Consider the following 144,179-nt stretch of genomic DNA (forward strand, 5'->3'; position numbering starts at 1 on the left):
GTAGAAGGTCAGGATCCTCTCTATGGTGCACCTGTAGAAGGTCAGGATGCTCTCTATGGTGCACCTGTAGAAGGTCAGGATACTCTCTATTAGGGATGCTCCGATCGCCGGAATCAGTATCGGCCGATACCGATCGAGTGGGTGGGGGCTATGGGGATCTTCCATTTAAAGTGATGTTTAAAACTCAGTTAATGGGTCTCATTCACTGGCGCTTCCACAAACAACAACCAACATAATTATTAAATTCAAATGAAGTACATTATTCAAGTTTACATTAACTTTGGATAATAACACGGGAGAAATGAGCGGAAGCGCTCTCTTTTCCTCTCTCCCTCCCCTGACAGCCCGTCAGTATCTCATGCAGCTCACTGATCCAGTAATGAGTGACCCGACAGTGAAGAATGAGAATAAGAATAAACATACATACACAGAGGTAGATAAAATAGCTAAGTGTGTTTTGCTCCGCTCACCGGTCCGTCAAAGCGGGCTGTTTGCCACGCACAGAGAAAAGTGTCATGTATTTTACGTCATGTGATCGGCTCACCCGATCGGCATTTATAGAGAACACCGATCGCTCGGCAGAGAGTGAATATCGGCCGTTCTGATGAACTAAAGAGCAGATCGCGTTCACACTTAGTCAAATGAAGCCGCTGACGTCACTTCTTCTTCTTCTGCTTTGGTTTTACTGGCAGGCCGCAAACAACTTCACGGCGTATACTGCCACCCGAAGTCCCCAGCCGGAAGTCCCCGGAGTTGGGGACTGGCTTCAGTAGAAGCCTTCCGAGTAAATCGCCAGAAACGCCGACACCTCCTCATCTCCACCGCTCCCATGTTTTCTTTTGTGTTGCCATAAGTTAGTCTCTCTCCGTTTGTGCGCTGGGCTAATGCTAATGCTAATGCGAGGAAAATTAAATGGCGGCTTCACAAAACTTTTTGGGAGTTTTACGGGTCGTGGTTTGCAATCCGCCCAGCCAATCAGAAATGGGAACCTTTTTCTCCCATGAAAGTACCTGCTCTCTAGCAAAGGGGGTGAAAAGGTTCTCATGAACTAAGTTCTAGTTCCGGATTTCTTTGGTGTGAATGCACATTTTCGGAACTATATCGGAACTATACTGGGAAAAGTACTCCGGTGTGAAAGCGCCTCATGTTGAACCTCCGCAGCCTGCGGAGGAAGAAGAGCCGCCTCTCTCTGCTGCTTCCTGTAGTCCATAATCAGCTCCTTGGTTTTGCTGACGTTGAGATGGAGGTTGTTATCCTGACACCAAGATGTCAGGTTTTCAACCTCCTCTCTGTACGCCGTCTCGTTGCTGTCGGTGATCAGGCCGATGACGGTCGTGTCGTCAGCAAACTTCGCGATGGTGTTGGAGCTGTGTGTGGCCACGCAGTCGTGTGTGAACAGGGGGTAGAGGAGAGAGCTGAGCATGCAGCCTGGAGGGGCTCCGGTGTTGAGGATCGGGTGGAGGATGTGGTGTTTCCCACCCGCACTGCCTGGGGTCTGCCCGTCAGGAAGTTCAGGATCCAATCACAGAGGGCGCTGTTGAGCCCGAGCTCTCTGAGCTTGATGACCAGCTTGGAGGGCACAATGGTGTTGAAGGCTGAACTGTAATCAATGAACAGCATTCTCACATATGTGTTTCTCTGGTCCAGGTGTGAGAGGGCAGTGTGGATGGTGAGGGCTATGGCGTCGTCTGTGGACCTGTTTGCTCTGTAGGCAAACTGCAGGGGGTCCAGAGAGTCAGGGAGGGAGGAGGTGATGAAGGTTTTGACTAAGCGCTCAAAGCACTTCATGATGATGGAGGTGAGTGATACTATGCGGTAGTCGTTGAGGCTGGTGATTTTCGACTTTTTGGGGACAGGAACGATGGTGGTGTTACAGCCTTTGAGGTCAGACTCCACTTTGTGTCTGTTTTGTCTCTTTGCACTGCTAATAGCTCTCCGGAGTTTATACCTAGATTTCTTGTACTTCTCTGAATCTCCACCTCTGTGCGCGATAGTGCGCGCTTTCAGCTTGGTACGCACCTCGCTGTTTATCCAGGGCTTTTGATTCGGGAATGTTCGTACAGTACCTTCGGTACCACGTCATCGATGCATTTCCCAATGTAGCAAATGACCGTGTCCGTGTGTGTGTTGATTTTGTTGTCCTCAAACACACGCCACTCCGTAGATTCAAAGCAGTCCTGCAGAGCTGAGTCTGACTCCTCACTCCAGCGCTGTATACTCCGTGTCACCGGTCTGTCCCGTTTCAGTTTCTGCTTGTAAGCAGGCAGCAGCAGCAGTGAGATGTGGTGCAATTTGCCGAAGGGAGGGTGCGACGACCCCTCCCCCTTCTGCCATTCTGTGTTCCCTTCCTTCCTGTCCTCTGGCAGGTACTGGGATTGTCGTCCTGTTTGTGCCCGCCCATCTGGAGGCGGAGCTTCAAGAAGGCATAAAGGCCTGCCCAGCTGGAAGGTTCAGTCTCTCTGATCCTGGCCTGCTGCTGCAACCTCAGCCGTCCTCCTGTTTTGGGTTTGTTGCACCATCCAACATGCCTACAGCACACTTTCACACATCCACTCACACTGCTGACATGACTGACCGAGGGAGAGCTTTATATTCATGTCGAAAGGGGGAATAAACATGGTCCAGTGTATTTCCGCCGCACGTCCGGCAGCTGATGTGTCAACACAGTCTCAGTCCCTGATAGTCCAATAGCGACGCTTGGTCAGGGTCCTTTGGCGTGCAGTTGTGATGCACCGAGTCTCCTTCAGCTTCATAAACGGACGCAAAGAGCTTTCAACTGATTGCAATGTATTCCCATCGGCGGCGGTATTTGACGCTCAAGGAAGCACCGCATCCGTCCATGTCGGCGGCAGTTAAAGGCAATGTGAGCGTCCATTCCCATTGGATAACGGAGAATTTTACACCCGGAAATAACTATTCTCCTTACTGTCGATTGATTTTACAGTGATATCTGCACTACTCATCAACTCAAAAACACCAGATTATCCTTGTTAATTACACAACATTGATTGGTTTAAATTGTGTACAATGGTTTTGTATTTTTCCCCTTCGACTCTGAGAAACAAATAGTTGTATCGGCGTTTTAGGATGGCTGATGGTCGTGAACTGTCACCGCCGATTAAACAACACGCATATCGTGTGAACCCTGAACAAACCTTCGGATGCCGTTTGGATCTGTAGATTTCTTTTGCTACTATGTGTGTGAACTCTGGAGGACCTCATTAGTGTAGGTTTTCTCGTGACTTTATTTTTGCCCAGTAGAGTTTTTCTTCTGTTAGATCTCTGGGTAGAGGAGGGAAGTTCTGGGTCCTACGGCCAGAGGACTGGTTGGCCCAGGCCCCCTTCTTCTTTTGTTTGTTTTTGCCGTCCTCCAGACGTGGTTCGTTTGCCGGTGGGCACATGTGAGTAACGGCTGTGCGCTTTAATAAATGCTCGCCGACAAGTGCTGCGTGTTTTGTGTGGTTTATTTTATGTTGCGGGTCTTCCCACGAGCCACTACCTCTTGGTAGAGGACGGGTCGTAACATATTCCCACTCCCAGGGGGGAGCCTCGCTGCGTGGAAACCGCCCGCTGAACGGACCTCTGTCGCCTGTCAGCGCAACTTAAATGATGCCGTTTAAAAACATAAAAAATAAAGGGCTGTGCCGGCCGCTGACGACCCGCCGTTCTGTGATTCTCCAGAACACACAGATGGCCAGTCCGCCCCAGGGTGGAGGTGAAGGGAATGAGCACTTTTACAGCCTTTTTGGCGAGGTGGGGTAACTCGGTCTCCACAGACAGCCAAAAGTGTGCAAGTGACACTTTACTCATCTTTTTCTCATTATTATTTTCTCACGCTGCGCCTCCCCTGAAGCTCTCTGGCGCCCCCCAAGGGAGGCGCGCCTCACACTTTGAAAACCGCTGCTTTAAAGGGATCTGCAGATACATTTTTTGTCTTTTCAAGCACCCACTGTCAAATATCTCGCCTGATTGTTGGCACTTGAAAATCACCTTCACTGAATTTTACTCAGGTGTAACTAAAGTCTGATTTAAGGGTTGTTTATATTTCACATCATTAATCCAAATCTGTAAAGTAACTAAAATAAATGTAGTGGAGTAAAAATACCAGGTTAACCTTAAAGAAAGCCCTCAGGATTACAAAAGACCCCCATCACCCCAGCCACAAACTGTTCTGTCTGCTGCCGTCTGGCAGGCGGTACCGCAGCATCCGGACTAAAACCACCAGACTCAGGGACAGTTTCATCCCACAGGCCAGAAGACTATTAAACACCTGAACTTTTGAAACAACATCCACAACATTAATCTGGCTGCAATTTACAAATTATTTATCTAATATATCATATTCCAATCACTTGTATATAGACACCAATGTGTTTCCCATCCCCTAAACCTCCAGGGATGTATACAGTTTAATACTGGCAACTTCTAATTATGGGAAATACGTCTTTTAAAACTACAATTCCCAGTAGAGACGCGCCATAGAACATGTTGCGAAACACACATATAGCCAGTATGTGTAGTTATGGGGGGGACACACGTTCGAGTCCAGTTTTGGATAGTGTGCCGTCGATGGGTTTCCTTCCATTTCAAAGTGCTGTTTGACGCTCGGCGTAAACTTTGCGCACTGCCACTCCAACATCCAATCACAGAGCTTGAGGACTAATCACGGAGTTTGTCGTCTCAAACGATAACTGAGGATTATGGGTAGTGTAGTGTCTTAGGCCATCCTAAACTCCGATACAACTATTTGTTTCTCAGAGTCGAAGGGGAAAAATACAAAACCATTGCACACAATTCAAACCAATCAATGTTGTGTAATTAACAAGGATAATCTGGTGTTTTTGAGTTGATGAGTAGTGCAGATATCACTGTAAAATCAATCGACAGTAAGGAGAATACTTATTTCTGGGTGTAAAATTCTCCGTTATCCAATGGGAATGGACGCTCACATTGCCTTTAACTGCCGCCGACATGGACCGATGCGGTGTTTCCCTGAGCGTCAAATACCGCCGCCGATGGGAATACATTGCAATCAGTTGAAAGCTCTTTGCGTCCGTTTATGAAGCTGAAGGAGACTCGGTGCGTCACAACTGCACGCCAAAGGACCCTGACCAAGCGTCGCTATTGGACTATCAGGGAGTGAGACTGTGTTGGATGTGTTGATAGTATCTCGGCAGAACTTTCTTCATATTGGCGGTGTTAAAATCCCCGGCCACAATGAAAGCCGCCTCTGGCCGTGAAGTCTCTGTCCTGTCGATTACACAAAACATCTGATCCAATGCTGTGTTGTTGTCAGCGTGTGACGGAATGTACACTGCTGTAATCACAACCGATGTAAATTCTCTTGGCCCGGCATCTGATCATGAGGTGCTCTAAATGAGGGGAACAGTCTGAAAAAAGTAATCCCCACATCTGTGCACCAGTTATTGTTTATCATGACACACACACCTCCTCCCTTGCTTCTCTCTGAATTAACAGTCCGATCCTGGCAAAATATAGTGAATCCGTCTGGAACAATGGCGGAGTCCGGGATAGCGGAGTTGAGCCAAGTCCCTGTAAATTATTACGTTACAGTTCTTAATGTCCCGTTGAAAAGCCATCCTGCTTCTGAGTTCATCTAGTTTATTTTCCATTGACTGAAGATTAGCCAGAAGAATACTCGGAAGAGGGGGTCGGTTTTCGCGTTTCCTCAGCCTCACTAGCAGCCCAACCCGTGACCCTCGCTTTGTCTTCCTCCTGCGTCTCTCAGGTAGGACAGCAACAGGCAGCCATGGCGATTCCCCATTGTCTAACGGTGGGCTGTTGTCCACAAAGTTTCTGATGTGAAGAACTTCCTCTCTGCTATATTGTTGGTGCGGTCGGCTCGCATGTTGCGGACCAGCTTAAAAGCACAAAAAGTAAACAAACACTGAAATAATACGAAAAAAAGGCAAAGTTGGAGAGGAGCCAAAGACTATGCAGCCATCTTCACGGCACAGGTACCCCCAGTACCCCATCTCTTCAACACTACAGAAAAATACTCTCACCTCCGGAAGGATTGGAATTGGTTTTTGGTGTTTGGAGAACCTGTCTGACAACAAAAGCATCTCAGCATTACTAAATAATTTGTAAACCTGCAATTCAATTCAGCAGCTACAACAGGCGAGTTGAGACAGGCACAGTAAGACTGACACTGTTATAAATATATTATAATGAGCAAAACACACGTCAACAACACATAAGTACCTTCATCCTAACCATTAAATGTATTTGGAATACTACACTACTACAGTCAAGATTATATTTATTTAAATGCATGTTATCAATGTATATGTTTGTCATTCACACGTCATTTTTTTGGAAAAATGTATATAAATAAGAAAGCTATGAGTTATTCTTTAAATATGTGCAGTAGTAATTGGGCATCTCTCCCAGGGAAGCTGTTTCCTGCTCTGTCTTCCTGTATTCCTGCTGGCCTCTCAGTGACGCTGCTGCTGTCTGCTTCAGGTTCCATTCCCGGGATCTTCTGGGCATGCCTGTGTGAAATGCAGACATTGAAAGAAGACGAGAGGGAAAATGGTAGACTTCCCAGTCAGATAGCTCATCTCTGCCTCCAGTTAAGCCAAAGAGCCTTAACCCTGTAAGGCCCCCGGTTGTAATTTTACAACATTACTTTAAGCTATCCTAAAAAAGTCAGTAAATGTTTTGTTTTTTTAAAAGACTACATTTACACTGCCCTCTGGCCATACACTCACACAACTTCCGAGTCTTCAAACGAGCAAGATCTCTTTGTTTTATTGCACTGGATTTGTCAGATTCAAGTAAGTAAAATGCCTCAAAAAAATGTGTTGTCATTATTACAATGTCTCGAATATGTACATATTCAGTTTTTGTGGAATACATTCATCAAATTTGATTTTGAGCAGCTTATGTCTTTGTTGCAATATTACATACCTGGGTCAGTGTGGTAGTCAAAATAGCATGTGCACCTGACACATGGACATTAGGGTGGTCCTTAAAATTGAAAGTCGGAAAGTCTGAGCTCCAACCCCCAGAATTCATTCTTTTAGTCAAGAAAACTCTCCTGGTGAATTTTTTCCTCAATCTGACAACATTTACCCCTCCCTCATCAACCTTGAAGTTTAGCCTCAGTCAGACCCGGCGCCAAAACACATCTACAGGGAGGGCATATGATTTTCATGGGAGCAGGGGCGGATCTACCGGGGTGGCATGGGGTGGCAACTGCCACCCTAAAAAATAGCCTTGCCACCCCAGCTGCCACCCCAGTTGGCAGCTTTGTTTTGAAATAAAAGTTGTGGCTCATCGGACATTTACGAGAAAATCTATAATGTCCGAGTGCAAGTGAATGCAGCACAAGACGCAAGCCTTGTAACCCCTCCCCCAGCCCTGGCGCGAGCGTGGAAATATGATTGGCGGCGATTTCATTTGAACAGGACGGCGCAACACGAGAAACATTCGAACAAGGAATGAGGTATTTACGGTCTACAATGACAGAGAAGAGACTGTCAAGTTTGGCTGTACTCAGCATTGAATCAAAACGCACTAAAGCTTTGGATCTTAATACATTTGTGAGGCGTTTTGCTGAACAACATGGTAATCGCCGCATTCAGCTGTTATAGGCATGCCAACTTGATGCTCTGCTCACGGATGATCATAAACAACTGTTAAGATGATGACCTTGTATGTGTGTATATATTTTTTTTCTTTGTGGGGGTCTGCCCACAAAAAACAGTTTTAAGTCCTGAGAAAGTCGAAATAAGACGGTGTGTAAAACTAAACTGCCCAGCCAAAAAAAACACTTTGATTTAACTTGGCCAGTAGGTAAGGACTTTCCACTGGATAATAACTGCAGCGATGTATATGTTTTAGCTGAATACACGTTTTTTAACCCTAACTAATGTAAAGTCAAGGTTGTAACTGTTTGCAATAAAGTCGTGGGGCGCTGAACTGTTCCTTTGAATCTTTTGAATTTTGATATATGATAGTAATTACTTGTCTTTCAAATTTGAAGGCGGGTGAGCAAGCATCTTGAGGAACATTCATCATTAACTCCTCCAATAAAAAAAATTAAAAAAATTCAATAATAAATGAATATGTGAATCATAACCGTGATTGACAGCTGATAGGAATAATATGATTGTTAATATTATCATATTCATACAGACAAACATCGATGAGACAGTTCATTAATGTACTTATTGCAGCAGTCTGCATATATTTGGTTTTCCTGCTGGTCTAAGAGTGAAACCAACTCATTCAGTTAAAATTCATTAAATTATGTCTGTCACCTTATATATTTATATGTAAGGCTTTACTGATGTGCCACAATAATGTCACCTAATGTTATTGAGTTAAAATATCAATATTGTGGCTTTCCAAGTTAACATTGATTGATATGACTGCGATTAAATCAGCATATACTTCTGCCAGGGGATGCCACCCCTCAAAATCTCCTGCCACCCCATGAATATTTTTCTAGATCCGCCCCTGCATTGGAGGGCACACAAAACCGTCATGTGCCGCGGCCAGTATCGGCACAAGAGATTTTCTTTTGGGGGTGCTGTGGGGTAGCTTGACGTTTCATAGAGGCTGCTCAAACATGTAGGGTTTTCCATTAATGTACCGGGCTACAGTGAAATTGTCTACTGCAACACTCCCCACACGCACATACACAGTGTACCCGCGACTGTTACAATGAAGGCTCAATAATCAGCTCACGGCATATAGGTGTAAGCAGGGGTAAAGTGCCATTTTTTTTTAAGTGGGGGGTGGACCTAACCTCCTCTAGGGGGGTCCGGGGGCATGCTCCCCCGGGAAGATTTTTTTTTAAATATTGAACTTAAAAGCATCAATCTGGTGCACTTTGAGACAATAGTATGAAGCTGCAGCGTCGGGGACTGCAGTTTCAGGACCGCAGTCATGGGACCGCACTCCTAGCCCTAACCCTAGTTGTTTTGCAACATCGCCACCTAGCGAATTGGATGCCCGTGATCCTGATTTTCTGCCGAAATCTGATTGGCTCTGTCATTTTCTGAGTGCCTGCATTGTATTTTGATTTTAGATTGAAAAAGATTGCGTATCCGAGTCTGAGTCTCAGTATGACCCTCATTACTGTCTCTGATAATGGCCCAAACCCTTCTTTAGCATTTCAGTGGCCCTCGACCCATCTATATCCTCAAAAATACTTTACAGTTTTGTGTATGTGCAGTGTTGCCAACACACACAACCATACAAATGTGTGACACATTTGGCTGTGGCCTGATCCCCATCACATTTATAATGTATGTCGGAAATAAGGGACCAACAATAGCACAACCCACTATCTGTGTTTCAGATTTAAACAAAATGGGCTGTTTGAATATCTTTAACCACAACCTACCTACTCACCTGCTGTAGTCTAACATGAATGAAACATTGTGCTCACTTGTTATCATTGATTTAGTAACATTAGTTAAAGCAGGAGCAGCAGATTAAATCAGCAAAGAAATATATTAAATATTCAATATATTCAATACATTAAATATATTCAGCCTTTGAATATATAATAGCCTTTGTGTGTGAGAGAGAGACAGTAGATGTAGATTAAAAGCTCATCCATTATTGATAAGGATCCAATGTTATGCTGTGTTTCTCTACATTCTTTCCTATTGTTCTCTCATGTTTTAAAAGCAGGAGAGTATAGCAGAGAGGGGGCAGGACGACGAGGAGGAAAAGGGAATTGCTCAGAGGAGAGAGCATGAGAAAACATGGGTAGAGGTAGTGCTACAGTAACCTAAGCAGTTTAGCAGCTGATTTAAGATTCTCCGAGCTGACAGCTCTGCGTGAGTGCAACTGTTAACTGTGCCTTCCAAAGAGAGTGCTCCTGGGAGAGCTGGAGCAAAATGGATAGCCTGCTAAGATTGCAACACAGTCTCACGGCATTTCGTGTTATAGTCACAAAATTAATCTATTGATTCGTGTTCACCAACACGATTTCGCCATTTTGTTCGTGTCCCACAGAACAATTTTAAAAGCAATGTAAATAATAACAAATTAGAAGGACAAACAGATTAAAAAAATACAGATTTAAGTATTCTGACACAGAACGATTTTAGAAGCAATGTATTTCTATTGGTAGTATGTTTCCTGCCTGCACCAAATAATAACAAATTAGAAGGAAAAAAAGATGACAAAAAATACAGATTTCAGTATTCTGAGGCTCTGAGCCCCATTTCTTTTCCTCACTGACGGCAAAAAAACTCAGACATTATACAATTTAAAATAAAAGGGATAGGGTTAGGCTTAGGGTAAGAAAATGTTTTTATGAAACAGCTTCTGGTATTCCAAGACCCGACCGGACAAAAAGACGTGGTGCAGACACGAAACATACTACCAATAGAAATACATTGCTTTTAAAATCGTTCTGTGTGACACGAAAGAAATGCGAAGATCGTGTTGATGAACACGAATCAATAGATTCAATTAATTTCGTGACTATAACACGAAATGCCGTGAGACTGGGTTGAAGATTGACATAAACTAATGAGACAAAGGCCTTTAGAGTGATGGCGGTGTCTCTGAGCACGCTCGCAAACAAGAGCACCAGTAAGGGCAAAGACAGTATCTAAAAATGTGGGGCAAATTCATTTGAATACATTACAAGGTTTACCATGTATACCTGTTATTTTATATGTATTTCATTCGCAGTAGTAGTACCATTTGCATGTTTAATCAAAACTTAAAATATGCGATGTAGGACATTGTTTACATCGAGCTGAAGTCACGACATTCCTTTATTGGCCTCACTTAACCTGTTGAACCCCATCGGCCCGCCCCCGGGCGGAAAAACGCGTCATCTGCAGGAAACAGCGTCTGAGGGCTTCTTAATATTTAATAAACTATGAATGTTTTATATCCATGTAACGGGAAGAAACTCCGCTAACTGATGATATGAACCATTTTTAGCAAAAAAAAACACAAGACTAACGCTGAGCCTCTGAATCTGCCCTGAGCGAAAAAATCTTAATGCCGTTATTACAGAACTCTAGCTATACCAATCGATATACTTATTGGATCTGCACAAACAAGCTTGAGAGTAACATCCTGAGAGTCCACAGATTATAGAAATATAAGGATCATCACTGAGCGATCAGAACTCGTGACAGGGGAAGCAAATACAGACAACACACGAGTAGCTTTAGGGAGCAAAACACGGAGATATGCTCACCTTAGCTGTTATTCTGATCAAAAGTCGTGTTCAATGGCATTATAACGAGAAAAAAAGCGGCTGAAGGATAATCCATAGGTTAATCCAATGTGTCTGTCACTTTGAAAAAATTATTGATAATCCATAATTCAATTTGTATGCAAAAATCGGAGAATAAAGATTTGCCACCAGAGGTTAGCGCAGCTTCCGGTTTTTCTACGCTCTCACTCCTTATTTGGTAACCTGTGTGTGTATGTGGAACTTTCCCTCGATTCCATTGGCTCTAGCGGTTAAAAAGAGATGTCAATCAGCAAAATCCACCAAGGGGGGCCAGAGATATGGAAAATCCACCCAAATGACCCCAGAAGTGTTTTTTTTTTGTTAAATCTCTCTAAAAAGGTCAAATTTCACTTGTTTTGCATCAATCTTGTTACAGGGTACTTATTATATGTTGTACTTTGGATTCCTAAAGCTTTTAGTCTACTAACCCATCATCCAATGGTAGTTTTCACTATAAGTAAAAAAGATTTTTTGGACGGACACTATAATTTACAGTTTTTTACTATGTTCAATCTGAATTTTCTTTAAAATAAAAAACATCTATATTGATTCTGACTTTTCTACATCCAACTCACAGGTTTATCATTACTTTGAGAGAAAAGATTATTAATTTTCCCCTTTTAGAAGTGTAGTTATGGTCATTTGTTCTGGGAATGTCATTTTCAAGCCTGAGACCTGGAAACAGGCTCGGGGGTCAACAGGTTAAAAAGCATGTGTGTTTTTCTTGTTCGCTGCGAGGGTGTAAATACAGACTCCACTAAAGCACTGTGTGACTTTAATGTTCAATCTTTTCTTCAGGAGCACAGAAAACAGATCCTGTACAAGTTTCAAGGTATTTGTTAGCAGGGCTGCCAACCCTCACGCATTGAGCGTAAGAGTCACGCAATTAACCCATATCTCACGCACTCACGCCACACTTGCCTTTCCTCACGCTAAGTTTTCGTCCAAAATAAATGTATATAAATATAAAAATAAAGTGAAGGAACAGCAAACCGAGCGGTCTACGAAATGAGACGGTCTTCTGGCTTAGTTCAGTAAAGTTGGAACGATATTGGGAGATTCGGATTTCACGGATCAATAACTCATGAACAAAACGTTATTCAGACACAAATGACGTCTCCTAAGTACCGTGGTAAGGTTGACAACAAACTACAATCACATTTTGATAAAAAAAAGCCAATACGCCATCCTCCGAGGTGGACCGCAGCCGGAGAAGAAACGAGTGCTCAGGGACTGTCTGCAAAGTGCAACTCCGAAAAAAGAGAATATAATATTCAATCACTATTATACAGCTCATTACTACCAAACTCACCACACACATCAATAGTCTCCTGTGTGTCATACTACAGCAGAGAGTTTTGAAGAATATGCTTTTGAATAATATTGGGGAATATTTATAATGTAAAATCTTCAATAACTTTACTATTATACATTATATTTCTACCAAACTCACTATTTGCATTGTTGTTGTTAGCATCTGGTTAGCTAGCTGCGCTAACGGATATTAGAAGCTGTTTCTAAAACAAGGAAAGGGAGAGCTCTGTCCTGTCAGACTGAGAGAGATAACTACAGCTCAGTGAGGTAAGGGACTCTCTGAGTGTTTAGATAGTTAACTTTAGTCTAGTTATCTCAGTGAGTCTCAAACGGTTTGGTCACCATTTATGAGAATAAATGAAAAACAGTTATGAGATACTATATGACAGTAAAACAAGAGTACAGTTTAAAAGTGGAGTGATTTGTAAAATATCCATAAAGGAAAAGAAAATCTGTGTACAGTTCTGTTTCATATGGGTGTTGAGGGATGTATCCATAGATCTCTTAATGTTGCTCTCAAAGTGCACCAGATTGATGCATTTAACTTCAAAATTTAAAAAATAAATATAATGCCGGAGCATGCCACCCCCCAACCCCCCACTTATAAAATAGCACTTTACCTCTGCTTACACCTATATGCCATTTTATATGCTGTGAGCCTTCATTGTAAGAGTCGCGGGTACACTGTGTACAAATCTCACTCCAAGCTGAACTCAAAGGTTGGCAGCCCTGTTGTTAGAGAGTTGCTGGCATTAACTCAGTTTTGTCCAAAGTTTACCAAAGCCCTGTTCTAAGGCAATGATATTACACTTTTTAGCTCTTATCTCTGCTGTCTAAAAACAGCCTTTGCTTCTCTCTCTTACTGTAGACACTTCTGAGCTAGTCTAGTTCCCCAGGTGCACACTCTGGGTTAGAGGCATTTTCCTCCCCTTACAGCCCGTCCACACAGCAGCGTTAAAAAAATCTTCCAACGCTTCTGCCCATTCACTTTGAATGGGGTGACGTCACTTTGCCTCATTTTTCGCCGAACTGCATTGTGGGAAGCAAAGCGGAGATTTTCAGGATTTTCAGGATTCAAAAGTTGAGCAATGTTCAACTTTTGAAGCTGAGGTGGAAGCGTCAGCCAATCAAATCCCGTTTATGCAAATCTGACAGTTCAAGCGCTAGCCAATCAAACCGCGTGTATGCTGGGAGAGACATACCGCAGGTCATTTCCTCATATTCCAAAAATTGGAGGAGAAATTAATTATAGCGGTAGGGAATCACCCGGTGCTTTATGACCAGTCCCTATTTACCTACCGGGATACAGACCGGAGGAGCCAGGCATGGAGGGAGGTGGCAGAGACAGTGGTAGGTTTTTGCCTGTTTGGGGAGTTTATATCCAGTTTACTTCGGGCTTTTTTGCTTTGTATGTCGGGGGCGGGAGATTCATGTGATTGGTTGTTGGTCGCGTTGCTCGCAAAAAATCCCCAAGCTTCAGATACGCCCACCTCCAAGATTTTAGAGCCAGCCGAGTCAATGGTAATTGGATACAAAGATGTGTTTTCCCTGTAGCAGAATGTTAATGCTTGCAGATGTATCTGCAGCCCTGTGGAGAAAGCTCTGGCTTTGTATTTGCCAAGTGAAGTCCCTCAGACTTTACTTCCTCTTTTGTTGAGTGATATTTGGGAAACTTGTTGAAGGCTAGTAAAATATTAAATAACCGATGATATTAGACAATCGACTGTTGAGAACGGCCCTGTTTCTGTTATTGCCGTGGTTACCATTGAGATTATGAATGAGGTTACATCAGGAACAGACACTGGATCACCATTGCTCTCTATTATTTTTGCTGAGTTCAAATATGCATGTGGTCCAAAAAAAAAGGGTGGGGGGGTATTTGGTGGGGGTTAGGAGAAGGTGCCATTGCTTTATTGCTGTTTATTTATTTATTGATTCTGTAAAGTGTTTCTCCTGACTCAAGATTATTCAAGCAAGATTGTTTCCTGCCTTCAACCGGTTCAAGCAAACACATTTACAAGAAAAGGATTTTAAGAGTTCTAGTCTTTATGTCCTTTTCTTCAATAATATATCATTCAGAAAAGGACAATTGTCATATGGATAGCCAGTAGTGTCCTTCCTGGATATTAAATATTCTATCTAATAATCTTCTAAATCTTTCTGCAGTGTTACCAGTAATATGTATTCTTAAAGTGTACTAAAGTACTGTATATTTTACATAGTTTTGCTATGTTGGAGAAAATCACCACAAATACTGATAAATGATCTTCAAAAACATTCTGATTCTGCTTGAAAAATATTTAAACAAATGTATGTGCTCTTTTTGAAGCATTCAATTATAGTATTACATTATTATTACTATTTAAGACATTTATGGAAGTCATCCTTTTTATGTGTAATTCATTTTTTAAATGATTTGCTCGTATTATAAGTAGGCAGGGGCGGACTTGCCATCAGTCAGTTTTGGAGAATCACACATTCTTTATGACTACGCTTTTTTACTTTAGACATCACCATTTAAGTTGCACACTAGGAGGATTAAGGCGGTGTAACACGGATGCTGAGGGCTCCTGCGTTTCCTTGTGTCGTGCTGCCGGAGGGCACTGGAACAAGACTTCTGGACTTTTTTTCTTGAACAATATATAATATTTGCAGTTCATATAAGCATCCGTGTTTTTACTTACTCAATTCCACTGTGCGTAAAGTGTAAAAAATAATTTCTCAATCTGAAAGAGGAAATAATGTGCCCTGGTGACCGGACGTCTCCTTCATCATTGAGGCAGAATTTGATGTAATAATAAGCGAGCATCAGATGTGTGTAGAGTTCGGACTGTAGCAGCAGCTGTGGTTTTTAGCAGATCTGATGAAGGTAAACAGTGGCTGCGTGCTGGAAACACTTCTCAGACTGGTTTATTCACCATGCTTGGTCAATTGTGACTGAAGAATTGTGTGTTCATTGACAGTGGTTACATTACATTTGAAACCAGCCACACCATTGTTGTGGGCTGGGTCAGAGTCCAGTTTTGCAGTCCCAGCAGTATAAATGTTCTGACTAAATGAACTAACAACATAACATCAGGGGTTAAATTGGGCCATTCCCGGCACTTAGGCCAACACTCCTCCCTCATCAGCATCTTACCTCTTTAACCTGTTAAGCTCTGAGCCTGTTTTTCAGGTCTCAGGCTCGAAAATGACATTCCCAGAACAAATGACCATATCTTCCCTTCTAAAAGGGTTAAATTAATAATCTTTTTTCTCAAAGTAATGATAAACCTGTGAGTTGGATGTAGAAAAGTCAGAATCAATATAGATGTTTTTTATTTTAAAGAAAATTCAGATTTTACATAGTAAAAAACTGTAAATTATAGTGTCCGTCCAAACATTCTTTTTTACTTATAGTGAAAACCACCCTTGGATGATGGGTTAGTAGACTAAAAGCTTTAGGAATCCAAAGTACAACATATAATATGTACCCTGTATCAAGATTGATGCAAAACAAGTGACATTTAACCTTTTTAGAGAGATTTAGCAAAAAGAAACCACTTCTGGGGTCATTTGGGTGGATTTTCCATATCTCTGGCCCCCCTTGCTCGATTTTGATGGTTGACACCTCTTTCTGACCGTTAGAGTCAATCGAATTGAAGGGGGAGTCCCCCACACTCACACATTGTGAAGAGAAAAGGTGGGGGCTTCGCGCATGTAATTTTCAATCAGAGTGAACCTATCTCTAGCTTTGACATCTGGAAACGGAAAAGCAGTTTTAATGCTTATGGATTATCAGAAATCATTTCAAAGGGACACAGACACATTAGATTAACCTATGGATTAACTTCAGCAGCGTTTTTATCGTTTTAATGCCATTAAATACCACTTTGGAGAGACTACAGAGCCAAGGTAAAAATGTTAGCATTTTTAGCTACCTAGCGTCACCTGTTTTGATGTCCGTTTTTGCTTATAACGTCGCAAATACGTATAATTCAGTGGTAATGTCGGTGTCAATAGATTCTGTGTCACCTCACGATGTGAATCGATGTGTTGGATGTGGTGAAAAGATAAATAATAAGGTTTTGTGAGTGATTTTCGGTGCAGTAAGGTGTTAGCATTTTTCGCTCGTTGCTAATTCAGAGGCTCAGTGTTAGCATTGTGGGTTTTCTTTTGAAAAAAGAAAAAAAATGATCAGTTAGATGAGTTTGTTCCCGTTACATGGATATAAAACATTCATAGTTTATTAAATGAACATGCCCTCAGACACTGTTTCCTGCAAGATGTTGCGGCAGTTCCCCGGTACCGGGGTCTCTCGGGCTTAACAGGTTAACAATGCATATGTTTACAAAACAATGCTTTTAAAATAAAATGTAATTCAAATGCGTGCTCAGCTCATAGAAAACCTGCTGCATTCCAAATCAGTGCAGTGTTACAGATGTTCCACTCCCACCATCACCTGGACCTGCTGCTTCCCAGAGAGGCTGTCTTCAAGCGAGGGGGTCTGCAGCAGGGTCGGCAGACCACCCGACCATTTGGAAGCTCAGAGCCCGTCTCGTTAACCATGCTTTGAGGGTGTGTGCATTATGATGGGTTATGATCGTTTTTATACTCAAAATGTGTTTATGATAAAAGTTTTACAAGAGCAAAAGATGTCTATCTAATCTAGCCCCTTAATGTTGATCTCTAGTGTATCAGATTGGTGCGTTTATCTTGGAAGGGCAATATTTGAGTTGAATTGTTATTTTATTATTCCTATATTCTTTATTTCATACATATTGCAGTAGAGAGTAATATTAGAATGTCTTTGTTCCTTATTATTGTGATGTCCTAATTTGTTCATTAGCAGGATAACAGCACAACTGAAATTATAATAAGAAATGTGTACTTGTACAGTGGAGGAAATAATTATTTGATCCCTTGCAGATTTTGTAAGTGTAACCACTTACAAAGAAATGAACAGTCTATACTTTTAATGGCAGGTATATTTTAACGGTGAGAGTAAGAATATCAAAAAGAACATCCGGAAATGTACATCATATAAAACGTAAAAATTGATTTACATTTAACTGGGAAATAAGTATTTGATCCCCTTGCAACCAACAAGAATTCTGGCTCCCACAGACCGGTTACATAAGTCCTCTACCTTTAAAAAAGTACTCCTAATATCAACTGTATAAAAGACACCTGTCCACAGAATCAATCAATCAGATTCCAACCTTTCCACCATGGGCGAGACTAAAGAGCTGTCTAAGGACCTCAGGGACCAGATTGTAGACCTGCACCAGGCTGGGATTGGCTACAAGACCATCAGAAAGCAGCTTGGTGAGAAGGAGACCACTGTTGGTGCCATTATTCAGAAGTGGAAGAAACACAAAATGAGTATCAGTCGCCCTCGGTCTGGGGCTCCACACAAGATCTCGCCCCGTGGGGTATTGATGATCATGAGAAAGGTGAGGGATCAGCCAAGAACTACACGGGAGGAACTTGTTAATGATCTCAAGGCAGCTGGGACCACAGTCACCAAGAAAACTATTGATAACACACTACACACCATAATGGCCGATAGCCTCCTTCCCTCAGCCAGGACACTGAAAATGGGTCATGGAGGGGTCTTCCAACAGGACAATGACCCTGAACATACGGCCAAGGCAACACAGGAGGGGCTAAAGAAGAAGCACATTTAGGTGAGGGAGGGGCCTAGCCAGTCTCCGGACCTTAAACCCATAGAAAATCTGTGGAGGGAGCTGAAGCTTCCAGATGCGAAGCATCAGTCTCAAAACCTTCAGGATTTGGAGAGGGTCTTCAGAGAGGAGTGGACCACAATCCTTCCTGAGATGTGCACAGACCTGGAGACCTACTACAAGAAGAGTTTGACCTCTGTGCGTCCAACAAGGGTTTCTCCACCATAACACATGCAAGGGGATCAAATACTTATTTCCCTCAGTTAAATGCAAATCAATGTTTATCCTTAGAAAAGTAAAACGTTTTAAAGAAGAAGAAAGAAGTTATCGTACCTTCATGGAGTCGCCACTTCTAGAGACCCGGGCCTGTCCTTCGTGCCCTTAATAGCGGGCATGAAAAGTGATGTGTGTGTGATGAATGCATTGAATAAAAACAATTGCATTTATCCCAGAGTAAGAGTCATCTCTCTCCACAATTCCACATTTCCCCATAATGTCTCATTGAATTCAGCAAGATCCGTTTCATACGATGTTAACTGGGCACCCATTATGAGACACGGTTCCCCACTCGCCGCCCCCGTTGTAACTCCAGTAAAGGAGGCAGCCGGTGGGTGCGCACATGTGAGTGTGATAAACCGCAGGAAGTGCTGTCAAATGCGGGTGCAGGGACATTAGGGCCGGCGTGTTGTTGTTAGAAAACACACCTCGCCTAGTGTGATAGTTCCGATTAATGCATTCACCGTCAGTTTGATCATGGCATTATGACGGAGCGTGCGGCCCCGCGACAGCTGGCTGCAGTGCGTTCAAGGACCTCAGTAGAAAATTGGCCCTTTCTATGTCAGCCCCCCATGGGCCAAACTTCCTTTTATGGAAGGTTTGGCGGCGGAGTGGGCCACCAGAGAGTACTACAGCTTCTTAGCTGCGGCTCCACAGCTGCTTGCATGTCCCCTAACACAGTTTTATGGGGAATGGAAGCTCAGCTGTGTACTGAGAGAGTGGATGGACAGGACACTGAAACTGGGTTATTCACTCCGGTTCTGCAGCGTCCCTCCTCCATTCAGGGGCATAAGAGAGGCAAATCTATCATCCCAGGAGGAGATGGGTTTCCTTTCAACAGAGATTCAGGCCCTGTTGCAAAAACAGGCTGTGTCTGTCGTGCACTCTCAGGACAGAGAAAAGGAGCTTTACTCCATGTACTTCCTGGTTTCCAAGAAGACAGGAGAATTCAGACCCATTCTGGATCTCCGCATCCTGAATCAGCACATTGTCTGCAAAAAGTTCCATATGTAAACCATAAAACAATTACTGGAACTGGTGCAGTCGGGCGATTGGTTCACAAACCATCGACCTGAGGGACACTTACTTTCATATCAAAATTGCTCCAAAGCACAGAAAGTATTTGCGTTTTGCCTTCCAGGGGGTAGCCTACGAGTACAACAGACTACCGTTCGGCTACTCCCTATCCCCATGCACGTTCAGCAAATGTGTGACCACAGCGCTTTAGCCGCTTCACAACCATGGCATGAGGGTTTTATTTTATCTCAACGACCTCATAGTCATGGCCAGGTCCAGGGAATGGGCAATGTTCCACACAGCCCAATTGATCTTACACCTAACCAAGTTGGGGGTTTGCAGTCAATTGGAAGAAAATCAGTGGATGCAGCCTCCATCGAGAGCGAGATGTACGCCCCCATCGAGAGAGAGGTGTACGCCCCATCGAGAAGGAGGGAAGGCTACGTGCCACTCTGTCAGAGAACAGACAGACGTCTCTGCTTCAGGCAGACTGAACGTTGGTGCGAGGAAAGGAGTCTAGAGCCTCTGTCCGGTACATTGGGCTTTTATTCTATTACCCTCTCCTCAATAGTCACCAACCTGGGTGTGAAAATGGACGCCCATCTGACCTTTGAGGCTCACATTAAACAGCTGTGCAAGAACTCCTTTTATCACCTCAGGAATATCGCCAAACTCCGCCCCACACTCACTCTGTCTGACGCCGAAAAGCTAGTCCACCCCTTTGTCTCCTCCAGGCTGGACTACTGCAATGCACTCCTCATCGGGATCCCTAACAAAAGCATCCAGAAGCTCCAGTACATTCAGAACAGCACTGCTAGGATCCTGATGAGGGTGCGCAAATATGATCATATCACCCCCATCCTGAAATCACTACATTGGCTCCCCGTGGAACTGAGGATCGAATACAAGGTCTCCCTCCTCACCCACCAGTGTATCCATGGAACTGCCCCTCCCTACCTCAAGGAACTCCTCACCCCTCATACTTCCTTGCGAACCTCCCGCTCCAGCAAAGCCAACCTCCTCAAACCCCCCAGGACCAAGCTCCGTACTATGGGAGACCGGGCTTTCTGCTCGGCTGCTCCCAGTCTGTGGAACGCTCTCCCCAACCACATGAGAGCACCACAGACCGTGGATGCTTTTAAAGGCCTCAAAACCCATCTGTTCAATAAAGCCTTTTCCTAGACCTTTTATTTTGTTATTACTACTATTTTATTTATTTTTTTATTGTTTGTTTTTACTGCTTTTTATTATATTCTACCGTGTTGTGTACTGTTTTATACTGTTCCATGCTCACTGCTTGTAGCACTTCGGGATTTGAACTCAAATATGAAGTGTGTTTTAAATTAAACCCATTATTATTATTAGGGCCCGAGCACGGAGCGCTAGGACCCAACGGCGTCCTAGTACGAAGTGCGAGGAACCTATTGTTATCCTAGGTATTATTATTTTTCTGCTGGCGTTTCCTGTTTTTGAGGCCTTTAGGACGCTTCAAAAGTTGTATAATTTTGCACGGACGCCAGGACTGGTGAAAACTACAATATTCTGGAGTCAATGGGTTCAAATTGTCCAATGTGCTCGCTAGCGCCACATATGAAAATCACACCGTAACTCCGAATGACCTGAAATGTTGCACACATATCCGGGTGGACCTGTTCTACAAATAATCCTCTTGGAACCCAAAGCTCCACCTACTTTTTTTATTTGTAATTAATGTGGGCGTGGCCTATACATTTTCTTTTAAAATGCGATAGCATAAAATGAGCTTCGGACGCAAAACTTGGGGCACATGTCACAGCCCACGACCTTTTTGACAATGTAAAAAAAAAACTAAATTTAAAAAGAAACTGCTCACTAGCGCCCCCTATGTTTCTCAGAACTTCACGAATTTTGGCACAGACATTCCTCATGGAATTGCGGACATATTTCTAATTAGCTTCCATTAGCCCCGCCCCCGACAAAGTCGGCCATTTTGAAAAATGTGCGTTTTTCATGCATTTTAAGGACATTTTTGCAAACTCCTCCTAGGGGAATGATCGGAAAAATTCCAATCCAGGACAAGTTCAGCCCCTATCCAATATGATGCTAAATTGTGAAGCAAATTTTTGATAGCTCAATCGTGGAGGTCGTTAGTTAACAGCGAATACACCATTTTTGACGATTTACAAGTCGCAAATTACTCCAAACTACTCGCATATAGTTTTTCCGATATTCACGAAACACTGTATACACGTTGCTATTATGATTGCACACATATTTCAAATTGCCTTCCCTTAGCCCCGCCCCCCAGAAAGTCGGCCATTTTCAAATATTTGTGTTTTTCATGTTTTTTAAGCACATTTTTGCAAACTCCTCCTAGGGAAATGATCGAAAAAATTCCAATCCAGGACAAGTTCAGCCCCTATCCAATATGATGCTACATTGCAAAGGGATAGTCGATCGCTTGAACGTCAGATACTACCTTAAGCTACTGAGACCCGCCTGTCTGCCCGGCACATCAACTCTCACACACACACACCCACACCTACACAATGTACAACACACACATACACTCTACAAAACATACCTCAACAGCGCCCTCTGTGACTGGATCCTGAACTTCCTGACGGGCACACCCCAGGCAGTGCGGGTGGGAAACATCACATCCTCCACCCTGATTCTCAACACCGGTCAAGGTGTATGCAGCAGCCATCTCGTCCTGTCATGAGGGATTTGGCGGCAGACCAGTCTTTAGCCAACCGCTTATGAAGCGTTTTTTGCAGGGGATCAGGAGACAGTGCCCAGTGGTGCATGTCTCCACCCCACAATAAGAACTGCCATTGGTGCTTGAGGCTTTGGTTACAGAACCGTTTGAGCCTCTGGAGCTCTTCTCCCTGAAAGGTTATACAGCTAGACGGCTTTAGTCTTCCACCCCATACAGGGGGAGAGCCTTTCCCCACTGGGGTCCGTGCACACTCTTCACGTGGTGTGGCTGTGTCGACAGCCTTGTTCGACGGCGTGAGTGTGGAGGACATATGTACGGCGGCATCTTGGTCTACGCCAAGCCCGTTCATAAGGTTCTATCTCTTGGACATGTCTGGCTCCTTCTCATCGTCTGTGCTTGCTGGGGCAACACAGGACTGGTGAAAAGAGGGGGGCTGTGGGTCGGTAAGCTGTATCTGACCCCCTGGGACATAATACACTTACATTTTCCCATGCTCCTTAGGGACCTGGGAAACGTGGTGCGCAGTAAGCCCCATACAGGTCTGGAAGACTCTCCCCGCTGAGGTCCGTGCACACTCTACACGAGGTAAGCGTGTGAGTGTGGAGGACATAGTACACTTACGTTTCCCATGCTCCGTAGGGACCTGGGAAACGTGGTGTGCAGTGTGTAGTCACTTGCCCTGGCAGCAGGGTGGAGCTATGGGCTTATTCAGACCAATTAGGCTCTACCCAGCAAAGTAAGCTGCGGCCCCGACTTCTCCACGGTCACAACCGGGTGATAGGAAGTTGGGGTGCGATGGCTATTCATCGGGGCTCCACCCACTGTACCCACAGAGTCCAGTAGAGGGCGGAGCCTGTGTGAGATAGAACGGGGGGGTTACGTATTGTAACCTTAGTTCTTTAAGCACAGGTGGAGCCCTCTATCTAGGGGCCCTGTCTTCCCTATGCCGCTCGCTGAAGAGGGTGTAGGATGACAGTCAGGAGGTGTAGCTGTCTTATATACTGTGGGCCTGCGCACACATTCAGGTAGCCTCGCCCTGATTGGCCGGCTACGTTTATACAACTTCAGTATGTGAACGCTCAAGTATCATTGATGAGAGTAGTACCCATAGAGTCCAGTAGAGGGCTCCTCCTGTGCTTATAGAACTAGGGTTACAATACGTAACCCCCCGTTTCTACTTCTTACATTTTACTTTAGTTTCAATCTGCATTTGGTGGCGTGTTCATTATTATTTAGAGTCAGTGTGTTTTGAAAACAGAGACATCTAGGTGATGGCAAATATTTTGTTTATTCCTTGTCCCCACTACACTATGTTTTTCTCTGCTTATTTTCTAAATAGTGGTTGTTCAGCCTGGATACATTCATTGGCTAACAATGACAATGTTGACTGTTGAATGTTACAGTTTGAAATAGAAGTTCTTTAATTTTCTATTAATATAAAGTGAGGTCCAGTTACCAGTTAGTTACGGCTACTGTTGACTTGAGTACATTTCGAAGCCCATACTTCTTTACTTTTAAATAATAATAATAATAATAATAATAATAATAAAAAATATAATTATCATTATTAAAACAATATTGATTACATGGAGCCCATTTGCTTTGAGGGCAAACATCATTGCATTTAAATAGAGACCACTCACTGTCATAATAGTGTAAGGATCACCAAACTCAATAGGAATCTAATCACTGTGATTTCTAATCTAATATCATCCCTTCTATTACACACATTGGCAGTGGAAGTGAGCATCAACATCCACTGCCAGGCAGGAATACTGTGCTGCTGTTTCAGAGAGAAAAACCCACATGATGTCGAGCACTACTCACACACTCCTCGAAGACACATCCCCATCGTTAAGCAGACTCATACAGACAGCAGACTGTGTGTGTGTGTGTGTGTGTGTGTGTGTGTGTGTGTGTGTGTGTGTGTGTGTGTGTGTGTGTGTGTGTGTGTGTGTGTGTGTGTGTGTGTGTGTGTGTGTGTGTGTGTGTGTGTGTGTGTGTGTGTGTGTGTGTTTGTGTTTTGAGGCATGGGCCGGGCAGCAGCTCTACACTAGGCTGCCTGTGTCTGCCCCTGTGTCAGAGCTCTCCGTGAGGGCAGGTTGAAGGAGGATTAAACATGATGGTATATAAAACCATGCTCGTATCTATACAACCTATCAAATGCAAAACGGTATCAGTTTAGACGTAATTCTGTCCTTCTGCTTACCACATCATTTGTGTGCACTCAAGAGTCGCAAACAGGCGTTTGTTTAATCATTTTAAGATTGGCTTTAATCAATTTTTGCAGATGAATTCTTCATATATAAATGAGAGGTAACATTTTATTTATGGTATTATTTTCACATATTTCTCTCCATTCTTCCTTCTGCCAACTGTGTCTTAGTTTCTGATCTATCCCGTTTTTGTGCGTATGAGTTTGTTTTTTATAAATCGCAAAGGTTGCTTAGAAATTGGCGTACACCATCTTTTGAGCGTACGCCACATTTATAAATGAGGCCCCAGGTGTTGTTTGCATTTTTGTCTTACAAGTTTTACTCTTTTACAGCCTACTTTCCAAAATCATTCAACTCTGTGGTTGGAAATCTTAGACTCTAAAGTGGTCTCATGCAGTTTTAATCCTCAGGCTGTTCATAACATCAACATAGAAGCTGGTCACAACAGTGATGTATGGTGCTTGTTGGAGTAGAACACTTCTGCTACGCGCCGTTCGTTGGATGAGGCTGGATCTCTATTAAATTAAGAAAGGAATCAAAGTTATAACAAATTATCTGAGTTTACTTCTAGTAGGAAACCAAACACATATACAAGTTATACAGAGTACTCGAGCACTCTGGACTTTTAGGTTTGTGATGCGATGCGGATAAATGCGTCGGGACCCGCCAACTCATCAAACCAAAAAGAAATTGGACTTCAGGTTTGTGATGCGATACGGACACAGTTATCAGGACCTGCCACTCACCAAACCAAAAAAGCATTTTTACACACACAAACATCAGTATTCATATCTGTCCTTGGGGCGGAGATGGGTCATCTCTTCCTTCCCACTTTACTCCCAAGCGAATCAGAGAGCCCCTGGGGAGGAGCTGTTTAAACTGACCACCTCCCCCAAGTGCCCTGATTGGCTGGATTCGCTTCTGGCCGAGTTCAATCAGAGGTCTGACCAGAGAGTGAGATCTCAAGCCCCACCAGGTCAAAAGTCAATGTTTATCTTTACCTTATCTTACTCTACATTCCTTTCCCAGGGGATATTTTCACCTAAACTATCCTCCTTCAGACATTTAAACTTTCCTTCACCTATTTAACGATGTCTTTTAACGACTTAATGACCGCATCTGGCTTTTAGGGATGATAAGAAGGATGTTGGTGTGTGACACACAGAATCTCTAAGCCAGTGAATTTAAAAGTGAGAATAACATTCTTTTTCTAAGTGATTATCAAAACCCTTGTGATTACATAAAACAGTTCAAACAATACATGTTTACTTCAATACAGTGTAGAATCATATCTTTTTACTTCATGCTTCACTTCAGTTGACAAGTAGCAAAGCAGAATACCCAACACACCCTGATGAGAAAATGTCACAGATGATTATTGTTACATATTTGTTTTGTTTTCTTACAGTGTTGGTCACTGTAAGGAAGTGGACAGCGCTGCGAAGACACGGCCGGTCCCAATGTCTCCCTCTGACTTCCTGGACAAACTGATGGGCAGAACATCTGGATATGATGCCAGGATAAGACCAAATTTTAAAGGTACATACTTGGCTATCTTTGTGTCCGTCTGTATTTTCCAACAAGAACACAAAGGGCAAAGTGGAGTCCATTGTGATGCATCGATCAATTGTGTAACACATAGAAGCTGATTTAGTTTTGGCAGCCACTGGTGTCCCCTCTGTCAGTTTGCTAAACAGAGACATGTTCTTAAACTTAAAGATCCCATGTCATGGCCATTTCTACTGATCATAATTCCATTGTTGAGGTCTACTAGAATAGATTTACATTGTGCAATGTTCCAAACTCACATTGGTTTCTCATACAGCATCTCTGTATAGTATGTGTATTCACTCTCTGTCCTACACGGCTTGTTGGAGCTCCTGCCCCCCCCTCCCTGTGGGGAGACACAGCGAAACCCAGCCCGAAACTAGCCCGAGCACACACACACCCGCAGCCTCGCCGCGTTCCGCCGTCTCAGGCTGAGAAATCCGCGGAGCTGCAGCTGAGAAAAGATTGAGTGTGTGTGAGGAAGTAACGTAACGTAACGGCTCCGCAGATTGGTCCATTTGGGTATGGTTACGTCACCATACCCAGGAAGAAAAAAATGGAAAATGAAAAATCCCCAACGAGGCGTTCTGGGGCAGCATAGACAGGTCTTTTCTGTGTTAGAGTTTGTGACTCTGCAGACCGTTTACATGCAGAAAAAGCTACATTGTCACGATCTGTCGGTGTTGTGTTTTGTCTTGTCTTATTCTGTCTTTGGTTTCCTGTTTTATTTTGAAAAGTGTTCATCTTGCCTGTTGCTTTCTGTCTGTGTTCCCTCCTGCCTGATTACCCGATTGTGCCCCTGTGTTTTCTCCTCCCTCCTCACCTGTGTCTTGTTTTTGTGATTAGTCTTGTGTGCATTTAAGTTCTGGTTTTTCTGTCTGTCATTGTTAGATCCTTGTTTGTCCTTGACTGTGTTCACTGGGAAGAGCTTTGTATTTTTTCTTGTAGCCTTTAAATAAAGGTGTTTTCTGTGAAATCTGCATTTGGGTCCTGCCTGCTTCGCTCAACCCTGACAGAAGGATCTAACCAAAGATGGACCCAGCAGATGATCCATTTGAGGTGGAGTTACTTAGTTTTACCTTTTTATTGGCTTGCTGTTATGGTAGGTGGAGGGGAGCGTCCAGTGTTCAGCAGAAAGAGGCTGCTCTGGCAGAGGCGCACCAGATGGCAACAGAGAAGCCATGTTTAGTGAAGTTCTTACCTGGCTGGATTATGAGGCGCGTTCACACCAAGTACTTTTCCCACAGTAGTTCATGAGAACTTTAGTTCATGAGAGCTCTTCTGATGAACTACAGCAGATCGCGTTCACACCAAAATGAGTTCCTGGGGGTGGATTAGGCAAATGAGCCGCTGACGTCACTTCTTCTTCTTCTGCTTTGGGTTTACTGGCAGGCCGCAAATAACTTCACGGCGAGTACAGTAGGTGGCGGTATGCACCTTAAAGTTGCAATCCGCCAAAAAACCGAGAGAAGAAGAAGAAAAAAAACTTCCGCTTCCGCTGTATGCTTCTGTTTACCTTCCGACCTCAGACACGGTATGGAGTTGACGTTTTGGTGCTCGTGTTATACAGCTTCGTAACTGAGTTATTTAAGCCAATAACTCAGCCACAAATACAAATACAGATCGACCATTCAAATGCAATAGAAATGCTGAGTCGGAGGCGAAGGCGGTTAAGAAGCCTTAACAAAAGGATTGGACCACGAAAAGCACACGCTATGGACATGTTTCGCCATAGGACAGCTGAGAATGATGACCGTTATCACGCCCAAAGAACAGCAATGGTACGTTCATTAAATCACATTAATACTATCTAATGTAGGATTTATGGAGTTATGTAGTGATAATTTGTGTCTTTGTATGTATTCCAGATATGCGAATACTACGGAACGCGTCGTGTCCCGCGCTCTCTCTGGGTGAACAATAGAACATCGGCCTGTTGGGAGAAGGTGGTGACAACGTACACCAATGTGCAGTGGATCAAAGATTTACGAATGTCCAAGGGCTCTTTTCAACTCCTCTGTATTCGCCTGGAAGCAACGTTGAGGAGACGCAACACCAACAACCAGGAGTGTGTACCCGTGCCTAAAAAAATCGCCGGGGGGCAAGACACGCGCACAGCCCTTATGAGACATCTGAACAGCATGGAAATTGTAAATTGACAATAAAGCTGATCTTTTGTACAGTGCATTTGGTTCTCTCTTTTATTTACCACAGTCAACAGACAAAATTACAATAGTGCAGACACACCTTAGTGCAAAGATAACATGTCAGTATCAAAACAGTACTCATACTGTATATTTGTATATTAATATGAGTATATTATTATGTTAAATGTGTGTTAAAGACAATGGGATGAGATTGAAAGCTCTTTAAAAAGCTTTTGTATACCATCTTTACTGTGATAAATACATACATGTTAAGCATACACACCTGAAGAACTACGTTACACACACACAGGTTAGTCTGTGTACCGCTGCACTGCTGCTGGTTTAAACAAAGACAGTCATGATGCTAGTGCCGTGCAGCAGATCATCTTCACTGTGTGTTGTCGCCCAGAACCACACCATACAGGTGAAAAAAGACAACACACCACATGTCTCTTTCTCTGAGGGTTAGGATAACAATCAAAGTTAAGACTGGCTGGCTGGTTGTGGTATGTCAAAACTCAACTGATGTGGCAGATGTGTTTTAGAGGTCCATAATCTAAATGAATAAAACTGTGATTATGGAAAAAAGTATTGCACAGTAAATAGGCTCAGCAGTTAACACACCTTTATTATATATCCTCCTGAGAGGAACTCAGTACACTAACTCCTAAGATGTTCCCTTACTATAATTAATTAAAATATTGAACTCACAACACTGGTAATTACAAACTTAACCATTTCTCTTTCTATAAATAGTGTTTGTGTTGATGGACGCCATTTTGAAATACAATGAAATGATCTTTTTCAAAGCCACATATTTGGGGTGGGACACAATAAATAAAGCTTCGCCAGTTTATAACCGATGAAACATGATGGTATCAGAATAATCACTTACATGTGATGTATAGGATGCTACACAGGTCACTGTAAAGATAAAGTGTCAGAGGAGAAATAAGCAAGATACAGGATCTGTTTAATCGCCATGTAGGTTCTCTTTTATTTATCAGCAGCAGATCAATAAGTGTCAGTAGTATCAAAACAATATAACAGTGGCAATATATATATATATATATATATATATAATAACAATAGGTAGGCTCAGCAGCAGACACACCTTAGTGCAAAGTTAGGTGTCAGTATTAATAACAGTGGCATATATATATAATCACAATAATACAAAATGAACTGTCCCAGGTGTAGGCAATTTGGGGTGAAGTGTCTTGCCCAGGGACACAACGACATCCTGACTGCAGTGGGGTTTGAACCTGTGCTCCCCTGATCCGAACACCAACGCACCAGACCACTGCACCACACGCCTCCCAACAAGTCATTGTACAGTTTATCAACGACGACAAGTTTTCTTAATTTTTGTATTGAAGGCCTGTTGGATTTAATCAGCTCGCTTAGCACTGCCAGAAGCCCAGCCTGAAAGGTATTTTGTTGCTCCACCTGGCGCGCCATCACCATGAGCAGCTGGTCGTCCGATTCCTGGGCCTTGTGTGAATGCAGCAGCCGTTCGTCGTGCATCTCCTTGGCACGCAGGTCCTCATTCTCCTTGCTGACCATGGCACGGCAGTCCATCGCCATGATGGTGTCAAGGAAGCTGTCATCCCGTGCCCGCTTTCCTAATGTGAAATATGCAAGATACAAGATCAGTTTAATCGCCTAGTAGGTTGTCAACAGAGACAACATTGGACATGGTGCACACAGGGACAGTGTACAAAATGCAAGTGTAAAGTAGAAGATAAGATAGCATCAAATAGCTGACGCTCAAAGTGCCCTTATTTATTGTTTTATATTTGTTTAGAGTGCTTAATGAACGCTTGAACTTTGTCCAAAAATGATAAGTTTTCTTACCGGCAGTCATGTGACCTCTAGCCCGGATGTTTATGAGAGTGAAAAGGGCGCTAAAAGTGTAAACGATGTATTTTCACGGTGTTTCATAATTGTACCAAGAAGGAAATAAACGTGATTAGTGGAGATCAGTTCGATGCGTAACGTTCTTTCAAGACCAGAGTAGTTACAGTGTGTTTGGATGGTTGAAAAGGAGATGAGAAAGTGCTGCTGTTGTGATCCGGAGGGGAAAGCTCACTTGTTTCCAATCCAGAGAGTTGTCCTGCCTCGCCTGAAACACACGATTAGTGCCATGAGTTAGTGAAGCAAATTACAGAAAACATTACACACTTATTCACAAGTCAAAAACGTTTTCATAGCGGCCGAGAATGATGTTATTAGCCATGCTAGGCTGAACTGGCTAGCAGTGTTAGCCAGTTCTGGCTAGCATGGCTAGCTCGATCTACTGAGCAAATAAAAGTACATCTGAGACCAGTATTGTGCAGATTAAAACAGTGCAGTGCATGTAGTTTATTTTACCTTCTTAGTAGTCGTCGTTGGACAATTCACAGGCCACTGAATCCGCCGGAGAATGAGGGTCTGTCGCCGAGCAGAGCATCCAATCGATCATACCATTTACGGGTCTTCCGGCCGTTACCACTCTTGTTATTATGGTCTTTTTTTTGTTTGTAGTCCTGCTTTAGTTTCTATATTTTGTCCCGGCATGAGTGTGCGCTGTGGAAGATTCCCATGTCGGCTAACTTTACCGAACAACGCTGATACATTTTGCAGTTGGAAACTGCCTTCAGTAGAAGCTGCTGGATCCCATCCTCCGAGTAAATCGCCAGACGTGCCGACACATCCTCATCACTCCACCGCTCCGATGATTTTCGTATTCTTATTGTTGCCATAATAACTGCTTTCACAAAAGTACTCTCGTTGGTGTGCTGGGCTAATAATGCCAGCAAATACAATGGCCGCTCCAAAAAAAAATCAGAGTTAAACGGGGCGTGGTTTGCATTCCGCACAGCCAATCAGACGTATGAACTATTTTCTCCCACGGCAGTCCCTGCTCTCTAGCAGGGACTGAAAAGCGGGTCAGATGAACTAATTTGAACTACTTTAGTTCCTGTTTTTTTTTGGTGTGAACGCAAATATATCGTAGTTCTGATGAACTATTGTGGGAAAAGTACTCCGGTGTGAACGTGCCTATGGACTTCCTCTCGACATGTGATTCCCGGCCTGCTAGCCCCAGGCATGCTAGCCCCCTGCCTCCCAATTCCCAGCCTGACACCATACGTCTCGGTGTGTTCTGTCTGGAGTCAGCCCCTGCTTCTTCCCCATTTCCTGCTCCTGTCCAGGATCCGTTCTCGGGTACTCGTCTGGCTTTTGGAGGTCCACGGAGATAGAAAGGTGGTAAAACATGGTGATCGTAATATTTTTTTAAAACAACGAGAAGCCCTTTTTATGAAAGGCTGGGATTAGGCTCTTCCCCCTTTCTGCAGAGCAGCTGTGAATGCCAAAATGGGCGGAGCCGACCGGCATAATTTTGGCAGTGACATCAGCACCTTACTCCCGCCTGCTCCCGCCTAATCCTAACAAGAGCAAAGAGGCGGAGCTGAGGGCATGGCTGCTGAGACATGCCACACTGATTGACAGCAGTAGACAGAGCGAGGCAAGGTGAGCTGGCTCTGTAATATCAGGGCCGGACTCCGGCTGGGGTTGAGATTTGATCAACATATTCATTTTGATGCTTTCAAACATATTGGTGTTATAGGGAAATTGTTTGCTAATATGTACATATAGTGTTTTTGAAAAATATAACTCAAAACATCTCCCCCCTCTCTCTGCAGGTCCTCCAGTCAACGTGTCCTGTAACATTTTCATAAACAGCTTTGGCTCCATTGCTGAAACCACCATGGTAAGTAACAGAGATACTGCAAAAAAATATGATGAGTAATCATAAATATATTATAGCAGACTAAAGAGATTTTGTAAAAAGTATTTTAAGAATGTTGTACTCATTCAAAGATAGTGTTGTGAATGGCTAATATATAGCCACACTATACACACACTATATATATATATATATGCCTTGCTCAAGAGCACCTCAGCAGTTGCCCAGGAGGTGAGCTGGCTTCTCTCTCACCAGTCAAACTATAGCTTGTTCCGATCGGGATGTGAACCGGCGACCCTTCAGTCCAAAGTGCGAGCCCCTACAGACTAAACCACTGCCGCGCGTAACATTAGGAAGGGTGTCTTTTATCCATCTGTGTAAAATACACTTTCGAGCAATTAGCAGGAGTTTCTCAAGACGCTAAAAAAAGAGAGGAGGGCTAAGTGGGCACCCCTGATGTACGCCCCTCGCAACAGGTTCATTAGTTGTGACAGAAAAAGTTGCCAAATCTGAGAGAAGTTGTGGGATAAAGGAGGCTTCAAATACATTAGGGGCATATATACAGCCTAGGACAACTAGTTAACATACAAGTAGCCTGATAAAAGTACATAACAGCCCTCTTTATCAGTTACTGTTCTATCAAGGGTAAAGGGCAGACAGCGATGTAGGAGAACAGCAACCCCCCTGCTTTTAGAGTTGTGAGAAGAGTAGAACACCTGGCCATCCCAGCTCCTCCTCAATTGAATGTGTTCAAGATCAGCAAGGTGGGTTTCTTGGAGAAAGGGTGTATGACATTCTTTCTTTAGGAAGGATAGGATTTTGGCTGATACCCTTCACATTCAATTAAATAATTTTAAGATGTATGCCTTTCATACTTTGTATGACATGTGAAAGGATAGCTAAACATTTAGTAATCACATACTTAAGGACCGAAGCATAACGTAAATAACAACGAGAAATAACATGTCAAGTGCACCTGTCAGTGTGGGTAGGCTGGACCCAGCCTACCAACCAACCCTCTGGTTTCTCCTGTATGACACCTAACCCAACATCTACAGGGAGTCTGAGGTGCCGGCCGAACATCAGGTAAGAAGGGGAAAACCCTGTGGTGCTATGTGTTGTGTTGTTGTAGGCTTGCAACAGCTCTGGCCACCTACTCTGTTTTTCAGCCTCCATAGTACGGAGCATGTTAAGAAGGGTCTGATTCATTCGCTCTACCCGTCCATTCCCTGCAAGATGGTATGGGGTAGTCCTGCTTTTAGCAGGTCAGATTCAAAATGTGGGACCAAATAGCACGTACTGTAGTTTTAGCCGTCTGATCCCGAGTGGGCACAGCCCAAGTGTAGCGTGTGAACATGTCTGTCATAACCAGAATATTTTGATACGAGTCACTAGTCCTGCTGAGGGAAAGGAAATCAAGGGCTACTACCTCTAAGGGGTAAGTGACAACAACAGGGTTTAAAGGGGCCCTTGGTTCTAACCTGTCCTTCTGTAGGCTGCAAACAACACACCCAGACTGGAAAACCTGCACCTCTTTCGCCATGTCGACCCAAAAGAAGTGCCGTCTCAGAGAGCCCAACGTCCTCTCTGCTCCACCATGTGCAGTGGCCTCGTGGTGATGTCTCCATACCTCTTGACGCTTATGACCTGGGCACACAATCTGGAATATTTTCTCATGGGTGTTATGGCGCATTTCCACCATGGCGCGGAGCGCGGTTTAAGCGTGCCGTGTCGTGCCGGGCCCGTTTTTGGTTGCGTTTCCACTATGCCTAGTTCCGACCTGTTGATAAATCGTGATCTTCTCGCTCCCAGGAAAGAAACTTAAAATAACGAGACTAATGGAGTCTCTGAAAAGGTTCAAATGGGTAGTTTAATTAAGTAACGTGGTTGAATAACAAGCATGGGTAATGGAGAGACAAAGCCGGCGTTGTCTTCAGGGAGGCTGCAGCGAAGAAAAAGGGCCGAGCGGTCCTCTGTCCGCTGTTTTTATCCATGTCTCGTCGTCTCCCGCTGTGCAAATAGTGGGTGGCCCCCTACTCATTTGCCGGTTCGATATCGCGAGAGCACAGATGATTTCGACATTGATATTCTCTGCCTACTTCCTTAAGCATTTTCTCCTCATTATCTCTGTCATGACTTTCTATTTAATACCTTATAAACAGCTGTAATACTTAGTTTAGAAGTCCTAGTGGTTCCGCTCCGGCAGTTCTTATTTTACGGAAATTCCCTCTGACGTCATAGCTTCTCACGTATCTGTAAACACTACGATCAACTAGACCATTTAATATTCAGCAGTAATAATATCTTAACGTCTATCGATGTAGTGTTAAAGTCCGTACGATTTGGTGTGTAACACTCCAAGTCATTTTCACTTTACATTCAGAAAACGCAACATTAGTCACAAGCTAACCGGATAAAGGATTTTTCAGAATAAAAGCTTGGCATTGATTTCCTGAGAACTTCCGGGCTTTTCCACAATAAAACAGCTTTAAACTGACGATATGTTTTAGACTGAATTATGCTGTTTAACATTGATTTTAATTTCTAACAATCCCTCCTTTCACACCATTTAAGGTGTGAACACAATACTAAAAGTAATAAGTTCTTCATCTGACTGCTTTTAAACTGACGGTATGTTTTAGACTAAATCATGCCATAAAACATTGAATTTTAATTTCTAACAATCCCTCCTTTCACACCTTTTAAGGTGTGAACACAATACTGAAAGTAATGAGTTCATCTGAACTGTGCATAGTACATATCTCATATCAAAAAACATAAAATCATAAATGTAATGGTTTAAATAACCATCATCAAAAATACAACAAATACAAAAAATACTTTGGCTGGTCTTCAAACATAAAAGTGTTCCCTTGTGCATAACTTCTAGTTTTAATCATTCAATATAGCAGCAACTTGTGGTATTGGAACATTTCTTACTCCCTTTCACAGAAACCGTTCCCATACCACATTCAGTTGTTAAGGCACTTGTTATACAAAGCATAAAAAACATACAATTTAAAATCGCATCACTGGTAACAGTATAAAACATAAAAAAAAAAGAAACTATTTTTAGAATAGTGGAAAATAATACCACTTTGTAGCTGGTTCTTCATTCTAATGATTTCATCATTTGAAATATCACATGATTTGGACATTCTTTGAACAATCTCATCATTTATCATCCATATCATTTAACATCATTTACACACTGTCTTCATTTTCATCAATATCTGTATATGGGTTGAGTCGTCTTGTTCTGCTAGCAATTGAAACTGTTCCCTTATGAGAAATGTACCCTCCCCCCTTTCATACTTTTTAAAGTATGAAAGTAATATGTTCTTCTAGAAAAGGCCGTGGTGATCAATCGGTACGTTAGGGTGCGGGTACATGGAATGCAACTAACATCTAGCACTCCCCTGGGCCCCCCTATGCTATCCTTGTACACTGTGGAGCCTAAACTCCCTCCTTTGACTGGTCTCCTAGCCCTACTGGTTTTGGGGTGTTTCGCCATGTTGATTAACTGCCCCACTGTCATTGGTACTGCATATAAAACATCACTGGCTGTACAAGTGCACAGGTCCCAGTCTAATCCTGTAGCAAGACTGCATACAAGGGTTTAGTTCCATGATACCATCAAACATCTACTCTGGGATACGGCATTTCAGACAGTCATTTCTGGGAGAAGATTTTGGTCAGTTACAACAATTGGAGAATTTCATCACTTATGGTTCCTACTTCAGTACCTTTGGGTGGTCTGTTCTAATGCAGTGATAAAGTTCCTTAAATGGTGTGAAAACCGGTGGAATATCAATAACTCATTTCACTAATTTATCTTCAATTCTAGTCTGTTTAAAGAACTATGCTAACCCCTTTAACAGTGTGTGGAACCTTGGGTGTCCGAGCATGTAACAGTTACTCCCTCCTCTATCAAGGATTTTAAAAACAGTAGTTATTTCATCCATGGTTTGTAGTTCAATTTAGGAATTTTCACTTATGGCGGATATGTTTCTACTTTAAATAACATCTCTAAACTTCAGGTCATCCCTGATTAAATGGATGACCATCAGGAGGTGGTGGCGCTTGTCTTTTAAACTCATAATTTGGTGCCGTGCGCTCCCTGTGAAGCTACAAGTAAGATTTAAAACAACTGCTGGGTGGGTTGAGTGACCCCTTCTCTCTAAACGATATGGGTTGTCAAAAATATGCATCATTGCAATGAGTGATCCAAGGCCCCGCATGTATTACTCCCAATTATATTGCTTTTTCCAAAATTAAATTTGCAATTCTATAAATTGAAATACTTACATGTTTCAAGCACCACATGTTTCACACACTATAAAAGGACGTCTCCATATATTCTCCAATATTTTAAATCTCACTATTACTTAGAACAATAGTAACTTTTGTGACTGGATACATCTGTGCACAGTCGCCACAATCTGTTGGGGAATTTTGTTCATAGAGTTTGTACATACAGTTGTCCTCGTGGGTTAGTACCCTGTTTCTACTGTAATAACTTTTCAATAATTGTGCTCAGGTCACCAGTCGGTTGTCCATAGTCTTAACGGGGGTGTTTCTGGTACAGACTAAAACATGGATCCAGTGTATTTGGAGATTCCCCTAAATTGTAAATTCCCATCACTTAAATATTCCGATCACTTAAACCCATCTCATCATTTGATACAAGAACTGCATATAGGGGGGGTGAATGATCTTGATTGTAACCTCCTCATCTTTGGGAACGAGTATTTCTAACTCCTCCTCTTGTTGCTCAACTGATCTTTTGGCTCTGGGGATAAGTGAAAGTCTCTGAAACACAGCTGGTGTTTTGTTAGTGATGTGGGCATTTTCTACGAGTGAACTAATGTCTTTCATGATATCGTACTCCCCATCCAACCAGAAAGGTGCCAAGTGTAATGAGCACAATCAACAATGCTATTCTGACTCTTATCCCTAGGGGACCCCATAATTGCTTTGGCTTTGTTCTTGACATTTTATCCATGGTTGTGTCAGTTATAAAATGTAAATGAGTACAAAAATAACGTATACGAAAATGGAAACAAAACATTGGACTCTTTTTCAGGTGAAAAAAAAAAATAGGTTTTCACTTTAGTGTACAATCTATAAAAATCTAAAGACAATTCGTCTTTTGAGCTGTTGATCTTAATCGTATTTCTATTTATTGTTTTTGTTCCAGCTCTGCCAAATCAGTCCTAGCTTCCAATAACTTTTCTGGAAGTTGCCAGTGAAGGGTGACAATGTGTGAGGTGGTGTCAATTTGCTCCTTTTTCTTTACCTTTAAACCGGAGCGCGTGGGAAGTTCTTTACAACTTGTCACGGTTCCGACCACCGGGGATCAGCCCACTGTGTTTTGGGAACTTTCACCCTCACCCAATCACCTGGCCGAACAGGAGTCTCTTCTGATGTCTCGTCTGGTATCTGTGCAGTCTTTCCTAGCCTGTGTAGACAAAAACTTTGAAAATATTACTCAGAGCTCTGACATATTCATCCACTTCTATTTGTCTAATATCTAAAACTGGACCACTCCCTCCTTGGAGGAGGCCCAAGCTTTGGTATACCTTTTGTTGTTATGCGACCTATTGTTGACAGCATGTTAGTATTTATCAACTACAACGTTACCGAAATCCATTATCTGACTAATCATGACCTTCCCTCCTTTGAGCATAAAATGCTCAATTAATATCGCAATGATTACTCTATTATGAATAGGACATGGAAAACCCATAACGTCGTAGCAAACACATATAAATCCTCTGTGTACCCACAAGGCGTACAAAGATGTTGTGTGATGTATCGTCTTCCAATGGTATAAATGCACATTGACTAAAAATCTGCCATCAGCACAAAAATATAGTTTACTTCTTGTTAGTTCAATAATGGCTTTTGTCATGGTACTATGTATCAGTGTTGCTGCGAAAAAAACCACACTGGTGTTGCTAATACGTCTTAATAGCTCTAGTATTAGAGATTGGCTGACACTGTTAAACAAACAAATCATGACAAAATAATATGTCTTTAAACTAGTGGGAAATACGAACTACTCTCACAGAGGGTTGCACGCAGAAGAACATGAAGGGCTGATGTCCCTCACTTAAAAATAGATATTGCTTTATGCACTACTTTATAAATCAACAAATTCACTTGAACATAAATAAATTAAGACTGATTCTTGAAACTGTTGTAAAAAAGCCTACAACTTCTTCATCCAAGCTCAGTGTTATGTTATTTAGTTGGCAGCTCATGCCTTAAATCAGAAACTTCAGACCTATTATAAAAATGTGTTTATGAGAGAATGTAATCTGACTCCATATATACCTCAACTTAATAAATGAAGTTCCCCTTTAAACACAGCCCCGGTCTTCTGACGGGGTCTATCTATGGTGGCTGGTAAATGTTGTGCCAGTTTCTGTCACTCTGTCACTGTTCTCCCGCTAACAGTCACTCTCTAGTTCTGCTGGGTTCTTGTTGACTTCTTCACTGGTTTGAGACAAGCGATCTTATTGAAACACCTCCCTTTGTAGCCAGACTTCACCACAGCAGAATCGAGTTTCTGTTTTTTTTTTTTTTTCTTAGCAGCTGCACATCAGGTGTAGCCTGTACTGCCCCTTGAACTGCAGTCGATTTAAACAGGAGGACTTGGTAAGGACCCTCCGTCTTGGGCGAGGACTAGGCTTTCATCTTCATCTTTTGGGCGAAAACCATTGTCTTGACCTCTCTAGCTGTGTGGGCACAATAGTTTTCTGTGTGGGGGAACAACATCACTCGTAATCTCTTTCCTTCTCATAATTACAAAAATAGTCTGCTAAATGTTCTACTATGTTTTAATCTTCTTATACTAATCTGTGGATGATTTATATTTAAATGCAATATGCTACTCACTATTGTTAAATAACATTCATGTTTGGAAATACTATTCCTCTTTGCCATCCCTGAGACCCCCTGCCTCTGTTATAGTCATGGAAACCTCCCCTGGGGTAACTTTGTGGAGGGCCGTTGTTTGATGCAATGTTCTGCGGACACTCTCTGGACCAATGTGTCAGCTGACCACATTTGAAGCATCCTTCACTTTGGGAACCTCTTGCTGTTGATTGAAAACGTCGTCCTCTGCCCCTTCGTTGTATGGGAGGGTATACCTGTGCTTGCGGCTGTACTTGGGTAGGCAGATATGCAGGTGTTTGCTGTTGAAGATACTGTGGTGCTTGTGGCTGTACTTGGGTAGGAAGATACACAGGTGCTTGCTGTTGCTGGAGTTGTGTGGGACATGCATTGGACCAATGTGACGTCTGACCACATGTGTAGCAGCCACCATTCTGGAAACGTCTTCCTCTGAAACTTCCTCCTCCGCTTTGTTGGTTCTGCATTTGATTCTCTGGTTCTTCCTGAGTTTGAACTGTTAGAGGTGTTCGCCCTGCCTTCTCTGGTTCTATGGCTATCTCTGAAAGCTTCTCCTCCCTTCTCCTTGTCTTCTTCCTACAAGCCTCAATGTCTTTCTCAGCTACCTGCATCTTCAAAAGTCTTAGTTTTAGTGCTTTCATCACTTCGTCATTTTCCCTCTGTGTTGCCTGGTATGTCATGTCTTGGTGAATGAGATGTTGTCTCCATTCTTCAATGGGTTTAATGTCTAATCCCACCTTGTCTTCCAGGCATGCCTGCACGGATTGGGGAAGGGCTTTAATGACCGCATTCTTCCACAACATCACGACAGCCGGAGAAACGTCATGTCGTTCTCCAGTGCTGTCCTCCCACACTCCTTCACATCTCTTCAAGAAGGCATGCATGTCTTCCTCCGTTCCTTTTTTCAGGCTGGTGAGGGCATGTAAACTGTATGCTGTCGGGTAGATGTGACGAATAGCAGCCCAATAGCTCGACCTGATTTTGTTGAATGAAATGTCATCTGCAGAGTTGGCGCATTTGGCCTCGAAATCTACTGCTCTTGCCTTTAGTCTTCCTTCTATCCGTCCTAGCAGTGCCCTCATGTCTCCCAAGCACAGGTCGTCTTGGACAGTGTACTTCTCCAGATCATCCACCCACTTCTGACCTCCTTTGGTGAGTGGAGGTAGCTTGGACACTAATGTTTCCATGTCCCTGTGAGTCCATGGTTGGTATTGAAATCCTCCTTCTCCAGCTGCTATCATCGGTAACATGTGGATTGTGCAGTTCTTGAGTCTTCCAGCTATAGCTACTGTTGTAGCGTCTTGAGATCCGTCTTCCTCTCTTCTTTTGAGTTCCTCCTTCAGCTGGTTAACTTCACCAGATAGCATCCTTACTTCATACTCCAAGTCTTTGACACGTGTAGCTGTGGGGAGTCCATCCAACTCCAATACTTCTCCTATAGGGGCTTGGTGAAAAGGGTTGTTCTCTGATATGTTGGAAAAAAACACTTCAGTTAGACTTGGATTCTGCTCTTGAGTTTGGATAACTGGAGCCTCTTCTGTTATTCCTGCTGTGTCTTCCTTCACTGGCCGATCTGCCGCTTCTAACACATGTATGCTGTTTGTCAATCCCTGGCTGGCATATTTCAGATGGAGCAGCAGACTTGTAACTGTCGTTTTTCTTTTTTCAGCTTTGTTCATAGCGCTTTTTTCAGGTCCATACCAAAAGGGGTGTCTGGTGTGGATCCATGCTTCTTGCTGGTCTAAGTATCTCTCATTCTCATAAGCAACTACAGCTTTTCTATGGGCTTTTGTTGGGCCAGGTTGATCATCTGCTGGAATCAATCCTCTCGTCTGCCATTGATCAAACAATTCCTGTATCTGTTTCCAGTTCTTTTGTCTGTCTGATGCATGTGTTGTGGCATCTGATCTGACATGTACCTTTGCCTTGATGTCTGCAGTTGACCCTGGCTCTGCGGGTGCTCCTAACTTAGTGTATTTTGGCGACATATTGCTTAAGTAGTTGGATATAGTTATTAAATGTATCCAAGATGAATCACTAATCTTCTGAATAGTACCTTCGCTCCTGATAGAAAATATCCTATGTCATCCGAACTTAACTTCAATACCTGGGATTTTTTTTTTTTTTTTTTTTTAAAAGATTAAAGTAAAAATAAAAATATGCAAAAAAGTTTTTTTTAATTTTTTAATAATTTTTTTTAAATAATTTTTTTTTATAAAGTTTTTTTTTTTTTTTTTTTTTAATAATTTTTTTTTGAATAATTTTTTTTTTTTTTTTATATATATATAAACCTTGTACAGTGGCTTGGCTTTGAAATATGCAAATAGAAATCTCGTAAAAATCTAGCTTTACTGTGTATAGTGTATTCCAAAGTGCATGAAATTATGCTAATGTCATAAACTATGTTTTTACTTCAATTGTGTGGTGTTTAGGTATTCTACAGTCTAGGTTGAAAGACTTATGTAAGGTTTCTTATCTTAATATCAGGAACCACCTGTGATTCTATCTATGTGTGATGAAGTACGTGTTCATCTATAATACTTGAAAGTAAACCTTAGCATAATTATAATCAATTGGTGTTGTATTTATACGTTTGTCCTTTTACCCCTATTTCTTGTGCAACAATTCTGTACAACCAGCAGAGTGTGCTGTTGTAATTTTTCAGCTTTTTTAGCTCTTCTAAAAACGGACTTCTTTTTAACAAGAAGCTTATTTTCTTAATAACTACCTTTGATATGGGAAATAAATTGACTTTATGATTAAACAGTCAAACTTAAACCAGCGAATACACTTGCAATCACAATGTTTAGGATTAATGGACACAGCATAAAACAGCCATCAGCACACACAATTTTTAGGATTAATCGACAAAGCATAAAACAGCCATCAGCACACACCATTTTTAAGATCAGATCCAAACACCAACTCCAATATCTATAGGTAACCTGATTTATCAAAATGTACTATTTCCTAAATCCAACTGGGTCAAGAAGAATGGTTTATTCTTCACAAGATGGAGGTCAGAAAAAGGACCACATGGATTACAAAGAACAAAGGAGTCTGTCGAATTAGCATTTCTTGAAATGGCGACTGCCTTGTGTCTTGTTTGAAATACAGTCAAAACAAGATGGCTACTGATTATTTCGAACTCTGACCCCCAGAACAAAAAGATGTTGAAAATATCCCATGTGGTTCTAACTAATAAGTTCAAATAATGGCTTGGTGATCTTTAAATGGACAAATGGAAACCCTGGTGTGGTATGACAAAGTTTAAAAATACAACACAAAACTATACTTTATATTCAAAATAACATTTCGATGAATATGGGCTTTATCCTAGAGATATCCTTATCTTAAAATGAGGAGCCCTTACGTCATAAGCCTTAAACCTATCCACGTAATATTTGACCTTATGGTCTGGTGATTATCTGATGTTGCTTAGACACGCTAGTGTGGGACCAATATGGAGACCTATCAGCTACCAAGAACAGACCGTCGTCATATATAACGTAATGCTGCTGTAACTCCTATTACCGTAATCCACTCTGCAATATCTTGGTTGAAAACACAACAGTATAACACCTACTAGCCTTCCTTACTAGTTTTGTCGTCCCTAACGACTTTCACACCCTCCGTGTCTTTTAATATTGTCCTACACAATATTTATCGTCCCTAACGACTTGTATCGGCTGAACCGACTTTAAAAGATTAATATTAAAAACATGCAGTTGGTTTAATGAATCAAAGAAAGGAAAATACTTACCCTTGCTTGGTATAAAACAACGCCACGTGGTTTGGTTTAAATTTAGATATTTAACATTACATTAACAGCTGTTCTCAGGATGTCCTGCTCGCCTCAAAACACACAAATCTAAATGGTTCTATATAAGCTATTGAAGAATTTGATATAACTGGCTTCTTCTTACCGTTTGTGTATGGGCCCTTTGTGTGTCTTTTGGTTTGCGAAATCTCCGTCGAAACTAGCGGTTTCTCTCCCAGTGTCGATCACATGTCTGGGGCACCAAATGTTGATAAATCGTGATCTTCTCGCTCCCAGGAAAGAAACTTAAAATAACGAGACTAATGGAGTCTCTGAAAAGGTTCAAATGGGTAGTTTAATTAAGTAACGTGGTTGAATAACAAGCATGGGTAATGGAGAGACAAAGCCGGCGTTGTCTTCAGGGAGGCTGCAGCGAAGAAAAAGGGCCGAGCGGTCCTCTGTCCGCTGTTTTTATCCATGTCTCGTCGTCTCCCGCTGTGCAAATAGTGGGTGGCCCCCTACTCATTTGCCGGTTCGATATCGCGAGAGCACAGATGATTTCGACATTGATATTCTCTGCCTACTTCCTTAAGCATTTTCTCCTCATTATCTCTGTCATGACTTTCTATTTAATACCTTATAAACAGCTGTAATACTTAGTTTAGAAGTCCTAGTGGTTCCGCTCCGGCAGTTCTTATTTTACGGAAATTCCCTCTGACGTCATAGCTTCTCACGTATCTGTAAACACTACGATCAACTAGACCATTTAATATTCAGCAGTAATAATATCTTAACGTCTATCGATGTAGTGTTAAAGTCCGTACGATTTGGTGTGTAACACTCCAAGTCATTTTCACTTTACATTCAGAAAACGCAACATTAGTCACAAGCTAACCGGATAAAGGATTTTTCAGAATAAAAGCTTGGCATTGATTTCCTGAGAACTTCCGGGCTTTTCCACAATAAAACAGCTTTAAACTGACGATATGTTTTAGACTGAATTATGCTGTTTAACATTGATTTTAATTTCTAACAATCCCTCCTTTCACACCATTTAAGGTGTGAACACAATACTAAAAGTAATAAGTTCTTCATCTGACTGCTTTTAAACTGACGGTATGTTTTAGACTAAATCATGCCATAAAACATTGAATTTTAATTTCTAACAGACCCGGGGCTACTTTTTCACCTCTTCTCTGGCCCGAAAAAATCGTGGTTCTATCGGGGCCAACAAACAGGGCTGAGTCGGGCTGAGTTTGCTAAACTAGAGAGAGAATCGCTGGCAAGGGGGCTACAACTGCAACTCATCCTTAAGTTGATCCTTCAACCCCCTAACAAACACTGCCCTTAGAGCCGCCTCGCCCCATCGGGCCTCTGCCGCCAGTGTCCGAAACTCGATAGAGTAGTTCGGGTTCCCTGTTGAAAACTTAGCAGACGATTAGCAGCAGAGCCAGAGTAGTTGGGGTGATCAAATACAGCGGACAAGTGTTCAGAAAAATCTCCAAAAGAAAAAGAGTTATAATCCACTGAAGAACTCAATGCTTCAGCCCAGGCTAATGCTTTATCACGAAGCAAACTCAGCACATAGTTTATCTTAGTGACATCAGAGGAAAAAGACAAGGGGCGCTGGCGAAATACCTTGTTGCATTGAAAAACGAACCCTCTGCATTTCTCCACCTCAACCGGGAATGGCTCTGGGTCGGTGGGGAAATCCCGGCATGGAGAGGAAACCTGAGGGAGACTAGAGGTGGCAGGAGAGGCAGCAGAAGAGGCAGATTAAGTCAGGGGGGAGATCTGGTTTGCTAAGGCCGAGATGTGATGTGCCATGGACTGATTGCTTTCAGCTGAAGCTCGGATTAGCTGCTCATGTTGGCCCAGAAGGTGGCCCTGATGAGACAGGGCGTGCTGGACTGTGGAAGGATCCAAACCAGTGTCAGAGGGGTTCATGCTGGCCAGTTCGTACTGTTAAGGTCTCAAAAAGCTACTGGAGTGAACCCGCAATACTGAACACTAGGAACGGATACTGAAGCTATGTTGAACAAAAAAAGGTTTATTTCCAAACAGGCAGGCTCTGTGGGTTTAGGCTGTAGCAGGGGACAGAGTAGGAGAGATGTAATCCAGAAAAACAGGGGATAAGGGAATCCAAAAAGCCAGGGCCAGGGAATATACCAAGAACTGGAGCGGAGGTCAGAATCCAGCTTTCTGGGGTGGCCGAGAGAGCAGGCTGAACCAGGGGAACGAAGGTACACGGAGGAGCACAGCAGGTGGCTGGGCGCAGCAGGCAGAGGAGCAGGTAAGTTGGTCACACTGGTGGTTTAGACGACGAACTGGCGAGTACTGGATGAGGGAACCGGGTTTATATGCAGGTGTAGGTGAGCAGTTGCAATCAGGGTGACGAGCAGCAACTGAGGAGTTGTGGAGGCGGGAATCCAAAAGTAGGTCAGCCACGCCCAGCCAGGAAGACAAACACACAGACAGACAAAAACAAACAGAGGGAAAAAAGAGTGAGGCAGAACTGTGGACCCTCACAGTGGCACTGCTGAGGTGTTATGGAAGCCCAGGTTGCTTTGATAGCGGCCTTCAGCTCGTCTGCATTGTTGGGTCTCGTGTCTCTCATCTTCCTCTTGAAAATACCCCATAGATTCTCTATAGCAGGGGTTTTCAAAGTATGGGAAGGTGAGCCTCCCCTCAGAGAACATAAGAACAGCCGCGCCCCCCCTCCCAATTATTATTGCTATTATTATTATTATTATTATTATTGTTGTTGTTGCTATAATGCAGGGGTATTCAATTGCATCTCAAAGAGGTCCAGTAAGAGAAAATGTCATTAAATGCTCTGTTTTCGCTGTCTACCTTCCGCCATTTGAAATTACTCCGACTGTTTCTCTCCTCTTGTCTCGTCTCTGTGTGTGTGTTTGAATCTATCGTGCTGACTCACTGACTGCACCGATTTGATTGGCTGAGTAGCGTCACCTCCTTAAAACATTAAACAATAACTTTTTTAAACCTTTTTATCTTTATGTTTTAAACATATTGTATAAAACTCCCCCACTACTTGGACTATTCCTTGCACCCCTCTAGAATAAGCCTGAATGGTCTCAACCATATTGCATCAGTAACGTGCACTTTGTTGTTATAACAAGATCGCAAGGACACTGGTAGCGATCGGACAATTGAGTGTTGTTCAGTTTGTGTGTTGTGGAACATGCGTGTGCGTGCATGAAAATATACCACACACCCAATTACAATAGCATGTTCAATTCACTACCCTGGAAGTTAATCAAGTTGTTAAAGTTGGAACAGCCTGTGGACAGCCGTTCTTCCTTGCATGTCAGTCGCCGACACCTTCTTACAGAGGACAGGCAAATCTAGCTGCAGCACGACCCGTATATTTTCGCACGCCGTGTTCTCAACACATATTTTAAAAACATTTTTAACATTTTCAACATCGTGGATACATCCTTATATGCTCCCGGCAACACACTGAACGTCAACTTTGCCTCCTTATTACACTCACCTCTACTTTAGTGGGAACAATGAGTCTGCGTCTTTGATGCACACAGGAATAAACGCAGATCATACTCTGGCTGCAGCGTTGACCGGCACTTGCTTTTGATCAAAGTCAATGTGGAAAACCCGCACTCACACAGGTAGGTGGAGGTGAAGGGAATGAGCACTTTTACAGCCTTTTTGGCGAGGTGGGGGGACTCGGTCTCCACAGACAGCCAAAAGTGGGCAAGTGTCACTTAACTCATCTTTTTCTCGTTATTTTTTGTCTCACGCTGCGCCTCCCCTGAAGTTCTCTGGCGCCCCCCAGGGGAGGCACGCCTCACACTTTGTAAACCGCTGCTCTATAGGGTTCAGGTCAGGCGAGTTTGCTGGCCAATCAAGCACAGTAATTCCATAGTCACTAAACCAGGTCTTAGTACTTTCGGAAGTGTGGGCAGGTGCCAAGTCCTGCTGGAAAATGAAATCATCATCTCCATAAAGCTTGTCAGAAGAAGGAAGCATGAAGTGCTCTAACATTTCCTGGTAGACGGCTGCGTTGACTTTGGACTCGAGAAAACACAGTGGACCAACACCAGCAGATGACATGGCTCCCCAAATCATCACTGACTGTTTCATTAGCTGTAAGCCGTAATCATCAAGATTCAAACAAATAAAGCCTTGCAATATTTCACTTTGTGTGTAATGAATCCATATAATATATGAGTTTCACTTTTTGAATTGAGTTAATGAAATAAATGAACTTTTCCACGATATTCTAATTTATTGAGATGCACCTGTAAACTGCCCGACGCGCGGCGGAAATACACTGGACCATGTTTATTCCCCTTTTTGACATGGATATAAAGCTCTCCCTCGCCCTCCCTTCGGCAAATCCGACCACATCTCACTGCTGCTGCTGCCTGCTTACAAGCAGAAACGTAAACGTGACAGACCGGTGACATGGACTATACAGTGCTGCAGTGAGGAGTCAGACTCGCTCTGCAGCACTGCTTTGAATTTACGGAGTGGCGTGTGTTTGAGGACAAAAATATCAATACACACACAGACACGGTCATTTGCTACATTGGGAAATGCATCGATGACGTGGTACCGAAGGTTACTGTACGAACATTCCCGAATCAAAAGCCCTGGATAAACAGCGAGGTGCGTACCAAGCTGAAAGCGCGCACTATCGCGGTCAGAGGTGGAGATTCAGAGGAGTACAAGAAATCTAGGTATGAGCTCCGGAGAGCTATTAGCAGTGCAAAGAGACAGTACAGAGACAAAGTGGAGTCTGACTTCAAAGGCTGTAACACCCGGAACATGTGGGCGGGACTAAACACAATGAAAGATTACAAAGGAGCAGCAGGGGGGTGCTGCGGGAGTGTCTGCGTGCGCATCTCTCCCAGATGAGCTGAACAGTTTTTTTGCTCGATTCGAGAGCAGCCAGGCTGTGGAGGTACAGAGGGACCAGGAGCTATCCTGCCCTTTTGTTTTAGACAGGGCAGATGCGTGCAAATCCTTTAAAAGGGTTAACCCACACAAGGCTCCTGGACCTGATGGCATCCCTGGCCGTGTTCTCAGGGTGTGTGCAGTTCAGCTGGCAGAGGTGTTCACAGACATCTTCAACAGGTCCCTGCTACAGTCTGTAGTCCCCACATGCTTCAAACACTCCACCATCGTTCCTGTACCCAAAAAGTCAAAAATCACCAGCACTCACCTCCATCATCATGAAGTGCTTTGAGCGGTTAGTCAAAACATTCATCACCTCCTCCCTCCCTGACTCTCTGGACCCCCTGCAGTTTCCCTACAGAGCAAACAGGTCCACAGGCGACGCCATAGCCCTCACCATCCACACTGCCCCCTCACACCTGGACCAGAGAAACACATATGTGAGAATGCTGTTCATTGATTACAGTTCAGCCTTCAACATCAAGCTCAGAGACCTCGGGCTCAACAGCGCCCTCTGTGACTGGATCCTGAACTTCCTGACGGGCAGACCCCAGGCAATACGGGTGGGAAACATCACATCCTCCACCCTGATCCTCAACACCGGAACCCCTCCAGGCTGCGTGCTCAGCCCTCTCCTCTACTCCCTGTTCACCCACGATTGCGTGGCCACACACAGCTCCAACCCCATCGTTAAGTTTGCTGACGACACGACCGTAATCGGCCAGATCACAGACGACGACAAGACGGCGTACAGAGAGGAGGTCGAAAACCTGACATCTTGGTGCCAGGAGAACAACCTCCATCTCAACATCAGCAAAACAAAGGAGCTGATTGTGGATTACAGGAAGCAGCAGAGAGAGGGACACGCCCCCATCGCCATCAATGGGACTACGGTGGAGAGAGTCAGCAGCTTCAGGTTCCTCGGTGTCCACATCACTGAGGACCTGACATGGACTCTTCACACCACCACCATCACCAAAACAGCTCGACAGCGGCTCTTCTTCCTCCGCAGGCTGAGGAGGTTCAACATGGACTCCAGGATACTCTGCAACTTCTACAGGTGCACGATAGAGAGTATCCTGACTGGCAGCATCACGGCCTGGTACGGCAGTTGCAACGCCCTCAAGCGTAAGGCTTTACAGAGGGTGGTGAAAACTGCACAGCACATCACCAGGATGGAGCTGCCATCCATGGAGGACCTCTACTCCCAGCGGCTCAGGAAGAAAGCCCTCAGGAGTATCAAAGACCCCCATCACCCCAGCCACAAACTGTTCTGTCTGCTGCCGTCTGGCAGGCGATACCGCAGCATCAGGACTAAAACCGCCAGACTCAGGGACAGTTTCATCCCACAGGCCAGAAGACTATTAAACACCTGAGCTAAGAACATCAATAACATTCACCTGTTTGCAACTTACAAATTATGTATCACTTGTACATAGACTCTTATGGCACTACTTATATTCTATTTTATTGTGTTGCACTGTTGGAGGAGCCTGGGACCTAAGATTTTCATCCACATAACTACACCGTAGCTATGTACGAATGACAATAAAAGCCTTGAATTTTGAATCTTGAAAACCACATCAAGGATTATTTCTGAAACAGTATGGAGCTCAAACACTTTCTCTGTCGATGGTTTACCACAAGGGGAGTTCCTTTTTATATCTGGCTTCTTTACACATATTCTCTCCAGTACAGCGTTAGCTCTGAGTGTTAGCGATGCTTGCTAATGTCTAACCATCCAGAATTTCAACTTCACCCTTGACAGCAACACTCTATCCGCCCCCCCCCTCCCATCCGCAACCTCGGAGTCTTCTTCGACAGTCAGCTCAAATTCAATCACCACATCAATCACATCACCAGGACTGCCTTTTTCCACCTCAAAAACATTGCCCGTCTCCGCCCATCACTCTCCTCCTCTGCTGCTGAAACCCTGATTCATGCATTTATCACATCACGACTCGACTACTGCAATAGCATCCTCTACGGCAGGGGTGTCAAACTCAAATACACAGTGGGCCAAAATAAAAAAATCGGTACTAGTCGAGGGCCGGACTGGTTCAATGTTTATTGCAAAACTTATCGAAATTAACTTATTGCGCTTATTAAACCTGGAACTAACAAAGCTTAAACTATTTTCCTATAAAAACAACATTAAACATTAAATAATCAGTCATTTCTCATGGCTCTATCTGCAGCTTTTCCGGAGTCATTTCTTATGATTACATTTTTCCACAGGCCAACAACAGCTTCAACAAAACTATTTCCCTCTAAGAAAAAAACAAACATGCCCTGTTGTCGTGAGAGAAAAAGTGCAGAAGGACACTCAGTTTGCTGCTCTGTGATACTAGTTCAAGCCAGATACTTGGCATCTCATGCAAGTTCATCAATATTTGGGGTCAGGCTCTGAGCTGAGGAAATCCTCAGGATTGAGTGAAGGTGTGCGTGCAATATACCGGCGGGCCAGATCTAATACAAGTGTTTCCCACAGAATTTGATTCCCGGCAAGAAAAGCCAAAGGCCCCTTAACCTATTCGGGTGGTCCACACATCCACCCCCCCGCATCCACCCCCCCCCTCAAATAAGATAATACATGCGTGTTCATGGCTACTGTAGACAACGTTCTTGTTGCTCTGTGTTGCGTTGTTAATGAGCGAAACACACCAGAGTTGAGGATCTGTGGGGTTTATTCTCCCAAAAATATAATTTACAGTTTAGGCATTTAGCAGACGCCTTATTCCAAAGCGACTTACAATGACCAATTACAGGGACATTCTTCCTGGAGTAACCGAGGGCTAAGTGCCTTACTCAAGGGCACACTCGTAGTGGTGTTCCAAAAAAGAATAATAATAATATATATAATTTTTTTTATGAGATCCATTTGTGGCGGACGATATTTCATTGTGGCGGCCCGCCACACATAAATCAATGTATGGGAAACACTGAATAGTAATTAAAAATTATCCTGCGGGCCGAAATTAAATCCACCAAGGGCCTGATTTGGCCCCCGGGCCTTGAGTTTGACACATGTGCTCTACGGCATACCATCCAACCTCCTCAATAAACTCCAACATATCCAGAACTCTGCTGCCCGCCCCCTCACCCACACCCGCTCCCGAGACCACATCACTCCCGTCCTCCAGAACCTCCACTGGCTCCCCGTTCGTCAAATAATCGACTTCAAAGTCCTCCTCATTAGTCTCAAAGCCCTCAACAACCAGCCCCCCCCCCCCCCCCCCTACCTCCGGCACCGGACCTGGGGGGACAGAGCCTTCTCCGTCGCTGCCCCCTCCCTCTGGAACTCACTCCCACAACCCATCAGAGACTGCACTGACCTCACCACCTTCAAAACACGTACAAAAACTCACCTCTTCAATCTGGCTTTTAAAGTGTGATTGTTTTTGTATTGCTTGATTTAACTTTAACTATATTTATTTGTTGTTCTTTTCTTTTCACTATCTCTGTAAAGCGACTTTGAGCACCTGTAAAAGCACAAACAAAATAAATCTATTAATATTATTATTAATGTAACTTAATGTTACAACCAAAACACGTCGCGCATATTTATGTATAAAAGACATAAAAAAGTGCATTTCGCATGATAGGAGACCTTTAAAATATTTTCAGTGACACTGTTTTTAAAACCTACTCGAAAGGCAAGTCATCTGCAATGACAAGAATGAAAAGCTCTCAGTGTGTCCAGACAGGATGACACAGTGACAGCAGAGATAATGACAGAGGGAGGCAGACGCAGACAGAATCAGAGGAGACAGCCAGGCACTGAGGACGCTCAGTGACTCTGACAGCAGATACATTTAAAGTGACATGCAATCAGGCTTGGCCGCACACAAGCTGCTTTGTACATCAATATTACAAATGGACCAGGACCAAGATATCAAGATTTCATAGTTCACTCAAACACCCTCACCATTATGTATGAGCTTACTGTAACTTTAACCCTAAATATCATTTATTTGTCTTTCTCACTATTTGTGTTTTCTCTACTTTAGTATTATTATTTTATTTATTTTATTGTTGTCATTGTTATAACAAAAAAAAAAGTATATATATAAAAAGAGGGAGAGAGTCAATAGTTAGTTAGTTGACCTCAGCTAAAGAGACAATTACATTTTTGCAGCAGGCTGTAAACATGTTGAGTTTTGCTGTGCATGTCATTCTCTCATCCGTTGGGATTCACCCGCTGACAGCCTGAAGGGCCGATTCTAGGAAGTGCAGTTTTGGGCACTTCTGCTTTGGCATCATTTCTCAGCAGCAGAGGACAGACTGCTGTGCTGCTCATGACAAGCCTCCTGTGATATGTTGTCATGTTTGTTAACCTCTTAAGGCCCAGACACACCAGGCCGAAATCGGCCGTCTTCGTTAGTCTGACGACGAAGCGTGTCCTGTCGCCCAAAGTCAATTTGGTGTGTCCCGAACCGTCGGCCGTGACACACCTTATTTGGCCTTTCACGGTCGACACCCGGCCGATTCAACATGTTGAATCGGCCGTGTGTCGGACACAGGCAGTCGGACCAAGAAACCACTCTGATTGCCTGTTCAGCTAGCAAATGAGAAGCGAAACGGAAGTGAGGGACGTAAACAAACGATTTAAGGCACAAGACAGCAGCTAAACCCCAGCAGGTGATACTTAAAGACATCAAACATAGCCCTTATAATGTCCTCTCTTACCTCCCACACATAGCAGGGACATCTCTGATATCGGCGGGAGCGTCCCCGGCTGTCCTCTGCTGAGAGCTCCGTGATTTGTTTGGTCAAGTCCGGTTTTTCATCTCATCGGTTTATTTGTCAGTATAAAGTTGCAGGATTAGTCTCAAGTACCTCAACATTGTCCTTAAGTACAGTGTCTAAGTAAATGAGATACTGTGTCTACTGCTGTTCATTTACCTATTGTGAGTCGCCTCGGATAAAAGCATCACATGGAAATGTAAATTTAGCAAGAAGTGGCCATTATTACATTACATACATTACTACATTGCTGACTCAATAAACTACACACCCGCCAGAACACTGCGATCATCAGATGCAGGTCTATTAACTGTGATTTTATAGTATGTCTGCACTTTATGTGCTCATTTCATCATTCATGTATTTTATATTCTACTAAAACTGAATCTAACCATAAACAAGGTGGCCTGTTGGGATATATATATATATAATATATCTGCATTATTTTATCCCACTTTATTATTTGCATGCTTGTTTTACACTGATTTTATGTCTTATTTCTTACTGATGTAAAGGACTTTGAACTGCAATCCCCTGTATGAAAGGTGTTATACAAATAAAGTTATTATTATTATTCAGATGGATGTTTCTGCCCCTCTGTTCATTCTCCCATTATCCTCCTCAATCTGCCTAGAAGTATTTTAATGTTGTAGCTGTTACTATAACCAATACTAATGCTAGGGCTGCAACTGACAGTTATATAGGCACATTGTTATTGTTTCTTATCGCTGTGTGATTAAAAGAATAAACACAAATAGCAGGATAGGCAATGCAAAACTTTATTTCGTACCTTCATACACACATAACACAACATTAGAATGAGCTTTTATCAACGCCTACATGATGATAACCTGTCAACATGACAGGAAAATCCACATGACATTAATACAGAGCGGACAGAACCCAAATCTGCATTCAAAGAATACACTTTACCAAAGCTTGAGGAAAATATCTGAAATCTGGCATTTCATTTAACTCCAGCTCTTGACACAGGTTCGGGAAAGCCCCACGAGCTTCTCGCTGTAGTATCCATGATTTCACCCATTTAGTGCGGTTTCTCCTAATTCTTCGCTTCCGCCTCTTGAGCATAGACTGTATATATAAGCTCTTGAGAGACTGTTGCTTGAGAATGTCTTCCACAAGCAACACTCCAATGGCTGATAGCTCCAGTACCGCACGAAACATGTTTTCGATGGACGAGAGTGAAAATGAAACGCACACGCTATTTATTGTTTGTTTATATCACAGTCTGTTCTTCTTCTCTGTCTTCCGGTTGTTGCCTCTTTTGAATGACGAATACACACTACCGCCGCCTGCTGGTAAGCAGAGTTATTGCCACTCACGCATGCGCAGTTCGTACGTGCTCGGCTGAAGTCTTTGCGGTGTGTTCCAGTGCGACGTTGGCTAAGACGCAGGAGAACTCACCGACGCAACAGTCGGCGTCGGCGAGTTCTCTGGTGACTGCCTGGTGTGTCTGGGCCTTTAAGGACGACGGTCCCCCCAGTGGACCCCCCCCCCACCGTTTTTTTTCGAGACTGTGTCTCAGGGCTTCTTAACATTTATGAAACTATTAATGTGTAGCACCAGATTAACGGGAAGAATCTCAGCTAACTGAAGATATGAACCATTTTTACCAAAACAAAACACAAGGGTAATACCAAGCCTCTGAATTAGCACTAAGCGAAAAAATGCTAACGCACTTTAGCACAGAACTCAAGATAAAGATACCCTTATTACTTATCGTAGCTGCACATACAATATATCCGATTAAAGCTGAGACTCCACAGATTATATAGGTATATAGATTATATATCATCACTGAGCGATCCGAACTCGCGACAGGGGAAGCAAACACAGACATCACAACACATACCTTTACGGAGCTTTTACGGGAGATCGTCTCACCGTAGCTGTCAATCTGATCAAAAGACGTGTTCAATGGCATTAAAACGAGAAAAAACGCGGCTGAATCGGTTGATCCATAGGTTAATAATGTATCTGTCGCTTTGAAAAAATTATTTATAATCCATAATTTCATTTTTATGTAAATATCGGAGAGAAAAAGATAGCTGCTAATGGTAGCCACCAGAGTGTATGCAGCTTCCGGTTTTGGCCACGTGTCACTCTTACTCTTTATTTGTTAATGTGTTGGTGTGTGTAGAACTTTCCCTCGATTCCATTGGCTCTAGCGGTTATAAAGAGATTTCATTCATCAAAATCGACCAAGGGGGGCCAGAGATAGGTCAAATCCACCCAAATGACCCCAGAAGTGGGGGTTTTTGGCTAAATCTCTCTAAAAAGGTCAAATTTCACTTGTTTTGCATCAATCTTGATACAGGGTACTTATTATATGTTGTACTTTGGATTCCTAAAGCTTTTAGTCTACTAACCCATCATCCAAGGGTAGTTTTCACTATAAGTAAAAAAGAATTTTTGGACGGACACTATAATTTACCGTTTTTTACTATGTTCAATCTGAATGTTCTTTAAAATAAAAAACATCTATATTGATTCTGACTTTTCTAGATCCAACTCACAGGTTTATCATTACTTTGAGAACAAAGATTATTAATTTAACCCTTTTAGAAGGGAAGAGATGGTCATTTGTTCTGGGAATGTCATTTTCGAGCCTGAGACCTGAAAAACAGGCTCAGGGTGGAACAGGTTAAAGCAAGCAAATAGTTGCAATTGGCCAAACTGACCATTTATTGAGTTATTAGCCTTCATAAAGCGAAACTGGTTGACACTATTGATTGATTAACCTCCTCACCATTGATAAACCTTTACAGTATACTCATGTGTGTCTGTGTAATGATGTGTGTCTGTGTAATGATGTAATGATTACAAACATTTGTGATGCTTCACCTCAGTGTGTCTGCTGTACAATGAGCAGCAGAGAGCGGAGCCTCCTATCAACATGGAGGATTGCAGGGACAAGGTCTAAGTGCTTTCTGCACCTTTGAGAGTTGTTCAGACCAATGTGCCATTTGTAAGTGTGTGTGTGTGTGCGTGTGTGTATAGCCTGCCAAGCAAGAACTGTCATGACAAGTTTCAGAATTTTCAATATTGCTTTCATTTCACTTTTATTATTAATTAGAATCAAATTAATTGTTCATCACAGTAGGCCAAGTGTGTTTGTGTACACAACTGGTGTGATTTATCCTTTCATTCAGTCTAGTACATAACTATGGAAATTGTGATTATCATTAATTTTTTTCAATTTCAAATCGGTGTCAGGTGTAGTAGGCTGCTACAGATGGGAACAGAGCTATATGCACAGTTCTGGTTCAGGGAACAGCTGAAAGCATGGAGGAGGAGGAGGAGGAGGAGGATGAGGAGGAGGGGGGCTGTGTCATCCTTACCATTATGTCAGGATGTGGCGTAACACAGACAATGAAGGGACTTGAAGGAAAAGCAGTGTTTCTTAGGACAGCAGGTTTGGGGTCAGTGCTGATGCAGAGGTGCTGACACACACTGTGTACTGAGAGCTGAGAGGCACACTGAGGGACACACACAGGCCTTATGTCACAACATAGGATTAAGACCTTTCTCTCTTCTCACCATCTGTCTTTTTATCTACCCACTCCTCTTCTGCTCTTACAAACACGAGAGTTCAGTAATGACCTCAACACATCAACAGGACATTTCAAATACCTTTTACTGACATGATAATCCAACTTTAGCTGACACGCTACCAACAGGAGGGGGGTGGATAGACTGAAAACAAGCATTTTAGGTCTGAGACATACAAATAGATGAGTGGTAATCTCTGTAGCAGTTTGTTCTTTTTGATTGGCTGTACATTTTGCTGAATTTTGTATTCAAGGATATGATGTGAGGCTCACACTCCTCCAGGTAGTTGATACTGGTTTGACTTCAGTCACTCTGTAAGAGGCGATTCATTTTAGAAGTAGGGAGGGGTGGAGCAAATGTGTGTGTGTGTGTTACTTTTGTCTTGAGTTGTGCAAAGAGAACATTATGAAGGTCTAAGATGTATGTGAATGAATCATTTTGTGTGAATGAATCTTGTGATGTAGTGAAGTTAATTGACACACATTCACTTTAATCCCTTTTTTGTTTATGAGCTGAGCCTTAACACCTATAAATCATCAGAAGGCACATTTATGGAGCATTCCGTGTAGTGGTCTGAAACAAGTGCCTAAAATAAAAGAATATTATGGTAATATTACCATTTATAAGGCACAGTCACAGCATAACGTAGGGAAAAAATAGGCAGGAGGAGAGATTCAGAGTTTATTTTTTGAAGCCCCTTTGTTGCTCACACACACACACATACACAGGGCTTAGAGGCGGCAGGTTTATTCACGGTCTGAACACGCTATCTATGTTAAACAGATTTACTATTGTTTACTCTTTTTTTCATTTGTTCACTCAATCTCTCCATCCCTCTTAATCCATTCTCTCTGCTGTGTGTGTGCGAGCAGCGTTTAGTTTATCTGTCTACACAGGGAGACATGATAATGCCACAGGTTTGTCCTCGGAACAACACTTCAATTTGAAACCTGCAGAACCATTTTTTGTGTTGTGTTCTTAGCAGTGCACCAGTTCTTAGCAGTGCACCAGTTCTTAGCAGTGCACCAGTTCTTAGCAGTGCACCAGTTCTTAGCAGTGCACCAGTTTCCTGGAATCTTTTGGTGGCTCTATAGTTATTTTACATATTTCTATAGACCACAATACACATTTGAAACCATGGTAAAAATGTAGCATGCATTTAGGGTATTACGATAGTGGTCTGCTGGCAGAGATGAGGAAGACATAGGACTAGGTATTGAATGCTTAATGCCCAGACACAGTAGTAATGGTGAGACCCCCAGAAAGGAGTGAATAGCTGAGAGAAGGCCTCCCTACCTGCCACCATGAATCCCATCTGTAGGTACAGCAGCTGAGGATCCCCAGGCAGGCAGTGAATCACTGTACAGTACTACAGCTCTGCTTCCTGCATCAGTGAACCCTGAGATGCTAATGATTCCTCGGCTGTGATGATTACATGTGTGTTCTCTTAAGAGTTAGGTACCCTCTTGTGTGAGAAAAGTAAAAGCTAATAAAAAATAACTCAATAGGGTGTTTGAACAAACATTTAGTTATATGTAACTATGTCAAATATATCTAAATTTTTGTTCAAACACCCTATTGAGTTATTTTTGTATTAGCTTTTACTTTTCTCACACAAGAGGGTACCTAGCTCTTAAGAGAACACACATGTAATTATTATTTTTTTAGATATATGTAACTATGTCAAACCTCTCTGAAGAACCAGCACCTTACCGTGGTGGAGAGGTTTGTGTGCCCTGATTAACCTGGGGGCTGTGTTGTCTGAAGCCTTGTGTTCCTGGTAGGGTCTCCCATGGCAAATTGGTATCAGGCAAGGGGCCAGACTAAGATTGGTTCGAAGACCTCATGAAAGACGAACTAAGAAGTGAGGATACCCGGCCCGGAGGAAGCCCAGGGTCCCCTTCTGGAGCCAGGCCCAGAAGGAGGACTCGTCGGCGAGCGTCTGGTGGCCAGGCTTGCCACGGAGCCCGGCCGGGCACAGCCCGAAAAGGCAACGTGGGCAACACCTCCGCTTCTCCGTCCCGCGGGCCCACCACCTACGGGAAACAGCGATGGGGTCAGGTGTGCTGCCAGAAGGGTGGCAGTGAAAGCAGACGGTCTCGACGGACCAGACCCGGGTGACAGAAGCTGGCTTTGGGGACGTGGAACGTCACCTCTCTGGGGGGAAGGAGCCGGAGCTTGTGCCAGTTGGATCTGGTTGGGCTCACTTCTACGCACAGCGTCGGCTCTGGAACCTTACTTCTGGATAGGGGTTGGACTCTATTCTTCTCCGGAGTTGCCCAAGGTGTGAGGCGCCGGGCGGGTGTGTGGGGATACTCACAAGCCCCCGGTTGGGTGCTTCTTTGTTAGAGTTTACCCCAGTGGACGAGAGGGTCGCCTCCCTACGCCTGCGGGTTATGGGGGGGAAAACTCTGACTGTTGTGTGTGCTTATGCACCAAACAGCAGTTCAGAGTGTTCGGCCTTCTTGGAGACCCTGGAAAGAGTCCTGTATGGGGCTCCTGAAGGGGACTCTTTAATCTTGCTGGGAGACTTCAACGCACATGTGGGCAATGATGGAGACACTTGGAGGGGCGTGATTGGGAGGAACGGCCCCCCTGATCTGAACCGGAGTGGCGGTTTGTTACTGGACTGCTGTGCTAGTCATGGATTGGCCATAACAAACACCATGTTCGAACATAAGGATGCTCATAAGTGTACGTGGTACCAGAGCACCCTAGGCAGAAGGTCCATGATCGAAGCCGTGGCCGAGGCAAAGCAGGGGGTGTGGGAGAAGTTCGGAGAAGACATGGAAAAGGACTTTCGGGCGGCACCAAAGTTGTTCAGTAAGCTGTGTTCAGTAAGGATGGGACGCTGTTGACCTCAACTGATGGAGTGTTAGGGCGTTGGAAGGAACACTTTGAGGAACTCCTGAACCCGACAACTCCGCCCTCTATGGTAGAGGCAGAGCTGGAGTATGACGGGGGATCAACACCAATCTCCCGGGGGGAGGTCACTGAGGTAGTCAAACAACTCCACAGTGGTAAAGCCCCGGGGGTGGATGTAGATGTGGAGAAGGCGTATGACCGGGTTCCCAGGGAGTTACTGTGGGAGGTGCTGCAGGAGTATGGGGTGAGGGGGTCTCTTCTCAGGGCCATCCAATCTCTGTACTCCCAAAGCGAGAGCTGTGTCCGGGTCCTCGGCAGTAAGTCGGACCCATTTCCGGTGAGGGTTGGCCTCCGCCAGGGCTGCGCTTTGTCACCGATCCTGTTTGTAATATACATGGATAGGATTTTGAGGCGTAGTCGTGGGGGAGGGGGTCTGCAGTTCGGTGGACTAAGGATTGCACCACTGCTTTTTGCAGATGATGTGGTTCTAATGCAGGGGTGGGGAACCTCCGGCCCCCGGGCCGTATACGGCCCGCGAGACCATTTGGTACGGCCCTCAAGGTTATTTATAAACACACGCAAAAAAGAAAAAAATTAAAGAAATCTAGACCGAAAATAATTAAACAAGCGAGTGCCGGTTTTTCCTGGCCAAGGTCAGGGTCCTTGAACACAACACGAGCCTAACGTGTCATCACGTGGTATATGTCTCGTCTGACAGGGGTGCAGTTCTGCCGGAGAGCACCAGAACGCCACTCCGGCACTTCAGAAATGTCAGTACCCATAAGGAGCCGTACACATGCCGCAGTTTCTGCGTGGCTGTGTCTTTAGTTGAAAGCCCAGTGGCGATCTGTTCATCTGTCATACTGATCATACAGTCAATAACTTTGTTGTTATTAGCATCTGGTTAGCTAGCTATGCTAACGAATATAAGAAGCTTCTTCAACCAGTGAGGTAAAGGCACATCTTTATATGATCATTATAGTTATAAAAAAATAAGAGAATAAAGTAAACAGGTATAAAATACTATATGACAGTAAAAAAAAGTTGTTATTAATAAACAAGAATACAGTTTGAAAGGAGAGTGATTTGTAAAATATCCATAAAGAAAAAGTAAATCTGCTTACAGTTCTGTTTCATATGGATTTTGAGAGATGTATCCATAGATCTCCTAATGTTGCTCTCAAAGTGCACCAGATTGATGCTTTTAACTTCAACATTTAAAAAAAAATCTTCCCGGGGGACCATTTAGGAAACTAAATACATTTGCACACATCTTGCGTCCATATCTTTCTGTTTTGGTGGTCATGCCACAACCGTGCACGTGCATGCATGCGCGAGTCATGGTAAAATATCTGGATTAAGAGGTTGCTTTTTCTTTGCACAGCATGAAAGAAAGGCCAAATGAATGGGCTGTGATTTTAGTATTTTTAAGCAGAGGTCAATGATTTGTACGGCCCTCGGACGATGTTGAAAAAATTGAAATGGCCCTTGAGAGGAAAAAGGTTCCCCACCCCTGTTCTAATGGCTTCATCGGTCTGCGACCTTCAGCACTCACTGGATCGGTTCGCAACCGAGTGTGAAGCGGCTGGGATGAGGATCAGCACCTCCAGATCTGAGGCCATGGTTCTCAGCAGGAAACCGATGGACTGTCCACTCCAACTAGGGAATGAGGCCTTACCCCAAGTGAAGGAGTTCAAGTATCTCGGGGTCTTGTTCTAGAGTGAGGGAACAATGGAGCGTGAGATGGGCCGGAGAATCGGAGCAGCGGGAGCGGTACTGCAGTCGCTTTACCGCACCGTTGTGACGAAAAGAGAGCTGAGCCAGAAGGCAAAGCTCTCTGTCTTCCGGGCCATTTTCGTTCCTATCGTCACCTATGGTCATGAAGGATGGGTCATGACCGAAAGGCAGAGATGGGTTTTCTCCGCAGGGTGGCTGGCGTCTCCCTTAAGGTACAGATGTAGCAGCTTATTTCAGACTCCAGCTTACAGCTTCCTGCCTGCTACCTGCCAGCTACCTGCCTAAGACCTGCCAAAGACCAGCATCTGGGAATGTTAAGCCCTCCCACTATTTTCCAAGAGGGCGTTGCCAGATTTTCAATTTCAGGATTTAACCAGGAGATGGCGCTTCATTCACAAATACAGAAAGACAACTTTTCATGGACTTTCAGTTGTGTTTAGAAGAGCATTTGAACACATCAATATTTTAGATCAAATAAAGTATATCTAATCTTGTAATTCAATAATATATAGTCTTTATATATTAAATAATCATAATAAAAATGTAAATGTTTACATTACACTTCTTTATTTGTCATGCGGTCTACCTACGCTGTAAAATGTATTATCTCTTCGATTTACACACGGCATCTATTGCACTTCTGTCCATCCTGGGAGAGGGATCCCTCCTCTGTTGCTCTCCCCGAGGTTTCTCCCATTTTCCCTTTGAAATGTGGGTTTTTCTCTGGAAGTTTTTCCTTGTACGATGTGAGGGTCTAAGGACAGAGGGTGCTCATACTCATACTGATATTCTGAACAAACTGTGCTGTTGTATTTGCTGTAAAGTGTCTTTACTGTAGGGTATTTGTATTATATGTACAGCACTTTGGCAACAGAAGATGTTTTTCTTTAAATTGAAGTTAAATGCATCAATCTGGTGCACTTTGAGGGCAACATTAAGAGATTTATGGATACAGCTCTCAACACTCATATGAAACAGAACTGTTATAATAATGATGAGAAACTATGAAATAAGAAATGAATCAAATTAAAATGTAATTATCATATCATATATTATATAGTGTATTGTATTATTAAGTAATATCATACATTAACCCCATTATAGCAGATGCCACATTGAATGGATGAACACATTTATGCATCAATAATTACAACAGAGTATTTCTAAATACAAGCTGTAAAAATACTTATATGTATTTAATACTAATAACATAATGATTAATTTCAGATGATAATACTTTTCAGTGTCTGTCTCATGCAGCAGCTGATCCAGTAATGAGTGACCTGGCCGACAGTAAAAATAAACATTTATAACTAGTTTAGGTAGTTTGAGAGGTAATTAAAATAGCTAAGGGTGATGATCTGACTTGAAGTGTGTGTTTTGCTCCTCCCGCTGCGTCACAGCATATACTGTGTATATCACCATTCTTTAATTAAATGTTTGATAAGTGCATGCAGATCACAGTACAAGATGTGAAGTCAACAGGGTAGTCACTCAGAGGGGGGTACTATTTCTTTTCAAATGCATATAGAAAATGCCACCCATTTACATGTACTGTAGGCTACACTGCTCTTTCAGTCAATAATTTGAATTTGAATGGGATGGGGAGACGTGTGTGATTAAAAATGAGTGGCCAAACTATGGCCAAACTAAGACTTAGTTTTTCAAAAGAGAAAATGCAGATATTATATAAAAAACTAAAGTTAAAATCTTGTTTTTAATGCCCCAAGAGCAATAAAAACACTTGGTAAAAAAATCCTGAGTGAGGCTTTCATAAATTGCATTTAGCTGACGCTTTTATCCAAAGCGACTTACTATTTAATAAATGATAAATGATTATTCATAACAAATATGACTGATGTGTGATTACTATTCATGCTATATACTGATATAGGGCTAAGTAAGCAATCAATCCTGCAAATTAACCCTTAGTTGTTCAATATATTTATTCAGACAATGTGAGTAGAAATACTGAAATTCTGCTCCCACCTAAGGCCAACGTTGCAATATTACAACATTTCCCTAAAAACTTACCAAAACGTAAACATTTTTAAAACTCTTTCATTTCTGCTCCAGAGGCTATACAACAACATCTGAAAGGTCAAAAAAACAAACAGGGCTAGACAGCTTCTTTTTGCAGGTTGTGGTACATTTACACAGCAGAGAAACAGACACTCTCTTCATTTTGTATTTTTATTAAATTTGAAAATGTCAATTTCACTTTCCACTATGTACAGGTATCTTGGGTCAGTCTTGTCTTCCAAAAATCAGGAAGTAAAGTCCCTGGTTTGTGACAAGATGTGAAGTCAACACGTAGTCACTCAGAGGGGGTTACTATTTCTTTTCAAATGCATATAGGCAATGCCAACCATTTACATGTACTGTAGGCTACACTGCTCTTTCAGTCAAGAATTTGAATGGGATGGGGAGACGTGTGTGATTAAAAATGAGTGGCCAAAATAAGACTAAGGCGCCGTTTACACGAGGAGAAAACGGCTTGTATCTGCATAGTTTCGCGTGCGTATAGCCCTATTATTTACACGAGGCCGATAGAAACTGACCCCACAAACGATAACGGGTCCCAAGGTGGATAGATTTGCAAACGAAACGCTCTGGGGGGTCAACCGAGTCCGTGTAATCACCTCTATACGAATATTTCCTGAAAAAATAGCACCTCTCCTGCTCATTGCTGTAGCAACTATCAAAAATAGCTGTGTTAATTAAACGCACAAGGGGTTCTTGAATGAAATAATATTATAAAAGGCAAACCAGAATAGTTAACGCCCAATATACTCCTTAAACAAAATAAACAGAGTCAGATTTCATGCATTGATCCATTATATTGACAAAGGAGGATCTCACCCGGTGTTTGTAGAGAATATCTCTCTTTTCTGAGCGGGTCCTCTCCACGGAGACGTCGGTCGATGCAATATCCACAGATTCGGTTTATTTCAGTTAACTTCCCCGTAGCATTTATTCATATGCTGAGGAAATTACTCTATCCCGCTGAATACCAGCAATCGCCACACACACTTCCTCCTGTCAGTAGCTACTGCTAGTGCTACTGCTACTGACCATGCTACAGATATTAGTGCAAAAATATACAGCTCCTCTACCACAACCATCAGCAACAAGTGGACATGGAGAATTACATGAACTACATGTTGCTAAATACACGGCGGGGCATGAACAGAAGGGTAGCCATGGCAACATTGCGGCGGGGGCTGCTGGGGCTGCTCTTCTTCGCTGCTTTTGGTGTATTTTGGCGGAAGTTACAGCGCCACTTACAGTCCCGGCATATGTACTACAGCGTTTCCAGCGGCCTCGTTTGAACAGACACGTTAAATGAAACAAATGCATGTGAACGGAAGACTTTTTTGAATACGCATACTGTGCATAAACGCAAACGGTCCCGTGTGAGCGGGGCCTTAGTTTTTCAAAAGAGAAAATGCAGATATTACACTCAGAAAATAAATGGTAGACATATCAGTACTCTTAGTGCCAAGTTGCTAAGCTGGGAAAACCTCAGTAAACATGCAAATGCTTGCCTTTTTTACAAGATTGTCAACGGGCTTACCTCACCTCCTCTTAGACAGTTTATTAACATACGCACAACTGCAACTAGGGTAACAAGAGGTGCAGAGAGAGGAGATTGCATTATTCCACTCAGAAAAAGTTCTTTCAGTCAGTCTTCATTTTCTGTTAAAGCTGCTCAGCAATGGAACTCAATCCCATCTCCAATCAGAGACCAGTCCACATTCACTTTATTTAAATCAAAACTCAAAATATGGTTAGTGAGGAATCAGCTCTGCCAACACTGACCCAATCTTCTGCTCCTTACAACCCACTGCCTGTGTTTTAACATGTTTTAACATGTTCTTTTGTTTTGTTTTATTTGTTTTGTTTTAATGTTCTGTATTTTAAATTGTTTTATTTAAGTATCCCAGTAATGTATGTTGCATGTTTTAAATGTATTGTATTCACTTGTTTAAAATGAAATGTGTTTTAGATTGACTTTTAAAATCTGTCCAGGGACTACAGATGAAAAATAGCCTCTTGGCTAACTCTGGCACATTTACAGAAATGTTCATTAATGTGCAGTCCCTGTTAAATAAATGAATAAATAAATAAAAACACCATTGCCACCGGTCATTCCAGTGCCAGTGGTCACTCCAGGGTCGGCGGCCACACCTGATGAACCCACCAGGGCAGTTTCCTCAGAGCGAGAGGAACATTTTTATCAAGACAGCTTTTTTAAAGGACAGCATCGCCCTGAGATCTATGCTGCTAATATTTTCATGGCCATAACGCCTGATGCGCCCACCGTCATCAGGGCAGTTTCCTCGGATCGCGAGGACATGTTCTTCGAGGACTGCTTTCAAAAGGGACAGCATCGCCCTGAGAAATTTGCGGGTGATATGTTCATGGCCATGTTGCCATTTGACACATATGAGAACATGGTCAAAATCACAAACTGGAGTGGGAGCAAAGGGAAAATGCCTCTTCCCCTCAATGTGAGGCAGACACTTGAGTCCAGTGTCTCCCGTCGGTTCCCAGGCCTAACCATGGACCAGTGGCATAAAATTAGGAACCGGGTAAACGAGAGACTGAGGAGCCCACGAAAAACGGATCCAGAAACACCTCGCCCTGGTTTCCGCCGCAGATAGGCATACTGTAGATAGGCCGCAGATAGGCATACTGTAGATAGGCCGCAGATAGGCATAGTTTGTTAAATATAGGACCATAATATAAGATTCGGATTTTTTGTAGATTATTTTGTTAAATAAAAACATGGTGATGTTTTGTAAATGTATGATCCTATCTGTGACATATGGATCTTAACCATATTACACTCCTAAAATAAATGGTAGACATATCAAATTGTTTCCTCTTTTTATTTGTTTTATTATTTTCGGGACGGGGAGACGTGTGTGATTAAAAATGAGCGCTTACTCGGTAAATAACAAATATACCTAAAAAACATAGCCTACCAAACATATTCATATACTGTATAGGCTACTGGAGCTTAAATTAAGAAATATGTAGCCTATAATGTGATCAATAATGATTTTAAACAAACTACGTATAACTACCACATTATAACTGAGTGAATGTAAAACTTAAGGATACAGTTATGAAGACATATCTGACCGTTAAATACATTATTAAAATATCCATTTCCACTGGGTGACTAATTTCAATTGATGTTGACACCATCTCACAACACTCCAAAAATAACATGACTTTCTGAAGCACAATTTAAAATGTATGCTGTTTAAAATCTCAAATTAGATCTATTGTCCATCTATATTTTGATTATTGTTTAATGGGAACTGTCCATAATCAAAGAGTCATTCCACTTCAGACTGAGAAAGTCAGTCAGCGAATATCAGGACATTCTGATGTAACATTTCAAGATAAAAGACCTTTGAAATGTCATATATGAGCTATCGTCCCGCTGTTTTTAGATAAGAATGAACTACTGGATGTTGATTTATTCTATTGGCTTCATATCCAGTGTTGGGTTGTAACGGAATACATGTAACGGCGTTACGTAATCAGAATACAAAAATCAAGTAACTGTATTCAGCTCGCGTTACATTTGAAAAACGAGTAATCTGATTACAGTTACTTCTATAAAACAGCTGTGGGCAGCAGATACTGTGAGTGTCACGGACATGAATTCATAGATCAAGGCAGACTGGTGCACAGTGCACACACTCTCCTGTTTTCCCAATCCGGTGCTTAAACAAATATAGCTCTACACCCCTGGCTGAAATGTCCTTAAAATGAAGTCCGAGTTCGACATTTTAATTCATGTCCTGCCAACACTGGCAGGACAGAAGGCGACACGCCCGTTCTAAGCCGTGTCCCTCACTCCTCACATCCCAAGCTGCATCCCCAAAAAGTGTATTATGTTGTTACATCGTTTCAGATGTTATGTTTCAGTTGTGCTCTTGATAAGCCATTAAAACAGTAAAAACACGTTCAGTTTCCTTTTGCTTTTTGTGTCTCCTGTTCACCAAAACACACCCATCTGTGATAGAAAAAGAAAGTAATCCAAAAGTAATCTGATTACTTTACTTTTTTAAGACACGTAACTGTAACTGTATTCGGATTACTTTCAGAGCCATGTATTCAGTAATCAGTAACTGATTACATTTACAAAGTAACCCTCCCAACCCTGTTCATATCGCAATATATTCCAGAATTCTGAAATGCAAAAAATGTCCCACATTAGGGCAATTCACCCTACTTAACCCCAAATAAAAGAACCCAATAAAAACAGTTGTTAAATAATAGTGAAGTCACGTTGTAATAACAATAACTCATCTCTCGGTTTGAGTGTTCTTTTTCTGCTTTGCCAAAAGCCACTGTGTCAAGTGTCTAGTGACTATTTCTCTTAGCGGATGCATGTCAATTTAAATCAATACATACAACTATTTTTTAAATCAATAAAAACATTTTCTAAATCCATAAAAGCATTTCAATTAATATTGGGAGTCATATCGTTACTTTGTTGAGAATGTGGCCATGTAATAAGCGGGATAATTTGCATCGACTTGGTCATTGTGGGGAAAAATAACACCCAGGGATCAAGATCAGGGATCAAGCTACGCGTCGGGATCCTGATCTGCCTGACAAGGCTCCATTAAAATATAAATATTTTTAGTGAATTACTGAGTTTAGGCACGTTAATAACGTTTTAATGAAGTTGAATACAGAATATTCATATTTGTCAGTGATTTCATGTCAATTCGGCGAACATAAACATAAATGATCGTGGTGAAGATGATGATTAAATTAGGATTAAAAATCGAGAGCCGGCTGCATTTCCTCTCGTTCGTTTTTTTCGACTAAACAACATTATTTTGTTAAATAACAACATGGTGATGTTTTGTAAATGATTACATGTCTCTTATTTAGCACAGACTATGATCCTATCCGTGACATATGGATCTTAACAAAGATACGCTATACAGTAGTACCAGACATATTGGTATCTGTATCGAAGTTGATTTCACATGAGCTCCAGTGTGGAACCCCACTGCACCCCCTGGTGGATCAATGATCCATTGCAGCTGGCTTCACAATAATTACATTTATTTATCACAGGGGCGGTCTCAAGTCAGACTGGGCCGTGCACGGGCCGTTCACGGGCCGTTCACGGGCCGACCACGACCCTCGCGTTTCAAACTGTCCTAAATTAGCTGCTACATCTGTAAGGACACACCAAGCTGACACCAAAGAACTGACACAGACGGACCCGACTGTTGTGTCGCCTCGCGTCTCCTGCGTCTTGGCCAACAGTCGCACTGGAACACACCGCAAAGACTTCAGCCGACGGCCAAGAAGCACGTACGAACTGCGCATGCGTGAGTGGCAATAACTCTCCTTACCAGCAGGCGGCGGTAGTGTGTATTCGTCATTCAAAAGAGGCAACAACCGGAAGACAGACTGCGTGATACACCGAGAGAAGAACAGACTGCGTGATATAAACAAACAACAAATAGCGTGTGCGTTCCATTTTCACTCTACAACGAGAAGCTCATGGGGCCTTCCCGAACCTGTGTCGAGAGCTGGAGTTAAATGAAATCTCAGATTTGCCTTCTTAATAGTTTGTTTGGGTCCATCACTTCCGTTTCGCTTCTCATGCACTGATTCGCTAGCTGAACAGCCTATGGCCGATTGCCTACTGATTCGACATGTTGAATCGGTAGGTTTTCGGCCAAAAAGGTGTCGGCACGGCCGAAAAGACGAGACGGTGCGGGACACACCAATCTGAGTAGGGCGACAGGACGCTCATCGTCGGCCTGACATCCATCGACGGCCAAAATCGGCTTGGTGTGTCCGGGGCTTTAGGGATAAGGTGAGAAGTTCAGTCATCCGGGAGGGACTCGGAGTTGAACCGCTCCTCCTTCACTTCGAAAGGAGCCAGTTGAGGTGGTTCGGGCACCTAGTAAGGATGCCACCTGGGCGCCTCCCTAGGGAGGTGTTCCAGGCACGTCCAGCTGGGAAGAGACCGAGGGGTAGACCTAGGACCAGGTGGAGGGATCATATCTCTTGGCTGGCCTGGGAGCACCTTGGAATCCCCCAGTCAGAGCTGGTTGATGTGGCCAGGGAAAGGAACGTTTGGGGCTCTCTGCTGGAACTGATACCTCTGCGACCCGACCACGGATAAGCGGGAGAAGATGGATGGATGGATGGATAACTATGTCAATGCATGTGTATATTTATTTATTTATCTATTCCACTGCTTATCAAGGGGACTCTGGTGAGTGCAGAAAAAACACAGCGAATGAAAGAAAAATTGCATTTTTGACTGAAAATTATTGGCAATATGTAATATTACTCTTGTACAGTACTTATATCAAATTGACTTAATTCTGTTAGCCACGCGTGTGTTCACTGTTCACTGACTCCGGCTCTGTTGGGAGGGTAGTGAAGTGGAACAGTAGTGATGTCAATTCCAGTCAGTGAGCATTGTGAGGAGATATGCTCACTTCTCTTCACAGTGCATTCTGGGAATTTTCTAGGGAGCTGAACATGGAGCGAGCATCAGGACACTCGGTTCACTACCAAGGTACCAGTTGGAGTCACCATTCCAAATGATGATAAAAATAAACAAAACACCCTAATTTTCATCAAAGTGTTTCCTGCTCTACAAAACGAAACTCATATGGCAACATTTCTGAGTCATGCAAAGCCGTTCCCCTCCCCCACCAAAGCCAGGCTTATCTCCTCTTGTTGTTGTAATTGTCCACAGATAGCCTCACGTTACAGGTTACAGCAGCATATTGAACTGCTCTTATCAACTGTGGTTCCAGGTTTGTTTGATAGCATTGAAGTCAGATAGAAGAGTGAGTCACTGTGGTGATATTAACCAATGAGGTCAGGATTGTTTTATACATTTCAAGAAAAGTGTTGCAGAAAGAGGACGTTTCCGGCACCTTTACTGTAAATACCAGTTTTAATTTGGATTGGGTTCACCCACATGCTTAGAAAGCATCAGGGAAAGCTTCAGGGAATAGATGATGATATGCTCACCTCAGGGGAGTAAGCCGTGACCCTGTGACCAACTGATGCAATACAGCAGGGGTACTCAAACTTTTTTATTAAAGGTCCACTTGTGAACTTTATACAAGGTCACTGGTCCGGATCGGTAAAGTCACCCCCCCCCGGAGCGGAGCAAAGAAGCTGAAATTAAGAAAATGTTTCTTACGGCGCTCTATGCATGGGGCCCCCTTGAGGGGTTTTGCCGACATGTCGTTGCAGTAAATTAAAGGGTGTTTCATGTTGTCGTTGCTGTGGACCTTCTTAATCTACCTTCTTTTGGGGCCCCCTTCTGGTCCAAGCACTTGCCTGTCGGCAAACGGCGCCCCTGTAATATACACACACACATTCAATACATACATACAGTATGATGGCTTGAACTAGTGGGAGAAATGGCACTGTTTGTCTGTAGCCAATGCCTTGAACCTCGGCAAAAAAGGCATTAGAAGCATTAGAAAGTCAAGGTAAACTTGCGGTTAACTTGCGGTCTGCAATGCGTGTCACGCTCGCGCACACAAGTACATATATATGCACGTTCATTCTCACAATGCGTCAGACACAAGACGCACGTACATTCTTTTATTTATTTTTTTTTTTTTTTTTTTTTATTTATTTTATTTTTTTAATAATGGGACACAGGGTTCGGTCCGGATTGATTTGCAGTTCGGTCCGGATCCGGACCTTGGTCCGGAGTTTGAGAAGCCCTGCAATACAGCCTCTGTTAGTGTAGTAACGAGTAGAGCCGCTTTATAAATATATGGTCACATGCTCCTGAAAATAGTTTATCCTGTTCGGTGCAGAGACAACGTGAGCAGATTTATGCTCCTTGGTAGAACAATGCAAAGCTACACTTCTCATATTCACCTATGTATCCTGAATGGATCATTTAACATTCAATGCATTTCAATTCATGCACTAATAAAAGTACTTTCAGAACATTCACAATTTTAAAAACCTATACTGAGAGCAACAATTAATTCCAATCTCATGTCCTCATGTAAATATCTGCACATTACCATGTATTTATATTTGTTTTTTATAATTTTTGACAATTAGCATCCAATTTGGCTCATCATGTAAATGTGTATTCGGCTATCTGTTGGTTACCTCAGCTTCCATAAAAATGTCCCCTGAGTGAAACGTCTTGTTGTCTGTGTCTGCAGGACTACCGTGTGAACATCTTCCTCCGGCAGCAGTGGAATGACCCCCGGCTCGCCTACGCTGAGTACCCCGATGACTCTCTGGACCTGAACCCCTCTATGTTAGACTCCATATGGAAACCAGACCTGTTTTTTGCCAATGAGAAGGGGGCCCACTTTCATGAAGTCACTACAGATAACAAACTGCTCCGGATATTTAAGAATGGGAATGTTTTGTACTCTATAAGGTAAGTGTACAGCCCTGTTGAACTGGTGGGGGGCAGGGGGGCATCATTTTTATTCTCTTGAAAATGTTAATTTGAATGCACTGAGAAGCTATATTCATGGCTCAAGGAGCAGTGAGTAATGTGAACACGTGGAAATGCACTTTTAGCAATTTCATGGCTGGAGGCACACAGTGCAGTTGCTAACACGATGGGATATGGAGGAATGCATTATCTGTGGAGTGAAGACATCAGAATACTGTTTGATGCTTTGATCAGAAACATTACTGGAGAATGTATTTGTACTTTGTTCAAACACAATATGTTTTGTAATAATACAATATATCGTAAATATTTATTTCATGATATTCATTGCATGTTCCAACCACATGCTCATAATGCACATTAAACAATAGAACCCACAATAATGTGAAGCAAACTAATCATTAAAGACTGGACTAGACTTTGGAATAAAGTAAGAAGTTAATTTTAAAATGATACAAAAACAGATCTTAATAAACATGTCAATAAGAAGCCCTGAAACCATTTTTTTGTAAAAAGCTTCAAAGATATCCAACTTAATGCTGCATTAATACAAAGTATAATAACATGTGCGGTACATTTATGGACGACCTCAAACCCTGTCACTGTCTATGACTCATGTGTTCTCTCCTCTCCCTTTGCTTTCAGACTCACATTAACTCTGTCATGCCCCATGGATCTGAAGAACTTCCCTATGGATGTTCAGACCTGCATCATGCAGCTGGAGAGCTGTAAGTGCAGTACAACTACCACAGATGTAATTGTGAGGTCCCTTATCAGCATGACCAGCCCTTTTCTCCAACCCTTGTTTCAAAATATGACTTTTCTACTATTTCTCCTTCTTTAAAATATTTAACACTACTGTTGTGAAACAAATTAGTCAGTAATTGCCACACAGAGGTGTAGTGGTAAATACACACAGGTAAACGGCGTATACACATTACTTGGTACTGGGATTTATTGTACTTGACTTAAAAATACCCACAGATGCATATCAGTGGTACTGCAGAGTACTACGGTATCTATATTACCATGTTTCATAATGTGTTGTGTTTGCACAAGCTTTGTTCCCTGACCTAGGCGCCGTTTACACGAGGAGAAAACGGCTTGTATCTGCATAGTTTCGCGTGCGTATAGCCCTATTATTTACACGAGGCCGATAGAAACTGACCCCACAAACGATAACGGGTCCCAAGGTGGATAGATTTGCAAACGAAACGCTCTGGGGGGTCAACCGAGTCCGTGTAATCACCTCTATACGAATATTTCCTGAAAAAATAACGATAGCCCCGCCTCTCCCCACCTCTCCTGCTCACTGCTGTAGCAACTATCAAAAATAGCTGTGTTAATTAAACGCACAAGGGGTTCTTGAATGAAATAATATTATAAAAGGCAAACCAGAATTGTTAACGCCCAATATACTCCTTAAACAAAATAAACAGAGTCAGATTTCATGCATTGATCCATTATATTGACAAAGGAGGATCTCACCCGGTGTTTGTAGAGAATATCTCTCTGAGCGAGTCCTCTCCACGGAGACATGCTCCTCCTCCTGTCAGTAGCTACTGCTAGTGCTACTGCTACTGACCATGCTACAGATATTAGTGCAAAAATATACAGCTCCTCTACCACAACCATCAGCAACAAGTGGACATGGAGAATTACATGAACTACATGTTGCTAAATCCACGGCGGGGCGTAAACAGAAGGGTAGCCATGGCAACATTGCTGCGGGGCTGCTGCGGAGTCTTCTTCACTGCTTTTGGTGTATTTTGTGGCGGAAGTTACAGCGCCACTTACAGTCCCGGCATATGTACTACAGCGTTTCCAGCGGTCTCGTTTGAACAGACACGTTGAAACAAATGCATGTGAACGGAACACTTTTTTGAATACGCATACTGTGCATAAACGCAAACGGTCCCGTGTGAGCGGGGCCCTAGCCTTTAAGGCAGAGCCTCCTTACAGCAACATAGCCCAGTAACACAGCACCAGCCATGGGGGGGAGTGCTGTGTGAAGGACAAACTCAAAAACAATTGTCCTTTCCCTCATTCAATGGAATGATGAGCCCGTTAGAACTTTAGTAGCTGGCTAATCTGGCACACACACAGCAAAATCTGAAGCAAAGAGCTATGTATGTATGAAGCCCATCTGAACGCTCTGATCCAGAACAAGGGTCTCCGTTCTCACTCGCTGTTACTTTCTTTATTCTTCACCATTGCCTCCTCCTCTGGTTTGTTATTCATCTCGTTATTCATGGATCATAGTCGAGTCTTAACCACTCGATGACGCATATGCAGTCTATATGGGTTTGATGACAGGAGCTTCTATCTGTGAGCAGCAGGCATGATTGAATTGCTTTTAAAAATAAAGCTTCTCACATCAATTTCCTACGAATCAACAATGTCAATCACACATTGTTGATTAATAACTTATCATCACTCCAGCACTCCTGCTTCAGTTTATAATTCATCTTAGTTGCGATGGCTTCTCCTGTTCCTGCCGTCAGTATCTCCTCTACCTCACTGATGTGTCTGCTGGGATCTGTCTCTTAGCCCACAGTCCCTGTGGGTAAAGATCAGCAAGCTAAAGCCACAGAGACAGATGTGTGCACGCCACTGAGTGTTGAGCACGCTGCTTGGACTCATACAGGGAGCAGAGCTTGTACCACCTACACAGACAGCACACTGCAATGAACATCTCTGACACTAATTTACAGTTAAGTACATATGTGTGGATAAAGATGTGCAAACAATTACACATATACTACTACAAATGTTTTTCCCTGTTATCCCTCATTTTATTTTGCTGTGTACCTCACGTCCCCAGCCCCCCCATTTGTATTCATCCATACATCTTATTCGATTAGTATCCTCCTCTTCCCCCTCGTGGATACAGTATTAAAGTAGACACATTGCCGTCTCTTTTTAAAGAAACACAAAGTCATGTTTAATAATGTTGATAGGTTATGATGACTAATTCATCCTTGGTCCCATCAGGAGCGTAGTGTGGCCCCAGGGGACACATTATTTGTCTTCATTGGTGGTTTATTCTGTTCCGGCCCACTGGCCACAGGCATTCCCGTACAGAGATCCAGCTTTATTTTTTTATTTATATATGTATATATAGTGGATTATTTGTATTACTGTGTTGCTGCTGTCTCTGAAGAAACATAAAGACACACATACAGGCAGAGGGAGGGAGGGAGGACCAGAGGAAAGGATTCCAGTCATCACATGATGCTTGTTTCAATGTAACACTACACACAGCATATACTGGCGCTATGAAGTGATGTGCAGATTGTTCCTGCTCAGGTTGTCTCCTTTGTATACGTTACATGCTTTTTTATTTGTCACCAGACTGTAGTAGTAGCAGTAGAAAGAGGAGTGTTTGAATGGCTGCAGCTGGGGTTGTGCTGTGAGTCGACTTTCAGAGACACTGTTCCCACCAGGGGCAACTGTGAGACTTAAAAAGCAGAAGCTTGTGTGGAAGGCTGGGGGCAGGGTCTCCTCTGCTTACTCTCTTGTTTGAAAATGGTATGCATGTTAAAAAAAAAGAAGAAAAAAAAGCCTTTTCACACACTTTTAGCTGAAAATGTTATGTGTGTGGCTGTAGGCTTGTACCAGCTGCTTTCTGGTCTGGCCAAAGAGCCCTACAGTTCACTGACTCATTTAAATGGAGCTCTCAGTCAGCTCCTCATACAGCTGTTTGTGAACTTTATTTCTCTTCATTCTTTTTCTCATGTGCAAGCTTCCCCAAGTATGGTCAGTGTGGTCAGAAGATGAATAAGAACAATTTACAGTGAAGGAAATAATAATTTTATCCCTTGCAGATTTTGTAAGTAACTTACAAAGAAATAAACAGTCTGTAATTGTAATGGTAGGTTTATATACAAAGTGAGAGTAAGAATATCAAAAAGAAAATCCAGAAACTGACATTATATGAAAGATACAAATTGATTTGCATTTAACTGGGAAATAAGTATTTGATCCCCTTGCATGTGTTAGTACTTGGTGGAGAAACCCTTGTTGGACACACAGAGGTCAGACTCTTCTTGTAGCTGGTCTCCAGGTCTGTGCACATCTCAGGAAGGATGTTGGTCCACTCCTCTCTGAAGACCCTCTCCAAACCCTTCAGGTTTTCAGGCTGATGCTTGGCCTCTGGAAGCTTCAGCTCCCTCCACACATTTTCTCTGGGTTTAAGGTCCGGAGACTGGCTAGGCCCCTCCCTCACCTAAATGTGCTTCTTCTTTAGCCCCTCCTGTGTTGCCTTGGCCGTATTTTCAGGGTCATTGTCCTGCTGGAAGACCCCTCCATGACCCATGTTCAGAGTCCTGGCTGAGGGAAGGAGGCTATCGGCCAAGATGTTACGTTACATGTCCCCGTACATCCTCTCCTCGGTGCAGGGAAGTGGTCCTGTCCCTTAGCAGAGAAACACCCCCAAAGCAGAATGTTTCCACCTCCATGCCTGACGGGGGCGGGGGGATGGTGTTCTGGGGTTATAGTCAGCATTTCTCTTCCTCCAAACACGGCGTGTCGAGTTGATGCCAAAGATCTCAATGTTGGTCTCATCTGACCACAACACCTTCTCCCAAGCCTCCTCTGAATCATTCAGAGGTTCATTGTCAAACTTCCGACGGCCTCTCATGTTCTTCTTGAGCAGGGGGGCCTTCAGGCACTGCAGGATTTGATCCATTATGGTGTAGTGTGTTACCAATAGTTTTCTTGGTGACTGTGGTCCCAGCTGCCTTGAGATCATTAACTGTTAAGCCAGAGAGGACCCTAATCCGGGTCTGGCCGGTAGTTTTTTCACGAAACTGTGTCTCAGGGCTTCTTAATATTTAAAAACCTATTACGCACCGCCCCCCCGGTACCGGGCGGATAAACGCGTCATTTGCAGGAAACAACGTCTAAGGAATCTTAATATTTAATAAACTATGAATGTTTTATATCCATGTAACGGGAAGAAACTCAGCTAACTGATCTTTTAAAACAAATGTTTTTTTTAAAAACCACAATGCTAACACTCAGCTTCTGAATTATCCACGAGCGAAAAAATGTAACCTAAAACGGCACCTAAACTCACTAATAACTCCCTTATTACTTATCCTAGATGCACAGCCAACCCATCGATTAGCATCTCCTGGAGACACAGAATCTGTGTAAAAAACCTCAACACTCAGTGATAAACATTTGCGACGCTATAAACGAAAGCGTACATCAGAACATGTGGAGCTAAGTAGCTAGAAACGCTAACATGGCTTACCTTGGTCAAAACTGGTCTTCAATGGCATTACAACGATAAAAAAACGATGCTGCAGTTAATCCATAGGTTAATCCAATGTGTCTGTGTCCTCTTTGAAATGATTTCTGATAATCCATAAGCAATAAAACTGCTTTTTCGTTTCCAAATGTCAGAGCTAGAGATAGGTCCACTCTGATGCTAAATTACATGCGCGAAGCCCCCACCTCTTCTCTTCACAACGTGTGTGTGTGGGGGACTCCCCCTTCGATTATATTGGCTCTAACGGTCAGAAAGAGGTGTCAACCATCCAAATCGACCAAGGGGGGCCAGAGATATGGAAAAAAAACATTTTCACCCAAATCACCTCAGAGGTGGAGTGGTTTTGGCTAAACCTCTCTAAAAAGGTCAAATGTCACTTGTTTTGCATCAATCTTGATACAGGGTACTTATTATATGTTGTACTTTGGATTCCTAAAGCTTTTAGTCTACTAACCCATCATCCAAGGGTAGTTTTCACTATCTGTAAAAAATAATTTTTGGACGGACACTATAATTTACAGTTTTTTACTATGTAAAATCTGAATTTTCTTTAAAATAAAAAACATCTATATTGATTCTGACACTTCTACATCCAACTCACAGATGTAACCTTGCTTTGATAAAATAAATTATGAACATGAAAAACAGGCTTGGTGCTTAACAGGTTAACCTGTTAACCCCTGAGCCTGTTTTTCAGGTCTCAGGCTCGAAGATGACATTCCCAGAACAAATGACCTTATCTTCACTTCTAAAAGGGTTAAATTAATAATCTTTTTTCTCAAAGCAAGGTTACATCTGTGAGTTGGCTGTAGAAGTGTCAGAATCAATATAGATGTTTTTATTTTAATGTAAATTCAGTGTCCGTCCAAAAGAAAAACATTACTTATAGTGAAAACCACCCTTGAATGATGGGTTAGTAGACTAAAAGCTTCAGGAATCCAAACTATAACATATAATAAGTACCATGTATCAAGATTGATGCAAAACAAGTGAAATTTGACCTTTTTAGAGAGATTTAGAAAAAAAAAAAACACTTCTGGGGTCATTTGGGTGCATTTTCCATATCTCTGGCCCCCCTCGTTCGATTTTGATGACTGACATCTCTTTTTAACCGTTAGAGCCGATAGAATCGAGGGGAAGTTCCTAAAATCCATCTAAACATTACCCATTGGTGAATGAGTGCTGCACAGCCAGAATGCCCTGGAACCGGAAGCTGCGATACACTCTGGTGGCTACCATTAGCAGCTAATATGAAATCTCCGATTTTTACATAAAAATTGAATTATGGATTATCAATATTTTTTTCAAAGTGACACAGACACATTGGATTAACCTATGGATTAACCTTCAGCAGCGTTTTTATCGTTTTAATGCCATTGAATAAGACTTTTTATCAGAATAACAGCTAAGGTGAGACGATCTCCCGTGTTTGCTCCGTAATGTTACGTGTTGTGATGTCTGTGTTTGCTTCCCCTGTCGCGAGTTCTGATCGCTCAGTGATGATACTAATACATATATAATCTGTGGAATCTCAGCTTTAATCGGATATCTTGTATGTGCAGTTACGATAAGTAATAAGGGTATTTTTACCTTGAGTTCTGTGCTAAGTGCGTTAGCATTTTTTCGCTCAGGGGTCATTTAGACGCTTCTTATGAGACTTGTGTTTTGTTTTGGTAAAAATTGTAAAAATGGTACTGTCAGTTAGCTGAGTTTCTTCCCGTTAATCTGGTATGACACATTAATAGATTTTTAAATATTAAGAAGCCCTGAGACACAGTTTCGTGAAGAAAGAAAACGCAGCCCCCTCTACCGGGGGCTCTCGGGCTTAACAGGTTAATGTGTCATACACACTTAACGGTTAGAAACTCAGCTAACTGAAGATATGAACCATTTTGACCAAAACAAAGCACAAGTCTCACAAGAAGCGTCTAAATGAGCCCTGAGCGAAGAAATGCTAACGCAGTTAGCACAGAACTCACGGTATAAATGCTATTAATTTACCCCTTTTAGAAGTAAAGATATGGTCATTTGTTCTGGGCATGTCATTTTCGAGCCTGAGACCTGAAAAACAGGCTCTGGGCTTAACAGGTTAGCAAGTTCCTCCCGTGTAGTTCTTGGCTGATCCCTCACCTTTCTCATGATCATCAATACCCCACGGGGCGAGATCTTGTGTGGAGCCCCAGACCGAGGGCGATTGATGCTCATTTTGTGTTTCTTCCATTTCTGAATAATGGCACCAACAGTGGTCTCCTTCTCCCCAAGCTGCTTTCTGATGGTCTTGTAGTCAATCCCAGCCTGGTGCAGGTCTACAATCTGGTCCCTGAGGTCCTTAGACAGCTCTTTAGTCTTGTCCATGGTGGAGAGGTTGTCAGGTGTCTTTTATACAGGTAACACATTGATATTTGGATAACTTTTTAAAGGAAGAGGACTTATGTAACTGGTTTGTGGGAGCCAGAATTCTTGTTGGTTGCAAGGGGATCAAATACTTACTTCCCCCAATTAAATGCAAATACATTTATATCTCTTATATGATGTACATTTCTGGATATGGAAGTGGGTAAACTTACAAAATCGGCAAGGGATCAAATAATTATTTCCTTCACTGTAACTGAACATTAAGGTTAATGTGAAATTAAATAATATGTGAGAACAATATCGCTTCATCTGTTTACCCGATGCTTTCAAAAACAACTTCATGATTCTTTACTATTACAGCTACCACCGCACAGAGCATGTCCCCACACACCGAGCATGTCCCCACACACCGAAGCATGTCCCAACACACCGAGCATGTCCCCACACACCGAGCATGTCCCCACACACTGAGCATGTCCCCACACACCGAGCATGTCCCCACACACTGAGCATGTCCCACAGTGTCCCCACACACTGAGCATGTCTCCACAGTGTTCCCACACACTGAGCATGTCCCTGCTGCCTTGATATTATTCCAACAGGATTTTTCAAAAATGTTTTTCATTGCATGGCCTCAGATCTACTTCATATAGTAAACAAGTCTCTTCACTCAGGTGTATTTCCACATGCCCTGAAAACTGCAGTCATTAAACTGCTCTTTAAAAATAATAAATTAGATGCTTCAGTAATGAACAATTACAGACCCATATCAAACCTGCCATTTCTAGGTAAAATCATTGAAACAGTTGTTTTTCAACAGCTGAGTAATTTACTGCATTTAAATAACTGTTTCGATGTTTTCCAGTCAGGCTCTCGTCCAAACCACAGCACTGAGACTGCTCTTGTTAAGGTCTTCAATGACATCCACTTAAACACAGACAGTGGCAGAACTTCAGTGATAGTATTGTTAGATCTCAGTGCTGCGTTTGACACTGTTGACCACAACATATTACTAGACCGACTGGAAAACTGGGTGGGACTTTCGGCAACAGTTCTAAATTGGTTTGAATCCTACTTAAAGGGGACCTATCATGCAAAATGCACTTTTGTACGTCTTTTATACATGAATATGTGTCCCCGGCAGTGGCGGCCGGCCCATAGGGGCACTAGGGGCGCCGCCCCCCCTCTTCCCACATGTTTGATTGTCATTAAAAAATATATATATATATATATATATATTTAAAAAAATATATATATATATATTTTTATTTTTAATGAACAAGGTAAATATTATATAGTTGGTATCAGTAAAATGTATAATCTACAATAAAATCTCGTTTAAAATTGTGTTGCGATGTCTAAAGTTACTGATAAGTCACATGTTTCCTGCCTGGCCGCAGCGTGTATCATTACCCTCTCTCGTCCGGGCGGTAAGAAAGGAGCCCTCACCCAGAGCAGCAGCAGCCAACAAGCTGACTGTTGCTATCTGTAAACTATGCCGCCGAAACATACTTTCAGCCAATCAGCGTCGTCAGATCTGATGCTCAAAGGGCGCCCTGTCAGCGCCCTGGCCTTTGTGTCTGTGAGTTGTTTGGACTCGTATCCAAGGTGACGCTACAGTAGTTAGTTGATGAGGATGGCTGCGTCTGCAGGTGGAGACTCCGGTGCTAGTGGATCGCCGGAGCTGTAGATTAACATTTACATGCTTATTGTAGTTGTAAAGGCAATGCCTGTAGCACCATGGAGCATATGTGTGGGCTGGACCTGTATTTTACAGGAAAGGAGTGAGCAGAGGGTCGAGTTGTCGATTCTTGTTCAGTTTTCATCTTCCTCACCCTCTCAGACTTTGAGTTGCGCGCGCTGCTAAAGAGATGTGCTACCATGGAAACCAAACAATGGTGTAGCTGTATTAAAGTCCGAGTGGAAACAGTCGTGAGTAAATCAGATTTTGTCAGAAATCGGGAGAAATGCGGGAGAAATATGACCCCGGGAGGAAACCGGGAGAGGGCAATGAAATCGGGAGTCTCCCGCTAAAAATCGGGAGGGTTGGCGAGTATGACACACACACACACACACACACACACACACACACACACACACACACACACACACACACACACACACACACACACACACACACACACACACACACACACACACACACACACACACACACACACAATGTTTGTATTTAGTCTCCTGATTTTAAATGGGAATTAAATAATTTGAGTGTTCCCAAAGCACCAGTGTTCTGCAGTTTGTGTGGGCCTACTGTACTGTTGCAGAGTTTTGGAAGATTCATAGCTAACCACTACACACGCTGTAGTCTGCCACAAAAGCAGCGAAGAAGACTTCCCGCCCATAGTTACCATGGTTACCCTTCTGTTTATTCTCCGCTGTGGCTTTTTTTCTCCCTCCCCGAGGCAAGCGTTTGCTCCCGCTGCTTTAATTCAATGCAATCCCTCCCCGTCGAGGCAAGCACTGTAATTCTCTCCGGTTAGTCCACCAGCAGATGACAAACACCCACCTCTCCGCCTCTTCCAAGGAACGAGGGGACCGTGCGGCAGAGTTTCAGTTTCAGTTTCTTTCGCCGGTCAAGATGTCCGTTAAAGTTTAAATCTTCCGGACAAAATTAGAAAAGTGCCGGTCAAAGGTCTTCTTTGTTATTTATTGAGCTTTAAAACAAATGAATAACAACTCTATATAATAAAACACGGAGGACGGAGATCTTTTTTTCTCCCCCTCTTGACTTGATCAGAGCACGGCTACCCTCTCCTGCAGGGGGGCGTGGTCAGCTGCAGCGCATAGAATCAGCCCAGTAGACAGCAAACAGCACATAGAGCGAAATGAGGCATGGCTAAAATGCATGATCTGTTTGGTATTTTGAAAACAGAAACGTATAAATATACCTTATATAGGTATGGCCCTACAATATATAATTTAAATATAGCATGATAGGTCCACTTTAAGGACAGAAACAACGTTGTCTCTATAGGTAAATACCAGAGGTGGGAGTAAGTCCTACATGTGCAAGTCATGAGCAAGTCTCAAGTCTTAACCTACTATTCTCAAGCAAGTCCCAAGTCACTGTGGTGAGAGTCAAGCAAGTCAAGTCATATGAAATTCTTATGAATAACCCCAGTTTCCGCATTTAAATCAGTTAAAATATTGTGGTTATGAAAAGTTTAGTTTTATTTTCAACATAAACAGCGATGGAGAGTGGGGCGCTGAAATTATACCCCAATAAGTTCTAAAAGGGCTCTAAAGTGATAACAGGAGTACAACACAAATATCATCAACATGTTAAGCCTCCTGCCCTGGCTCCCCTTCAGCAGGGTCACAGCATTCCTCCATGGTCTGTCTAAGGTGCTCCCATATGACACTGTCTCATTGTTTTCCTAACTGTGTCTGTGCACAAAGAAATATTGCATCAAAGCCACTACAACGGAATAGTGTATGTACCAGGGCGCATGATATGTGTTTGTGTGCAGACAGTGCGACATTAAGATTAAACGAATTTCTTTCATTTGGGAACACCCACATATACATATGCCACATATACATTGGCCAGATGTGTAGAAATTACTGTTCATGGTCATTTGAAAACAAATGCCGTTGTCGGACACACACAACCACAGCGAACACACACACACACAGAGCAGAGCTGAGCAGAGCACAAACACACACACATCATGCGCCTTAGTGACCGGACATCTCCTTCATAAAACGAGTAATAGGGGGATTAATCGGGCAGTTCGATGTGTGTAGAGGTGTGTGTGTGTGTGTGTGTGTGTGTGTGTGTGTGTGTGTGTGTGTGTGTGTGTGTGTGTGTGTGTGTGTGTGTGTGTGTGTGTGTGTGTGTGTGTGTGTGTGTGTGTGTGTGTAGAGGTGTATGTGGTTAAAACTTAGCAGCCTGCGGTCGCTCTTTAGCTGTTCTAATGAAAGTAAACACAGTGAAGGCGTTGCGTAAAAGGCACAGCTCTTTGCGCGCTGGTGCTGCACTTCTCAGAGGCCGAGTTACACGTCCCGCTGCCTCCTGGTGCTGTTGCGATTTCATGAAGTGAATGAGAGTCCGAGTTCGAAATATATCTAAAATAATGTATGCACTGCCATTTCCCAACATAAACATTACAGTCTGCAATGAAACGGTTGTCTCCTGTGTGCTCCACTTCCTACTTGGCGCTCCGGTAACTTTCTCGTGCGAACGAGATACAGTGTCTTTTTTTTTTTTCATTGCCCTTTAGGGGCTCCCTACAATACAAAAACAAATGCAAATATTTAATTTTAAAAAGTAAAGTCCTTTCGAGTCATCTGTCTCAAGTCATGAATACCAAGTCAAAGTCAAGTCAAGTCTTTTATCAATGTTAGTCAAGCAAGTCTCAAGTCCAAAGATATGCGACTCGAGTCTGACTCGAGTCTGACTCGAGTCAAGTCATGTGACTCGAGTCCCCCACCTCTGGTAAATACACATCTGAGTTGACAAAGATTACATGTGGGGTTCCTCAAGGCTCCATCTTGGGGCCTCTTCTCTTTAACATCTACATGCTACCACTGGCTCAGATAATGAAAAACAGCAAAATAAGTTACCAGAGCTATGCGGATGACACACACATTTACATAACCATTTCACCAGGAGACTATGCTCCAATTCAAACACTGATTAAGTGCATTGAACAAATCAATGACTGGATGTGTCAGAACCTTCTCCAATTAAACAACGATAAAACTGAGGTAATGGTTTTCGAGCCAAGGCAGAATGTATAAAAGTTAGCGCTGAGCTTCAGTCTGCAATGTTCAAAACAACAGATACAGCCAGAAATCTAGGTGTAGTCATGGACTCTGACCTGAGTTTCAACAGTCACATTAAAACAGTTACTAAATCAGCCTACTATCACCTAAAGAATATATCTAGGATTAAAAGACTTATGTCACAGCAGGATTTGGAAAAACGTGTCCATGCTTTTATCTTCAGTAGACTGGACTACTGTAATAGTGTCTTTACAGGTCTCACTAAAAAATCTATTAGAAAGATGCAGCTAATTCAGAACGCCGCTGCTCGAGTCCTCACTAACACTAAGAAAGTGGATCACATCACTCCTGTTCTGAAGTCTTTACACTGGTTCCTCACTGACACTAAGAAAGTGGATCACATCACTCCTGTTCTGAAGTCTTTACACTGGTTCCTCACTAACACTAAGAAAGTGGATCACATCACTCCAGTTCTGAAGTCTTTACACTGGTTCCTCACTGACACTAAGAAAGTGGATCACATCACTCCAGTTCTGAAGTCTTTACACTGGTTCCTCACTAACACTAAGAAAGTGGATCACATCACTCCAGTTCTGAAGTCTTTACACTGGTTCCTCACTGACACTAAGAAAGTGGATCACTCCAGTTCTGAAGTCTTTACACTGGTTCCTCACTAACACTAAGAAAGTGGATCAGTCCAGTTCTGAAGTCTTTACACTGGTTCCTCACTAACACTAAGAAAGTGGATCAGTCCAGTTCTGAAGTCTTTACACTGGTTCCTCACTGACACTAAGAAAGTGGATCACATCACACCTGTTCTGAAGTCTTTACACTGGTTCCTCACTAACACTAAGAAAGTGGATCCGTCCAGTTCTGAAGTCTTTACACTGGCTTCCTGTGTGTCAAATCATTGATTTATAAATACAGCTGCTGGTTTATAAAGCACTGAATGGTTTAGGCCCAAAATACATTTCTAATCTCCTGCTACATTATGAACCATCCAGATCTCTCAGGTCTTCAGGGACTGGTCAGCTTTCTGTCCCCAGAGTCAGAACTAAACATGGAGAAGCAGCGTTTAGTTATTATGCTCCAAATATCTGGAACAAACTCCCAGAAACCTGCAGGTCCGCTGCAACTCTTACTACTTTTAAATCCAGGCTGAAGACTTTTCTGTTTCCGCTGCTTTTAATTGAACTATTCATATCTTAAACTGCACTGTCACTTTTATTCATGTATTTTTTCGGTAACACTTTATATTAAGGTACACGAATTAACCATCAACTAGTTGTTAATTAACATGCATATTAGCAGTATATTGGCTCTTTATTAGTCATTATAAAACACTTATTAATGCCTTATCCTACATGACCATATTCTACAAGTAATAAGCCATTAATTGAGAGTTTTTCCTCAATAACCCTCTAATTAGTGCTTATTTATTGCAAGTAAGGAAGTTGTTGTACATGAGTTTTGGTCTTAATATGCTCTGCTCAATATGGGCCTAATAAGGCAGTAGTACCACAAGAAAAGTAATTCTCCCATAATAACACTTAACAAATATGATCTATTCTTATGTAACAAGACATGAAACTATAAGTGTTAATTGTGTCTAAATAACTCAAAATTAGATATTTATATCTAAGAATATGTTTTGGGGTATTGACAGTTCAGTTACCAATAGCAAGGTGATATTGACCTGTATTTTTGTCAAATGTGTACTAAAGGTTAGACAGGAAGTAGGAGATAGTGAACTGAATAGCATGGCAGTAGACTACTACTAATTTTCCCTATGCAACCTGAAGAGTAAAAGGGTAAATTCCGTCAGAAAGCAATGACTGTAAGTGTAATTTTAAGCCTTACACTTACACTGTAAGGATTAGTAACATGTATTGTGTTTATGTGATGACATTTGGAGATGTTAAACCAGCCGCGGCGCCAGGATTTCAATTTCGGGTGGGCCAATGTAATTTCAGCTGGGCCTGTTCTCTCTTTTAAACATTTTCACGTAGGCCTATAAGAAGCTTAAATATTATTTAAATGATTAAGCAGCACGCCGCAATGAGTGAAATTAAATGTTATACTGCATGTTATTTTGTTTTAGTTCCCAATACATTGATACATTTAGAAACAAAGAGCATACAACGGCAGAATATGGAATAATTACCGAGCACCTGATGTGTGTCTGTGTGGTTAGACTGCAGCCTGCTGTCCTTTTTAGCGGATCTAGCGAAGTGAGCGGCCCTGCGTAAATGGCACTGGTTCTCTGGTCAGATTTCACGCACTGTCTGTAGTTTGTATTTCTCTCCATAGCTATTGCATGAGCTGCGCTGCATTCGTGTTTACTGAGAGCATAGTCGATGTGTTTCCAGTCCCTGTAACCATGGCGACTCTCACTAAAATGCCGGCACATTTTACAAAACACACTGTCCTTGCTAATGCTATACTCCAATAATGTGTACTTGTCATACCAGTGGGCAGCGAAGCTCCTTTTTTTTGTCCGAAAAGTGTCTGAGGGTACTTTATGAGCTTTGGCTGTGTAGCCGCCGGGTCATCTATGGCTGATAGGTCCGGCACTGGGATGCTATTTTCTGTTGTCCTTCCAATAGGTGCTACGTCCCGCAGAAGGACTGAGCTCAGCGGGGGCACAACATTAAATACACTCTCGTCTCTCTGAGGCGGCACCTGCTGTGAGGATGATGAGTGTGGTGGTTCCGGCGGCGGCGACTCTGTTCTCACTCTTTTAAAAACCTGAACATCGATTGTTGTGACATCGTTAGTGAGTGCGGTATATTTTTTGTGTCTGTCCAGTCCACTGTCCTCCTTCATCTGCACCCGGCCGCGAGACGTTCTACGATGTGTTTGCTCCCGTGCTTCGACTATGAGTTCGGTCCAATTCACATTTGACGTTGCCTGATTACGTTAATTAATGTTGCTTTTAAAGGGAAACACATGTTTGCTCTTAATTTATTATTTAATTGTTCATTTTGATAATCAAAAATAAAAATGTTGGTATATTTTCTCACAGTCATTTTTGATCAATGAATGGGTGGGCCCAGTGCCAGAGTGGGTGGGCCTAGGCCCAGTAGGCCCACCCATAACGCCGTGGCTGTGTTAAACACAATGAGAAAATGCGTTGTAGCATACATGCTAGCGTTAGCCATACTAGCCTGTATACATGCTTATTGCACAGCTAGCATTAGCTATATTTACCTTGTTTACACTTAGCGGTCCTATGTGTTAATCTGTGTATGTTACACTTGCATGTATGAGATCATTAAGAGCCTTGTAACTTCTTTTGTTATAGTTTCACTCTGTTTGAATGTCAGTGGACTGCAAATAAGTCAATAAAGGAGCATGGCTGCTCATTCCCTGGCTCTCAAAAGAGTTTGGCTGGCTGTTTAATCTGTTCACACTGAGACAGTACAACACAGAGAGAGAACAGTACACCTATTGTGTAAGTACATACAGTACAAGCAGGTCACACAGTATGATGACAAATACATAAACTCTGTTAAAAATCTGTTTTTATTAAAAAGTACAGGCTGCATATATGTTCTCAGCCTTGGAGAAACTTGACATGTTTTGGGATGTGTCTGAACCTCTCTTTAGTGGTTCATTAATAAAACAGATATTTGAACGTGTGCCTACTTTGTTCATGTACTGTTGAGGTTAATTTCAGTAGTTGCGTGCTATAATGTATTTACAAAGTGTGAAGAGGAGGCAACTTTAGAATAGGGAACCTGTTCAGGTCAATTAGAGTCAAATTACTAGCTTATTGGTTATGAACAAGACTTCACTTTAAAATAGGGAACATATTCTTAGATAGAAATACCTAATTAGAGTCAAACTACTAGCTTATTGGTTATGAACAAGACTTCACTTTAAAATAGGGAACATGTTCTTAGATATAAATACCTCATTTTGAGTTATTTAGACACAATTAACACTTGTAGTTTAATGTCTTGTTACATAAGAATAGATCATATTTGTTAAGTGTTATTATGGGAGAATTACTATTCTTGTGGTACTACTGCCTTATTAGGCCCATATTGAGCAGAGCATATTAAGACCAAAACTCATGTACAACAACTTCCTTACTTGCAACAAATAAGCACTAATTAGAGGGTTATTGAGGAAAAAGTCTCAACTAATGGCTTATTACTTGTAGAATATGGTCATGTAGAATAAGGCATTAATAAGTGTTTTATAATGACTAATAAAGAGCCAATATACTGCTAATATGCATATTAATTAACAACTAGTTGATGGTTAATTTGTGTACCTTAAAGTGGACCTATCATGCTATATTTGAATAATATAGTGTAGGACCATACCTATATAAGGCATATTTATACTTTTTTTTTTTCAAAATACCAAACAGATCATGCATTTTAGCCATGCCTCATTTTGCTCAATTTGACAATTTTTAGCAGATTCTGTGAGAACAGCACCACCTACAGGCCTGGCATATGTACTACAGCTTCTCCAGCGCTTTCGAACCAGTGTTAATTTCGTCAACGAAAACTATGACGAAAAATGTTCGTCAACGACCTTTTTTACATGACTAAGACGAGACGATGACGAGCTAAAAATAGATTATTGATAACGAAAATTTGACGAAATGTATATTTAGTTTGCGTTGACGAGACGAGACGGGACTAAGGTGTTAATGGTGGACTATCGGACATTCAAAATGCAGGGTATTTCCCCCCAAGTGTCCGTCTTGTCTGTCAAAATGCATCTTACATTTCTAACTTGCAATATCATTATTTCCGCTCTCTTCACTCCAGAAGAGCGATCTCCCTCTCTCTCTGTGTGCGGGGGCGGGGCCTAACAGACACGCTGCAGCGGCAGAGATCTGCCGGGGACGGAGCGTTCAGAGAGTATCGAGACACTCTACAAGACTCGATGTGGACAAAGCTCGTTTGCCATGTTTTCGCGTTAGCGCGTTGACACGAGTAGAGTAGTCTGTCCGTCCAAAAGGCGTCATATTCAGTCGGAGAAATGCACAATTTTCGACTTCCTTAACTCGTAGCTCTGTTGCCCCAATTACGAGTAACGTTATCACATCAAGTGTGCAGAGGTGGGAGAAGTACTCAGATCTTGTAGCTAAGTAAAAAAATACCATAGTGTAGGAAGAGTTCCTCAAGTCAAAGTATGATCATCAAAATATATTTAAAGTAGCGACAGTAAAAGTAGTCATTGTGCAGATTGGTCCATTTCAGAATAATATGATATGTTTTATAATCATTGATCATTAAAGTGTTCTCAAAGCTAGTAAAGGTGCAGCTAGTTTGAAGGACTTTGTATACTGCAGGGTAGCTTGTGAATTTACTAAAGTCTGAGTTAATACTTGATTATATTTCACATCATTCATCCACATCTGTAAAGTAACTAAAGGTATTAAATACATGTAGTGGAGTAGAAGTACACCATTTAACTATGAACTGTAGTGGAGTAGAAGTACACAGTAGCAAAACATTTAAATACTCCATTAAAGTACAAGTACCTCAACATTTTACTCAAGTACAGTACAATATTTTAACATAATTATACATATTTCATTTATTTCACATTTAAATAAAGCAATTAATTAGGTTAACAATTTGTTAGTTTTTTCCTTTAAAAAATAACAAAAAGTAAATACAAGAATACCGTTAAAGTACCGGATCGATAAGCAGTATTGATAAGACTAGTAGTACCGTAGAAAACCTTAACGATACCCATCCCTAGATATTACACAAGTAAAGTGTTAAGAGAGTGCAACACTTGATGCTGTCACCTTGATTACAATGTCAGAAACCTGTATTTGCCTAACTGAATTGGTTTAAAGAGAGAAAACATTTTGACTAAAAGTTGACTAAAATGTAATTTTTCATCGACTAAAAGTAGACTAAAACGTTTGGAGTTTTCGTCGACTAAAACTAGACTAAAACTATGAAGGATAGAAATGACTAAAATGTGACTAAAACTAATAACCATTTTCGTCTAAAGACTAAGACTAAGACTAAATCAAAAACAGCTGCCAAAATTAACACTGTTTCGAACGGCAATGGCCGTGGCTGTCTCCTCCTGATTGGTGGAGTTGGCCCAATAGCCGTAGCGCCACCGTCCTGACGTCAGGACAGTGTTCAAATCTGGATCAGTTTTTATCAGATCCGTTGCAGCCCCTTTTTTAGAGATTTGGGTATGGAGGAAAATAGAGAGGGTTGTGTTTTCTGACACTTGGTGAGTTCCCTGGAACACCGGGGACACATATTCATGTAGAAAAGACGTACAAAAGTGCATTTTGCATGATAGGTCCCCTTTAATATAAAGTGTTACAATTTTTTCTTTTAATGTTTATTTTTATTATCTTTGCTTTTTAATGACTGTTTTTAAATGCCATTTTCTGAATGTCTTTCATTTTTGTAAAGCACTTTGAATTGCCTTGTGTTGAAAGGTGCTATATAAATAAACTTGCCTTGCCTTGCCTGCACACACTGAGCATGCTTGTGCTTATAAATACATTGTTTGTATATTGTGTTTTGAGCTCGGTCAAATATACTCATACACATACTCAAGTGCTCTACTTAAATACATTTTGGTTGTACTTTTACTTATCTTGAGATTTTCCATTTAATGCTTACTTAGTATAGTGAAATTACAAAGGAAATGCAAAACACTGTTGCAAATGAATAATAGATTGCTGCACCCTTCTACTGCCGCTTACATGTGAATGCTTATGTTGAGTAGTAATACTATCAATACTTTTGAGTACATATATACAGCTATGGAGAAAATGAAGAGACCACTGCAGCATTATGAATTATTCTGGTTTGACTATTTATAGGTTTGTGTTTGGGTAAAATTAACCTATTTTTTATTTTATTCTATGAACTAGTGACAACATTTATCTGTGTTAAAATGCAACAGACACTGGAATGTAATCGCTGCTATACATGTAGCATTGGTTTGGGAAATAGTGATTTAAAGACTTTGGCATATTTTTTGCAAATATAGATATTTATGTATTTGTACGGCGACCTTGAGAGCCTTGAAAGGCGCCTATATAAAATAAATGAATTATTATTATTATTATACCAGTACAAATTAACTATATGCAGTTACAATGTGCAATGTGCAAAATTTGGGGGGTTGTGCAGGACTGACAGTGTTGAAGAAGATTTTGAACTAGTGGATGAAGCAAATGTTTACTGGTCTAATAAATCAAGAAAGAAGCGGGGTCGTTTTCTCATGGACAAAACAATGTGGGGGGGTGTTTAACAATCTAAAATATAAAAAGAGGAATCAACTCTAAGCACCCACTGAAACTACAGTACCTGCTGAAAGTTAGAGTAAAATAACTGAGAATAATTCAGCGAAACCCTTTGTTAAACATGTCACATATCACTTATATAGTTTATATTCCATGTCCTTTGTGTTGAATAATGTTTTATTAGTTGTTGATAATTGGAATGTCCTGTGTTTGATGGTTTCAGTTGGCTACACCATGAACGACCTGATCTTTGAGTGGCAGGAGAATTGGCCTGTCCAAATTGCTGAAGGCCTTACACTGCCACAGTTCCTGCTCAAAGATGAATCAGACCTCAGATACTGCACCAAGCACTACAACACAGGTGACACACCCACTCAAACACAATCTCACACTCACTCACTCACTCACTCACTCACTCACTCACTCACTCTGCCATAAGCAGCATGACACAGTACTGTAACACACACACAATATGAGCCGGTTGCCTCATTTCATTTCATATTTGTACTGGGATTAAGTCAAGAAAAAAAATCTAATCCAAAAGGAAGAAACATCCATACTGATATTGCCTTTCCATTAACCCTAATCCTGACAGATCTTTGTAGCCATACTCCTGTTTAATCCTGCAGACATCATTTTAGCATGCACATCCAGAATATCCAAGTGTAGGGGAAGCCTATGTTGATGCACAGGTCATTCAGCCATTAATGGCTTGTAAAATCAGAATTGCGCCCTGTTTTTCTTCAGAGCTTCAGAAGTGTATCATGAAATGATATGATATAAATAAGCCAATATAATTTTAGCATGTCTCTGCTTTGTTGCAGGTAAATTTACTTGTATTGAAGTGCGGTTCCACCTGGAGCGTCAGATGGGCTACTACCTGATCCAGATGTACATCCCCTCTCTGCTCATTGTCATACTGTCCTGGGTGTCCTTCTGGATCAACATGGATGCTGCCCCAGCCAGAGTGGCTCTGGGCATCACCACGGTGCTGACCATGACCACACAGAGCTCCGGCTCCAGGACCTCACTGCCTAAGGTCTGTGATTCTGGATTGTAGCACACGTCTGTTCATCTGTCTCTATTAGTCTGTCCTCCCTCTGTCCTCCCTCTGTCCCCACACCTGCAGGCTAGGTGAGGTCGAGACTCTAAATTGCCCATAGGTTTAAATGTGAGTCGGAATGGTTGTCTGTCTGTATTTGTCAGTGTCGTGGCTTCCTTCCTTGTTTATCTATTAAGCCACTAGACGCCTAAAGGCCCCTACACACCAAGCTGACACCAAAGAACACGTCCCGACAGAACACGACTGTTGTGTCGCCTCACGTCTCCTGCGTCTTGGTCAACAGTCGCACTGGAACACACCGCAAAGACTTCAGCCGACGGCCAAGTAGCACGTACGAACTGCGCATGCGTGAGTGGCAATAACTCTCCTTACCAGCAGGCGGCGGTAGTGTGTATTCGTCATTCAAAAGAGGCAACCGGAAGACAGACTGCGTCATCAACACACTCTCACTCCCTAAACGTCCAGGAGCGACGCTTGGTCAGGGTCCCGTGGCGTGCAGTTGTGACGCGCCGAGGCTCCTTCAGCTTCATAAACGGACGCAAAGAGCTTTCAACTGATTGCAATGTATTCCCATCGGCGGCGGTATTTGACGCTCATGGAAGCACCGCATCGGTCCATGTCGGCGGCCCTTAAAGGCAATGTGAGCGTCCATTCCCATTGGATAACGGAGAATTGTACACCCGGAAGTAAGTATTCTCCTTACTGTCGATTGATTTTACAGTGATATCTGCACTACTCATCAACTCAAAAACACCAGATTATCCTTGTTAATTACACAACATTGATTGGTTTAAATTGTGTGCAATACTTTTGTGTTTTTCCCCTTCGATTCGGAGAAACAAATATTTTTTCTGAGTTTAGGATGGCAGAAGACACTACACTACCCAGAATCCTCAGCTATCGTTTGGGACTACACCATGTGCTTTGCTTGACAAACCCCGTGATTAGTTCTCAAGCTCTGTGATTGGATGTTGGAGTGGCAGTGCGCGAAGTTTACACCGAGCATCAAATGGAATGAAACCCATCGATGGCACACTATCCAAATCAAGACTCGAACGTGTCCTACCCCCCCCCCCCCCCCCCCCCTTAGGTCACAGGCTCCTCCAACAGTGCAACACAATAAAACAGATACACAGAAAATAGTGCAAGTAAATACAAAAAGAAAAATAGTAAAATAGTAAAAAGTGAAATAGTGCAATAAGAGTCTATATACAAGTGATTGGAATATGATATATTAAATAAATAATTTCTAAGTAGCAGCCAGATGAATGTTATGGATGTTGTTTCTAAGTTCAGGTGTTTAATAGTCTTATGGCCTGTGGGATGAAGCTGTCCCTGAGTCTGGTGGTTTTAGTCCGGATGCTGCGGTACCGCCTGCCAGACGGCAGCAGACAGAACAGTTTGTGGCTGGGGTGATGGGGGTCTTTTATAATCCTGAAGGCTTTCTTTAAGGTTAACCTGGTATTTTTACTCCATTTATTTTAGTTACTTTACAGATTTGGATTAATGATGTGAAATATAAACAACCCTTAAATCAGACTTTAGTTACACCTGAGTAAAATTCAGTGAAGGTGATTGTCAAGTGCCAACAATCAGGCGAGATATTTGATAGTGGGTGCTTGAGAAGACAAAAAATGTATCTGCAGATCCCTATAAAGTATATTCATTACTCGTTATTCTCTAATTGTTCATCAAAAACTGTATATAATGGCTATTTTGCACATCCCTTTCAAGATTACAAGATTTTCAAAGGTTTATTGAAATATCATACACAACTACGGTGTAGTTATGCAATGATGACAAACTTGGGTCATAGGTTCCTCAACAAGAGATCTATCAATATGTGTGTACCTCCACCATTAAACTGTCATATTCTGCACATTTCTTATTCTATCTACATACATCTTATAAGAGTATAATAAATATGTATAATATCAGTTAAAATAAGTGCTTCAACATAGTTAACATTGCAGGAAAGTTGATTGTCAAGTCCCAAAACAAACCATGCAATATATTAAACGTTAAGTACTTTGTCAGGCTTAATATAGATACCCCCAAAGCTTTTTGCTTACATGTATTTAAAAGAAGACCTTAACCTAAAGTATTATTTAATGTTTAAATAAAGCCTAATTAGTCTCTCTGTTTTGCACATCCTCCTATTAATATCTTTGTACATCCGGCACTAAACTGTTTTATTCTAGATACCATTTACAGTATCTTCTTGATATTTTCTATTCTATATTTATATCATTGACCTTCTACTTTCCTCCTATTTTGTATATACTCTTAATATTTAAATGTTTTCATCAAATATAACACATTCAAAAGTGCTTTACAAAAATGAAAGACATTAAGAAAAAGGCATTTTAAAACAGTCATTAAAAAGCAACACAATCTACCTGCATTGCAATGACTCTAAACGTGTAATAACGTGCTTTAACCAGTAGGAGGTGCGGGTTAAAAAGCTGTCAAGTTTACAGTGTTAACAAAATAAAATATACTGCTGTTTCTGGTTTAGTTTACGACGGATATATTCTGTTATTGTTTTGATATTTGTAACACAAATGCGATGTAAAAAACCCACAGCAACACAGAAAAGATGGTCTTAACATGACCCAGCGGTCTAGTAGTTAATAAAAAACAATAATATCAAAACAAATTATTACTACTAACTTTATTGTGAAATTAAAAGAGAACGGTAAAAGAATAGTTTCCGGTCTATTCTGAGTCCCGATCTCTGTAGATAAATAAAGAACTACGACATATGTGTAATATTTAATGCAGCCGAACCATTTATTACAATGCATTCATGTGATGACTTTCAAATAGTAAAGCAAGCACTGCTGAATAAAGTATGATTTGATCTTTTACGAAACGTTTTTTTTCATATGGAGGTCAACCAATCACAGAGCTTGAGAACTAATCACGGGGTTTGTCAAACAAAGCACATGCTGTAGTCCTAAATGATAGCTGAGGATTCTGGGTAGTGTAGTGTCTTCTGCCATCCTAAACTCCGAAAAAAATGTGTTTCTCCGAATCGAAGGGGAAAAATACAAAAGTATTGCACACAATTTAAACCAATCAATGTTGTGTAATTAACAAGGATAATCTGGTGTTTTTGAGTTGATGAGTAGTGCAGATATCACTGTAAAATCAATCGACAGTAAGGAGAATACTTACTTCCGGGTGTAAAATTGTTCGTTATCCAATGGGAATGGACGCTCACATTGCCTTTAAAGGCCCTGACACACCAGGCAGTCACCAGAGAACTCGCCGACACCCGACACCGACAGTCCCATCGACGAGTTCTCCTGCGTATTGGCCGTGTGTCGCACTGGAAATCACCGCAAAGACTTCAGCCGAGCACGTACGAACTGCGCATGCGTGAGTGGCAATAACTCTCCTTACCAGCAGGCGGCGGTAGTGTGTATTCGTCATTCAAAATAGGCAACAACCGGAAGACAGAGAAGAAGAACAGACTGATATAAACAAACAAATACCATGTGCGTTCCATTTTCACTCTCGTCCATCGAAAACATGTTTTAGAATATAAAAATACATGAATGATGAAATGAGCACATAAAGTGCAGACATACTATAAAATCACAGTTAATAGACCTGCATCTGATGATCGCAGTGTTCTGGCGGATGTGTAGTTTATTGAGTCAGCAATGTAGTAATGGCCACTTCTTGCTAAATTTACGATGAGATGAAAAACCGGACTTGACCAAACAAATCACGGAGCTCTCAGCAGAGGACAGCCGGGGACGCTCCCGCCGATATCAGAGATGTCCCTGCTATGTGTGGGAGGTAAGAGAGGACATTTAAGGGCTATGTTTGATGTCTTTAAGTATCACCTGCTGGTGTTTAGCTGCTGTCTTGTGCCTTAAATAGTTTGTTTACGTCCCTCACTTCCGTTTCGCTTCTCATTTGCTAGCTGAACAGCTGATCAGAGTGGTTTCTTGGCCCGATAGCTTGTGTCCGACACCCGGCCGATTCAACATGTTGAATCGGCCGGGTGTCGACCGTGAAAGGCCAAATAAGGCGTGTCACGGCCGAGGGTTCGGGACACACCAAATTGACTTTGGGCGACAAGGAACCCGTTTTCGCCCAACAACGCAAGACGGCCGATATCGGCCTGGTGTGTAGGGGCCTTAAGGGCCGCCGACATGGACCGATGCGGTGCTTCCCTGAGCGTCAAATACCGCCACCGATGGGAATACATTGCAATCAGTTGAAAGCTCTTTGCGTCCGTTTATGAAGCTGAAGGAGCCTCTGCGCGTCCCAACTGCACGCCACGGGACCCTGACCAAGCGTCGCTCCTGGACGTTTAGGGAGTGAGAGTGTGTTGGCGTGATATATACAAACTGAAAGAAACTATTTAAGCATTGTGGCTGGCAACCTTAAAGTACTGCTGCTACCACATTCCATGCATCAGTAATTATAATCCAAGATTATATTAATATACAACATCATAACACTGACAGGCAAATTATGTATCATCATGTACATCTGTATCTTCTGACTTTTATTGTAGTATAGCTAATTATATCCTCATTCTAATGTTGTGTTATCTAATGGCTGTAGAATGAAGGTACGAAATAAAGTTTTGTATTTTGCAGTAGCAGTAAAAAGTGGTTTATTATCAAATGTAGAACAAGTGGTTTATTCAAATGTAGAACAAGTGGTTTATTCAAATGTAGAACAAGTGGTTGATTATCAAATGTAGAACAATCAATGTATCAATGTAAACAATATCAATGTAAACAATCGACTAAAATACAATAAGATAAAAATAGTAAGTAATAGGCAAAAAAAAAAAAAGAAATAGCCACATCGTCCAGGGTCCTGTCCGTTAAATACTTGAAGAAGCTATTGTCCACCTCATGCAGGAAATGTGGCAGCAAATTACGTGGCAACTGAGTTGGTCTTCGGTTTCTTCATTCCAGATCGCCATGATGTAAAATAAATTCTTGCGTCCAGGTGAGATGAAAATGAAAAATAATAGCCGTCTGTGTGTGCCTTCTTCACTTCCGTTTCGCTTCTCATGCACTGATTCGCTAAGCTGAACAGTCAATCAGAGTGATTTCTTTTGCCGACAGCTCCCTGATTCGACATGTTGAATCGGGGGCGGAAGGTGTCGGCACGGCCGAAAAGACACGACGGTGCGGGACACACCAATCTGAGTAGGGCGACAGGACGCTCATCGACGGCCAGACATCTATCGACATCTATCGACGGCCGAAATCGGCTTGGTGTGTAGGGGCCTTTAAACAGACCGTTTTCTTCCTTTATATTTGTGTTACTTACAGTTTGAAGATTTGCTTGGCCTCCGATGGTTTGGATGGTATTAAGCGATGTGTTTGCTCAAAAATAAAATAACAAACTTTTACATGTGCAACAAAGAAAAGAGGCCTTTACAATATTCAAAACAAATAAGCAAAACTCAAATAAAATAACAAACAACTTAGGTAAGACCTGTAGTCTTCTCCTATTGGCCGGCGTCGACGGGGGCGTGTCCAATGCAAATCCTGTCGGTTTCTGCTGCTAAATTACATCACTCTGATGTCTGTGGTCATCTAAACATTCCCTAATAAACCTCATTCCAGCGTCAATAAATGAGTGTTAAACTCAGGGTGTTTAGTGTACAACATCACGTTATTTCACCTTCAATTCACGGTTTGAAAACGTAGCATTTCGCCACAAGCTAATGCTAACCGGAAATGACGAAATTCACCAGCGGAAAAACCGGAAGTCACATGTGAATCTTCGGTTTTCAGAATAAAACAGATTTAAATGAAATAGTGTATTTCATTCAAATTACGCCACATCAACATTGATTTTAATTTCTAACACCATCACTGTCACTTTTAGAGGAGGCGCCGTGGGATTTGTAGTCTTTTATAGTGCGTTGACTACAGACGTCACAATTAGGTGGCCTTTCTTATCAAAAACGAAATACTGGCTCTGATATTCTGGCGATACAGGGCTTTGCTCTAGATCCCTGCACGTAAGTGAGCCAAAATAGATATACAGTGAGTCTGCTGTAGTCAAGGGAAAAACCTAACATTTTTCTTTGGGATCTCCAACATGTAGCTAAAGTGTATTCATCAAGATACTGACCTGGAATCCGGTTTTTAGCTGGTAAAATGTATTAAAAAACGGTAAATTCAAAACCTGCCAGTCAAAATGTCCGGCTCATACAAAACTTAGATAACGTAGGCTCAGTGGCGTTTTTATATGTACAAAACTGGTGGGGCACAAACAACTTATTATTTAGCGCTGGTGATGTACAGTAGTCTAATGCCGCAGTTCCACTACACGGTCGGCCTCGGCCACGCTCGGTACGGCTTGGCCGCGTTGGGCCGACTCACTTCATGCTGCGCTTCCATTACAGTTCAGGAACTGGGGTAGTTACTATAGTAACGCAGTGTAGGCGGAGCCGTGACGTCATCTTCAATGAGAACTCCAGAAAACACAACACAGCCGTTAGCTGTTAGCACTCAGAGCTCACAGCTCCTTATATATGTTCAGAAACTTGACAAAAGTTAAACAAGTACAAACCACAGACTGCCTGTGTCATGGTGAATACAGTCGCTGCTTTATTTATGTCTGTATAGGCCGTTGTTGTGAGTGTGGATGGTCGGAGCATATACTGCGTTAGCTTAGCCAATCTCCATCTAGAAAAACACGAATTTTAAAAGGTTTTTCGCCTGCCGTCTGTCTGCAGACTTGACAAAGCATTAATTCATGGTTTTTACTAACCGGTATCAGTATGTTGTTACTTCGGCATCATTTTGAAACGTGTATTACAATTAAATCACGGTCAAATATGTCCATCTTGTTGTAGTTGTAGCCTCCTTGCCAGCGCTCCTCTCTCTAGTTTAGCATACTCAGCCCGACTCAGCCCTGTTTGTTGGCCCCGATAGAACCACAATTTTGTCGGGCCAGAAAAAGTGGCCCCGGGCCGGGCCGGGCCGTAACTAGGCCTAGTGGAAGCGCAACCAAAAACGGGTACGGCACGACACGGCACGCTTAAAGCGAGCTCCGCGCTGTAGTGGAACTGCGCCATAAGCTCTCTCGTCTCCTTTTACAGCCAATCAGCTCTGACTTATGAGATAACGTTTTAGTGGAGCTGTGAGCGCTTTGCCCCACTTTTTTTTGCCTGACACACATTGAATGAAAAACTACTCTGAGCATGCGCAATGTAGTTTTCACAGCCAGTGGCACCCCAATACACTCTGGGGGCCCCAGGCAGAAGGGACATGCCATCAAGCACAACCGACAGTATGAGCGCATACAGATGCATGTGAACTAGGGATGTTAAGATTCACCGATTCGGTACACCGGCATAAACGTTAAAAATGCGATCGCACCGGTTGAAAGAGTGCACATTGGCTATAGTTTGGGTTGAACTCGCGATGCATCGATTGTAGCGTCTTTGCATCGGTAAAAAAACTATTCATTCATGTAATATCCTCTCATCCACTTTTGTCAGCACTCAGCAGAGACGATCTTTGATCTTTGCTTCACCACTACGGAGGCCGAGAGCCGCGTCACAGTTATCAACAAACATGGAAGTCGAGGAGAAAGAGATACACAGCGCACCGAAAAATACCTACAAATCAAACGTTTGGCAACACTTCGGATTTTTCAAGAAAGACGGACAACTTGACAAATCGCAAGCAAATTGTAAACGATGCCGTGACGCTTTAAAGTACACAAGTAGTACGAGGAACTTAGCGACGCACATAAAGAGGCGACATGGGGTCTGCGGCTGAAAAGAAAAACCTGAAAGTTAAACATATGAGTTAAATGAGGTGTTATGTCAGTGAGAGTGGTGTATCAGGACATCGACACTAGGGGTGGGCGGATCGATCCCAAAATATCGATACTTCCGAAATTACGTTACGTTTCAAAATATCGATACTAGAGCCAATAGGATCGATACTTTTATACTTTTTTACCCCCTCTCCTCTACTCGTCAATTTCATCAAAAACTATATGCAGACGAACACAAGTAGGCCTATATACGCTCTTTTCTTCTCTCTCCACTGCTGTCCTCCTCTCCCGAGGCTCGCACACATGCAGCGCGCTCCCTGCCTGAATGCCGATTATCAAGCTGACTGACAGCAGCCAGCAGGGCAGGACAGCAGCAGCCAGCGACTCGCTTGTGCGACAAACACACACGCATGATGGCTGAGAGAAAGAGGAGCGTTGTGTGGAGCTATTTCACAACTGTCAATTAAAACTTAGCGAACTTTGATGTGTGCACGAAGGCAGTTCGCTACTGTGGCCACTTTGTATTGTTATTTTTCATGTTTGCACTTTAAAGCATAATGGTACTAGTAGAGAGAACCAAATATGTGAAGCACTTTTTTGTTAATTTATGATTTGCTGCATATAAGGAATAAATCAAAATCCTCTGTCGTACCATATTGAATTGTATCATTATTTTGCATTGTGTTGAATCGCATCGTATCGCCCCGAATCGCATAATGTTGAATACAATCGTATCGAACTGTATCGCAACAGGTGTGAATCGTATCGCATCGCCCGGTGCTTCAAATGTATCGTTAATGTATCGTATCGTTGGCAACATATCGAGATGTGCATCGCATCAGCCTCAGTGATGGAGATGCACATCCGTACTGTGAACACAATCCATTCATTCTACAAGCACTCCGCAAGTAGGACGAATCGCCTCCGTCAGCTGACAGCCACCCTAAGCGATGAAGACATGGTTAGTTTGAAACGGCCATGTGCCGTCCGTTGGCTGTCCTTGCACGATGCATTGCAAAGCGTTAAAAGCAACTGGCCTGCTCTGGTAATGAAGTTGAACAGTGAAAAATTTAACGGAAATACCCAAGCCCAAGGTATTCTAAATCAGATTCAGCAGTACTCTTTCGTTGCCCTCACCCACTCACTGTCTGATGTACTTCCAGTGATGACCCATTTGAGTTTGGTTTTTCAAAAGTAGGACACCAATCTTAGCAGCATCAGGCCAATTGTGCAGGCATCTATTGCAGGTCCTACACAGTTGAAATATGAGATTGGCCCAGAGGAGGTGGAATTCCAAAATGATCTCCAAGATGGAAAGTATAAAAATGTGGAAGTGACACATCCGAATGAAAGGTCCATTCAGGCTCACAAAAACGTAAGATCAAAGTATATTCAGCATCTCATCAATACATTACAACAGCGGTTTTCAAAGTCTGAGGCGCGCCTCCCTTGGGGGGCGCCAGAGAGCTTCATGGGAGGCGCAGCGTGAGAAGAAGAAAAACGAGGAACAGTGAAATCTAGCTGGTTAATTTCAGCTAACTTTATGCGAGCGGCAACATGCAGTGTGCGAAAAAGCACACGTCCGATCGTCCGGGACGTGTTATTTATAATATCGGACAAATACATCTTTCCATTGACGTGTCCGACGGACAAGTGACGTTTTTCGCCCATAAATGTTAGTTTCGGTTCTGCTTGTCGATTCCTAAGGAAATGCATCTTGCCGCTTTCTGTACTGTTAGACGGGGCGGGCGGGACGTGTAGCACAGTGGCAGGGTTGGGAAGCAAAACTCGGTTTTTTGTCCGGTCCCGGGAATAATAAGAGTTGTGAGGACAGGAGGCGGAGGCCGAGCCCCGCGGACCGCAGCTCTCTCTCTCTCTATGCTCCTATCGACCATGATATCCTTTTGCAAAGACTAGAGCACTTAGATGGCATAAAGGGAACTGCTTTAGGCTGGTTTAGGTCCTATCTATCTGAACGTCTCAGTTTGTATGTGTCAACTATGAATCTTCCATGCAAACCAAAGTTAGCCATGGAGTGCCACAGGGCTCAGTGCTTGGACCTGTTTTGTTCACATTATATATGCTTCCGTTAGGCAATATTATAAGGAATCACTCTGTACATTTTCATTGTTATGCGGATGATACTCAATTATATGTATCTATCAAGCCTGATGAAAGCAATCATCTAAATAAAATTCAAGACTGCCTGAAGGACTTAAAAACGTGGATGACTTTAAATTTGTTGATGTTAAACACGGCCAAAACTGAAGTTATTGTACTCGGCCCAAAGAATCTACAAAACGAACTATCTAAAGATATACTAACTATGGATGGCATTAATTTGGCCTCCAGTGAGACTGTAAGGAATCTTGGTGATATATTTGATCAGGATTTATCCTTTAACGCCCACATAAAATTAATCTCACGGACCGCCTTCTTTCATCTACGTAACATTGCAAAAATCAGGCATATCTTGCCTCAAAACGATGCATTTGTTACTTCAAGGCTGGATTATTGAAACTCTTTATTATCAGTGTATACCAAAAAGTCAGTTAAGTCGCTTCAGCTGATTCAAAATGCTGCAGCACGTGTGTGCACGGAAAAGGGACCACATTACTCCTGTTCTGGCTGCCTTACACTGGCTCCCTATAGAACACAGGATATAATTTAAAATTCTTCTTCTCGCCTACAAAGCCCTTAATGGGCAAGCGCCATCTTATCTTAAAGGTCCCATGTCATGCTTTTCCGGTTATTACCCGTCCCCTTGTGTGTTATGAAGGTTTTTCTGCATGTAAACGGTCTGCATAGTCACAAACCCTCAAAGTACACCCTGTAGCGAGTAAAACTCTAACACAGAAAAGACCTGTCTATGCTGCCCCAGAACGCCTCGTTGGAGATTTCTCTTTTTCCATTTGTTTCTTCCGGAACCAAAATGGACCAATCCGCGGAGCTCCTCACACACCAGGACCTTTAGCGTAAATGTTCAACTAACAGGGAGTCCCATTGACTTGCATAGAGCTCCCTGGTTGGTAATAGACGAGTTGGGATGGCGGAGAAATGCTCTCCGCAGACCCATGCTCACAGCGTTATAAACCTTTTTCTTACTCAATATCAAGCCACACTTATTGTTTTTACTTCGGCTTAGTTTGTGTGTGCTCAGGATGAGTTTCGCTGTGTCCCGCTGTATCACCGACCCGGAAACCACACCAGTAAGCCAGCTCACTGAGCAGCGAGCCTCGCAACGTCCCGACCAATCAGAGCACACTGGGCTCACAGGGAGGTGGGGGCAGGAGCTCCAACAAGCCGTTTAGGACAGAGAGTGAATACCGGTGAATACACGTACTTTACAAAGATGCTGTATGAGAAACCAATGTGAGTTTGGAAAATTGCACAATATAAATCTATTTTAGTATACCTCAACAATGGAATTATGATCAGGAGCAATGGCCATGACATTGGACCTTTAAAGAACTCATTATACCCTACTGTCCCACTAGGGAATTGCGTTCCAAGAATGCAGGGTTGTTGGTTGTTCCTAGAGTCGCTAAAAGTACAATGGGAGCCAGAGCCTTTTGCTATCAAGCTCCACTTTTGTGGAATCAGCTTCCAGTTTGTGTTCGGGCGGCAGACACCATATCTGTTTTTAAAAGTCAGCTTAAGACCTTCCTTTATGATAAAGCTTATAGTTAGGGCTGATTAGATTCAGCCCCTAGTTTGCTGCTATAGGCTTAGACTGTCGGGGGACACCTTACTTCTTCCTTCTGTCTGTCTGTACCTGTGTACTCTCATGTTCCGAATAACCCAGCTATTCCCAAAATGTATTTTTGGTGTCTATCTACGCCGGGATCCTGAGTCGTGGCTGATCCTGTTGCTGTGGTCCTGAGTCCTAGATCCTGAGTCCTGGATCCTGAGTCCTGGATCCTGAGTCCTGGATCCTGAGTTCTGGATCCTGAGTTCTGGATCCTGAGTCCTGGATCCTGAGTCCTTGATCCTGAGTCCTGGATCCTGAGTCCTGGATCCTGCATCCTGAGTCCTGCATCCTGAGTCCTGGATCCTGAGTCCTGGATTTCGAGTCGTGGCTGATCCTGTTGCTGTGGTCTTGAGTCCTGGATCGCGAGCCCTGGATCCTGAGTCGTGGCTGTGCCTGTTGCTGTGGTCCTGGTTCCTGAGTCCTGGATCCTGAGTCCTGGTTCCTGAGTCCTGGATCCTGAGTCCTGGATCCTGAGTCCTGGATCCTGAGTCGTGGCTGAACCTGTCACTGTGGTCCTGCCTGACTCTCATCATACTACTTCCCTGATGGCTCCCACAGGATTGTTGACATCCTCCTGGATTCATCTTCTTATTATAGACACATGCATTCTCCAGCATTTGGACTACCTATGTTGTAAATGTATTATCTTTTCAATTTACACACGGCATCTATTGCACGTCTGTCCGTCCTGGGAGAGGGATCCCTCCTCTGTTGCTCTCCCTGAGGTTTCTTCAATTTTTCCCCATTAACTGGGGGGTTTCTTTGGAAGTTTTTCCTTGTAGGATGTGAGGGTCCAAGGACAGAGGGTGTCGTATTGTCATATTGATATTCTGTACAAACTGAGAAGTCCACTGAGACAAATGTAACATTTGTGATATTGGGCTATATAAATAAACATTGATTGATTGATAATAATAATAATAATAATAATAATAATAATAATAATAATAATAATAATAATAATAGTAAAACATCCTTTCAGTGTTTCAGGAATATGCCAGAGACGACACAGAAAAGTTCATTGCACATTTTGGCCATGAAGTGACTGAATCTGCTGCCGCACCTCTCATTGGTGTCAAGCGCGCCCGGCGAGATGCAGTGGCGGTGATGACAGCACTCCACGGCTATGGGGGTTTAACTTTTGCGACAGCTTGCAAAGTGCTCATTTATGAGTTCAGCTAGCTGTACCCTGACTGGGCTACACTGGCTCAAATTGCCTGTGTTCTGCCCGTGTCAAGCGTGCCAGCAGAGAGGGGCTTCTCCCTGCAGAATCGTGTGAAGAGTGACGACATCACTGCGGAGTCATCTGGAGGAGGAGAGAGTGACGCGGCTTATGCGTATTGCAAGCTGCAAAGACACCTTGGCTTGGACACATATCATTTCAGCTCGGCAGCAGAGGACTTTGCCGTACTGAAAATAAGGAGAAAGTAAAAAGTTACCTGGTAGCCTACAGGGTCAATTTGATGCCATGTAGCCTTTTGTTAAAACGGGCTACAGATGTTACAGGTGTTTTAATAGCCTACATTTTAGCGGATAATTAGGTTTTGCTCAATTGTTCCTGTTCATTTTACTTAATCGTTTCTGTTCATTAAATAGTCAAACTGATTTGAGTTCATTGTCATTCTTTCGTCAACCTAGGTGTGTACATTATAGTTGCGTTTGTAACATAGACTGTTATTGAAACATGACCGGTAAGTTTCGAATTTGTCCGGTAAAATAAATGATTTCCGGACACTTGACCGGCAAGAAAAAATCCTAGTGGAAAGCCTGCCTGGAATATGAACAGTGTTTGTTTTCACACATTATATAACAGGATTATGGAACTGTCACTACATGTGTTAGCTTGGCAAATTTTAATATACATATTCATGATACGTTCATGTCTTTATTTGGCATGTGGAAGGTACTCTTTTAATGAGCATTTAACCCTTAGATCAGCGGTGGGCAAACTTTTTGGCTCGGGGGCCACTATTTTTTATTTTTTATTTAGCCTTTATTTATACAGGTGTAAAATCTCATTGAGACACAAGGTCTCATTTGCAAGAGAGACCTGTCAACCTTGTACCTTTCTCCAGAGTGCCGTGGTGCATTGTTTATTAATGTGGTTCAGCTGCATTACTGCCTGCTGCAGTGCTGCTCGTCTACCGGAGTTTATTCTCCCGTTAACTCGCGGCAGCGGCCGCTGTAAAGTCTTCGCTGTCCGACTGTCACACAAGCAGCTGATAAATATCCCCCATCCCCATAAGTGAATGTGTTTTAGTCTGAAAGCTGTTTGGCATCACAACGCTGTTATGAAAGTTTCTCTGGCATTCTACAGGTGATGTTAGCATAGCAACCGAAGCTAATCAGACTATCTTGACTACTTGTTGCTATCATATTGTGGCATAAGCCGTTTTCTACACGCATATTTTACCGGCGTAGTTTTCGTTAGGATTTTACTTGTGATGGCCACATGTAGCCCATGTATTGATTCCATCCGATAGCTGCAATAATACAGAACAACAGGAAAACGTCTGCCTCTTCACAATGGTCAATAACAGTGAACGGATGGTTATTAAAGTAAGATAAAATAAACAGAATCACACTAAGCCCGATTAGTGTTGCTTGACTTTATATAAGTGTTTTTTATAAGTGTGTGGTCGCGTTCTAGTCACTTTGCTCAGTGCTACTGCTTGTTACAACTTGTATTCGCTGTACTCGCCATGAACTGTTATTGCTCAGGTTAATCTCGACCCCCTCCAATGTAAGCGTGACGTATTTGGTTCTTGGCTCTTGCCGGGTTGCCGAGTGGGGCCAGCTGAGAGAATAGACCAGACTCCAGCAAAGGTCAATTGTGTCTAGAGTGCGCCATAGTGGGATCAACTGAAATGCCAGGTATTGCAGGAAAAAGGCTAAATGAATGCGGTCTTTACTATAATTTGGACAATTTTGTCCCAATATTCGGCGGGCCGGATTCAAAAGCCCAATGGGCCGTATATGGCCTGCGGGCCTTAGTTTGCCCATGGCTGCCTTAGATGCATAAGTGGGTCTTTTTTGACCCGGTGAGGTGGTTTTCTTGAAGTATCTTTGTAATTACATTTTTTTATCATTTCATATTCCAGCTATTCCTCAAAAAACATGTTTTGGATATCATGCCATTCAAATTTTAAATTTAAATTTAATACATTTTAAGAAATTGTAGTTTTTGTATTACTACCCCAAGCTTCCATAAGTGGGTCAAAAATGACCCGCATGCATTTTCTATGGAATCCTATGGGAAACTTTGATTCTTATCACCTGTTGCTGTCAGGAATACATTCACTGTAGGACACACAGACTACATCACAAGTGACACCTCTCAGGAAGATTATTTTACACAGCAAGATCTGATACCTGTCAGTATAATAATAATAATAATAATAATAATAATACATTATATTTTTATAGGGCTTTTCAAGGACTCAAAATCGCTTTACAATATAAGGGAAGGTTAGGGTGGGGGTTATAGGACTATCAAACTTGATCAACCGGCATGGATTGATGGGGGGTGGGCTATGAGTATACAAGAGGAGAAGAGATGAGTTTTGAAAAGGGACTGGAATACTGTGAGGGTCTCAGAATAGCGGAGATCTTTGCATCAATATGTTCTAAGCGTTTTTTTTCAAAATGTAAAAGAAATGTCTAAAATTATAAATAGTGAAAAATTAAATATAAAATATTTCTAGTGTGAACCAAAATATAATACTAAATATTATACAAGTGATTTTTCTTAACCAAAATGAAACAAATTGCATAAAAACACATATTATTCTAATACAGGTCCTTATTGACCCACTTATGGAAGAGTGTAGGGTCCAGTCACTCATGCATCTAAAGGCCCTGACACACCAGGCCGAAATCAGCCGTTTTCGTTAGTCGGACGACGAAGCGTGCCCTGTCGCCCAAACTCAATTTGGTCTGTCCCGCACCGTCGGCGGTGACACGCCTTATTTGGCCTTTCATGGCCGACGCGTCGGCCACAGGCAGTCGGACAAAGAAATCACTCTGATTGGCTGTTCAGCTAGCGATTCAGTGCATGATAAGCTAAACGGTTGCTTGAGAATGTCTTCCACAAGCAACACTCCAATGGCTGATAGCTCCAGTACCGCACGAAACATGTTTTCGATGGACGAGAGTGAAAATGAAACGCACACGCTATTTGTTGTTTGTTTAGATCACACAGTCTGTTCTTCTTCTCTGTCTTCCGGTTGTTGCCTCTTTTGAATGACGAATACACACTACCGCCACCTGCTGGTAAGGAGAGTTATTGCCACTCACGCATGCGCAGTTCGTTCGTGCTCGGCTGAAGTCTTGGCGGTGTGTTCCAGTGCGACACATGGCCAAGACGCAGGAGAACACGGCGACGCAACAGTCGGCGTCGGCGAGTTCTCTGGTGACTGCCTGGTGTGTCAGGACCTTTAGGGTTAAAATGTGTGTTGTTTTTTCTGTATGTCCATGGACCTTCAACACACAGACAGTATCTGTTTACGAATGGGTCGAGATAAATCAAGGATTTAGGATGAGTTATCAGTGCCTCTGGGGGCTTTACCAATATGTACATCATACCACACCCTCTGTCTTTAGACCTTTGCAACTGACGAGGAAAAACTCACCCAAAATGTTTTAACAATGGTAATCCATATGACATCAATTATTCTGTGACAATATATGAACAAGATGGATCCAGAAGGATGTGAAGCTTGGTGGTTTCACTAACAATAATACTGTGGGGCCACTGTCAGGCCAGTCTGGGTCAGGCAAACATACAAACACACACACACACACACACACAGACACACACACACACACACACACACACACACACACACACACACACACACACACACATACAGTAAATAATTGTTTTACATTCCTTATCCTTCCTCGCTAATGCTGTGCCTCTTTTATAGGAGTTGACGGATGGAGGTAAAAAATAAATTGGCAGTATTCTAGGATGGACTGTAAACCGGTCTATGCTTGAAAGAGAACTTTGACCTAAGTTCTATCTCACACAGGCTCCGCCCTCTACTGGACTCTATGGGTACTACTCTCATCAATGATATGCGAGCGTTCACACACTGAAGTTGTATAAACGTAGCTGGCCAATCAGGGCGAGCCTACCTGAATACGCGCGCAGGCCCACAGTATATAAGGCGGCTACGCCTCCTGACTGTCATCCCTTTCTCTTCAGCGAGCAGGACAACACCTGACAGAGAAGAGTAAAACGTTTGAAAGAAGAAGAAAGAAGTTATCGTACCTTCATGGAGTCGCCACTTCTAGAGACCCGGGCCTGTCCTTCGTGCCCTGGCTTAATAGCGGGCGCCGATCCCCACCACCTCTGCTTCGAGTGTTTGGGGACCAGGATATGGCCAAGGCGGTGCCATTCAACGTTCGCCATTCACGTTTGCCATTCCAGCGGGGCGGATGGCTCCGTTTGCCGGGGAGGAGGATGGCGAGGCCTCCTCGTTGTCGGGCATTTCCGGGTCCGGCGTCCATGAAAGTCCACCGTCAGGTCTGTCCGCCAGGACTGCCCCCTGGTGATGACCATGTCGGCGGAGCGTGTAGGGCTACCGCTCCCCCCACCACTGCCGCCGAAACCGGTGAGCCGCCTCCGTTGCTAGATATCTGGCAGTGTGTGGAGGCGTTGTGGCGACAGCCACTGAAGACGAAGGCTCCAGTGGCTGGTATGGTGGGGATCCTCAGGGTGCAGGGCCGCACGGACACAGCGTGTCCCGGCGTGTCCCCCCTTGATGAGAGCCTGGCAGCCCATCTGCTCCCACAGGCAGCAGGATGGGCGGAGGATAAAAAGCCGCTGCCTCGTGACCGAGAGACGCTGGAATATTTCGATAAAATATTCCGGCTCGGAGCACAGATGGCGGCAGCAGCGAATAATCTGGGTGTGTTGGGCGTGTCGCTGATTACTCCTCAGCAGGATGCCCCCGCCTCATGATTCATGGTGTGGCCGCCGCAGCTGGCCGTGTAATGTCCCTGGCCACAGTGGGATCACGCCACGTCTGGTTGGGACTCACGGCTCTCTCCAGGAATTATCGTGATGATCTCCTTGGGGCCCCCGTATCCACGGAAGGGCTCTTTGGATCGATCTCATCGGTCACACAGCGTTTCAGACGCTTGGAGGAAGAAAAGTTGCAGCTCAGCCGTATCTTGCCTCTGGCTCTTCCTCAAAGGGGAGAGCGCTGCGCTATGGTGAGAAGGAGGGAAAGGCGCCGGTTTAGAGCACCCATGCGGGTGCAGGGACCAGGGGCAGTTTGGTGGGTCGATGTTGTAGGACGACAGGGCGTTTATCCATCGGGGCTCCACCCACTGTACCCATAGAGTCCAGTAGAGGGCGGAGCCTGTGTGAGATAGAACAGTGGGTCGTATAATAATAATACGTATATTGTAACCCTAGTTCTATAAGCACAGGCGGAGCCCTCTACCTAGGGGCCCTGTCTTTCCTATGCCGCTCGCTGAAGAGGGTGTAGGATGACGGTCGGGAGGCGTAGCCGCCTTATATACTGTGAGCCTGCGCGCGCATTCAGGTAGGCTCGCCCTGATTGGCCGGCTACGTTTATACAACTTCAGTGTGTGAACGCTCGCGTATCATTGATGAGAGTAGTACCCATAGAGTCCAGTATATGTGCTTATAGAACTAGGGTTACAATATGTAACCCACCGTTACGTATCATTTCAAAAATCAAGTCCTTAATAATAATAATAAATTATATTTATATAGCGCTTTTCTTGAACTCAAAGACGCTTGCTCATCACCCCTGTTTAATCTATGTTCACCGGCTACCTGTCTGTTTTCGAATTAATTTGAAGATTTTACTGATTACTTTTAAAGCTCTTAAGGGATTACATCACTGACCTCGGGAAGGGCTCTGCTAGCTGTTCCCAAAACCAGGCTAAAAACAAAGGGTGACCGAGCTTTCTCCGTCAGAGCTCCGCAGCTCTGGAATTCCCTGCCCGAGAATCTGAGGTTGGCAGAATCGGTTCTTAATCCATGTAAAGCACTTTGTTTAACGTTGTTTTGAAAGGTGCTGTGTAAATAAAGTTATTATATTTATATTTATATTTTATGCTACTTCTTACTTCTACCCAACTACAGTTCATAGGTAAATGGTGTACTTTTCCTCCACTACATGTATTTAATACCTTTAGTTACTTCACAGATGTGGATGAATGATGTGAAATATAATCAAGTGTTAAATCAGACTTTAGTTCCACCTGGAGTAAATCCACAAGCTACCCTGCAGTATACAAAGTCATTCAAACTAGCTGCACCTTTACCAGCTTTGAGAACACTTTCATGATCAATCATTATAAAACATATCATATATATTATTCTGAAATGGACCATTCTGCACAATGACTACTTTTACTTTTGGTACTTTAACTATATTTTGATGCTATTACTTTTCTACTTTTACTTGAGTAACAGAGTATTCATACACTCTGGTACTTCTACTTTTACTCAGGTACAAGATCTGAGTACTTCTACTTTTACTCAAGTACAAGATCTGAGTACTTCTACTGTTACTCAAGTACAAGATCTGAGTACTTCTACTGTTACTCAAGTACAAGATCTGAGTACTTCTACTTTTACTTAAGTACAAGATCTGAGTACTTCTACTGTTACTCAAGTACAAGATCTGAGTACTTCTACTGTTACTCAAGTACAAGATCTGAGTACTTCTACTGTTACTCAAGTACAAGATCTGAGTACTTCTACTGTTACTCAAGTACAAGATCTGAGTACTTCTACTGTTACTCAAGTACAAGATCTGAGTACTTCTCCCACCCCACACACATAAAACCTTCTGGACCTGCCTCACGTTCCCACTTTCATCACCAGCAAGTCTTTCATTCAAGCGATCAAGGAATAGGGGAATTATTCAGTGTTACATGGTTATTCTAGGTTTTTCACATACATTGAAAGTAATAGTTGTGCCTTCAGTATCATAGTGTTTAAAGATACACAGTTCATGCATTTTGAAAGATTTGCTATTTAATTTATTTTGTGTCAAAGCAAAATGTAATCCACAGTTTAGTCCAGATATACTCCTATTGTTTAGCGCAGTGATTCTCAAATGGGGGTACGCGGACCCCTGGGGGTACGTCGGGGTACTGCAGGGGGTACGTGAGATTAAAAAAAAAAGGTTAATAAAACAAATACCATGCATGATTACAAAAATAATCATAGTACAATTAGAAAACCCAATTTTATATGAAATATTCCGAGAACCACCAAGGGTTCAAGATCCGTTCTTGTGCTTTTCTGGTGCTTAACTGGTTCTTCTCTGTTTTTAAAAGTGTGTGGTCACGTTCTAGTCACTTTGCTCAGCGCTACTGCTTGTTGTTACAACTTGTATATTTGCCGTACTCGCCATTAACTGTTATTGCTCAGGTTAATCTCGCCCCCCTCCGACGTAAGCGTGAAGTATTGGTTCTTGCCGGGCAGCCGAGCGGGGCCAGTTAAGCACCGGGTTTCGGTACTGAGAGCCTGCTCCGCTGCTGTGGAAACAGGAAGAACCAGAGCTAAATCAGGCTCTAGCCCGGAACCACGCTGAGCGGGAAGCCAGATGCAATATTAGATTATAACAAATAGACTGAAATTGAAATGGAATCGTGGTTAGAACGTAGCAGCACTACAGCAGGGAACGTGGACAACGGAGAAAAAAAGAAAGACAAAATTGAGCCAACAAAATGCCGTCAATATCAGGAGGCGTATGCTTTGATGGGATTCACCTCAACAAACGGCAACCCGCCCCAGGCATTGGGTTTTTTCTGTGGGGAGAAACTAGCCAACGAAACCAGTGCACCTCCAGAGACATCTCAGCACCAAACACCTGTGTCACGTTGGTAAGCCACTGGAGTTTTTCAAGAGAAAACTTGCTGAGTACAGATCCTCGCAAGAGATGATGCAAAAAGCCTCCACAACATCAGCCAAATCACTGGAGGCATCGCGGTGTCACTGCTCATCGCTAAAGCCAAACAGCCGTACACGATCGCTGAGGACCTGTTACTCCTAAATAGTGTCAGTGCAGTGTTATTACATAGTTTGTTTAGAATTACACATTTTTTTCAGTTACAACGTTGTTTTTTTAACCCTTTCATGCATTGTGGTCACTACATTAGAGACTGCTAATTAAATGCTGTTTTCTTGTTCTTTATAGTTTTTGCATAATATATCATTTTGTTCATTGGTTTGTTAAACATATATTACTTAAAAATCTGTTTTAAAAAAATGCATAAAGGTGAAAATATCCTTAGTTTGTTGTAATTCATGCATGAAGGAGTTAATAAATCACACACTGATGGAACATCACTATATTGTAATTATTTATATAGGCTTTTTTTATCATAAATGTTCGGGGTCGGTCAGGGGTTACTTGGCTGAGAAAATGTGTCAAAGGGGGTACATCACTGAAGAAAGTTTGAGAAGCACTGGTTTAGCGTGTGAGGAGTTTTGAAAAAAGGGAATTCAGTATTGAAAGAAGTGAGAAGGCAATTGTGAAAAAGTGTATTCTTTGCTGTATGTTCTGTAATAAAAATATAACATGCCAGCAGTGTGCACATCCTGCGTTGTTTGAAGTAAACAGAATGTATAGTGTCAATTAGCTGTGGGCTGTTTAGCATTTCTAGCATTGTTTTTACATTTTGATGAATCTACGCCATGAAAAGACAGTTCCTGTCGTACCCAAGGACATCATTGTGTCCATCTGGGTCAAAGGGTAGAACTCCCAGGCCTTTGGTGCAACATATATAAAAATGTGTGTGTGTGTGTGTGTGTGTGTGTGTGTGTGTGTGTGTGTGTGTGTGTGTGTGTGTGTGTGTGTGTGTGTGTGTGTGTGTGTGTGTGTGTGTGTGTGTGTGTGTGTGTGTGTGTGTGTGTGTGTGTGTGTGTGTGTGTGTGTGTGTGTGTGTGTGTGTGTGTTTAGATGCTAAGAGGTTTCTCATGTTGTCAGCGCTTAACAGAACTTTGCACTCCAGTATGTAACACATGTCTGAATAGAAAATAATTTCATACACCACAAACAACAGTGTGTGTGTGTGTAACATATTTAATGTGTGTATATGTGTTGCAGGTCTCGTATGTGAAGGCTATAGACATCTGGATGGCAGTGTGTCTCCTGTTTGTCTTCTCTGCACTTTTGGAGTACGCTGCTGTCAACTTTGTGTCGAGACAACATAAAGAGCTGCTGCGCTTCAGGCGGCCTCACAAGACAAACAGGAGCAAGGTATAGAAAAAAAACACCAAACGTGGTATCTCTACCTGAAAACAGGTGTTCACACACATGCACTGTTATGTTGTTCTCACATCTGGCGTGATGCTGCCACCTTGTGGCAGCATGCAATTCCAGGTTTCTACTGGGTTTATTGAGAGGATGAAAAATAAAAATGTCACGTCATTGAGTTGAAACAAACACCATTCCTGATGCACAATAGATATAAAGTGTCAGGTCATCTGGCTGTGCACGTCTGAGCCTCTCTTACCGTATTAGTGCATGATGCTGCATGGCTGTCACTGCTCTTTGGTTCAAAGTTGTGTTGTTTCTCTGACAGAAAGATACAGTAAGTGTCACTGCATGCTCTGTGTTGGGAAAGGATCTACTCCACATTCAGTCAACATGCTTACGCAAACAGCAATTAGAGTAGCTGCAGATTAATCAATCTGTTTAAGAATGGACAATATGTTTGAACTTGTACAAGTTTTGTACTATTACAGTGTATAAAGAGGTACAGTTTGAAAAGAAATAGAGAATGAGATATAACCAAAACACCAGTAGAGAGAAGCCTTTTGATGAAAAACACTATATGAATGAATAGTAACATGTGTAAACCACCAACTGATACGTTGACTGAATGAAGGAGTGACCCGCCCCTGTGTTTGGAGGCCATTTGTTTTTCCTTTGTGTTTCTGTGTGTTGATCACTGGTGTGCATGCTGTCCTGGTAGAGCAGTGCAGTTGATCCTGGGGAGCTAGCTGACTCCCTGCGTCGTGTTAATGTTGACAACGGCCTCAAAGCAACACACACCCCCTATGGATCTATGAGCAACATCTACACCAGCAACCACAGGGTAATGTGTGTGTGTGTGTGTATGCGGGTGTGTGTGCGTGTGCGTGTGTGTGTGCGTGTGCGTGTGTGTGTGTGGGGGGGGTCTATGTTTGCATGTATTTGAGCATGTTTCACTTGCATGTTGCAGGCAATGGGTTGTGGCCCCCCAGTCAGTGTAAGGAATATTAAGTGAGTATTAATAACTGATGTGGAAAACCCTCGTCCCACAGGAAGGGGAAGTGCATGAGAGCAGACTGACCTCCACTCCAAGCAACAGCAAAGGCGTGAAGGCCAGCGCCAACAACACTGTGACTGCATCGAATACCCCCGCAGCCACAGCAAACCCTACCCAGAATCCACCTGGAGCGGGTGGAAGGGGCAGAAGCATTGAAGAGATGAGGAAGTTATTCATCGACAGAGCCAAAAAGATTGACACAGTGTCGAGGGCCGGCTTCCCTCTGGCCTTCCTCTTCTTCAACATATTCTACTGGGTCCTTTATAAGATCCTGCGACATGAAGATGTACATAAGAGATAAGGAAGGAAAGAGCAAAGATTATACATAAACAGTATGTGTGCTCTCACACACACACACACATCCTTATACCACTATGCATATGAGGACACTTTGTTAACTACCTTTAATTCCCTGTTCCTTAACCCTGCCCTTGACCACCATTCAGGACGTCCTCTAAAATGTCCTGATTCTGAGGCAGTAACACTTATACCAGCTGTCACTAATACTGAGTATCCAACAGTGTGCTCTCCACAATCTGCATATCCACATCATCAATCTGCGGAGGAATGGAATCATTTGAAAATGAGCAAGAGGCGAGGAATTCATGCATTGATGAATAAGTTATGAGGTGGCAAGAAAACTAATTAAAAATAAATGTGAGTGGGATACAAAAAGAGAGCCTTAAACCAGCATTATGACACACATAGATGGTCATTTTTAAACAAACCTTGGTTTATAGCAGATGCATAACACTAGATAAGAGAACTGCTGAGACGGTTGAATGATGTGATCGGTAAAGAGGGGAGGCTCTCTATCACCTGTCCTCATATCTCAGCAGATGTGATTGAGGTTTTTCTACTGAGCACCCAGTGTGCGCCGCTCTTTGCCTTGCCTCTTGTTTATGGGATGGTAAAACCGTGTGTATTTATAGAAATAGTAAGGACACGTAGTGCAGCTGTGTGACTGGATGAAATGATGCGTTTACAGCAGGCACTCTGAGGTGTGTCTCGTCACAACACTATGTACAGACTACTGCTGCTTCCAAAGGAAAGTGAAACAAAGGACACAACATGGCAAACAGTGGAGAAGGGTGAGCACAACTGATCGATTCAAATGTTACTTCAATTCTTCAAGTGTACATTTACATTTAGTGGCATTCTCAATGAAGGTACATTTCTGAGTCAGTAGGGCAGTTCTCACAGGAATCCGCATTTGTTGGCCGATCTGTTCCCTGTATCAGATATCATGTGTTTGTTGGGTGGGTGTGTCCTTACAGAGGTGTGAAGTGTGATCAGAAGCTACCCACACCACATAATACAACTGATCACTACTAAGCAGGAGCCTTAAAACAAAGAAATCATTGCAAAGACAATGGGTATACATGTGACCAGTGAATACACATGGAACTATGGGCAGCTTCCCTTATAAAACATCTTCAATTACAAGTGTCCAAAAAGGAAAGAGTTCAACCTGGTGGTTTGCATTCAGGAGTTGTTCAGACATGTTGTTAGGATAAAGGTTTTCTTTAGTTTCTGATGCTACTCACTATACACTCAGTGTTTTTGCTCAACACTTAACAAAAGCTCACTTCCCCTTTAAGGTGGTTGTACTGAAGATGCTTCCTGAATTCATGTTAGTGTGTATGTTTTTATCAAATGTCCACTTCTTTATTCTGATATTATGACTGAGACCTCCAACACTGTGCCAGAGACCAAGGACCCCTGAGAGAGGGGACATGGGATTATTACTGTGCTCCTTTACACACAGTAAACTGAAGATATGGGAAGATCACAAGTATGAAGAAACTGTATTACACAAATTGGCTATGATGAAAGACTGCTCAAGAGTCTACTTCATGTACTAGAACAGACTGCAGATGGAGAAGACTGCTCAAAGAAATGTGAAACATAAGGAACAGCACCAGCACACACACACACACATGGGCTTCACACTGTTTTGCCTACTTGTGTCTTACAGCTCAGCAGCCTGTGTCCCCCCACTTTCAGCCTCACCTCAGCCTCTCAGTGCCCTCACACACAGCTGGGACCACCAGAGCCCCCACTGCACATGACTGTCTTCATGCTATCAGACAGAGAGAGGGACTGTTCTCACTGTGACTGCTGTTTCCAGTTCACACTCATATCACACACAGCTCCTTCTGACTGTAGGTGCCTCAGAACCATTCAAAGTGTTCCTAGCTGTTCAGAGAAACAGAATCCCTGCTGTGTGTGTTGGCAGATAAACACATTAGTTATGTCAGTGTGTGTGATCAGCCTAATCTACTTTATCTTTGTTTCATTTTCAAGTCAGCCAATGCAGGATTAAAAACAAATATTTCAAAGGACGTGATAAAAAACTCACTTCTCAGTGCGTCTGCACATATGAAGTGCCTGTCAACCCACTAACTGAAACATGTGATTCAACAAGCTGTTCAGATGTGGTTCCACTTCCTATTTCATATTCCCCTCCCCCCCAGCTTGAATACTACCGTTGCAATATTGTCTTGCAAGCCAATCAGAGCAGACTGGGGTTTCCAGAGGGGGGCTTAAAGAGACAGGCTCTAATTTCAGAAAGGGGGGGGGGTAAAAACAGGTTTGTTCAAGCAGACGAGAAAAAATGTGTTTCTAAAGAATGTGAACATGTAGCAGATACACCCAAAATGTACAAGTTTACAAGTATGTGCTTCTTTAAACAGACCTCATTTAACACGTTCCATGTGCCGGCGGAGAAAGAAGTGTAATGGGCAGGAAATGTCAGCATGGGGAGGACATGTGTTGTTTGGGATGTAAAGTGTCCCTTAAAGTCAATATTGGTCTGCAATTGGTGGGATTGAAAATAACTTGGTAAGCAATATTTGAGTCTGTTGCCAAACTATTGTTGCTTTCTGAAATGTTGACCTCAGAGTACACACTCTTTCTTGGAATTTCATTGTGTTTCTAGGAAACAACTTGGCTCTGACTTTAATTCCTGTCAGCTGTTAACATCAGCCGAGTTTGTGTTAGAAAGTGGAGCTCTGCACAGCTCTCTGTGTGCTTTGGGTTTCTACTGCTTTACATCTATTCCACACAAATGAGGTGGTACAGTGAGCCCACTTCCTCATCAACTTTCCTGCCAACTTGCTCATGGCATAATATAGTATTTGAGTGGTTCAGTTCAAAGTGTTGTTCAGTGTGACTGCAGAGTTGTGATACTTGCTTGAGGTTTGCCACATGAGATCATGGTGATAAGATGGTCAACTTCTCTTGTAGAGACAGTTGATGTACATACTCTAGGGAAATCAATGGAACATGTTGACTGCCTACATTGAGCAGTGTAAAAGCTGATGGTGAAGCATACAGAACGTGTAAGCTAATATATGCAACATAGTCCTGTATGAATCATTTGAACTCCTCCTGTGTGACAGAAATAATGACAGTCACTTATTAATGTGTGTGCCCTGATCCAGGATCTGCAGTTCCTGAAGCCCTATGACTGCTCAGTGCAGGGCCGCTGCACTAGGGCCTCCCATGTTCTGACAAGAACCAGAGTGTAAAGGAGCATTCTGGTGTTTTTGCATGATTTACCTTATTTACTATTTCACATGCACAAATATTTGCGTTATTTCAACTTCTTGCTGTTTTTCTTCATTGAGACATTTCTGTCGTCAGGCTATCTACCAAGGATTTATGTTTGTTGATATATATCAGATCATTTGCATCTATGTTTCAAATGTGATGCTCACTGATTTTGCTTGGTGGTAAATAACAACATTAACAGCTACTAGCTGGTTTTGGACATTGGCTGCCAGTCTCTATTATAGCTGAGTTCTACAAAGAGAGACATTTAGAATTTGAACTAATATTATATCAGTCATAAACGTTGTGGACTCACAGTGAGTCTGATTTAGTGTTTTTGCTGATGTTGGTGAGAGATGAACCAGAAAAGCGGAACACTTGTTTTCATAAAGGCAGTGAAGTGTTGTGCTGAAGCTGCAGCTTGCCTGGAGCCACACATCTCCATCAGAGTTTCCCTCACAGGGCTCACTGTGTGGAGAAGCAGGAGACGGTCAAACATTTCACAGTCTGTGACATGGCTTTTGAATTGAACATGAGTTGTGTTTCTGCTTGTATTGTGGTGAAAGTGTGTGGAGAGTATTTAGTGTAATGATGTGCTCAGGCTGTCAGGACTTTCTCGTTTCAAGTCAGAGGTGGATTTCATCAAACTGATTTTTAACAAAATGTCTTTCGTTGTTGGAAGTTTCTGTCAGAATTAAACGTTTTTAAACACAACACAACCAATAAGTAATGATATACTGTATGCTTGTTATGCTGTTATGCTTCTGGGTTTAATTGTGGAAAACAGGCAACCAAGAGTACAGAGTTAAGAGCACACATGCTACTTTTTGTAAAATAAGATTTGCATATTTGACATAGTTCTAAATTAATTCTATTGTATTTTGATTAAAATAAACTTGGTAGCCACTTCTTAAAGTGAACTGTATGTGTCCTTTCTGTCTGCATACCTCACTGTTTATACTTTGCATATATAAGTTGTCTCGTGGCGGAGTGGGACAGCGGGTCCAGCAGGACATTTCTCAAACTATATGTTATGCTTTTTCCTTTAAATGATCAATTTCAATGGAATATTTGTACTTGCACAATGGCTTGACACAATGCCTAATTGTTAAAAGGTTGGTCTAGCAGCAGCTGCAGAAATGACCTTCTCACACCTTGGGGGCCATCCCTGCAATGTGATTGGCATCCACATTAACTGAACTGTGATTGGCCAAGTCAACCAGTAAGAAACTGTTAGATACCTCAGTGTTATTGAGGTATAAATGAATAGTGGATGCAGAAATCCTGAATGCTGTTATCTGTCCCGCCCCTTTGCTCTCTACACAGACCTGCATTCAACCAAAGTCCGCTCCAACGACATAGGTCAATACCACACGGACTACGACGGAACCTAGAACCTTTCCATAACAAAATCTGTCCCAATGCCTGTCGATAGAGATCAAATCAGCTGCAGTTAGTTAGCATGTCTGGCTAACTAGCTTTGTACTTATGGTATATGCAGATGATCAGTGTGTACGGTAATGTTTGTGCTCACCTGCTCTTTATCGAATATGAATACGTTTACACTCAAGCTAACAAAGACTCACTTTTGAATTTGCTCTCACATCAATTTCTATTTTCTAACGCATTAAAAAGAGGAGGTTAGGATTAGTATGAGACTAGTGTGAGTTAACAATCCAGAAATGCTGCAAGAAAAGATGAAAAGAAGAGGCTTGGTGATCCATGTATTACAGTATGTGTCTGAATTTGACCTGTATTGCTATAAATGTATAAAACATCACTTTATTTTTGTAAATTGTTGCCTTGTGATTTCGAAGCAGAGGTCGGTAGTCTGGTTTCCAACGACTAGTTGAAGCCCTCATACCTTCATATGGTCGTCGGGACCAGTTGATGACGGACGGAAGGCAGGTGGAACCCCCCCCCCCCCCCCCCCCCCCCCCCCAGCAGGATGTACAGGAGGAGCCTGTGCTGGGGGGGGGGGGGCACTGCAGGTCCTGAGCTCCCAGAGAGCTGAAGGGGGTGCACCTCCAGAATCCTGCACAAAAAGCAGGAAGGATGTAAGATAAGAAGGAGGAGGGAAGGAAGGGTGTGAAGGAAGGAGGAGGGATGTGTTAGGATGTTCCTGAATCTGATTTTTGCAAATGATAAATAGTGTTGTTTTTGTATAAACAAAAGCTTGGTGTTTTTTAGAAATCCACAAAGAAGACATCTTGGCTGGAAGTCTTTGCTCCAAAGCGCTGCCATTACACTTCTGTCTTTTCAGCACCGTTTGGTTCCCATGAGTTCCAGCACAGCATCAGAGTGAACATGCAGAGACCTGAACCTTGTGTAATGTATGACTGAACAGTGTTGCATATTGTGTAACAGCAATTACACAAATACCTCACACAAAGACAACATGGAGGGGGGGAAGAGGAGAATGTGAGGTTTACAGCTGTTTTCCAGGTTCTCTTTATTATGTCAACAAACATATTCTTGTACTAACAGTGGCGTGTGGAGCTCAGGTGAAACAGGAGAGGCAGGAGGGGGGGGGGCTTTATCAAGCAGGAGGAGCTACAGGAGGACAGGTACAACAAGCTGCAGGAGGACAGGTACAACAAGCTGCAGGAGGACAGGTACAACAAGCTGCAGGAGGACAGGTACAACAAGCTGCAGGAGGACAGGTACAACAAGCTACAGGAAGCTGTCATTATTATCCCACAGAGTTTACATAGCCTCTCTCGCTCTCCCTCACACACAGAGCACTGTTTGTATAGACTGATAAGCTGAGAGGGGGGGTGGGGAGGAGGGAGGGAGGGGTAACAGCCCAGCTCAAGGGAGAGAAAACACACACAAGGGTGAGAAAGCCTCTGCATGCACACACTGAGAAGGACAGAAGAAGAGAAGCAAAAACAGAGAAGAACATATAGCAGAGAGAGAACAGAGGGGGAGGCGAGTGAGAGACAGAGGGAGAAAGACGAAAAGTGAGGGTCTGCTGGATCATGCCTCTGAGAGGGAAGGTGGCTCTGGTGACCGGGGGAGCTCAGGGCATCGGGAGAGCCGTGGTTCAGTCCCTGCTGCAGAGCTCAGCCAAGGTCAGTGTGTGTCGCCACTTCCCTGACTAACACACAGCTACTCTGTCACCTTAGAAAGGAACTGAACTTCTCAAATAACATGTTTTTCGTTTTAGCTTAAGTTAGCTATGCCATATGCTCTGTGCATTTGCAGCTCTGACAGTCACACTCAGACAGCTTTAGGTCTGCTTTAATGAGATGTTCACCTCTTTGTAACCTTTTGGAAACATTTTGTCTTTCATGCTTTACTTAACTTTTTCTAGTAATGTTTCATTTTGAATAAACTGTAGTCCTGCTTTCAAAGGTCAGCATGTTGAAACAGAGCCAGTGTTAACTTGCCTGAGATGATGAGTCTAAAATAATAGTATATTAGGTTATATATACATTATACACTGCATTAAATTGTGTTGGAGATGAGCAAGTGGCATTGTGGCTGGAAGTGAAAGTAACACTCTGCATTGCAAAAAGGCTTTTGAAAGAAGTTGATCTGTTTCTGAGAACGTTCTTCACACCCTGCCGGCTGGTGAACATGTCTTCATGTCCTCTAGGCTCACACGTGTCTAACCACAGACCTCACTCAGCAGAGTTTGCAGAAGTGAGCCGTCCACTGTGTGGTATCCTTCATCAAGCTTCTGCAAAGATGGATTTAAATATTGAGTCTTACTTCCTCAACCTCTGCTGTTAGTCCGCGTCTGTGAATTCAAAGAAACTCCATGTGACTAACAGTGGTCCTGCAGGTGGCTGTGGTGGACCTGAACAAGACGTGTGGAGAGGAGAGCAAGGCACTGCTGGACGCCGAGTTCGGAGAGGGACACTGCCACTTCATTCCCTGTGATGTGTCCAATGGAGATGCACTGAGAGGTAACACTGTCCACACAGAAGAGACATGACCACTGACAACAATGCCCCTCACTCACCCAACCTGCAGAGATAAACATTCTAATACCCCTTTCACACCAACGTGGTTCTAGGGCCGGTTCGGAGCTGGAGCTTGAAAAGCACCGGTTTTTCCTGTTCACACCGCAGCGGAGCCGCCTCTAAGCTCCGGAATCCGGTTCGTTTCAAGCACCAAAAAGTTGTCGGTCTAGAAAGCAAGCACCGCATACGTCACGCTTACGTCGGAGGCAGGGGAAGGGGCATCAGTTTTAATGTTATACCATAGTAATTAATGCTGCAAAGCTGGGTATTTTGAGCTTGGCGCATGCAGAGGCTAACAACAGCTAGCTCTAACGCCATCGAATAGGACGTATATTTACCTTCTTTCTCCTACCGAATCGTCGTTGATGATGATGATTGTAAAGAAGTCTTGAATGTAGCATTTCACGACTGTAAAGTTGGTAGTAAAGTCGTCCCATTTGTTCCATTTCGTTTCGACAGAGCAAAACCGAAACGAGTAGCGCTTCAATACAATCTGCCATTGTTGTTGTTGTCGATGTGAGGGGTTTCTTCGCGGTTTGGCTTTATGACGCAAACGATGACGCAGCACCAGTCGGGCTCTGAGCGGTGTGAACAGAGCGGGAGCTGAACCGAAGAACCGGTTCTGAACCAGAAAAGCTCTAGCACGGAGCTAGAACGGGAAAAGCCTTGGTGTGAAAGGGGTATAACACACAGGAAAACATACGAAGGGCTGGGCCCCTCTCTAGAGGTGAGGTATACTGCCTCATAAATTAAGTTATCATTTAGCAAAATCAATCAAATGAAGGTACATTATTCTTGATACTTGAATATGCTTTATGAAAAGAAAAAGAAACAGCCTTCATCACAGCTTTCCAAAGGGTTTCACTTATTTTGTTACACAAATTGTTGCAGCTCATCCCTTAAAAAGAAGCCTCAGATTGCTTATAATAATGTGAAATATGAAGGGTAGATTTCAAGCTTGTTATGTAAGTTATTGGGCTATTTTTATCAACTAAGATTGACTGAATATATAAAAAAAAACTACGCTTATCAACACATGAATACTGTGTCATATATGTTTAAATATATATTTACGAAGTACAACATAAGACAAGCACAAGTTTCAGGTGTGGGCAATGTTCCATCATTCTTTTAGAGGGCCATTTCTAAATGGTCAATGGGCCGCAGTTGGCCCTCGGGCCGTGGTTTAGGCACCCCTTCTCTAATGGCGCGTTTCCACTACACGGCCTCGCTCGGTATGGCTAGGCCTCGTTAGGACTGGCTCACTTTATGGCGCATTTCCATTACAGTTTAGGAACTGGGGTAGTATCTATAGTAACGCAGTGTAGGCGGAGCCGTGACGTCATCTTCAATGAGAACCCCAGAAAAACAACACAGCCGTTAGCTGTTAGCACTCAGAGCTCACAGCTCCTCATATATGTTCAGAAACTAGACAAAAGTTAAACAAGTACAAACCACAGACTGTCTGTGTCATGGCGAATACAATCGCTGGTTTATTTATGTCTGTATGGGCCGTTGTTGTGAGTGTGGACGGTCGGAGCATATACTGCGTTAGCTTAGCCAATCTCCATTTAGAAAACACGCATTTTAAAAGGTTTTTCGCCTGCCGTCTGTCTGCAGACTTGACAAAGCATTAATTCATGGTTTTTACTAACCGGTATCAGTATGTTGTTACTTCGGCATCATTTTGAAACGTGTATTACAATTAAATCACGGTCAAATATGTCCATCTTGTTGTAGTTGAAGATTGAAGAAGAAGAAGATTCAACTTATTGTCATTACGTAGTACAGGTGCTATGTAACGAAACGGTTTCTCTGCATTTGACCCATCCTAGTGGTAGGAGCAGTGGGCTGCCATTATGTACGGCGCCCGGGGAAGCCCCCTTGTAAGCGATTCTCTCTCTAGTTTAGCATACTCAGCCCGACTCAGCCTCGTTGTCTCTGGCCCTAGAACCACGATTTTATGAGGCCAGAAAAACTGTGAATTAGGACCCGCCGGCCGGTACTAGGCCAAGTGGAAACGCAACCAAAAACGGGCCGCTGACGTCACAGCCCTCTTAAACCGTGCTCCGCGCTGTAGTGGAAACGCGCCATTACACATTCATTACTAATAGCCACTTCTTATAAGTGAGCCTGCAGCCTGCAGACGGTTGGACAGCTTTAGGACACGTGTCCTGTGGAGGGGACAGCTGCAGTCAGCAGGTGATCTCACTCATATGTAGGCCAAAATTCAAACTCACCTTGCACACACACTACTGAAAACATTGGGCCTTACACACACACTACTGAAATCCTCTCACATTCACTACTGAACACCTCACACACACACTACTGAAAATTAACCTCACACACACACTACTGAAAATTAACCTCACACACACACAACTGAAAATTAACCTCACACACACACAACTGAAAATGAACCTCACACACACACTACTGAAAATTAACCTCACACACACACTACTGAAAACCTCACACACACACACTCCTGAAAAACATTTTACTGAAAGGTTCTCAGTAGGGAATGTGCATGTGTTTCACCTATGTGTGTGTGAGGGGGATTATTGCTGTAACGGAAGTCATTGTAATGAAACGGAAGTCATTGTAATGAAACGGATGTACCAAACTGCTAGTGGTCTCTTTGCTAGCCCCGTTAGCCCTGTTAGCTTCATTAGCTCCAGGCTGCTACTCGGACGTGTTTGTTGTGTTGATGCCTGGTGTCTTCATTGAAATATCGCACTTATCTTATGGCTCTGCGGTTCAAACAGACCGTCCATGAATGCAGTTTATTCGGTAAGTGAAATTCAAGCACTTTATTTCTTACTTGTCTTTTTATTCAGCTAACGAGCGAGACGAAGCTACATATGTGCTAACGATGCTATCCGTAGCATACAAGTTAAAACATAATAAAGAAGTGTAAAACATTAAGAAGGATTTTACTGTAGAACAAAAGGCTTCTCGGTGAGGTTGGTAAAATAAGGTCATGCTTGTACATTAGTTAGTTTGCTAGTTAGGTAACTGTATGAATTGTTATTGTTAATTTAAAATAGCTATGCTCGACGATGCAGACAGCGAGCGTCACATTAGTGTTGAAGAGCAGAGTACTGTATGAGATTAACCTCACTATAAGATCTGTGTATCTTAAAAATATGAATCTCACATTTCCAGTTGGTTCCAGAAATAACGTTAACGTAGATATTGCAATATGGTTTGTTGAGCTGGAGTTGATTATTGAAGCTTACTGGTTAACGTTCATCATATTAAACGAACGAACCCAAACGTTGTTGTTTTTATTAACATTATTACCAATACTTACTAAGCATTTTATTATCATTACACTGGAGAAACCGACTTATTGTGCCAGCAGAACGTGAACATGTAACTTAATGCCTGCATTTAAGGACGAAAAATAGCTCAGTCAATGCTTTAGGGACAAGGACATGATTTGTTTAAATATTAGATATGACGTTATGTGTGCTTCCGTGACAATTAAGCTTATTCATTGCATTACATTTGTTAAAGATGTGTGTCTTTTACCCTTACGTGTGTGTTACAAATGAATGTGAATATGGCATAGGACATATATTTAAATTGACTGTCTCATGAAAAACGATTCCAAAATAACAGTAAAATAAAAAGGACCCCAACTAGACAATAATACACAATCCAACTGATACGATACAGTAAGGGCTGTGATATCCAGCACTTTTTTTAAGGATAACCAAACGATTATCACATGACATTTTGCATGTAAAAAAAAGTCTGTGACCAACACATTGTTACTTTACATATATATATCTGTTTGTTTAAAGTTTCCAGGTGATGCAGACAGACCAGAGGATGCTGATCACGAGAGACAGACCTATTCCTAACATCATTGAACTTCAGCATGGACTCAAAGGTACAAAGACTCCTTTCATACTGTACAAAGAATCGAGAAACGTTCTGGTTTAAATAGATAAAGTAACAACTATAATCAGCTTTCACATTTCAATGTGTGTAATTTAAGGCAATTCTTATTTTACATTGTGAGAATTACTACCATTTGTCTCTACATATTGTCTGTAAAAGACGTGGTAAAAGTGGTTCTTGCAGTGAGACAACCGAACAGCATGACACTACATTTACACTAAGTTCTGATAACAGTTGAATATTATTTAATAATAACATATATTTTAATGTTGATTAACTGCAGACTGTTAATTCATAATCTGATTATCTTTGTAGTACAAAGTGATGAATTTAAAAAACACATTCAAATACATATATATATTATTTCTACAGCCGCTTAATAAACAAACCCCTTTCATAAATAACACACTTGCTCTACAATAATGTCATATGTTTGATGTTTCTTGTCATTTCTGTTAGGAAAGGACATACCTGAAGGACACAACTGCCTCACCGTTTTCTCCGAGGGACCAGAAGAAAATGAAAAGCTGATATGAGATTAAAGACCAATACAAGACATTCACTAAGAAACTACACTTTTATTGTGAACAGAAAGATCTGCACACTGAATAGTGTGTAGTCAAACAGGACCATCATTTGTTTGTGACAGCTGTGCCCAGTATAGGCTCACAGATGCAGTTTGGTGGTTTCTTCATCAGGCCTGGTCCTCCTCCATCAGGCCTGGTCCTCCTCCATCAGGCCTGGTCCTCCTCCATCAGGCCTGGTCCTCCTCCATCAGGCCTGCTCCTCCTCCATCAGGCCTGGTCCTCCTCCCAGAGAAAGACCGCTCTACCTCAGTCCTCTCCAGCCAAACCCACAGACAGGACATCCGTCACGCTGAGGTTTCTCCCAAAGTCTCTGCAGCTCTCTGGACACCACGCTGTCTCAGTTGATCCACACTGTGAATATGAGAGGGGAACATGTGTGTAATAAATGCTTTAGACAATAAGAAATATGAAGTTAACTGTAAGGAATGGCTCATTCTTTTTTAAATAGACAAAACTATTACTGTATTTCAATATCTCACGTCTGAAAGTTTCATTTAAAAGAAGAACAGGCCCCAAAAATAAAGATTGGTATATCAATAGCTGTAGTTGATTTTTTCTTTTTAATTGTTTAAAATAAAGTAGATAGAACTGGTACTTAAGAGTTTGAATACAGTCTGGTTGCGGAGGAGGCACACAGGTAAGAGCACTCACTAGCTACCATAACATGTAACTAAGCTTGACTTGAATTTATTAAAAGTATAATTAAGTAACAGCAACAAATCAATAACTAAAATCATACAAAAATGTGAATCTTTGCTGGGTCCACTGTTGAATTTACCCCATATTGTACATTTTAGAAACCTGAAGGCATTTATAGATTTGTATGCAAGTAATATCCCAAAACTCAATACCTTAGATTAGTATTGAATGTTTTGCTGACTAGTTTCATGTTCACTTACCTTAAGCAACGTAAAACGTGCAGACCGGGAGCAACAGATGTAGGTTAGCCGGCTAGCTGGAGTACATAGGTCAGTCTTATATTTACTTACTGTTAACTAACTAATGCGAACACAACTGTTGGCTAGAAGTACACAGCTTAATCAACCATATTTAACAGGCCATTGTCCTCTCAGCCTGAAATATCAATCACTTCAATAAATGGTAAAACAAAAACAGGAAAGGGTCTGGCTCAATTTTGGCTTAGTTAGCTTATTAGCTTATTGCAGCTGTGCATGTTGCTAGCGGGTTGCTAGGCCACCTCACGAGCTGCGCCAGGTGATGTAAACAAGAGTTTATGAGTGGTCGCATTTTCGAGAGCTCCCGCTTTGGAGGTTATTCCTCACGATTTTTTACATATTTCATCCTCCTGACAATATGGATTATGGACTCCTACCTCAACTCATCAATGAGGCAACATCACTTAGAGAAGGAGAGTAGTGAAAGCAGGGATAAAATGAACCACAATGACTTTTACCTTCTCAACGGCTGGGAAAGGAAACACCTCGCTTTTGGAAGTGCAAGCATTCATGCATTATTAACTGCAAACCCGACGCGAAAGTACTTACCCCCGTCAGGCAAACTAGACCGAAGAAGTATGATCGTCTTGGTCTTATTGTTAGCGGGAGACATCCATCTGAATCCGGGCCCGGTGCAGACAAGAAGCCATTCCTGCAGGCTCGAGGAGCTAGCATCACAACTAGCATCACAACTAGCATCTCTTCCGCTACAGCAACAACTACGCGACGACAACAGAGACCATGGAGACAGCGGAGACCGAGGAATCAACGGAGACTTCGACATTCCCCCGGGGACGCCTCGGCAGACAGACACGCATGAGGCAGTGACGAGAGGAAGAGAACCGAGATCCGAGGGAACAAATATCCACCATGTTGTTAGCCACCCTGCTAGCATATCGACGGCTAAAGCTACAACGGAGCCTCCCTCCCCCCACCACCCCACCGCTCCAAGCACCACGGCAGGCCGCAAGCCGTTTGCTGTAACGGACAAAGACAAATATCTTCAAGCTGACGACATTATGCATTTAAACAACAAAAATGGACTACATATTTTTCATCTGAACACTAACAGCCTGAGACACAAACTGGCTGAACTCAGGCAACTGTTCATGAACGGTAAGGCAAGCATATTATGCTTTTCTGAGACCAAATTGGACAATTCCATTACAGATTCAGAGATTGAAATTGAAGATTATCTTGTAGTGAGAAGGGACAGGAACGTGAATGGAGGTGGTGTCTGCATGTACATACATAAAGACACCAATTTCAAAAACCGTACTGACCTGCATCATGAAAATATTGAATCTGTGTGGGTTGAAATTCTTTTTCACAATGCTAAATCTGTAATAGTCGGGACAATCTATAGACCACCGGAACAGAGTGACTTTTATGATACATTAGATGGGTGTTTGGCTGATGTGGGGGATGTAGAGACAATTATTATTGGAGACTGGAACACGGATATGCAACGTAAAGACACGTCCGTCTTCAAGTCCTTCAGTAGGATTTGTGATCTGCACGGCTTCAGCCAGCTAATCACCCAACCCACCCGGGTATGTGAAACAACACAAACTACCATTGATCTCATTCTGACCTCTGACAGGTCCAGGATCTCCAGTAAAGGGGTTATAGCATGCGGTTTAAGTGATCATTATATGATATTCTGTACCCGCAAAAAGCTAAAACAAAAGGCCGGCTGTCACAAAACAGTCATATCTAGAGACCTCAAAAACTACTCTAGCGAGGCCTTTAACCTAGAACTGGAGAGCCTGGACTGGTCAGATGAGCTCAGTGGTACACAAGTTGAAGAAACATGGCTTGGTTTCAAAAACAAATTCTCTGCAATACTCAATGATTTGGCCCCCCTAAGAACAACCAGGGTAAAAAATCGCGCTGAGCCGTGGATGCACTCCGGCATACTGACCGCCATGAAAACCAGAGACAAAAAATGCTCTGAGTTTCATAAAAGTCAGTCAATGCTTTCCAAAAGCACGAGCAGTGAACTCCAGGCCCACGTGACTGAACTAAAAATTGAAAGAAACAGACTAAGAAATGACGTAAGCTCCATGATCAAAACTGCCAAAAAGAATTTCATCAATGACAAAACTGAGGAAAACAAAAATAAACCCTGTGAACTTTGGAAATTACTCAATAACCAGCTTGGCTGCAGTAAAAAACTCAAAACGAGATTTTCAAACGTAAACATAAAGACAGATAACAGGCTCATCACAGACAAACTGGATGTGGCCAAGTACTTGAACATTTTTTTCACAAACATAGCCACAACTCTTGTAAATAAATTACCCTCCCACTCAGGGCTTTTTGGAGTAGATCACATCATGACCTACTACAAAAACCTAGGGGTACGCAAAGATGATTTCAGTCTAGCAAGGGTAACAACAGCAGAGGTACTCATTAAACTGAGCGCCCTCAAACCTAACAAGGCCACTGGCCACGACAATATCCCCTCCAAATTCCTCAGAGACACAGCAACCGCCATCTCACCAGTCATAGCTCACATAATTAACCTCTCCATAAAACAGGGAAAAGTACCCAAAGACTTCAAAATTGCAAGAGTAACCCCCCTGCACAAAAAGGGCAGCAAATTGGACCCAGGCAACTACCGCCCTGTTTCTATACTTACCTCCATCTCGAAAGTCATGGAAAAAAATAGTATATGAACAGGTCGAAAAGTACCTCGCAGAAAAGAAACTAATCTATGAATTTCAATCTGGCTTTAGAACATCCCACTCCACTGACACATGCCTTCTTTATTTGAACGACCACATCAAACAAGAGGTGGACGAGGGTAAATACTGCGGCATGGTGATGCTGGACCTACAAAAGGCTTTCGACACTGTCAATCACCCCATTCTGATTGACAATCTAAAAGCAATTGGTTTTGATAAACTATCGGTGAGCTGGATGCAATCCTACCTGGAGGGGAGAGAACAGATGGTGGAGGTAAACGGTACTCTGTCCCCCCCCCTCCCAGTGAGCTGTGGTGTTCCACAAGGAAGCATATTAGGTCCGTTACTGTTCCTAATTTATGCAAATGACATGTCATCAGCATGTGACTGCAACTTGTTCCTGTTCGCGGACGACTCAGCCCTGCTGGTCTCTGACAGGAGCAGATTGCAGGTTGAAAAAACCCTCAGCTCCGAGCTCGGCAGAATCTGCACCTGGCTCGCCGATAATAAATTATCATTACACCTGGGTAAAACAGAGTCCATTCTCTTCGGTTCGAAACATAATCTCAGCAAATCCGACGACTTCTCAGTTGCAGTGGGTGACATTATTGTCACAAGTAAGAAGGAAATTACATACCTAGGATCTATTCTTGAGGCAAACCTCTCCTGTGACAAAATGGCATCCAATGTAATAAAAAAGTCAATCAAAGAACTAGATTCCTATACCGGATCTCCTCTCTGGTAAACAAAAACACCCTGAAAACTCTGGCAGGAGCACTCATTCAAGGGTACTATGACTATGCTTGCACGTCATGGTACCATAGCACCTCCAAGGCGCTAAAAATAAAACTTCAAACATCGCAAAATAAACTGGTCAGACTACTGCTTGACCTTTCATCTAGAACCCACCTCACCTCTGCCCACTTTGACAACCTAGGATGGCTTAGAGTAGACGACAGAGTACAGCTACTTGCAATGGGCCTGGTCTACAAGATCCACTACACCTCTATGGTACCCATGTACATGTCAAAATTCTTCCCAAAGGTCAAGGAATACCATGATCATAACACCAGAGGGAGCTCCACAAATCATGTAAAACCCAGATTTGGCACAAAAAAAGGGGAATACACGTTTCGCAATTATGCCACATCAAGGTGGAACGCTCTTCCCACAACTGTAAAGGAAAGTAAAACTATACTTACCTTCAAAACCTCTCTTAAAGAGCACCTTCGGGGGAAAGCATTGCAAAACTGGCCCCGGTAATGGTACAAATCTCAACCTGTCGTACAATGGACAGCTTCCCCCCCCCCATCTATGTATATACTCGCATTTTAGACTCTGTTACTAACTGTATATCTGTAGACTTGGTATGTCTTAAATGTCCGGTTAGGATGTATTAGAACGAAATCTAAAATGAAAATTGTAAATAAGCCATCTGTATGTAAAAAACCACCTGTATGTAAATTGTAAATAAGCCATCTGTATGTCAAATATGTCTTATATGTCTTAAATGATATGATGAATTGGAAATGGGGGACCCTGATGTAAACAAGACGAAAGTCTTTCTCTGGTCTGCATCCCCTTAACAATTGTATGTTTTGAGCTGTACTGTAATGTACCCAATATACAAGCTGTTAATAAACTTTTCAATCAATCAATCAATCAACACCTCCATAGACCAGACCGTCTCAGTTTGTAGACGCTCGGCCCGGGGTCCAGCCTACGGCTGCGGTGCTGTTTCTCTATAAATCCATGCTGAATTGAACCTTCCGTTTCGTTCTTCTCCTTCATCTTCTTTAATGGCGACTTGCAACCAGACGAGCATTATCGCCACCTACTGTATCACTGGAGCATTGCTCTTTGTTAGTTCCGTTTCATTACAATGACTTCCGTTTCATTACAATGACTTCCGTTACAGCAAGAATCCCCCTCTCACACACATAGGTGAAACACATGCACATTCCCTACTAAGAATCTTTCAGTCAAATGTTTTTCAGTGGTGTGTGTGTGAGGTTAATTTTCAGTTGCGTGTGTGTGTGTGTGAGGTGTTCAGTAGTGAAAGTGTAAGTATTTCAGTAGTGTGTGTGCAAGGCCAGATGTGTTCAGTAGTGTGTGTGTGAGGTGTTCAGTAGTGAATGTGAGAGGATTTCAATAGTGTGTGAGAGGTTAATTTTCAGTTGTGTGTGTGTGAGGTTAATTTTCAGTAGTGTGTGTGCAAGGCCAGATGTTTTCAGTAGTGTGTGTGTGTGAGGTGTTCAGTAGTGAATGTGAGAGTATTTCAGTAGTGTGTGTGCAAGGCCAGATGTTTTCAGTAGTGTGTGTGCGAGGTGAGTTTGAATGTTGGCCTACACGGCCCCTCATACACTCAGGTGTGTTCCTCCAACAGGCTGTAGTCACATGATCTTTATGTTTACTGTTGTGAACATGCCTGCGTTACGGTGTGTGTGTGTGTGTGTGTGTGTGTGTGTGTGTGTGTGTGTGTGTGTGTGTGTGTGTGTGTGTGTGGGGGTAAGAAAGAGAAAAAGAGGAGAATGAAAGTGTGTGAGTGAGAGAGTGAGGAACAAGGTTGCATTGTCTGTTAGTGAAAAAGCAAATCCCTGCAGGCTAACGGCTGAGGAATGCTGTTTAGTGTTCCTCACTGTGATTGTACTGCTGTTGATGTGGACACATCGTGTGTGTGTGTGTGTGTGTGTGTGTGTGTGAATTGTGGGGTGTGTGGAATGCAGCAGGTGATGACACACGCAGGTTTAACCACCTCAGCTTTCTGTTTATCTAGCCACGTCTCAGATGCACGACTAAACTACACACACACACACACACACACACACACACACAAATGTTTATCCCCTCATTCACACTGTCTGTGTCGTATTTGTGTGGATATTGAACCAACATGTCTTTATTCCGTTTGGCATCATGTATGAGGAAACAGAACAGGGGGTCGAACCTCTGCAGTGAAGGGCCCCCTCCCTGTGTCTTTCAAACATTAGAACAAGATCAACTCCACATGGATCTTGTGCTTTGGTTTATCTAGTCCTCTAACATGAGAGACAAACGGACAGAGCGATCATGTTATGGGTGTTATTAATATTTTACAGAACATGTGTGTACAGGCTTCTGGGATCATGTGTGATCCTGTGACGCTTCAAACACTCACCTCTTCTTCATAAAGCTGAACCTCAAGAGGTCAGTGTGGTGTGTTTGGAGTATCAGAGGACCAGAGGACACACTGAGGGGACACCTGAACCTGAACAGAGTCATAGCACACACTCCTGATCCGCAGGGAGGTCAGGGTGGAGCTGATGTTTGTTGTTTGTGTGGCAGAGGCCTTCCAGAACACCGTGGAGCAGTTTGGCCGTCTGGACATCGTTATCAACAATGCCGGCATCAACAATGAGAAGAACTGGGAGAAGACCATACAAGTGAACCTGGTAAGAGGAAGAGAAGAATGTACTTTAACACCCTCTGTGTTTGGCCCTCCATTTCTTACTGTGTGTGTGTCAGGCTCTCTGTGACCCTCAGGACCACGACCCCCTCGGGGGGCCTGCCCACCTGCCAAATATGAAAACACAATGAATTACTCAAATGACTGAACACCTTAAATGAAAAAATGTAGGTTTTAATATATTTCAGTCATGCATCATTTATTGTATAAATAGAATAAATGCATGACCAAGGTCTTCACTACCTCTGATAAAGAAAAGAATTGACCTTGTTGTTATGATCATAAAATGCTGTTGTGATGATTCTCACAATGTGATGAATACAACTGCAAGTGTTTAACCCTGTCAAAGAGAGCAGATAACGTATTTAAAGTCAAGTTACTTTATATAAAAACTGAGAAACAGTCAGTAAACATGGGGCAAGAAGATATTACAAGAATAAATAAACCCTTAAGGATCCCCCCCAGCAGAGGATGGAAAGATGTGTGTAGTTTGACAGACTGCAGGTAAGTCAGGCTGCAGCATTACATTACATGACATGTCACTTGTTAGACGCTTTTATCCAAAGCGACTTACATACTCAATACTGTGGGCAATCCCCACAGGAGCACTTTGGGGTGAAGTGTCTCAGGGACACAACGACATGCTGACTGCAGTGGGGTTTGAACCTGATCCAAACACCAACACTCAACCCACCAACACTCAACCCACTGCACCACACGCCTCCCACAGCATCACAGACAGCAACCCGATGTTCCTAACATGTGGAACCTCTGGACGGGAGGCCAGACGTCAGTTAAACAGTTAATGCAGGCGGGACTCTGATACAAACCAAACACCATATACAATGTTCCAATGATGAGAACATATCTGGAAAACCCTAAACTTTCTGTCAAGAAGCTGCAGTAGAATATAGTCTGGATACTGCAAGGCGTAACCAATGATACTAAAATATAATTAAAGGAAAGCTTTTGTAAAATATATACAGTACTCCATGACTAAAGGTGAGCAGCAGAGGGTCCTGCTGGGGGAACATGGACACCTTAGGGTGTGGAGAGCTCTCTAGGACCATCAGAATATCAGACACACTGCTCCATTACAGTGTCGCTTCCTTCAGGAGGTCCTCCTTATTTGAAGATTCCTTCAGGATGGAGAATGTGTTCCTAGAAACACTACAGCTAGCAGGAACACAGACGTAAAATGTGACAAATATTATACAGAGCAAGAAGTTTATTAAAAGATGACAAAAAGTCAAAAAATCAAGTATCTAATGTGCTGTACTGTGAGAGGAAGACATTGTACCTTAACAGAGACTCTGAGCGGTGGAAGACTCTACCTTATATCTCATCTGTCTCACGTGTGCTTGCTCACCTGGTAATATAATTACCTTATCGAGTCCTCAGATAAGAGTGTTTTTTATGGACAGTATCCTGATCGGGTTTTTGAAGTATCCCGTGCATGTGTTAGAGCATGTAAACAGGACATCTGAATTTCAGAAACCCAGGCGCTCCTTATCCAGTTCATGAGAAATCCGAAAATGATAGCTACAGTGGGATCTCCAAGTCAGCCCCCCCCCCCCTCTAAACAGGACACTTGAGTGGCCTGAAATAGTTATGCCAACATTTGTAATTAATCACAGTTGAAAAAACATGCAAACATATGCATTAGCTGTATATCCACAATTGGGTTTCCACAACATAAAGCTTACAGAGAGCGGAGCGAACAGATGTCCTCTGAAAACACAAGCAGAAATAGCTTTACTGATCAGTAGGGTCACATGTTTCAATCTTGTTTCCTGCATTGGTCGACACTTGCCTTTAGAATGTTCTCCTCTTGTCTCTACAGACCTCTGTGATTAAAGGGACCTACTTGGCACTGGAACACATGAGTAAAGAGTACGGCAAGGAAGGAGGCATCATCATTAATGTATCCTCTATGGCAGGTAACACACAAACACACACACACTCGCACACACCACTGTTACTTCAGATCTGAAGAGAAAACATGATGATAAAGGCTAAAATACCCAATTCAAGGCTTCAAAACTGTGGTCCTCAAACCAATGTGTCTACGTGGACTATGTCCTTTTCTTATTTGTAAAGTCTATGCTTAGCCTAACATTGTCACTTTCACAACGGCCAGTTTTTTATCTGAATCAATGCCAGCAGCAGAGCTGAGCAGAGGTGTGTTAGGTCATTTCATTTCATTTAATCGTTTATTTGAACCGGGACAGTGCACATTAATGAACATTTTAAACAAAATAATGTTTTTAAATGTAAATGAGCCGGATTTTAGCTTTGAGCTAGTTTCCATCCGTAGTCCCGTCCGTCACATACAACATTTATGAACATAAGATTTATATACATGGCAAACAGAAATACATGACATGCAGAAAGAGCATGAGCAGCATACACGCCACAAGGCAGTACAATGTAGCAGCTACGACATATGAAGTGCAGGAGGAGATAAAAGAGATACATAAAGTGCAGGAGGAGATAAAAGAGATACATAAAGTGCAAGAGGAGATACCCCTGTATTAAAGTGCAGTTAGCGGTGATTACACGTCTGTTTGTTTCTTAACCATTCTTTGAGTTGACCTTTAAAACTATTGAGAGAGGGACAATCCCGTAACTCAGTTGGGAGGCTATCCAGAATGAGCTGACTTTAATGGAGAGGACATTTTGTCCAAAGGTGGTCCGTCTATGGTGGACTTCACAGTCTCCTCTGGTTTCTGACCTAGTGCAGCGTCCAGTGTGTTTTCTGTGGATGAATTCCCCTAAGGGAGGGGGGGGGGCAGTCCATGTAAACATTTATAAATAAAACACATACTTTTAAAATACTTAAAATGGTCAAAACTCAAGAAATGGTGTTTATCAAGGATGGTACAGTGGTGGTATGAATAAGGCTTTCTGTCAAACACCTTGATAGCTCTCTTGTACAGCTGTTCTATCGGTTTCAGGTTTGTGGCACAAGCAAACGACCAGTTTGTCAAACAGTATTCAATATGGGATAGAATCATACAGTGGAGGTATGACTTTGCAGCATTGATAGTTAAGAAAGGTTTAATTTGTTTAACATTTTGCAAGTTGAATTTAATAGTGTTGGATACTTTCTTGATATGTTTCTTAAAAGTCAAGTTCGAGTCCAGTATGACTCCTAGATACTTGAAGTGGGAGACTAGTTCTATTTCTGCTCCGTTTAAAAACACATTGGATACTTCGATTTTGACTGGTCGTTTACTGAACATCATGCACACTGTTTTTTTTACATTTAACTGTAAGCTAATGTTGTTCAGCCAGTGTTGAACCCACGTCCAAAGCATTTGAGAGACATGATGTGATTATTTCAGTATTTTTCCCGTGTACAAAGATGACCGCATCATCGGCATACATTTGCACATTGAACTCAGGACATACATTAGGCAAGTCATTAATGTACAGAGAAAACAGTAATGGTCCAAGAATGGAACCTTGTGGAACCCCAACAGGGTTCACAAGGTAGGGGGATTTGGTACCGTTGACCAAAACACACTGTTTTCAGTTTGATAAGTAAGACCTAACCCACTGTATTGAATCTGCCGAAAAATTGAAATGAGTCAGCTTTGTAAGGAGCACTTGGTGGTCAACAGTGTCAAAAGCCTTCCTAAGATCAAGGAAGACAGCACCTACATATGGGCTCGTGTCCAACATACATTTAACCTTTTCCACAAAGACACAGTTAGCTGTCTCAGTGGAGTGGTGAGCACGAAAACCAAACTGCATTGGGTGGAGTGGAGCGAAACCTTTATCTAAATGTTTGGTGATTAGTTTTGACACCCATTTCTCAGCTACCTTAGAGACACAGGGGAGGATGCTGATTGGTCTGTAGTTGGACATCATTGCCTTATCCCCAGATTTAAAGATCGGTGTCACCGTGGCCACTTTCCAGGATGATGGAACTTCCCTCGTGCTGATAGATTGATTTACTAGCATAGTAATTGGTTTTATTAGACCGTCAATATGTGTTTTTATGAAGTTGGTGTCTAAGTCATCTGCATCCCTAGCCTGTTTACACGAGAACGAAATGGGTTGTATCTGCTACTTTTCTCTTTCGTATAGCCCGTTCGTCCACACGAGGCCGTAACGGAACTATACGATCATTTCCTGATAACGATGAAGCCATATGCCCACCTCTGCTGCTCACTGCTGTAGCATGGTCAGTAGCTACTGCTACTGACCATGCTACAGATGTTAGTGCACAATCTACAGCACAATCTACAGCTCCTCTACCACAACCATCAGCAACAATGAACTACATGTTGCTAAATCCACCGCGGAGCATAAACAGAAGGGCAACCATGGCAACCATGCTCGGGGGGTCTTCTTTGTTGCTTTTGGTGTATTTTGTGGCGGAAGTACAGCGCCACTTACAGGCCCGGCATATGTACTACAGCGTCTCCAGCACTTTCGAGCGGTCTTGTGTGAACGGAAAACTTTTTTGATATCGAATTCGGTTCGTTTGCGTTTGCGTTCCCGTGTAAATGGGGTCTTAGTTTCACCTACCCCCCTTCACACACCTCCCCCTGAGCAGTAACGCGTTACTGTAATAATATTACTTTTGTCGGTAACGGAGTAGTGTAACGCGTTACTTTTATAATTCAGTAATCACACTACAGTTACTAACATTGCCCCGACATGCGTTACTTCGTTACTTTTATAAAATCAGTCATAATCACACTGACAGACAAGAGGGGTTTCCGCCGCAGGTTTATATGTACGTAATCTGCGCGACTTGCGCGTCCACATCTCCACGTGCAGTGCTGCATAAACATGGCTGAGTCAGCGATAACTTTCGAGGGGTGGAGGTATGCCCATTATTTTGAGTTCGTCCGAAGAATAGACAGGAATGTGACGGTGAGGTGCAAACTGTGTCCAGGCCAGAAGCTGTTATACACTGCTGCAAACACCACGTCAAACCTCAACAAACACCTGCAAAGAACACATGCTAAGGTGAAGCTAATAGCTAAGGACCCCCGAACCCAGAGTGAGGATGTTGTGAGTGCGCCGCCGCCGACTCCGAAGCAGCAAAAATGACCGGTAACCAAAGCAGAGATGGACAGGCTTGTAGCATCCTTCATAGTAGAGGTAATGTTGCCCATTTGCACAGTGGAATCACCATCGCATCGTTCAGAGATATACTGCGCAAAATACAGATAGCAGGAGACAGAGGACAGCCATGGTCAGAGCTATCTGGATCAGTCTTATGCGACAATGGAAACTGAACTAAAGAGAACATTTGAAACTTTAGCAGTCTGCGTGATCTGCCTGTAGGGAGGGGCGGGCCGGCCCTGCGAGTAAAGTAACGAGTAAAGTAACGAGTAAAGTAACGAGTTACTTTATGTAGAGAGTAACGAAGTAGTGTAATATATTACTTTTTTTTAGTAACGACCCCATCTCTGCCCCTGAGACCCTTCTACAATCTCTGTCACTTACTTACTTACTGTATGCAGTCGGAATCAGTCTATGATTTTGTAAATATCTGTTTCCCTTTGAAACAAACTTGAAGGATACTATTGATAAATGTATCATTTTGAAAGGATATTTCATGCATACATTTTTTTTTTTTTTTTTCGCTAGCATATGTACATAACTTGATTTAAACGACCATCATGGGCTCATGATATCAGTTTTTAGTGTTGAACCATAGTTTTGGCTTCAGAACTGTGGCTTATTTAAAACCCTTTAGTCACTAGCTACTAGGTCTAATCAGTGGCGACTGGTCATTAGGGGCAGGTGGGGCACAGCCCCACCTAGTGTCAGCAGAAAGTATTACAAATAATGATTACAAAAATGCAAAAAAATAAATAAAAAAATATATAAAATATATTTTAAGATCATGTTTAATCATCTGATTCGTCTGTACATTGCTGTTTTAGTCTGTGTTCTTCTAATTAGTGTGTCTACAGTCACAGTGTGTGCCTATTGAGCTGTTTAGAGCCATGTGGGACAAAACCTGATTATGCCCCTTCCTCTCGCTGTGAAGTCAACGGTGACTGTAAAAACTACACTGCGCATGCTCAGAGTATTTTGTAATGAAATGTGTGTGGCAAAAAAATAATGACCAGAGGGGCACGGAGCTACCATCCCCACCATACGTCATCTCAAATCATTCAGAGCTGATTGGCTGTAAGTACGTGTGCCGCGAAAAGTGTGCTGTGTGAAGAGGAGACGAGAGAGCTGCAGTGGCGCGTCCTAAAACCAGGAAGTAAGCACAAAAAAGCAATGAGGTTTCTCCAGAGGATTTTAGAAAATAGCTCGAAATAAGATCTGTGGGAAACGTACCTGTTAGATAAATGCACGTTTTGATTAGTCGGATAACATCCACATGTCTACCCTACTTATATAATTTTTTTATCATAAATCTATGGATTAGATTTATGATAGACTTTTGAAACTACAAGAACATAAGGAGGACTTTTACAAAAAAGTAATAGAAATGTTTGTCCAGAAGGATAGGCAAATGGACTTCATCTTCAAGTCAAGGTAAGACCGCCATTTTATTGAAAATGGGATCTTACTAAGAGAGAACAATTCAATATTTAAATGATAAAATGACATTTTTTGGGTATCCTTTTGTTGAACTGTCTGTTTAAAATTAATCGAAGCATCAGACAAAAAAAGCTTTTGAAAATAATATTATATTTTGGTTTAGGTCAAAATATAATATTTGTAAACCTGAAGAGTCAGTGCCAGTGCCTCACCAGCCATGAACCTCACTGCACGTCACTGCAGAAGCTTATATATAGACATCTAAGTTTTTTGTGCCCCACCACTTTTGTACATATAAAAACGCCACTGGGTCTAATATATATTCCTCAAACTGCATGGCTCAGATTGCAATGTAGAAAACTAAGTGGGTCTACAGCAGTTTCCCTGAGAACACTGTCACTGAATGACAACACCAGAGGGTCTACATCTTTAACATGAAGTCAAAATGTGGATTATGTAATCCTGAGCTCTGGCGAAGACAAACTGAAGGAGAACATGACTGGAGCCTGACCCTGTTGGATGGGGGAAGGAAAATGTGCTTTCATTTTTCTCTGAGGCAATAGCTGGGTCCGTGCTGCACAAAAGCCATTTGAAGTCTCAAGTTACAGGGGTAAGAATATGAGTCACTACTGTCTTATTTGAAATATATCAACTTTGAAGCTTTAGTGACACCTCAGTAGTAGTTTGAAGCACGTAGCACTCCTCCCCAAACATTACCCTTTCTGAGACACAGGGATTCATTTATGTCAGAATGTCACAGATGATTCATTTGTCTTGAAGCAAGAGAACAGATCTTCTCTCTCCTAGAGTGTTCGTTCTGTGGGAAACACACGAAATAACACACTACCATGTGGGCGCAGACACACACCTGTACCCCTGGATCATCTGCTCCTCTGTCTCATACTGATTTGTTCTCCTGAGGGGTGTTGGTTTGTGGTCAAAGATCGCCAACTGTTCCGCAGTGTGCTGCCCTGTCAAATCCTGAGAAATCCATGTGATCTATACGCAGCTCCGGAAATCAAGGCATCCGTCTGGTGGTGGTGGTCAACGCGTCCTCTCTCACGCTGCAACGCCTGGCAGAACCCTCAGGCATTGCTGCTGAGACTTTCTGTTAGCTAGCCTTGTACACATTCTGAACTACACTGCTGTCTCTAATGTTTGAGTTTGGACCTGTCAAACTATACACACAGATACAGATAAATAAGATCAAATGCATGCAGTTGACAGAATAGTCAAATCAGACAGATAGAGGCAGTGTGCAGAGAAGCATCCAGGCTCAGCTGCTAGCATCCATCCAACCCAGTCTCACATCTAAACGTTAACTACGTTGGTCCACAACTTGGGACTAGTATTTCTACAAAAACGCCTCTGAAATTGTAGGATCCCTACGTTTTTTTTCACCATTCATTTCCAATGGCTGGCGTCTATGTCACGTGATCTTCAACTTTCTCTCCGCAGAAATAAAAAAACATGGCCGACCTTCGTTTTATTCTCGGTAGAAAATGCCTATTTTAAGGTTAGTTTGGCCATTAAAATGCGTTTTGATGTCATTTGATGCGAGAAATATGAGTTGTTATTTCAGATTATGTGTGCAGTGGATGTACATGATCTTTAGTTTGCTAGTTATTACGAAGATTACTTCAGGAAATTGTGTAAATACAACGTTTTCATTGTTACCAAGGTGGTTGCTAGGGACGCTGCTATCGATATTATGTCTGTTATGTTGTGTAACTGTTTAATGGTGTTATCTTTATTGCTAACCCACCCCACCCCTTCCCCGTCAATTTATAGTGTTGGTCCACAGCGCAAACGTATTAGTTTAACAAAATCCGCGGCATAGATACGTTATTTTCCCCTGTGCAATTCTCCAACCCAGTCTCACATCTCACATCTCACATCACATCGTCATAAACGTCATTTCTTTTCACACAATACGTCTCCTTGCAGTATCAACACTAATTCGGCTGACTTTTATATTTTATCCAATTGGTAGATAGGCTATATTTACACCATAACGGTGCACAGCTGATAGAAAGAGACACGTAGTGGTTAAAGCACGTTATTGAATTTTATTATTTGTATTATTAGATATTAATAGGATCCCTATAAAGTATATTCATTACTCGTTATTCTCTACTAATAGTTAATTAAAGACTGTATATAATGACTATTTTGCACATCCCTTTCAAGATTTCAAGATTTTCTAAGGTTTATTGACATATATTATACACAACTACGGTGTAGTTATGCAATGAATGAAAAACTTGGCTCGCAGGTTCCTCAACAGTGCATTCCAAGACATCTATCAATATGTGTTTATACCTCCAGCAACTATGTTGAAGCACTTATTTTTAACTGATATTATACATATGTTTTACTCTTATAAGATGTATGTAGATAGTATAAGAAATGTGCAGAATATGACAGTTTAATGGTGGAGGTACACACATATTGATAGATGTCTTGTAATGCACTGTTGAGGAACCTGCGACCCAAGTTTTTCATTCATTGCATAACTACACCGTAGTTGTGTAAAATATGATATGTCAATAAACCTTAGAAAATCTTGAAATCTTGAAAGGGATGTGCAAAATAGTCATTATATACAGTCTTTAATGTCAATAAACCTTAGAAAATCTTGAAATCTTGAATGGGATGTGCAAAATAGTCATTATATACAGTCTTTAATTAACTATTAGTAGAGAATAACGACGAGTAAAGAACATACTTTATAGGGATCCTATTCATATCTAATAATAAAATATTAAAATGCAATAACGTGCTTTAACCAGTAGGTGTCCCTTTCTATCAGCTGTGCACCGTTATGGTGTAAATACAGCCTATCTACCAATTGGATCAAATATAAAAGTCAGCCGAATTAGTATTGATACTGCAAGGAGACGTATTGTGTGAAAAGAAATGTAAGATGTTGTTTAATTGCTTATATATTTATGATCCACGTCAAGTTTTCAGTTTTGGCGGCAGTTCCTGTTTGTCAAGAAGTCTTGTCATCAGGGCTCTATAAATAGAGTTAACTACGGCAGATATGTCATATTTAATGCAGCCGAAACGTGTATTACAATGCCGTTATGTGATGACTTTCAAAGAGAAAAGCAAGCACACTCGGAATAATGTATTATTTAATTTTGTTATACAGTCTATGGTTGCTACAGAGGATTGTGGGTAATGTCCGTCAAACTTCCGGGTTCCTCCATGGGACCTTATTTCGGAAAAATTATGTATTGAAGTCAATGGAGAGAGAAAGATTATCTTTCGATCCTGTTTGAATTGTGCCACGAATTACACATATGATGTTTGTCAATCTTAAATAATAATTTCCATGTCAAAAAGTCACAGTTTGTCGTAAAACTGTTGAAATATAAGACTATGAAATGTGTGTGTATGTACAGCTCTCAACATGCCCAGACTTGTAGTGATTTTCACCTCTTTTAATACTTTTAATACCACATTACGCAGGGTTGCCAACTTTGGGTACCTGGCTGGAGTGAGATTTTGATATCATGGGTTTAATTCGGTTTAATTACACATATGCGCACGAAATGACTGCTATCGTGTCAGCAGCGGGACCTTAGCATATATATAGGATATATATACAATATATACAAATACACAATAATGGACACAGACTATAAAGGGCACACAGTTTCATTCACTAATGAAAGTCAGACATGTTTGTTTCCACTGTTTTATTGTGTGCCTGTCGTGATAAGCAATTAATTGACTTATCGTACGATAAATAAAAATGAACTCGATAACTTTTCTGACCTCGATAAATTGCCATTTACAGTACATGAGGATGTGACTAGCAGTTTGAAAGGATGTACTTGAATTATTATTATATATTATCATTATGTCAGTGGTCTAAAATGGTCATACAACGGTGCCGACAATATTATCGTTTATCGCAATAATTTCCGGGAAAATGTATCCAACAAAATTAATTATCGTGAGAGGCCTATACATGAAACACACACACACAAACAAATCTACAGACTTACTCCAAACTGCCAAATATATTAATTAACACACTCTCACTCTCATATACTCTTTGACTCTATTTTGGCCTAGTAGAACAATAAGCAGCAGACTTTTACTTTTTTATC

The 144,179-nt window shown here is 42.5% G+C and overlaps 2 protein-coding genes across 3 annotated transcripts in view; both read left to right on the forward strand.

Moving 5' to 3' along the window:
- Positions 1–17,769: 17,769 nt before the first annotated feature.
- On the forward strand, positions 17,770–114,712 carry LOC117474894 (glycine receptor subunit alpha-3-like). The gene is made up of 13 exons (XM_034120919.1): positions 17,770–17,994; positions 19,861–19,972; positions 20,090–20,210; positions 20,298–20,678; positions 25,844–25,974; positions 31,817–31,884; positions 70,618–70,841; positions 71,508–71,590; positions 90,726–90,863; positions 91,327–91,541; positions 113,205–113,357; positions 114,076–114,198; positions 114,407–114,712. The coding sequence occupies exons 1-13, from the start codon at positions 17,770–17,772 to the stop codon at positions 114,710–114,712; spliced, it is 2,280 nt and encodes a 759-aa protein (XP_033976810.1).
- A 6,034-nt stretch (positions 114,713–120,746) lies between these two features.
- hpgd (15-hydroxyprostaglandin dehydrogenase) overlaps positions 120,747–144,179 on the forward strand; it is a 28,096-nt gene continuing 4,663 nt past the window's right edge. The window contains exons 1-4 of one of the 2 annotated variants that reach the window (XM_034120947.1): positions 120,747–121,040; positions 121,757–121,880; positions 133,410–133,516; positions 135,374–135,470. In XM_034120947.1, coding sequence (XP_033976838.1) covers positions 120,948–121,040; positions 121,757–121,880; positions 133,410–133,516; positions 135,374–135,470 — 421 coding nt within the window. In that variant the 5' untranslated portion in view covers positions 120,747–120,947. The remainder of the gene's footprint in view (positions 121,041–121,756; positions 121,881–133,409; positions 133,517–135,373; positions 135,471–144,179) is intronic. The other variant, XM_034120948.1, reaches the window with a different exon arrangement.

This window comes from Trematomus bernacchii, unplaced genomic scaffold, assembly GCF_902827165.1.
Source record: "Trematomus bernacchii unplaced genomic scaffold, fTreBer1.1, whole genome shotgun sequence".
Taxonomy (NCBI): Eukaryota; Metazoa; Chordata; class Actinopteri; order Perciformes; family Nototheniidae; genus Trematomus; species Trematomus bernacchii.

Excerpts from the sequence above, each read along its gene's own strand:
- LOC117474894 (XM_034120919.1), top strand. The coding sequence starts at position 17,770 with ATGGGCGAGACTAAAGAGCTGTCTAAGGACCTCAGGGACCAGATTGTA. Across the intron at positions 31,885-70,617 it reads CCATTGCTGAAACCACCATG|GACTACCGTGTGAACATCTT; the intron begins GTAAGTAACAGA and ends CTGTGTCTGCAG. Across the intron at positions 71,591-90,725 it reads CATCATGCAGCTGGAGAGCT|TTGGCTACACCATGAACGAC; the intron begins GTAAGTGCAGTA and ends TGATGGTTTCAG.